Source organism: Dipodomys merriami, unplaced genomic scaffold (genome assembly GCF_024711535.1).
Source record: "Dipodomys merriami isolate MVZ:Mamm:240054 unplaced genomic scaffold, mDipMer1.0.p SCAF_7, whole genome shotgun sequence".
Taxonomy (NCBI): domain Eukaryota; kingdom Metazoa; phylum Chordata; class Mammalia; order Rodentia; family Heteromyidae; genus Dipodomys; species Dipodomys merriami.
In genome coordinates this window covers 32,976,932-33,121,110 of record NW_027206290.1, presented here as the reverse complement: position 1 = coordinate 33,121,110, position 144,179 = coordinate 32,976,932, and the positions used below count along the sequence as shown (strand labels likewise).

Genomic DNA, 144,179 nt, shown 5'->3' with positions numbered 1-144,179 from the left:
TATTTGCATTGTTTAGTCTTTGTATTTTCTGGATATCTCTTCTTTATCAGATAAATTGCTGCATATTTTCCTTTTAATGGAGATTGATTTCTGCCAAGTTCTCATGTAACTTGTTTCTGCTAATTGTTTCCTTTTATATGCAGAAACTTTCTAATCTGATGCAATTCTATTTTTCATCTTGTTCCTATTTACTGAGAAATTGGAGTCATATTCAGAAAATGATTTCCCATATCTATACCTTCAAGTGTTTTCCTTATATTTTCCTGTGATCCAGGAGATGGAGATCATCATATTGAAGTAGATAAGCCAAGCTGAAAAAGACAAATAATACATTTTGCTTGTATGTGAAATCCAGAACTAAAATGATGATAAAGAAGATTTTTATTTTGGTGGTGAGGAGGAGGAGGAGGTGGAAGAGGAGGAGGAAGAAGAAGGAAGAGGAGGAAGAAGAGGGGGAAGAGGAGGAGGAGGAAGAGGAGTGTGACAATGACATGAGTGTAAAAAAGAAGACCAGGCAAGGTGTCAGTGAAGGAGATAGAAAACAAGGAGACTACTCAGGATGAAAAGGATTAAAATATGTTACATACATATACATATATTTTTATATTCAAATACAGCATTATGTAATGCAACACACACTTTGGAAAAAAGAGATGATGATCAAGAGAATGTAATAGAGGGGATGAAGTCATTCAAAGTACATGATATATATCTATGGAACTATCTCAATGTAATTTCATGTACTATTAATAAAACATCATTGATTCAGTTTGAATTGATTTTTTCTTTTTGCTGTTCTAGGTCTTGAACTCCTCGCTGTTCCTGAGCATCTTTGTGATCAAGGATAATACTCTACTACTTGATCCACAGCACCACTTACAGCTTTTTCTGAGTAGTTTATTGGAGATAAGAGTTTTATGGACTTTTCTGCCCGAGCTGGCTTCAAACTGCTGTCTTCAGACCTCAGTCTCCTGAGTAGCTAGAAATATAGGCATGAGCCACCAGCACCTGGCCTTACTGAATTTTTATATCCTTTGGCCAATACCTGCTCCAAACACTATGATTGTTTCCCTTACCACCACCACCACCCACAAAGACAGATAAACAAAAATAGCAAGACAAAAAGAAAAAGAAACCTCTTATTTCCATTTCCTGGAATTCATTTCTATAAATATTATTTTATATAATCAGAAGCACAAAGATACTGTGTCCTTGTTTTTCTCCCCTAAGAGTATCCTCCTTTGGTCTCACTGTGTGTGAATGCCTAGAGTCCTGTATAATTTATCATGTCCCAGTGTATTTTGGATCTAGCTTCCACCTGTGAGAGAAAATACTAATCATTTGTGTCTCTGAGCTTGGCTTATCTAACATGATTTGTTCTAGATCCATTCATTTTCCTGCAAATGACATACTATTCTTTTTAATTTGGATGTATAAATTCCCATTATGTATAGGTACCACATTTTTTTGATCCTCTCATCTACTGTAGGACATCTGGACTGTTTCCACAACTTGGCTGTTGTGAATAGTACAGCAATGAACATGGGTGTGTCTTTATGGTATTCTGGCTTGTAATGTTCTGGGTGTCATCCCTATTTATTTTAGTAGCTTATTTGAATTATCTTTGAGTTATTTCAGCAATTTATGTTTCTTATGAATTCATTCAAGTGATTGTACATATCTTATTTAATTTCTCTGTTCATTATTGTTTTGTTGAATTCACTGTTTGAAATTTTATCCATTTCACTCTAAGCCAAATTCTTTGTTATGGAATTGTTGACTTTATGAGCAAACATGTTGACTTGTTTATGCACATTACTTATGATTTTATGTTGGGATTTTTGTATCTGTGACCCAACTTTTGATTGTCAGTTTTGCATCCCTTTATTTGGAGTTTTTGCAATGTTTAGTTAAGAATGCCTGAGTTGTAGCTTGAAATGTATTTTCTCATCACTAGAATGGGCTCACTAGTCAAATATTTACAGTGCCTAAGATACTAGGTCCAATTTTCTACTCCATTCGGGGAGTACATAAGAATTACAGATGATGAACACTCACCATTTGAGTATTGCAGTCCCTAACATAGAACAATCACTGCTACTGCTTCAGTATATTAAGAGGAAGAAAGGAACAAAGCAATACTTCATGAAGTAGAAAGAACTGTGTTAATGTGACTGGGAATGAGAAGGAAATAAGAAATATAATTCTAGTAATAGTATATGGTGTTTAGTGTTATAAGTCTGGGAGTAGTGGTGACTATGATTAGTAGAAGGGAAAATAAATAAGGTAGAAGTGATCTGGATAATGGTATTTGGGACAATAAAAGGAGGTAGAGAAATGGAGAAAAATGAACACAAACAAAAGATCAAACAAACAAAATAATCTGACAATCTAGCTGCCGGCTAGATTGTGTAGGTAACAAATGATTGTGGATGGAGTGGAGTAGAGTTAGAAGAAATATAAGTAAGAACTATTCTGATTGAAGACAGAAGTTGAAATAGGGTGATAAGAAAGGAAGTACACATGATTCAATAGTTACTATTTATTTATTTATTTATTTATTTTTTCAGTGGTGGGGCTTGATCTCTGAACCTGAGCGCTGCTCCTCAGCTCTTCAGCTCAAGGCTAGTACTCTACCACTTGAGCCACAGCACTACTTCTGGCTTTTACTGCTTACGTGGTGCTGAGGAATTGAACCCAGGGCCTCATGCATGCAAGGCAAGCACTGTACCACTGAGCCATCTTCCCAACCCTAATATATATATATATATATATATATATATATATATATATATATATATATATATTTGTAAAGATACTGGACAGAGGGGTTGCAGATACATGATAAGGTAATGAGTACATTTTTTTGGAGCATTGTTACCCACTCCTTTGTTTTCCTACCATCCCTTCCCTCCTCACCTCCCAAACCTCTTCCCTCCCCTCTCTCTCCCACCGAACTTGTAAAGTTTGTTTTCAACATAGTGTCTTGTACATCTCATTGTTACATTGGATCAACCTGTATCCTTATTTCAGAATTTTGTTATTTCCTTTCCCCTTCCCAAATTATAAAAATGTATAAACAAGATGCAGGGAACCAGAATCAAATACATTGAAAACAGGGGGAAAACATACCAAAGAAACACAAAACTCACATAGTACATTAAAACAAAACAGTGACACAGGAAAAAAACCCTCTTATGTCCCTATCTTAGGGTGCATCATCTTATATGGCCATATGTACATAGCTTTTGACCTTTCTGCTTTACTGCTAAGATTATCCTAGACATATACTAGTTAATTGCAAGTAAGGGAAACCATGGGACCTATGTTTTCTTGGTTCTGGCTTACTTCACTTAATATGATTTTTTCCAAGTCTTTCCATTTCCTAACAAATGGGGTGGTGTCATTCTTTTTGATGGAGGCATAGAACTCATATATATATATATATATATATATATATATATATATATATATATATATATGAGTTCTCATATATCTATCTATCTATATATATCTATAGATATATATCACATTTTCTTGATTCATTCATTTACTGATGTGCCCCCCCCCCAGAATAATACTGCAATAAACATAGTTGTGCTGGTAGCTTTAGTATGGCCTTGTTTGTGATCATTTGAGTAACTGCCCCAAAGTGGGATTGCTGGGTCATAAGGGAGCTCTATGTGTACTCTTTTGAGGAACCTCCATACTGCTTTCCAAAGTGGTTGAACAAGTTTACACTCCCACCAACAATGCAGTAGGGATCTGTTTTGGCCACATCCCCTCCAGGATCTCTTATTAGATTTCTTGATTTTAGCCATTCTAACTGGGGTGAGGTGGAACGTCAATGTTGTTTTGATTTGCATTTCTTTTATGGATAGAGAAGTTAGGTGTTTCTTCATGTATCGATTGGCCATTCTTATTTCCTCTTCAGAGAAGTCTCTCTTTAAGTCTTTAGTCCACTTATTTATTGGGCAGTTGTTTCTTTGAGGATTTGCTGTTGGGGGATGTAATTTTTGGAGTTCTAAGTATATTTTAGAGATGAGACCCTTGTCTGTTGTATGGTTAGTGAAGATCTTCTCCCAATCCATGGACTTTCTATTGATCTTGCTAGCTTTCTATTGATCTTTTGCCATGCAAAAGCTCTGCAGTTGAATGCAATCCCATTTGTCCACCTTTCTTTGATTTGTAGTGTTTCTGGGTCTTTGTTAAGAAAGTTTCCACCTGTGCCAAGAGTTTTTCCTTTTCCTTCTTGTAATGTTTTCAGGGTGTCTGCTTTTACTTCGAGGTCTTTGATCCATTTGCAGTTGATTCTGATGCAGGGTAATATATGAGTATCTAACTTTACTTTTCTGAAGGTGTTTAACCAATTTTGCCAGCACTATTTACTGAAGAGTTTGTCCTTCTTCAAGTCTATTATTTTAGCTCCCTTCTCAGAGATTAGGTGGCTATAGGTATGTGGGCTCATTTCTGGGTCTTCAGTTCTATTCCATTTGTCTTCCACATGCCTGTTCTTGTACCAGTACCAACATGTTTTGATTACTATGGCTTTGTAGTAGAGTTTGAAATTTGGTGTTGATATTCCTCCAGCACGGTTCTTTCTGCTAAGGATTGTTTTTGCTATGTGAGGTCTTTTATTGTTCCATACGAATTTTTTTATTGTAAAGATACTATACAGAGAGTTACAGTTACATGAGTGAGGTATTGAGTATACTTCCTCTTGAACATTGTTACCCCCTCCATTGTTTTCCCCCTACCATCCCCCCCTCCCTCCCTTCCCCAAGGTTCTTTTTTTTTTTTAATTGTGATTAAGTGATTACATAATTTCCGGAATTTCACAGTATTGTGGAATAATGATGTTCATTTAAAGTCACAAGTTCATTCTAACTTTCCTGGAGCAAATTGTCTATCACAGTCTGTAACATATAACGGTGTTCACAAGTTATATACCATATATGTGATCAGCAGCATGGGGATATTTAGTAGTGGTTCAACCAGATGAGTGGGAGTTCTTTGTTTCTTAAGCCCTGTTAGTTTTGTCGTATCACCTAACATTTTGGATTTAGCATCCGCTTATCAGGGAGACCATGTACCGTTTGTCTCTTCTTTCTTGGCTTACCTCGCTCAACATGATTCCTTCTAGCTCCATCCATTTCCCTGCAAATGCCATTATTTTGTCATTTCTAATGGCTGCATAATATTCCATTGTGTATAGATACCACAATTTTTGGATCCATTCATCTGTGGTGGGGCATCTAGGTTGTTTCCATATCCTAGCTATTGTGAACAGGGCTGCAATAAACATGGAGGTGCATGTGTCCTTGTATATTGGTTCCTGTTGTTCAGGGTAAATGCCTAGAAGTGGTATGACTGGGTCGTAAGGCAGGTCAATCTTTAGCTTTCTAAGGACCCTCCAGACTGCTTTCCAAAGTGGTTGTATAAGTGTACATTCCCACCAGCAGTGTAATAGGGTTCCTCTTTCTCCACATCCCCTCCAGCATTTGTCGTTGGCTGATTTGTGGATGTGGGACATTCTGACTGGGGTAAGGTGGTATCTCAGGGTTGTCTTTATTTGCATTTCCTTCACCACCAGGGATGATGAACATTTCCTCATGTGTTTCTTTGCCATTTTTATTTCTTCATTTGAGAAGTCCCTCTTTAGTTCCCTTGCCCATTTAGTAATTGGTTTGTTAGGTTTGGGAGGGATTAGTTTCTTGAGCTCCCTGTATATACAGGATGTTAACCCCTTGTCTGATATATTGCTGGTAAATATTTTTTCCCAATTAGTTGGTTGTCTTTCTAGCTTAGTTGCGATAGATTTATCTGTGCAGAAGCTTTTTATTTTCAGGTAGTCCCATTTGTCGAGTCTCTCTCCAACTTGTTGTGACCCTGGGACTTTGTTCAGGAAGTTCCTTCCTGTGCCTATTAGTTCAAGTGTCTCTCCTACTCTGCCCTGCAGTAGTTTCAGAGATTCAGGTTTAATGTTAAGGTCTTTAATCCATTTTGAGTTGATGTTGGTGCATGGTGATAGGTGTGGGGTCCACTTTTAGTTTTCTGCATGTGGCTGCCCAGTTTTCCCAGCACCAGCGGCTGAAGAGGCTGTGTTTCTTCCATTGTATGTCTTTGGCTCCTTTACTGAATATCAGCTGGTTGTAGGCTTGTGGATTTATTTCTGGGTCTTTTATTCTGTTCCATTGGTCTTTGGGTCTGTTTTTGTGCCAGTACCATGCTGTCTTTGTTATTATAGCTCTGTAGTAGAGTTCGAAGTTCGGCATGGATAACCCTCCCATATTGTCTTTATCCCCTAGAATTGTTTTGGTTATTCTAGGTCTTTTGTTGTTCCATATGAATTTTTGGACTGTTTTCTGTATTTCAGTGATGTATATCATTGGGATTTTAATAGGAATTGCATTGAATTTGTATATTAGTTTTGGAAGTATTACCATCTTTACTATATTAAGTTGGCCTATCCAGGAGCATGGGAGGTCTTTCCATTTCCTAGTGTCTTCTGCAATTTCTTTCTTTAACTTTTTATAGTTCTCATTAAATAGTTCTTTTACATCTTTGGTTAGGTTAATTCCTAAATATTTTATTTTTTAGGAGGTTATTGTGAATGGGGTTGCTCCCTTTATTTCCCTCTCTTCTTGTACATGTCAGTGATTTTTGTGGGTTTATTTTGTATTCTTGTTGATTTTTTGTGTGGACATCCTATTTGTTGTTGAGATTGGGGTATTAAAGTCACCTGAGTTTTTGTGTTTGTATCTGTTTCTGTTTTTATGTCTACTAGTGTGTGTTCTATATTAGGTGTTTTACTAATTGGCGTGTATGTGTTTAAAATTATACTATATTCCCAGTGGATGCTTCACTTTATTAATATGAAGTGTCCTTTTCCTCTTCTATTTTTGGTTGAAGTATGCTTTGTTATATATTAAGATACACACTTGTGCTTGCTTTTGGTATCCATATTTTTTGTATCTTTTTACATCCTTTTACTTTAACCCAATGTTTGTCTTTGCCAGTGAGCTGCATTTCTTGTAGATAGAAATTGTCAGGTCTCATTTTGTAACCCAATCTGCTATTATGTGTTTTTGGATAAGCGACTTGAGTCCATTAACCTTTTTATTGAAAATGTGTATTACTTCCTGCTGTTTTTTGTGATGTTTGATGTCATCTTGTGTTTTACTTGCTTATCTATTCATGAAATAAGATTCAATCCTTCTCATATTTTCCTGGCTTTACTATCTTCCAAATGTAGTGTTTTTTTTGTGGTAGTACTAGAGTTTGAACTCAGGGTCTTCCATAACTTTGGATTTCTTGCTCATAGAGAACTCTGACAGTTGAGTCATGAACCACACCTGGCCTTTTGCATATTTTGAAGACTGCATATCATGGACTTTTCTGCTCAAGTTGGCTATGATATGGGATATTTTGGCTTTAAACATCCTGTGTAGATAGTATTTCAGGTGTGAACTACTGAGACCCATTTAGGACTTCTTTAAGTATATTCTGCAGCACTGGTTTAGTGAGCATAAATTCCTTTTTTATTATAAAAGCTTTTTATTTTTCTTTCAATTGTGAAGAACAGTTTTTCTGGCTAATCTAAGTTGGCAGTTATTTCCTTTAAGGACTTGAAATACATCATTTGATGCTCTCCCTTGCTTTTGATGTTTCTATTGAGATATCTGTTGCTATTCTAGTGGAATTACATTTATATATGACTGAATTTTCTTTTTCTAAATGTCATTGAATTTTGATTTAAATACTAAAACGCTTAAAAAGTAACTTTTGACATAAATCTTTCCAAAATATTCCATAGGCATTTCTGAAAATTTAATCAGATAATCCAAAGACATTAGTTGAAAAGTCCAAAATTCTACTCTGTAGTGTAATGCCTCTGGTCTGCTTTTACTCATTTTCACTTCTCTTCTCTTAGGTTGAGCCAATTTGATTCTTTTAGTTTTCTTTCTTTCTGATGTCCTATGAACTGAGAAATTGCCAAAAAATAAATCTGTGTATGGAGTAATTAGAATTATTCATGGGAAAGAGAAACTTTATTTGCAATGTTTGGGAGCACCAGAAAAGTTTTATAATTTTGAAGTGCTGATTTATTTATACTCTGCCTGGCTCACTACACATGATCATACATGTAATAAAATGATGGAAATATATCTAATTATTAAAAACCAGTAGTAAAAATGTATAAATAAGAACCAATATGAAAGTCTCATTTGAGATAACTTCATCCCACCTGATGTATCTCTTAATATTTCCATTTTTCTTTATTTTTAAAATAACCCTTAAAAGAATGAAGTATTTTTATTGCAGGCAAAACTCTCTAAACACCTTTAGTTATGGATTTTAATGATCATAAACAACAATATAAAACAACCCTGAAATGAAATCTCATCAGAAACGTCATATATATTTTTTGGGAAAAAATTCCTATGTCCAAAGTGGTGTTACAATATACTAAAAGTTCCCAACATTTACAGGGCTTATATTCTTATGGTTCTCCCTCCTGAATCTTCTTTCTAAACCATAATGTTCTTTATATCATTGAATTTCAAGACAGCAGTTGTGTCTGATGCCACAGAGCTCTATACAATTATTGTCTTATAGGATCTTCCTGTAGTTTTTCACTTTAGGAAACAAATACCCGACTTATGCTTTTGCACTAAATATTGTTCAAAGCATAACTGATTATATTGCATATGAAATTTTATCTCTCTGGTTAGCATAACTAATTCATTTAATAGTTCTGCTTTCTTTACTTTCACTGGTACTTGGTTTTAAAAGAAATTCTTGAACAAGAGGAACATATCTTTTCACTTGCTTTAGTTATGAAAACCTGTCTCAAAAGTAGCTATTCTTGTAGCTTTCAAAATTATTCTCTTGTTCTATATTGCCTAATATTTAACCATAATATACCTAAAGAAATTATTTCATCATTTTGTCTAATTGATGTCCTAAAAGCTTCTTACAAACAGATAACTATCTGTTCTCAAGATTTGTGAAATTTTCTATTATTTTATTGAAAGTTTTCTATGTCTTTAATTTTCATTTCTTCTCTTTTCCTTCTTATATGCTTAGTATTCATAGATTTGATATTTTAGTGGTATCTCATGGATCTTGCATATTTTAGTCTTACATTTTAATTTTTCTCTTTATCTGAATGTATATATATATATATACATATATGAATGTATATATATATGTATATATACATATATGTATATGTATATATATACATATATACATATACATATATATGTATATATGTATATATATATACATATATATATATATACTTTGTCTTTCAGCCCTCATATTCAGTGTTCAGAAAGAAAGCTTTCTGAAGAAGCTTTCAACTGTTTTTTAAAAATATTTTAATTTTAAGTAGTTGTACAAAGAAGTTTTCATTTAACAGAGTAGTTTATGAATACAGTGCTTTTTGAGCAATGTCATCCCTTTAACATTCTTACCTACCTCTCCCATCCAACCTGTTCCCTTGCTTTTCTTAATTTTAGGTTATGTATTGAATTTTTCCCACTTAATAGAGCACTTTATATATGCAATATATCTTGATCTGTGTCATCCCTTCAACATCTTCATACCCCTTTGACAACCACTTCTTTTATTTTTCTCAATTCAGTATTATCTACAATGCATTCTTGCTTTTATTCTCCTCCTTCCCCAGTTCATTCTCCATCCTCTCTCTCCTTCCCCTTCATCCCCCTCACAAGTATCCATTTCCTGGTACTTAGTTTGTTAGGTATTGACTTAGTCTTTTTGAAGAATTTGCATTCTACATAGAGTTAACTATACTCCAGCTAATTCATTTATAACTGCTTTGGATACCACCCAGCATATTTACTTATAGATTGATAGGCACATTCTAGTCCCTCCCCCCAATAAGGGAAAACATGAAACCTGCATTTCTCTGGGTCCAGAAAATATATATTTTTCCATGTCTTCCCATTTCCTTCCAAATGGTACATTATCATTCTTTCCAATAGATGAGTAGAATTCCAGTGTGCTTTTATGCTACATTTTCTTGATCCTTTTATTCATTGAGGGGCATCAGGGATAATTCCATATCTTGGCTACTGTAAATAATAGTATAATAAACAATGCTGATAGCTTTAGTGTATCATTGTTGGTGCTCTATTGGATAAATGCCAAGGAGTGGAATTGCTGGGTCATAGGGTAATTCTACATTTAGTGTTTTTGAGGAACCTCCCATCTTTCCAGTGTGGTTGAACAAGCTTACATTCCCCCCAACAGTGTATTAGAGTTTCCTTTTGACTGCATTCTTACTAGCATTTCTGATTGTTCATTTCCTTGATAATGGCCATTTTGCTTAGGGGGAGGTGAAATATGTGTTGTTTTGATGCGCATTTTATAGCTAGAGATGTTGAACATTTCTTCATGTGTCTATTGGTCATATTTCCTACTACTTCTGAGGAGTCTCTAAGACATTGGCTCATTTTTTTAAATTGGGTGGTTGTTTTCCCAAGCTACTAGACTGATCCAAAATTTTGGCAAAGAAGCAGGATATGTCTTTCCAGAATTGCAATTTTGCTTTGTTAAATTTCTGTATCTTCCTTCATTTTCTGTTCCATATCCTGCCTTGTCTTTATTTCATTTATTCTTTTGTATGCTCTTGGAATTTATTAAGACGTTTGTGTGACTAAATTTCTTAAATCATTTTTATGTATCATTTTCTAAAATTCTTTGAGTTTTAATCTATTTCACTTACTAGTGTTTGTTACTGCTGATATATTGTTTAAAAATATTCATTTTTATTAAGTAGCTGTACAAAAGTGCATTAGTTTCAGAAGTCAGGTTATGAGTACAATGTATCTTGAACAATGTCAGCATCCTGTCTTCTTCTTCCATTTTCCTCCTTCTATCCCTAACTCATCTGATGTAGTTCAATTTTTACATCATGTACATTGATTATAATGACTATATTTGTTCAATCTTTCTCCCTCCATTTGTGTACCCCTTCTTCTGTTGCCTCTCCCACACCAAACATGTTTTGGCTTCCTGGTTCATTTTGTTAAACTGTTGCTTAGTTTTTCAAGAGAGTTACACCATTGGATTCCTCTCCATAAGTAAACCTTCTTTAGTCAATTTGTTTGTATATACACATAGCCCTCTAAATGTGATGATTGAATTTTTATCTAACTTAAACATATGAGAGAAATCATATATTATTTTTCTAAGCATGATGTACTTAACATAAAAATTTCCATATCCATACATTACTTTGCAAATAGCATATTTTTCTTTCCAATAAATGAGTAAAATTCCACTTATATATGTACCACATTTTTTTGATCAACTGATACATTGTAGTTATTTGGGCTGTTTCTATCCTGGCTATCATGAATAGTGCAGTAATGAACATGGGCATGCAACTATTTTTAAATATATTCTGACTTGTAATAATCTTGGTTGATGCTCAAGAATGGTATCCCTGGATCATACAGAAGTTCGATGTTAATATTTTGAGGAATCTCCAAACAACCTTCCAGAATGATTCCACTAGTGTCCATGTCCACCAACAGTGCAATAGGGTTTCTTTTCCCTCATAACCCCCCCCATTTGTTTTTGTTCATATTCTCCTTCATAGTCAATCTTACGGGAGTGAGATGGAATATTAATGCTATTTTGTTTGTGGTCAGATATGTTATTTCCTCATACATTTATTGTCCATTTTTGCATCTTCTGAGATATTAGAATTTAGCAAATTTGTCCACTTAACTTGCTGACTGGGAAATTTAGTTTTCTGATTCTCTTGTTCATCCTAGATATTAAGTCCTTGTTACATATATAACTGTGTCCTTAGCTGTTGGATTTTTTTGTTTGATGCCATCCTATTTGTCAATTCTCTTCAATTTTCTGAACCACATAGAACTCTATTAAGAAAGTCCCTGTCTGTGCCAGTGTGTTCTAATGTTGGCTTTACTCTTTTATTCACTTATTTTTTGTTGCAGGCCTGATGTTGAGGCCTTTAATCGATTTTGTTATTAGTGAAAAGTGACAGACAAGGACCCAATTTGTCTTCTATATATGGATGTCCAATTTTCTGAACAACATTTGTTGAAGAGGCTTCTTTCAATGTATATGGCTTTCTTGTCAAATATCAGATGGTTGTTAAGTATATGGGTTTGTTTCTGGATCTTCCAGTCTAATTCATTGGTATTCGGGCCTGGTTTTTGTACCAGTACCAAGCTGTTTTCATTTTTACAGCTCTATTATAAAGTTTGAGGTCTGGAATTCTGATACTTCCAAGGTTGCTGTTTTTTGCCTAGATTTGCTTTGGTCTTTTGTTATTCCACATAAATTTTTGGATTGTTTTCTATAGCTTGGTGAAAAAAGATAATGGAAATAGATTGTTTGTAGTTAACCTTTGGCAGTATGGCAATTTTTATGATGTTAATTCTGCCAATCTATGAACATAGGAGATTTTCCCCCTCCAGGTGTCTTCTTTCTTTAGAGTTTTATAGTTTTCATAGAAGTCCTCACTATCTTGATTGGGCTTATTCCAAGGTATTTTTCTTTAGACTATTGAAAATGGATTTTCCTGAATCCTCTCTCTCTGCTCATTGTTAGTATACAGGAAAGCCAAAGATTTATAAATTTTCTTATTGTCAATGTGATGTGCAGAGGGGTTACAGTAATAAGTAATATAATACATTCCTTGTCAAACTTGTTAACTCTTCCCTCGTTTTTCTCCTACTTCCCCCCCCACTCCCAAGTTGTACAGATCATTTCAAACATATTGTCTTGTGTATATCACTGTTGCATTGGTTCCCCCCTTGTCCTTTCTATTACTATCTTGTTGTTCCCCTTCCCTTCCCTAATTCAAATAAAAGTATATCCAGGGTACCAAAATCAAATGCAGTGATAACAGGGATATACCATAGGGGGAAGAACATACAAAAGAAACAAAAAACTCAAATTGTACATTAAAAACAACAAGGAAAATCCTCGTGTCCATGTCTTGGAGTACATTTTGCTTAGCATCATCTTCTATGGTCATACGGGCATAGCCATTGAGCTCTATGGCTACTTTTCCTCTTTTACTAATCTAAGCCTCTAGTAGTGGTTATTCATTGCTGTATTTCTTTGACTTAATTTGTATTCTGAGGCTATGATTTGCTTTAGTATCTTATGTAGTGATGGTTTAGTGATCATCAATTCTTTTATTGTGAAGGGTTTTTTTTTCCTCCACCAGTTACCAATGACAGCTTCAGTGGGTATACTAGTCTAGATTTATGGTTTTCTTCAAGCTTTAATTATATCTTTCTAGTCTCTAAGTACATGTAGAGTTTCCATTGAAAAATGTGGTTATTCTAATGTTTTTACCATTGTGCATTCCCTCTTACATTTTGCCATGTTCAATATTAATCCCTTTTTAAAAAGTATCCAGTGTTTTAGCAATGTGTCTAGTTTTTCACCTTTGGTGTTGTCTGCTTGTAATTCTGTATGCCACATTGAGATGTGTGAAATTCTATTTCATGAGATTGGCAAAGTTTTCTGCTACTATTTTGCTGAATAGGTTCTCAGTCCTTTAGTTTTTATTTCTTCTCATCTCTTCCCATTATGTGTATATTTGATCTTTTGACAGAGTTCATGAGTTCTTACATGTCCCTTTGATATCTTCTGAGGGATTTTTTTCCAAATGGCTTTGATGATTCGATCTAATTCCACAGTTTTATCCTCACTCTGATACCCTATTCTTTTATTCTATTTCTATACCCTACTTCTTTTATTCTATTTCATAGGCATTCTTTCAAATGTGTTTTGAATTAGACTGATGGAGCTCTTCATGGTTTCTCTTTTCTGAAATCCTCTTTCTCTGCATTTCCATTTTAGTTCAGTTAGCTGGATTTTCTTGTCAGATTTTTCTTGAATTTAGTTTCTTGAAGATCTGCTTTTATTGAGTATTTCTCTCAGCATTGCTTTAATGCACCTGTTGTTTGGCCTTTTCCTTTCTTCACTCTCACTTAAGACTTTCATTGTGTCATTGTTGGGTTTGGAGAATATGTTCTTTATTCTTGAACAATGTGATCTCTTACTGTGATTTTTTTCCACCTGGTTTTAGGGTTGGAGGCTTTGTTCTCCTAAATATTTTCTGTTAGTGATTTTTCTTTACAATTTCATTGAGATGAGCTGATGTTGGGTAGATCTAAGATAACAGCTGATCAGCCCATGTGGTCAAACCTATCCTGTCCTCTAGGTGAGGAAAACCTGGATTTAAACACTTTTTTGTAGATGGAACAGCACTGTCTTGTGTTTCTGTAGGTTCAAAATATGATGGGCAACTAGTTCCAGTTCTTGGGACAAAGATATTCATTGGTCTACATGCAGAAGACTAACATTGGATTCCTACGTCTATTCTGTATCAGTATTAATTTAATGTAAAAGACCTTAACATACGTTCTAAAACAGAAACTTTTATGGGACAGAATAAGGAACATATTAGAACTCATTGGCATAGAAAAGATCTTTTTGCATAAAATTCAAGTGGCTGAGCAATGAAAGACTGACAAATAGGATTGCCTTAAGCTAAAAAGCTTCTGCATAGCAAAAGATGTCATCACACTGAAAAAGTAAGGTATTGAATGAGAAAATGATCCTTGCAGATAGATGACAATAGACTAATAAGCGAAATATATAGGAAGTTTAAAAATTAAGGCATCCAAGAATCAACAGCCTAATTAATGGATGAACAATTTAAAAAGAATCTCCTCAGTAGAAGAAGTACAAATATCCAATACACACATTAGAAAATGCTCAATATCATTAGCCATAAAGGTAATGCAAAACAGAAACAATGAAATTTTATATCACTGTAGTCAGAATGACCATCAGTGTGAACTCCCATGCCCAATGTGGACTCCAATGCTCAGTGCTCACACCTCTGGTTTCCAAGGAGCCTTCAAATCTCAGCTTCTGAGGAGCTAGAGATTAAATAAGACTCCTGCATCCCCCTCCAAACTTCTATAATCTGTGAGGGTCGTAGTTTGTAGTGACTGGGCAGGGGAATAAATAAAGAAGAAATGCGTAGTAAACTTATAGAAGTGTTAGAATAATATAAATCAAGACCTGAATAGCAGTCTCTAAGCTCTCTCTGCCACCCTTGAGACGTGCCTTGGCTCCCAGGCAGCTGCTGCCTGGGTATTGGTCTCATGGTGGCTTTGTTGAAGGCTCAGAACACTCTGCTTTCCCCTTGTACCCCCATGAGGCTGGGGTAGCCGTTGGGCACGACCTCGCAGGAGCCCGTGGCCATAACTGTTGGTGATCAAGCCATTGACCGTTGGGTCTTCAGGCTGCTTGCATCACTGTCGTTGCCATAGCTACCATGAGTCCCTCCCTCCCTCCCTCACGCCCGTCCCCCCCCCCCCCGGCCCCAATCTGGCGTCACAAAGGCCCTTTCTGAAGGCTCAGCGTCCTCTACTCTCTTCTTGCACCCCTGCAAGATTCATGGCAGTCATTGCGTATGACCTAGCCAATGCCCATGGTCTTTGGTCTTTGAGGCTTTGGGCTGCTTGTCAGCATCGTCGCCATAACTGCCACTGTGAGGCCACTGCTCCACAGACAGGTGCCAGCCTTCTGGTGGGCCCAGATGAAGTTTTGGGAAGTCCTGCTCTCTCCCAGCACCCCATGAAGCTCATTTCTCCCCACACCCTACGTATGACACTCTCCTGCACCCAGGGAGGGCCTCTGTAATGGCCCCCAGGTGTTCTTCACAATGTTGCCGGATGCCTCTGTCCCCATCTCCATGGCTGCTCCTTCTCCTGTGGCTCCCTCTGGCCCTGGTGCCCTGGAGAGCTTCTTAGAGGACGTTGTCTGGGGGCACCGAGCACATCCTGGAGTTCCAGGTGATTACTTTTGGTCACTATTGCCACTGCTGATCACAGATTGTCCACTAGAAGAGCCTGAGGGAAAAATGGTATCAAAGAGATGAAGGAACAGTACGATAGATTCACCTCCACAGCTTCTGAAAATGGCACATATGTACAATTTTGCTTCAGTAGTGCAATAATGAGTTTTTTATTTTCACACAAAAAACTATGTTTTGACTTTCAAGTTGGAAAAGGCCCACCTTTATTTCTCAGAATGGAGTCAATGCTCTTATCTTGGATCAGCTTGCCTTACTATTCATGAAGCTCTCAAGTCTGTCCTCCATTAACTCATTTACTACTGAGAGAGGCTCAAGGCCAAAGCCAAGAAGAGGATCAAAATACAAGTGTCCTGTTGGTCAGTTGAGGAAGCCAAATTACCTGTTGTCAAACTATATGTGCACTTTGGTCTAGTCTGTGTTTCAGCTTAGACAGCTGTTTACTCATGTATTTTTATATAGATTGGAAAATAATTATGTGTACATAAATGATAAACAATGCTCTTTCTTCCTCCTACTACATCATTTGGAGCATCTTTTTCTGTAATACTTTCATAATTTGTTGCAGAAGTTTGAATATACCAAGTATTTATGTTCAGACTGATGACTTAGAATACTGTAGTTTGGAATACCATAGTTGTATATGTTTTTAAAGTAGAATAATGGAAAGTGACTTGATTTACAAGTTTATTCTAAAGTTTCAACCAGGAGGCGAGTTTTGAGATATTACTTTGCCAATAAACCATAAAAATCCTTTTCTTCTATTAAAGAAATGATTGGCAGTTCAGGGACTCATCTGAGCTTGTTGATCAAATTGAAACAACAGTGGATTAAAAGGAATTATATTATTTAAGGATATTTAAATATGCACTATCCATTTTTTCAGTTTGTAAATATAACATTAGTTAAATTAGACAAAGAAGACACTATGGCTTTTGTTTTCAGAAATTAAATTATATCTAAGAATTTGAACATGCTTGTGAGGATATGAGGAAAATAGTACCCTAGTACACTTTTGTTTGGAATGTGAATTAGTACAGTCACTATAGAAGTCAGTATGGAAATCGCTCAAAAATAAAAATAAAAATAAAACTACTGAATACTGATAACTACTCTTGGAAATTAAAAGAATGCAAGCCAGTGTATTATAAGGGCACCTGTACAACCTTGTTTATTGCAGCACTATAATTCCCAAGTTACGGAAATAGCTTAAATGCCCCATAACTGACAAATTAATCAAGAAAATAGGAGATCTTTAGATATCTATGTGTAGCGACCGTCTACTCGACCAGCGAGGAAAAACGACCACCACACCAGGAGTCTTCTCAGATCACGCTTTATTGGAGAGCCTTTTAGTTGTAGGAGAGCTTGGGCGCGAGAGAGCGTGCACCCGAAACATGGCCACTTATATAGGGAATAGGAACACGGGTCTTTCTATTGTTGGTCACCTGCCTTTTACCGTCACCAGGTGTCGGGATTGGCTGGGGACTCTACCTGGCTCGCGCACTCGCACAGCCCAGGCGTCCCGCCAAGCACCGTCTGGGGTGGTTACCTCAAAGCTGCAAGGGAGTGGGCGGAGTCTCGCCTCGGCTCCCTACATCTATGTATATATTAATACCCATATATAATTTCACATTTCTCATATATGTATATCCACACATATATATAATTTTATTCATCCATCAATAAGAATAAAATATTTTTCCATGAAGATAGATTTGGAAAAATTTATACTGGGTTAAGAAATCAGACTCAGAAAGACAAAGTATACAATTTTAATATGTGTGTTAGTCCAAAAACATAAACATTCATACAAACACACACATAGATACACACAATCAAATTGACTAAGATATAGTACATGCACTAGTAAATTCCAAGTTGTAACCCTTTTGAGCAATTAACAGTTTAACAAAATGAACATCAGGGAGCTGAAACATGTTTTTTTTTTTGTCATTGTTGGTTGTGGGACCTGAAATATGGGCCTGGGCACTGTCCCTCAGCTCTTCAGCTCAAGGTTAGCACTCTACAACTTGAGCCATAGCACCACTTCCAGATTTTTCTGCTTATGTGGTGCTGAAGAATCAGACCCAGGGCCTCATGCATGCAAGGCAAGCACTCTACCACTGAGCCACCTTCCCAGCTCCTGAAAAATGTTTTGAATGAGGACAGGGAGTAATGGGAAGAGAACCATAAATAGAAAAAGGAATGGTGGAGTAATATATTACTCAATGTGCATGTGTAAAAATAGAAGTACAAAATAATGTGTGACTGGTGGAATGGGGGGTGGGTAGAAGAGGGAGAATGATAGAGGTTGTGAATATAACCATGATATATTGTATACATAAATGGGCACATTAAAATGAAATCATCTAATACAACTATCTGAAGTTAATAAAAACATTTTTTCTGAAAAAGAAAATAAGAGTAGGACAGCAGCCCCAACTTCAGGAAAAGTATACATCTTCCTATAAGCTTCAAGTCTAATTTGGGGGTTTGAAATAAAAGTGGCTCTTTTGTTCAAAAACAGTTACACAAATTTTGACTCCTATAGGTAACATGATGCTAGGCTCCATCTTGGATCAGACAATGACAACATAATGCTGAACTCTATCAGACACTTTGAGCTTGTATGTACCTTACAACCAGAGGAAAGACATCATCCTGTAACTTAAGGAACTGAGACTTTTGTGACCACCTGCCTAACTATGTTTGTTCCATTGGAAGTCATGAAAGATCTTCTCCCCAGATCACAATTTAGCTAGTTCTGTAAGATCCTAGTTTTACCCACACATGGGCATATATAGAGCTGGGGAAATCCCAGTCAAATATTTTGACTCTAGGAGTTCAGTTTCTGGAATCAAAGTCTCTGATAGCACTTTGCTTTGCTGGCATGAGGAGCAAACTTTTCTTCCAATCCCAAAGACTTTGAATTATAGGCAATGGTATAAGGTCCAAGTTTCATTCATGATTATTCATTCAGAGTTAGGAATGCCACAGCTCTTCAAACACCTGGTGGTTTCCTCTGTCCCCACCAAAAGCAAAGGAGCAGGATAGAGATAACAGCCTATAGCCTTGTGAATGTAGCTGCTGGCACAAAGCCTTGATATCACTTGACATATTCCCAGGAGACCAGAGAAAGGTATCCTTGATGTTTGTCAGCTCCAAATTATTCACCATCAATGATATAAACTTTATCATTTGATCTTTCCCCATGGGACCTAAGGACACTCCTACCCATCCCTGGAAGCACTACGAATGTAGATACCAAACCCACCAGCCTCAGAATCACTCTTTTTCAGCCTGTAAAGATTTCCCCTGTGTCCTACACATCATATGGCACTGACACCAGTGGAACTAACCCAAATGTTATACCATGTATCTCGAAAATCTGGACAATATTACCACCACAACTCACAGATTTTGGACTAAATTTACTGGTTCCCTGATAATACTTGTATGGTGCCTTTCATTATGGAAGGTATCATGTGGGTCTCAAGCTCTAAACAAAGCATCTAACTATGTTAGAACTCCCTAGTACTTCCTGTAATTGTCCTGTGGGAACAAGTAATACCTCATCTATGCTCCAGATCATTAGGTCTATGATTATCAGTGCCACAGAAGCAAGCATTGTTTGGGTTTATCTGGTAGTAGCTGCAAAAAGCTCCAACCTATTCTATAGCTTCAAAACTATAGATTCTGGAGCTGCAAGCACATACCTCCAAATTTATCCTAAGAGTCTGAAGATGTGTCTCGTTTTCATCATGTGGCTCCAGAATGTAACTGTTAGTGCTAGAACTCTTGGGATCTCCTGTGCTTGCCATGAGGGTGCTAGAGACAATTCTCTCTTCACTGTCCTCCATAAAGATTGCAGCACAGTGCTGTCAGAACTCAACATTTGGTATCTTGAAGACCCATGGAAGGTCTCATCTGCATTTGGGGCATTTATGACATCATTGATGAGCCATAAAAAATCTATCCAGACAGACAGATGGCTTCAAATAGCTGATAAGTAGTTATGTATGAGAATCATACATTTTTATCCTGTCCTGTAACAAGTGAATACAGAGAGCAGGCCAAATGTTCCCCATACCTGGTCTAGACTATCGAGAATTTCATAGAAAGTATATGCATCAATCAAAAATGATAAAATCATACAGATAGTTTTGAATTTCTCTATAATTAAACAAAAACACTTGTCCAATGATATCTATACAAAAACTTTTCTCAAAAAGTATGTCGTAAGATCAGAAAAAATATGAATGCCAGCATCAAAGACATAAACACAAGGATGCAAAAAAACATGAAAGAAAACATGATATTCCAAATGGAGAACAATTCTCGACAAGTCTAAATTTGAAGGAAATCTATAAAATTCAAGAACCAGAATGATACATAAAATTAAGTTAATTCAAAGAAATAAGAAAAGTAATACAGAAAATGAATGAGAAATTCATTAAAGTCATAAAAATAATAAAATCAAATAAAAAGTCTTGGAACTCAAAACTTTATTGAAATAAAAATACAATAGATAGCTTTCTCAAACAATTAGAGGAAAAAATTTCAGAACTTGAGGACAGATCATTTGAATTAGCCTAGTCAAATACCAACAGCAACAAAGGAGTTCTAAAGATGTAAGGAATATAGCTAATTGACCAAACGTGCATTTTGGGAATTTGAGAAGAGAAAGAAAGAAGGAAAAGCACTGAAAACTACTACCCAGATTTCATTTTTTAATTTTTATTGTTATTATAAATGTGATGTACAGAGGGGTTACAATTACACAAATCATCTAAAGAGTGCATTTCTTTTTGGACAATGTCACTCCTTTCCTCATGCTCTCCCAGTTTTTCCTTCCCATCCCCACTACAAATTGTATAGTTTATTTTCAACATAGTGTCCAATGAGTACCACTGCTGCATTTGTTTTCTTTGCCCTCCATTTCTGTACCTCTCCTGACCTTCTCAATGGCAGATAAATGAACAAACAAGACAAAAGAAAACAACAGCAACGTTCATATTTTGAATACACTTTTCAGATTATAATTACATGCATGCAATCAGCGAAGACTGCCGTGTATAGAGTGGACACATTGAGTCCTTGCTTGGATACATTTAGTCTCTCCAGATGTTTAGAAGTGCCCAACGTATGTTCAATGTAGAGATAGTAAAATATCACTTTTTAGGTATCTTTTTGCTAACATTCACATGAAACACTGTCTTTAGAAAATGGAATGGGGAAACTACCTTTGTGAGCAGAATGGCAGGTACTGCCTGTACGCATTTATTGGTTTGGAGGAGAGGTGGAAGTGAGCAATTGCAAAAAGTAATGTGCTAGTGTATTCATACCCGGACATCCTCAGATGCCATTTTTCTGTATTGTGCATTTTGTTTTGCTGTGTATATAGTGTGTATATAATGGACAAAAAAGCCCAACTTTTGCAACATCTAGTCTCTAGATGTTCAAGAGGTTGTCAGTGTATGACAAAGTAGTAAAATTAGCACATTTTGGGTACTTTGTGTTAAAATGTCATAGGAAGCTTTTTTTCTATAAATGACATTTAGATAATTTGTTTAAGTATCTCTAAGCATTACATATGCCTGTACTGGTCTACTGGTTTGAAGGCAGAAAGAAGGAATTGAGGAGGGAATGGCCCAGGGCCAAAATGGCCGTATTTAGATGATGCCTCGGATTATAACCACTGTTGCATGTGCAATTGTATTTACCAGTGCTGTGAGCACAGCAAGCAAATTTGTATATGAAATAGCTAGTCCTAGGTATTTAGAAGTATTTGATGTACTTAAAAGTAGAAGTAGAATAAATGTAAAATAGCTTTGCAAAATTTGGGAAATACTGTGTTGGGAAATGAAGTTGTTAAATCACCTCTGTGAACAGTGTACTGTCTGTACTTATTCACTGGGTTGAAGGTGATGGAAAGGAAACTACTGCAAAAGTTAATTTTGTTAGTGTGGGAGAGAAAATTTCAGCTTATTCCTTACCCTCTACGTTATGTACATTTCGTTTAACTTTGCTGTATTGTATATATTATGTTCAGACTGGACAAATGAGTCCTAATTTTATAATAGCTAGTCTCTAGATATTAAAGAGGTTGCCAGTGTATGACAGAAGTAGAGTTAGTAATTTAACACATGTTGTATGCATTGTTAAAATTCATAGAATGGCTGTCTTCTAGAAAGGCTTTAGAAGCAAAATTGTAACATGTGTAAGTGACTGTGTGCCTGTATCAAGTGTGATACTGGAGAGGAGTTGGAAGAAATGAAAAGATCTAGGCTAGACTGCTCCCACCTAGAAGACACTTTCAGATAGAACCATTGTTACATGTGTGTGGCTTATTCAACACTAGTGTGTATATAGTGGACAAGTAAGTCCTTATTTGAAACATCTGGTCTCTCTAGATGTTTAGAAGTGCACAAAGTATGTTAAAAGTAGAGGTAGTAAAAAATTCATTTTGTAGATACTGTTTTGTTAAAATTCATAATGACATTTTGTCTTGGAAATGGAATGATGAAACAGCTTCTGAGCAGTACGCAAGGTGTGTGTTCTGGTTCAGGGAGGGAGGAGGAGAAGTGCTGAGGGCTTTCTACCAGTGGGTTTATGGTGAAGCAAGATTGACCATTGTCTCTTGCATCTATGCATTTTGATTTTGTTCTGTATATAGTGTATATAAAGGACAGAAGAATCCAATTTAGAATATCTAGTCTTGCTAGATGTTAAAGAGGTTGCCAGTGACAAAAGTCAAATTAGTAAGCTAAAACGTTGAGTACATTTTGTGTTAAAATGTAAAGACTTTAAACATTAAAGTAAAATTATTTTTAAAAAAGAGTCTAGAGAGCTCAATTATTATCAATTTCCAATTATGTTTCAAGTAGCGGTCTGGACCTTTCCTTCTGCTAGGTGGAGTTCCAGTGAAAAGATGCAACCTATTAACAAAAACGTGGGATGTTACTAGCTGTCAGGTGTAATTTGTTGTTAGATTCATTTCATACCACAGGACACTGAAGCAGTGTTTTCCTACTGTGGACTAAACATAGGGATTCACATGCACTAGACAAGCACTCTACCATTAGCTACATCTTTTTTTGGCTCTTTTTTAGAGATACATATTTTTCTGGCTCTTTTTAATTTTTATAGTGCAAAAGATGGAAATATCCTACCAATAAGCTGAAACTTGTGATTACATCTTGTTCACCAGATCCAATGAGGTTAGTGTCATCATTGTAATGGGGCATTTTATATTTTGTTGAAATCAAGGGGATCAATATTCCTGCAAACTGAAGTATGATAAATAGAAAGATAAAGGGAAAGATAAAATATGATAAAGGGAACGATAGTTGATGTTATTCTGAGGTAGAACAATGAAGATGTATTGCTAGATTTGCTTGTTGAAAGCAAAGTATTTCTTGTAAACTCTATGGGCAATCATTGAGAAAAGACACTTTCTAGATCAACAGCTGCTTACTGGTATGTGCATTGACTTATTTTGTTATCACAAAATACCTGAGGAAATTAACTTTATAAAAAGAGGTTTATTTAGACCACAGCTTTGAAAATTCAAGGGCAAGGGACCAACATTTGCCCATCTAGTATGATTCTCATGGTGGAAATATTACAATGGTGAAACCATGTGAGGAAAGAATTGATCACTTTCTACACAAAGATTCAGAGAACAGCTGGAATCCTACCACCCTTAAACACTTTATGACATAAGAACCTATAATTAGGCCTCATCTTTAAAAATGCCATAATTTACACATATACATACATGCAGGGTTACTTCAGGCAATTGTGAATGCCAAGAAATTCCACAATAAATAGTTTATAAATTACTGAATCAGAAAAGCCAGTGGTGTGATTCAGTCTGAGTTCAAAAGAATGACACACAAGAGCATCAATGCTTGAGAACAAGTGAATATCAAGGTGAATTCATTCTTTTAACTTTTTGTTCCCCTTGGACTCTATTCTATGTGTCATGAGTCATGTCATGTGTTATGATGCAGAGGTAAGCAGAGGGTATATCCATTCAGAAACTATAGCCCAACATCCAACAGGAGGAAAGACAACAGCTGACTCCTATCTACATTGTCAGAGATCCACAAAAATCGGGTGGAAGTATTGTTGCTGCTCAGGTATTTCCCATATCTAGGTCTTTATGGAAGAGTATCTCTGGTATGAGAGAGTATCCAATTGAGCCCTTCTCAGGCTCATTTATCATGAGCAGCCTGAGGTGTCTTATCCCTAACCTACACTGTTGCACCTGCATATGGAGAACACCAGTGGGAATTCAGCCCGGCAGCAGTCATGTGCATCCTGGCAGGAAACCTAAGGCAACCTACCAACAGCCTTTTCTGGTCTAACCTGTTTGAACTTCAGAGAAAAATTAACTCAATAATAGGTTTCCCTTCAAAATGGCAATCCTGGAAAAATTCCTCTATTCCCTCAGTAAGAAAGATCTTTTGATTGATCTTTCAAAATTGTTTTGTCTTGATCTATATAGTATTTATTCTGCTTACTCTCTTCATTATGTCTCATGATCTTAGTTCTTCTCTTTTTTTCTTTTCCTATTTATTACTAAGTTAATATTTTTACCTTTAATAAATTATAACTTTTCAGCTAATCCTATGAATTAAATATTTCTTTTCTATCATTATTGTAGATGCAGTTGTTTCTAACTTTTTAACTATATCTGGCTTGCTTTTGAATTTTGTTGTTACTGCAATCTGATATCTCTGCACTGAGTGATAGTGGGAAAAGAGGCCACAAGAGAAGGCTGACCGCTAAAACCCTATATAAAATTGAAGGCAGGGGCTGGGAAGGTGGCTCAGTGGTAGAGCGTTGCCTTGCATGCCTGAGGCCCTCGGTTCGATTCCTTAGCACCACAAGTAAAAAGAAAAAAGCTGGAAGTGGCACTGTGGCTCAAGTGGTAGAGCGCTAGCCTTGAGCTGAAGAGCTGAGGGACAGGGCCCAGGCCCAGAGTTCAGGCCCCACGACCGGATCCCCCCCCCAAAAAATAAATAAAAATAAAATTGAAGGCAGTATCCCATCTCATCAGAAGCACAAACCACAATGTACAAACATAAGATACATGGAAAGTTAGGCAAAATAAGTTCCACCCAAGATTTCACAAACCACCCATATCTGACTGCAGATATAAATGATTGAGATGACAAAAATTCAAAAGCCTAATTAAAAATTCTCAACAACCTCAAAGATGGTGCACATAAATGGGTGAGTTAATAATTTAGCAAAGAGACAGATTATGAAGAGAAATTCAATAGAGTTAGATATTATGGAAAATGGATTTCTTAGAAATGAAGTTCAACAAATCAAAGAAAAACTCAGTACAAAACACCATCAATAAACTAGGTCAATAAAAAGAAATAATATCAGCAATTGAAAAAAAAGGTGGGTACTTATATTCAGTTAATAAAACAATGAGCAATGCTGACCACAACTTTCAAGAATACGTGGATACAATTAAAAGACCAAACTTAAGAATCCCACTGCTCTCAAGTGGTAGAGCGCTAGCCTTGAGCTGAAGAGCTGAGGGACAGCGCCCAGGTCCAAAGTTCAGGCCCCACGACCGGACCCAAAAATAAAAAATAAAAATAATAAAAGTTAAAAAAAAAAAAGAATCCCACTGCTGCTGGAGCCTGCCAGCAATGAAATGGAATGCTGACTTAGGGGGCAAGGATGAGAAAAAAAAAGACACAAGACAAAGGATGGGGTCCGGAGGTCTTCAGCTCAAGACTGCAGCCCCGTTTATTTTTAACTTTCCCTAACATATACTGTTAGAAGTCAAGAAGTAGCATAAGGTTACTGTAGTCCAAAAAAAAAAAAACTTAGTAAAAACAAGAGCACAATAAAAACAAGACAAGGTCAACTAGTCAAATGTAGAACAGATTCTACAGACATAGCAAAACAATTCCGGGCACCTGGTGTTTATCAAGTAAGCCAGTTTCTTGTGTGTGCCTTCAAGCAAGCACAAGGGTCAAGATGACCTTTACTGTGGAGCTTTACTTTCAGTTCCCAACACACTGCAGGAGAGGCAGAAGGGATACATACCAAAGACATGAGAAATTCATTCTGCAAGATAGCAAATTCTAGGGAAAGATATAGATATTTATATGCAGAACTCATTTCAAACCCAAAATAGTTATAGCTGGAAAAGAATCTTTCAATGTGATGTTATAGTAAAAATTCCAGGATCACAGAAAAAAAAAGAATATTATAAGCTACAGAGAGAAGCACCAAAAGATAAACTGATTATGATCACATAAAACTTCTCAACTAGAGGGGGGACCAAGATGGCGACGGGGCAGAAGGGAAACGCCACAGCTCTCTCCAACCAAAAAGAGAGTTCGAGTTCCAACGCTTAATCTCCCCAAAAGACCGACAACAACAAAAAGACGAACACTCAGAGAAAAACCAGAGGTGGAGAATAACAAAAAAAGAAAGAGAGGAAAAGAATTTCAGAACAGAGAAAAGCGAAGACCCCTCCCCCAACCTTTACTGGCCGCGCGGCAGTGCGCCAAGCCGCCAGCCAGCCGGCCCAGAGGGGGCTGCCGGAGCCCCAGAGACACAGGGGGCCGCCTGCAGATCACCAGGTACCGGTTTGCAGAACAGCGGATCGCCAGGAACAGAGAAACCTACCAGCCGGGAGTCTCCACGAGGATCCCACGCCCACCCCTCACTCTCCACCGGAGCAGAGAGGCTCCATCCGCCAAAGCCGCTCGACACCAGCAGCGCGACAAAGGGACCTGTCGGCAGACCACCCGCCTGATCGCGATTGCAACGGCTGGGCCCCAGAGGCACCGCGAAGAAGCTGCCTGAGCATGGACACTTTTGACCCGACAGCTTCGACAGAGGCAGAGACAGAAAAGAATCACACAGAGCCACCACCGCCCAACCCAGCCCGCAACCACCCCAACTGAACTCGGATTGCAACAACAACTGACGACCTACACCACACAGAAACAACCAGCTCCAGGGTGAGTACCCCACAGGGGAAGTGTATCCCTCAAGGGAGACCAGAGCTGGAGGGAATCCCCAGTCCCTGACTTAGACTCCCTACCCCAACATCTGGACCACAGGACCCACTAAAACTGGGAACAGTTTGAGAGCTCCACCAGCCCGTGGAGCACACTCAGCTGGCCAGGCTAGAGCAAGAGCACCCCTGGAAGGGAGCTTAAATGCCCAAGCCAGGAACAGCGACCCTGGGTCAAGACTACCAACAGTAGAAGAAATTTGAACTGTGTCCCCCAGGCTGTATAACCTAGGTGGTATACACATCAGCACAGGCATAATGAGTGCGCTCCAGGCTGCATAACCTAGGTGGTATACACATCAGCACAGGCCTAACGAGCACGCTCCAGGCTGGGGCCAGAACCAGGCTCGGGGATCCGGCGCCTGAACAACACGACCAACTCCTCCCAACTGAAGTAAAAAGCTGAGGATACGCCTCAACAGAGGGGAGAAAACCAGGAAACAACACTCCCCGGGAAGCACGCCTGTGACAACAAAAGACCTGGAGGCCCAGGACAAGAGAAGCCCAAACCCCACCAAAACTCCACCCAAATACCCTAGACTGGGAATTGGGCAACACAGGCTGCCAGCACCTGATAGTCAGCAGGAGCTCAGATTGTTTAGGCGGCTCAGCAATAGAGTGATAGTCTTGGATGTATGAGGCCCTGGATCTGATTCCTCAGCATCACAAAAGCAAAAAGGGTCAGAAGTGGTGCTGTGGCTCAAATGGTAGGGTGCCAGCCTTGAGCTGAAGAGCTGAGGGACAGCACCCAAACCTAGAGTTCAAGCCCACAACCAGCCCAAAACAAACAAAAACGCATCAGGAGCCCACAGCAGACTCCAGTATTTGGGAGAGTGCATCCAGAGCATCTGTTCTTCACAAGAGCACCCGTAGGAGCAAACACAAGCAGTCTAAGTTGCTCAACCCTTCCAAAGGCGAGAACTGCCAGCAATCTACAGCAGAGAGCTGAGAATCCTAAGTAAGTCAGAATAGCAGCTGGAAATAGGCTCCCAACAGAACCCAGATCAGGCACAGACTCTCTCTACCAATACAGAATCAGCAACCAAGCAAAGACAGACACACCAAAACAAAATTGAAGAGCAGTCTCCTGAACCTCCATGTGAAAATCAAAGAGAAAAATCACAAGGTTTACCACCACCCAGGACAGCAAGCTCACCTCATAAGCCAGCAGCCACGCAGGGGAGAGCCCCAGTGGGAGCAAAGCAGGAATGGAAGACAAAAGCTACATCCAAGGGTTGCTGGAGGCAATGACTCAAGAAATAAAGCGAGAAATTGATCAGAAATTGAAAGAGCACAAGGATGAACTATCAAAAGAGATACAGGGTATCAAACAAGAGATGCATGCAAAAATAGAAGCTGCACAAACCTCAGTAAGAAGTGAGATAAACGCCAAATTAGAGGTAATGCATACCTCATTGAGAGGTGAGATCAGTACTCTGAGAACCAACATTGAATCCATAAAGGGATCCATTTCCTCCATGCAAACCACAATAGAAGCCACTGTCAACAGAGTGAATGAAATGGAAGGTAGAGTGTCAGATACAGAAGACAGAATACACCAACTGGACCAAAAAGTGACAGATATGGAAAAATCACTCACATTAAACCAAAGGGAAATTCAAGAGCAAGCAGATAATGCTAAAAAATTTAACCTTTGCATAATCGGAGTGGACGAAGGTGAGGAATTCCAGAGCAAGGGAATGCAACACCTATTTAACAAGATAATCAATGAAATTTTTTCCCATCTCAAAAACGACCATCTTAACTACATCACAAAAGCTTATCGAACACCCAACAAGCAAGACCCCAGGAGAAACACTTCTAGACACATTATAGTAAAAATGATAGATTTGAATAATAAGGAAACAATCCTGCATGCAGCAAAAATGAAGAAGGAGCTATACTACAATGGGAAAAAAATAAGAATCACTGCAGATCTCTCCACACAAACAATGAATGCAAGAAAAGCCTGGGAAAGCACCATATGAGCCCTGAGAGCCAATAACTGCCAACCCAGACTAATATACCCGGCAAAGCTAGCATTCACATTCGATGGAGAACTGAAAATTTTTAATAGCAAAGAAAAACTAAATGAATACATAAACATTAAGCCAGCATTACAAAGAATTCTAAGAGGGGGGACACAACCTGAAGAAAGCAACCAGGAACTGGGGCCTGCCCCAAACAGGCATTACTCAAAGTCTAACTGAGCAAGCACAGGAGGAAAGGAAAGAAGGAAAACTTAGGAAAACGGAATGACAGGGACAACAATGCATCTCTCTATACTTTCTCTTAATATAAATGGGCTGAATTCGCCAATTAAAAGAAAATGAACTGAGGACTGGATCAGAAAACAAAACCTATCAATCTGTTGCCTTCAGGAGACCCACCTCTCAGCCAAACATACAAACAAACTCAGAGTGAAGGGGTGGAATAGGATCTACCAATCAAACGCCCCCAGTAAGAAAGCAGGTGTAGCTATCCTGATATCTGACAAAATAAACTTTTCATTAAAATCAATACAGAAAGACAAGGACAGACACTACATTTTAATACAGGGAACAATCCAAGAGGAAGATATAACCATCATCATCTTATATGCCCCAAATATTGGTGCACCCAGATACGTTAAACAAATGCTCTCAAACTTACAGAATAAAATAGATCCCAATACGATAATACTAGGAGACTTTAACACACCACTCTCACCAAAGGACAGGTCTACCAACCAGAGGATTGGCAAAGAAGCTACCAAATTAAGAGAGGCCATACTCCAAGCGGAATTAACTGACATCTACCGAGTATTTCACCCTAAAACAACACAGTACACATTCTTCTCAGCAGCTCATGGAACTTTCTCCAAAATAGACCATATCATAGTTCATGCAAGGAACTTAAGCAAATACAAAGGGATCGACATAATCCCCTGTATACTATCTGACCACAGTGGAATCAAGATAGCTCTCAATAACAAAGCATACTGTAGAAATTTCTCTAATACATGGAAATTGAACAGCACACTCCTTAACAATGCCTGGATAACAGAAGAGATCAGAGAAGAAATAAAGCATTTCCTGCAACTCAATGAAAATGAAAACACCTCACAAAGAAACTTGTGGGACACAGCAAAAGCAGTCCTGAGGGGCAAATTTATTGCCCTCAGTGCCCACATCAAGAGAATGGAGACCAACCAAGTAAATAATCTCATGTTGCAATTAAAACAGCTAGAAAAACAAGAAAAAATGGGACCTAAAGCTACTAGACGAAGCCAGATAACCAAATTAAAAGCAGAGATTAACCAATTAGAAAATCAGAAAACCATAACCAAAATAAACCAAGGAAAAAGCTGGTTCTTTGAAAAAATAAACAATATTGATGGCCCATTGGCTAGATTAATTAAAAAAAGAAGAGAGGAAACCCATATTAATAAGATTAGGGATGCCACGGGAAACATCACAACACGTACCCAAGATATCCAAACAATTCTAACAGACTACTTTCAAAAGCTATACTCTCTAAAGGAAGAAAATCGGGCTGAAATGGATGCATTTTTAGAGAAATACAAGTTGCCCAAACTGAGCAAAGAAGAAGTTAACCAATTAAATAAGCCAATATCCTATAATGAGATACAGGAAGCTATCAAAAGTCTTCCAACAAAAAAAAGCCCAGGACCAGATGGATTCACAGCAGAATTCTATAAGACCTTTAAACAAGAACTAATACCCATACTCCTCAAGCTCTTCCAAGAAACAGAGAAGGAGGGAGCTATCCCAAACTCATTCTACGAAGCCAATATCACACTCATCCCCAAACCAGGCAAAGACCCAACCAAAAAGGAGAATTACAGGCCAATCTCCTTGATGAACACAGATGCAAAGATCCTTAACAAGATTCTAGCTAACAGAATCCAGAAACACATAAAAAAAATAATTCACTATGACCAGGTAGGCTTCATCCCAGAGACACAGGGATAGTTTAACATACGTAAGTCAATAAATGTAATCCAACATATCAACAGAGCCAAGGTCAAGAATCACATGATTATTGCCACAGATGCAGAAAAGGCCTTTGACAAAATTCAACATTCATTCATGCTAAAAGCTCTGGAGAAAATAGGAATAGAAGGAGCATTTCTAAAAACAATAAAAGCCATTTATGACAGACCAATAGCCAATATCATACTTAATGGGGAAAAGCTACAACCAATTCTCCTAAAATCAGGAACAAGGCAAGGATGCCCACTGTCTCCACTCCTCTTCAATATAGTCCTAGAACCCTTAGCCAGGGCAATAAGGCAAGAAAAAGACATTAAAGGGATCCGCATAGGGAAAGAAGAAGTTAAACTATCCCTTTTTGCAGACGACATGATACTATACCTCCACGATCCCAAAAACTCCATCCCCAAACTCTAAGAAATCATAAATCACTTCGGCAAAATAGCAGGATACAAAATAAACCCACAAAAATCAGTTGCCTTCCTATACACTGATAATGTACAGGAAGAGAGGGAAATAAAAGGAGCAACCCCATTCACAATAACCTCCCCTGCGGCGAACGCCTTCTTGACCAGCGAGGAAGAATGACCACCACACCAGGAGTCTTCTCAGATCACACTTTAGTGGAGAGCCTTCTTACTTGTGGGAGAGCTTGAGCGCGCGAGAGAGTGCACAGAAAACATGGCCGCTTATATAGGGAACAGGAACACGTGTCGTCCTATCATTGGTCGTCTGCCTTTCACCGTCACCAAGTGCCACGGGATTGGCTGGGGACTCTACGTGGCTCGCGCATGCGCAAAGCCCAGGACCCACTGTCCCGCCAAGCACTGCCTAATATGGAGTTGTTTACCTCAAAGCTGCAAGGGAGTGGGCGGAGTCTAATTGCGTTCGCCCCGGCTCCCTGCACTCCCCCAAAATAAAATATTTAGGAATTAACCTAACCAAAGAAGTAAAAGAACTATTTAATGAGACCTATAAAAAGTTAAAGAAAGAAATTGCAGAAGACACTAGGAAATGGAAAGACCTCCCATGCTCCTGGATAGGCCGACTTAATATAGTAAAGATGGTAATACTTCCAAAACGAATATACAAATTCAATGCAATTCCTATTAAAATCCCAATGACGTATATCACTGAAATACAGAAAACAGTCCAAAAATTCATATGGAACAACAAAAGACCTAGAATAACCAAAACAATTCTAGGGGATAAAGACAATATGGGAGGGCTATCCATGCCGAACTTCGAACTCTACTACAGAGCTATAATAACAAAGACAGCATGGTACTGGCACAAAAACAGACCTGAAGACCCATGGAACAGAGTAGAAGATCCAGAAATAAATCCACAGGCCTACAGCCAGCTGATATTCGACAAAGGAGCCAAAGACATACAATGGAAGAAACACAGCCTCTTCAACCGCTGGGTTTGGAAAACTGGGCAGCCACATGCAGAAAACTAAAAGTGGACCCCAGCCTATCACCATGCACCAACATCAACTCAAAATGGATTAAAGACCTTAACATTAAACCTGAATCTCTGAAACTACTGCAGGACAGAGTAGGAGAGACACTTGAACTAATAGTCACAGGAAGGAACTTCCTGTACAGAGTCCCAGGGTCACAACAAGTTGTAGAGAGACTCGACAAATGAGACTACCTTAAAATAAAAAGCTTCTGCACAGATAAAGCTATCGCAACCAAGCTAGAAAGACAACCAACTAATTGGGAAAAAATATTACCAGCAATATATCAGACAAGGGGTTAACATCCTGTATATACAGGGAACTCAAGAAACTAATCCCTCCCAAACCTAACAAACCAATTACTAAATGGGCAAGGGAACTAAAGAGGGACTTCTCAAATGAAGAAATAAAAATGGCAAAGAAACACATGAGGAAATGTTCATCATCCCTGGTGGTGAAGGAAATGCAAATAAAGACAACCCTGAGATACCACCTTACCCCAGTCAGAATGTCCCACATCCACAAATCAGCCAACAACAAATGCTGGAGGGGATGTGGAGAAAGAGGAACCCTATTACACTGCTGGTGGGAATGTACACTTATACAACCACTTTGGAAAGCAGTCTGGAGGGTCCTTAGAAAGCTAAAGATTGACCTCCCTTACGACCCAGTCATACCACTTCTAGGCATCTACCCTGAACAACAGGAACCAATATACAAGGACACGTGCACCTCCATGTTTATTGCAGCCCTGTTCGCAATAGCTAGGATATGGAAACCACAGATGAATGGATCCAAAATTTATGATATCTATACACAATGGAATATTATGCAGCCATTAGAAATGACAAAATAATGGCATTTGCAGGGAAATGGATGGAGCTAGAAGGAATCATGTTGAGTGAGGTAAGCCAAGAATGAAGAGACAAACAGTACATGGTCTCCCTGATAAGTGGATGCTAAATCCAAAATGTTAGGTGATATGACAAAACTAACAGGATTTAAGAACCAAAGAACTCCCACTCATCTGGTTGAACCACTACCAAATATCCCCATGCTGCTGATCACATATATGGTATATAACATGTGAGCACCGTTATATATTACAGACTGTGATAGACAATTTGCTCCAGGAAAGTTAGAATGAACTTGTGACTTTAAGTGAGCATCATTATTCCACAATACTGTGAATTTCTGGAAATTATGTAATCACTTAATCACAATTAAAAAAAATAAGAACCTCGGGGAAGGGAGGGAGGGAGGGGATGGTAGGGGGAAAACAATGGAGGGGGTAACAATGTTCAAGAGGAGGCTTACTCATTACCTCACTCATGTAACTGTAACCCTCTGTATAGTATCTTTACAATAAAAAAAAAACTTCTCAACTAAAATCTCAAAGGCCAACAGAGCATGGAATGATCTATTTATAGTCCTATTAATAAATGACTGTCAATCAAAACTAATATATCATGCCAAATAATCTTTTCAAATCAACGGAGATGTACAATCCTTCCAAGATAAGCATGAACTAAATAAGTCATGAACACTAAATAAACATTGCCAAAGATACTTAAAGGCATCTCATGTAGAGATTTGGAAGAAACACAATCACAATTATGACCAGTAGGGAAACAATAAATTTGATAAGAATAAACCAAGGAGAATTAGGGATGAATCAAGCCTGTTAATTCATTGAATCATATACTTCTAAGATGAAAATTGGAGAAAGAATGAAGAATACTTAATTTAAGCAAAATAGCCCAAATAAATGTATAAGAATTAGCACATACCTTTCAATAATAACAAAAATGTAAATAATCTTAACTCTTCAATTAAAAGACACAGACTGGGGCTGGGAAGGTGGCTCAGTGGTAGAGTGCTTGCCTTGCATGCCTGAGGCCCTGGGTTCGATTCCTCAGCACCACATAACCAAAAAGAAAAAAGCCAGAAGTGGTACTGTAGCTCAGGTGGTAGAGCGCTCGCCTTAAGCTGAAGAGCTGAGGGACACCACCCAGGCCCAAAGTTCAGGCCCCACGACCCAACCCCTCTCCCCCCAAAAAGAGACTGGATTGCATTAAAACACAAGATCAAAATTTTTTGTTTTCAAGAAACATAAATATTAATTGAAAGTGAAAAGGTAGAATATGATATTTTAAAGAAATGGAAACAAAACCAGGTGGAGTAGCTACTCATATTGGACAAGCTAGGTATCATGATAGTCTTAGAAGAAGAAGGTAACTTCACTCTAATAAAAGAGAACAATCCATCAAGAAAATATAAACCTTCTAAGTATATGTACACCAAATGCTGGTGCACCCAACTACTCTATTGTATATAAGAGGATATGTCCAGATATAATAATAGTGGAAATTTCAATATCCTATACTCCTCAGTGGATGTATTATAGAATACCAAATAAACTTCAGAGTTAAACTTCACTCTATATCAAATGGATTTAACAGACATCTAAAGAATATTCTATTCAACTGCTCATAAATCCATGTCCATTTCAGCAGCCTATAGAACTTCTTCCAGAATATATTACATTTTAAGCTATAAAACATGTCTTAAAAATACCAAAAAATATCATTATGTCTTATCAGATTCTAATAGAATGAAACTAAAATTCAGCAGTAAGAGAAGCTGCAGAAAATACTACTGTAGATATGGAATAAAGCCTTTGACAGATTGCAACATTCCTAATGATGAAAGTAACCAAAATGTACAGAAAGTTCATCTCAAAACACTAAAAGCTACATGTAACCGTTCATTATCAATGTTATACTAAATGGAAGAAAATTGACACCATTTCCTCTAAAATCAAGAAGAATACAAGGTTGCCCATCATTGCCATTCTTACTCAGTGTATTCTTCAAATCTAGGCAGAGGAATAAGACATGAGAAATAAATAAAAGAGAACATATAGGAAAGAGGGAGTCTAATCATCCTAATTATTTTTTTTAAACAGTGATATGACCTTATACGTAAAAGACCCTGACATTCTACCAGAAGAGTCAAGTTTTGATAAACATTCAGAAAAGCAGCAGAGGTAGATAGATAGATAGATAGATAGATAGATAGATAGATAGATAGATAGATAGATAGATAGATAGATAGATACATACATACATACATAAATAGATACATAAATAGATACATAGATACATAGAACAGTAGCTTTTTTTGCATCAGTAATTACTTCGATCAAAAAGAACCTAGAGCAATGTCATTCATATAATACCCCTCCAAATAAAAATATACCCAGGCATAAAAGTATCTGAAGATGTTAAGCTATAAATCACAGAAGAAATCAGTTATGAAAGACACTAGAAAATTGAAGGACCTCCATGTTCATGGACTGGCAGAATCAATATTACTAAAATGACCACATTACCAAAAGCAAGTTACACATTTAGTGAACTAATTATCAAAATTATAATGACATTCTTAACTGAACTGAAGAAAAGCAAATTCATATGGTTACACCAAAGAACACAAATAAGCCGGGCGCCAGTGGCTCACACCTGTAATCCTAGCTACTCAGGAGGCTGAGATCTGAGGATCACGGTTCAAAGTCAGCCTGGGCAGAAAAGTCTGGGAGACTCTTATCTCCAATAAACCACTCCAAAACCGGAAGTGGCACTGTGGCTCACGCAGTAGAGCACTCGACTTGAGCTGAAGAACGCAGGGACAGCACCCAAGCCCAAAGTTCAAGCCCCACGACCGACAAAAAAAAAAAAAAAAAAGAAGAACACAAATAGCCAAATCAAGATTAGCAAAATGAGCAATGCTGGAAGTATGACAATCTCTAGCATCAAACTACAGCACAGAGTCACAGGAAAAAAAATAGCATGATACCAACACAGAACTGGACATGAAGACCAATAGAATAGGACAGAAGACTCAGAAGAAAGGCCATGCAGCTACACCAAAGATGCCCAAATAAGCAGTAAAAAATAACTTTTTATTAAGAGGTGATGAGATGAATCATAAACAAATGTTGTTTATCTTGGTGACATAGAACTGGTCTAACATCTCAAAATAAATGAACCTCACATATCTTTTTTTTTTTGCACATACTGGAGCTTGAACTCAGGGCTTGGGTGCTGCCTTAAACTCTTTTGCTCAAGGCTAGCACTCTACCATTTGAGCCACAACTTCACTAATGTTTTTTGGTGTTTAATTGAAGACAAAAGTCTCACAGATTTTTCTGCCCAGGGCTGGCCTTGAATTGTCATCCTCAAATTTCAGCTCCCTGAGCAGCTAGGATTACAAACATGAGGCAACAGTACCTGGCTCATATTTCTTTTAATTGATATAGTGATACATCATAGACACACACATATATAACTATGCACACATGTGTAGTTATATATTATGTGTATATAGTAATACATATGTACATAGTATATACATATAGTATACATATGGAGTATTTGTGTATATGTATATATGCTATATATGCATAAGTATATATGTACAGTATATAAAATATGTGTATATGTTCATATATGTAAATATATTATATATGTATTTAGAAATATATACACACAATATATATGTGTGTGTGCATATATACATATATAATATTCCACTGAAAGAACCAGGGGAGGGGGGTAGATGATGCTGATAGGTGGTGAATATGATTGAAATATGTTGTATGCCTCTATGAAACTAACACAATAAAACCCTTTAAAATCATAAAAAAAAAAGGTGATGGAAGATTAGGATAAGAAAGAGTAATAGAGGGGGCAAGTATAATCAAAGTACGTTTATATATATGGAATTATTACAATGAAACTTCCTTATGTCCTTAATATATATTAATAAGGAACTCATTCTCTTTTTTGTTGTATTTCAGTAGTTGTACAAGGTGGTTTCAGTTCAACATGTCAGTTTATTAGTACAATGTATCTTGACCAAAATCACCCCTGCCATCATTCTCCACTATCTATCCCAACCTCTCCATCTCCTCAAGTTATCTGGTTCTATTTCATATATGTACATTGAGTATTATGACTTTTCACCCACCAATTCTCTCTCTCCATTCATCTATCCCTTCCCCCTACCGTCTATTGTGGGCAAATGTGTATTAACTTCCTAATAGTCATACTGAGGGACCAATTTTCAAGAAGGAAATTTAAACCAACTGTGGCCAATACAGGAAGGTCTATTAAAATTAGGGCACAGAAACTAGTTTTAAAGTTTAGCCCACAACAGAAAATTTCATTTGGAAATGAAAGAGATAAAAGTTAGAATGCACTTCACAAACAGATGAAAGATGAAGTAAGTACTGTGTATGAAAAGAAGTTCTTTGGGGCTGGGAAGGTGGCTCAGTGGTAGAGCGCTTGCCTTGCATGCCTGAGGCCCTGGGTTCCATTCCTCAGCACCACATAAGCAAAAAGAAAAAAGCCAGAAGTGGCGCTGTGGCTCAAGTGGTAGAGCACTAGCCTTGAGCTGAAAGAGCTGAGGGACAGCGCCCAGGCCCAGAGTTCAGGCCCCACGACCGGACCCAAAAAAAAAAAAAAAAGAAAAAAAAGAAAAGAAGTTCTTTGAATAGGTTGGACAAGTAAAGTCATGTTATGAAGCATATTTTGGACTGGAATAATGTCCCATAAAATAAGGAGACTTTGTAAAACTATGATGGCTCATAGCATTTAATCAAGAGAACTAAAGGAATTTGGTGAACCTCATAAGAAAAAACTGGTAAAATTTTTGCTGACATATATGACTGCAAATAATTAATGTTTACTTTTTTGTAATTTTGCAGAATATCCACTGTGGTTTCAACTTTGTTCATATGACATACAGTTTACAAATACTGTTATCTTAGAATATTACATATAAAGTATATATAATTATATTTATATACAAATACATATACATATGCATTTATATACATAAACGTATATGTATACATATGAGTACATGTATAAATATATGTATGTATACATATATACATATATACACATATGTATATGTATCCCCAAGATTACAAAAAGTTACTAGTTTTCTACCTGCTTCTCTTTCTAATAACAGCAAAATGATATAAGGGGATTCTAGTAGCTAAAAAATATGTTATTATGAAGATGTACACAAGTACTCAGATTTCAAATTTTTAAAAGAAAGGCTATTTTGGGCTGAGAAGGTGGCTCAGTGGTAGAATGCTTGCCTTGTACCCATGAGGCCCTGGGTTCTATTCCTCAGCACCACATAAGCAGAAAAAGCCAGAAGTGGCGCTGTGACTCAAGTGGTAGAGCACTAGCCTTGAGCTGAAGAGCAGAGGGATAGTGGCCAGGCCCAGAGTTCAGGCCCTAAGACAGAAAAAAACAAAAACAAAAAGGATATTTTGAATTGATGTTGGTGCAAGGTGACATATAATGATCTGTTGTCAGTTTTCTGCATGTGGATATCCAGTTTTGCCAGCACCATTTGTTGAAGAGGTTGTCTTTTTATAGCCTGTTTTTTGCTCCCTTATCAAATATTAGATTGATATGGGACTGTAGGATCATTTATGGATCTTCTATTCTCTTTCATTTGTTCTCAGGCCTGTTTCAGTGCTAGAACCAATCTGTTTTCCTTAATATGGCTTTGTAATTGAGTTTGGAGTTTAGTATTGTTATTCCCCCAACACTAATCTGACTGCTAATGATTGCTTTTGCTATTTGGGGTCTTTTGTTATTCCATCTGAGTTTTTGGATTGCTTTCTCTACCTCATTGATGAATGTTGTTGTTCAATGGTACTGCATTGAGTCTGTAAGTTGCCTTGGGCAGTACTGCCATTTCACTATGTTGATTCTTCCAATCCAGAAACATGGAAGTTATTTCTGTTTCCTTAAATCTTTAATTTCCTTTTTCAAACTGTTAAAAGTTTTCACTCTAAGGTCCTTCCCATCTTTGGTTTTCTTTCTCTTTCTTTCTTCCTTCCCTTCTTTCTTCCTTCCTTCCTTCCTTCCTTTCTTTCTTTCCTTCTTTCTTTCTTTCTTTCTTTCTTTCTTTCTTTCTTTCTTTCTTTCTTTCTTTCTTCCTTCCTTCCTTCCTTCCTCTCTCTCTCTCTTTCTTTCTTTCTTTCTTTTCTTTCTTACTTTCTTTTTTCTTTTTTGTTGGGCATGGGGCTTGAACTCTGGTCCTGGATGCTGTCCCTGAGCTCTTCATCTCAAGGCTAGAGCTCTACCACCTGAACCACAGCACCATTTCCGGTTTTCTGGTGGTTAATTGGAGATAGGAGTCTGATGGGCTTTCCTTGCCCAGGCTGGCTTTAAACCAAGATCCTCAGATCTCAGCCTCCTGAGTAGCTAGGATTATAGGTGTGAGCCACTGGCACCTGGCCCATCTTTGGTGAAGTTAATTTCTAGGGCTTTTTGTTGTTGTTGTTTTTGAGGCTATTGAAAATGCTGCTGTTTTCTTGATTTCAAGACCAGAGACCATGAAACTATTACAAGAAAGTTTTGGGGAAACACTACAAGTCTTTTTTTTTTCAGGTAAGGGGTAGGTTTATTCAGAAGATCTGCTGGGACCAGGCAAGGTTGGCACTCTACGTGGCTGGGAAAGAGAGAGAGCTGGGAAAGAGAGAGGGAAGAGAGAGAAAAGAGCTAGAAAAGAGCAGAGAGAGCAAGAAAAGAACAGCGAGAGAGCTAGGTAGCAGAGAGAGCTAGAATAGAGCAGTGAGAGAGGGCATCTAGGCCTGGGCTAGGCCTTATCTAGGGTATGGGCGGAGAAGGGTGTGGCCACATCAAATTCAGATGTGACCTCAATGGATGCAGATGTGACCTCTTCCAGGTGTCCCAGTTGCCTAGGTAACGCAGGTACTGGGTGGAGACTTTGCTGCGAGGAGGGTAGAGTCTGCTGGCCATACAGGAGCAGACCTTACATTCCAGCCTTTTAATAATCATGAAATAGGATGAGGATTCTCTCTGGCTACTTCCTGCTGACAAGGGGCATAGACAATAGGGGTAAAAGGCTGGAATTTGGTCCCCTCCCAGAGAAGGCAGTGAGCAGCAGCTGTCCCTTGGTGGCTTGAGTCCTTAGATGAAGTCAGGAGAAGTCTCATGAGCATTGAGTGGCTGGAAAAAAATACTAGAGAGCAAATAAACAACAAGAGGAAGGACTTGGGGCTGAAAATGTTGGTAGAAATGTCCCTAGCTACTTCTGACATCTGGTGACTAGGTAGAAAAGTCAGGTGACAAAGGCAAGAATATACATTCCTGTTCAGATAATAGGTAGACAGGTATAGACATTGGATGGGCAGGCTTCTTACTTCTACTGACCTCTGGGCTCTGGTTAATTTTGAAAGGGCAGGCACAAAGTAGCTGACGTGATATCATCTCCTCTTACTCCTGTCCATGTTCCCTTGTTCCCCAGACTGGCTGAGTCTAGGTGCTCGTTGCTGGGATGGCTTGTCCCAGTTGGTATTCAAGGAGGTTTGAACTCAAGGCCTGGGCACTGTACCTGAGCACTTCTGTTCAAGGCTAGTGCTCTACCACTTTGAGTTACAATAGCACTTCCAGTGTTTGGCTGGTTAGAGATAAGAGTCTTGAGCCATGCTTCCAGCCTGGCTCTTTGCAGGTTAGTTGGGAGATGGAGTCTTAGCGATTTTTCAGCCCGGGCTGGCTTTGAACTGAAATCTTTGCCATGAAAGCCATTTATTATTTCCTATTAAAGCAACAAGGAGATCAAGTAGAATAAGTAGAGCTTACCTGGTTCTTATCAAGAATTGACTGACAAATATTCTGAAATGACAAAACTCATTAGATATGATGAGAATTTTAGCACAGATATGCCCAGTATTTTAGAACCATGTAGTCAGTAGAATACACAACACAAAACAAAAAAGGCAAAACTCAAAACCTAAAATTTTGACAATGTTTAGACATCTTTGCTAACAAAGCACATCAGATGGTTTGGCCTCAGTTACCAGGGCCTGTGAAAAGAGCAACTTGTTAGCAAGGCACTTTAGAATACATGGAGTAGTAAGCTTGGTGGAAGATTAAGGGTCAGATGGGGCCAAACCCTTAACTCACCATGTGGCCAAGATGGTGAACTCAAATGGCGAATTTCTGAAAAAATGCAAGGAAACCCTGAACAAATAGACCAAGCCTACATTGGCTAGCCTTTGAGAGGGAACCTAGAGGTGGTCCCTGGGACCCAGCCTGTGTCGCACTCTTCAAGGCACAAGCCAAAATGTAGAAAAGAGAAAGGGAGAGATAGGGAAAGTTGGACATAAATGGTAGAGAGAGAGCAAAGAGAGCCTGAAAGCAAGCAGACTTCTGACCATTTACCATTGCAGTAGCAAAAACTGTCTACATCTGAGAATGGCATAAAAATGAGGCATTCTGGCCTTCCAGGGAATGCAGGAGACATTTCAAAGGGGTTTCACGGCTCAGGCGTGATTCGCAGCACCCCATTAAATGAGCAGGAGAGTCAGTCAGGTGAGTGAAGGAGAGCCAACCAGGCAGAAGCAGCGTCTCGACTTCCCCCAGAGCCCTCTACAGAGAAATGGCCAAGCCCCCAAAACCAAGCGTCCTCAGCTTCGGAGGTGACCACCTTTCAGCTAAAGGCCATGGGAGCTCTCTGGCGTGGCGCCACGTCTGGACAGAGACTGAGCAACAGAGAGCTGTAGAGAGTAGATTCACTCACCAGAGTAGAGAAGTGGTGTGGACATGGATGTGAAGGCCAGCAATGGTATCAATGCGCTGTGTCCGCAGCAGATAGATGGGTTCGCAAAAGGCCATCAGAACTGTGGGTATTCCTCAGAGCAAAAAGGGAAAAACAAACAAAAAAGGAAAAAGAGGAAAAAACCAGAGAGGAATCCCACCTATCCTGACTTTAAGCCCTTTATCCGAGTCACGGCACCATTTATGTTAGGTTTTTAAAAAGAGGTAGCTGAGTAAGAACAGCACCAGCACGCACATGGTATTCAGGTAAGGGGTAGGTTTATTCAGTAGACCTGCTGGGACCAGGCAAGGTTGGCACTCCACGTGGCTGGGAAAGAGAGAGAGCTGGGAAAGAGAGAGGAAAGAGAGAGGAAAGAGAGAGAAAAGAGCTAGAAAAGAGCAGAGAGAGCAAGAAAAGAACAGCAAGAGAGTTAGGTAGCAGAGAGAGCTAGAATAGAGCAGTGAGAGAGCAACTAGGAGTCTTTTATATATTTTTTTGGTAAGTCTTGGGGCTTGAATTCTGGGCCTGGGAACTGTCCCTCAGCTCTTCAGCTCAAGGTGAGCACTCTACCACTTGAGCCACAGTACCACTTCCAGTTTTCTGGTGGTTTATTGGAGATAAGAGTCTCACAAACTTTCCTGCCTGTGCTGGCTTTGAAACGTAATCCTCAGATCTCAGCCTCCTGAGTAGCTAAGATTACAGGCATGAGCCACTGGCACCCAGCTCACTAGGACTCTTGAGTATGGGTAGAAACTTTCTTTGAAATTTGACCATTTGAGTGCTTAGTGCTTTTTTTCCCTTTTTTATTGTTATTATAAAGGTGATATACAGAGGGTTTACAGTTCTATAAATCAGGTTATGAGTGCATTTCCTCTAATAAAATCCAGAAACAAATCAAAACAAATCAAAACAAACGATAAATTGTGTTGCCTCAGACTTAAAAGTTTCTGTATGGCAAAAGGACATAGATAACAAACTAAAAAAAGTCTACAGAATGAGGAAAGATTTTTACCAACTATGTATAAGGTTTATAAGCTCATTCTAGCTACCACAAATGAGAGAAACCATGTAACCTGTGCTACTCTGAATCTGACTGACTTCACCTTATAAAATTTTTTCCCAAGCCTTTCCATTTCCTTATGAATGGTGCAATATCATTCTTTCTAATAAATGAGTACATTTCTATTGTGTATTTATACCACATTTTCTTGATCCATTCGTGCATTGAGGAACATCTTTGCTGACTCAATAACTTGGCTATGGTGAACAGTTCTACAGTGAACATGGTTGTGCCTGTAGCTTTACCATAACCTTATTTGTCATCTATTAGGTAAATGCCCAGGAATGGAATTGCTGGGGCATAGGGTAGTTATACATTTAGTTTTTTGAGCAACCTCTTTACTGCTTTCCAGAGTGTTTACATTCCCACCAACAGTGTATTAGTTTCCTTTGACAGTATCCTCACCATCACTTGTTTATTTTCTTGATAGTGGCCATTCTAACTGGGTAAAGTGTAATTTCAGTGTTGTTTTGTTTTTGTTTTTGTTTTTCATTTTCTTTTCAGTTTTGTTTTGATTCCCATTTCCTTTATGGTCAGAGATGTTGAGCATTTCTTCATGTGTCTATTGGCTATTTTTACTTTTTCTGTGAAGTCTCTCTTTAAGTTATTGGCCCATTTATTGAGTTGTTGTTTATGTGAAAATTTAATATATGAGGGCTTATGGTTTTCCCCTCTTTTTATAGTTACTATAAAGGTGATATACAGAGGGGTTACAGTTACATGACTCAGGTTATGAGTGCATTTCTTTTTGGACAATGTCACCCCTTCCCTTCTTTCTTCCAGTGTTTCCCTCCCATCCCTACCTGAAAGTTTTTATTCATTGCTGTTTTTCTTTGCTTTTTGTCTTGTTTGTTCACTTATCTGTCTTTGATGGGTAAAGGTGGCATAGAAATGGAGGGACAATGCGTGAACAAATGTAGTGCTGTTATTCACTAGATACTATGCTGAAATGAACTATACAACTTTCAGGTTCACATGAATGGAAGAATTTGCATAAATAAAACACTATATTGTGTCTGACATTTTGTTTTATTCAATATGGTGTTATTGACATTAATCTCTATTTTTGTCAGTTAGTTGTTAATTCTTTGTATTCTTCAGTAGCATTCAATTGACTGAATATTATCCATTTTTCAGTTGAAAAGTTAAGTTTGTTTAGGCTATAAACAAAGGCTATAAATACTTTTCTTTTGGTTGGTTGTGGGGCTTGAACTCTGGGCCTGGGTGCTGTCCCTGAGCTCTTCAGCTCAAGGCTAGGGCTTTACCACTTGAGCCACAGTGCCACTTCTGGTTTTCTGGTGGATAATTGGAGGTAAGTGTTTCATGGGCTTTCTTTGCCCAGGCTGGCTTTGAACCAAGATCCTCAGATCTCAGCCTTCTGAGTAGCTAGGATTACAGGTTTGAGCCACTGGCACCTGACTTAAATATTCTTATAGAAGCAAATAATGTTATATATTTCAAAAGATGTATAAAAATATTTTTTTTGGGTCCGGTCATGGGGCCTGAACTCTGGGCCTGGACACTGTCCCTCAGCTCTTCAGCTCAAGTCTAATGCTCTACCACTTGAGCCACAGTGCCACTTCTGGCTTTTTTCTTTTTGCTTATGTGGTGATGAGGAATCACAAACCCAGGGCCTCAGGCATGCAAGGCAAGCGCTCTACCACTGAGCCACCTTCCCAGCCCCCTATAAAAATATTTGACAAGAAAGTTCAAACTGTAACATTTAAAAGCTCTAGAAATGGAAGAAAATTTTCATAAAGAAGATCAACAAAATGAAACCAATCAAACAAAAAAAGTAGCTGACCTCATAGTTAATAGTAAAAAGTGGTTGTGTGCTCTCCTTAAGCAAAAGTAGGTCAACAACAATGCCCAGGACCGGCAAAAAAAGTAAAAGAAAGAAAGAAAGGGGGGGGGAAGGGAGGAAGGAAGGGAGGAAAAGAGGGAGAGAGGAAAAGAAGGAAGGAAGGAAAGAAGGAAGGAAGGCAAGGAAGAAGGGAAGGAAGGAAGCAAGGAAGGAAGGAAGAAGGAAAAGAAGAAGGAAAGGAAGGAAGAAAGGAAGGAAAGGAACAATGAAGGAAAGGAAGAAAGAAGGAAAGAAAGAAAAGGAAGGAAGGAAAGGAAGAAAGCAGAAAAGAAAGAAGGAAAGAAAGAAAGACAGAAGGAAGGAAAGCAGAAAAGAAAGAAGGAAAGGAAGGAAGGAAGGAGGGAGGGAAGGCAGGCAGGCAGGCAGGAAGCAAGGAAGGAAAGGAAGAAAGGAAGGAAGGAAGGAAGGAAGGAAGGAAGGAAGGAAGGAAGGAAGGAAAGGAAGAAGGAAAGAAAAGAAGAAAGAAGGACAGAAAGAAAGAAGAAAGGAAGAGAAAGAAAGAAAAAAGAAGGAAAGAAAAGGAAGGAAGGAAGGAAGGCAATCAGGCAGGCAGGAAGCAAGGAAGGAAAGGAAGCAAGAAGGAAAGAAAGAAAGAGAAAGAAAGAAAGACAGAAAGAAAGAAAGAAAGAAAGACAGAAAGAAAGAAAGAAAGAAAGAAAGAAAGAAAGACAGACAGAAAGAAAGAAAGAAAGGAAGGAAGGAAGGAAGAAAGAAGGGAAGGAAGGAAGGAAGGAAGGAAAGCAATCAGGCAGGCAGGAAGCAAGGAAGGAAAGGAAGCAAGAAGGAAAGAAAGAGAAAGAAAGACAGAGAGAAAGAAAGAAAGAAAGAAAGAAAGAAAGAAAGAAAGAAAGAAAGAAAGAAAGAAAGAAGGAAAGAAAGAAAGAAAGAAAGAAAGAAAGAAAGAAAGGAAGGAAGGGAAAGAAAGAAAGAAAGAAAGAAAGAAAGAAAGAAAGAAAGAAAGGCAGGAAGCAAGGAAGGAAAGGAAGAAAGAAATGAAGGAAGGAAGCAAGGGAGGGAGGAAGGGGAAGGAAGGAAGGAAGGAAGGAAGGAAAGCAGGAAAGGAAGAAAGAAAGAAAGAAAGAAAGAAAGAAAGAAAGAAAGAAAGAAAGAAAGAAAGAAAGGAAACAGAAAAGAAAGAAGGAAAGGAAGGAAGGAAGAAAGAAAGGAAGAAGGAAAGAAAGAAGGAAAGGAAGGAAGGAAGAAAGGAAGGAAGAAGGAAAGAAAGGAAGGCAGGAAGCAAGGAAGGAAAGGAAGAAAAAAGTAAAGAAAGAAAGGCAGGAAGCAAGGAAGGAAAAGAAGAAAGAAAGGAAGGAAGGAAGAAAAAGAAAGGAAGGAAGGGAAGGAAGGAAGGAAAGAAAGAAAGAAGGAAGGAAAGAAAAGAAAGACAGACAGACAGGGAGGGAGGTAGGGAAGGAAGGAAGGAAGAAAGGAAGAAAGAAAGTAGGCAGGAAAGCAGAAAAGGAAGAAGGAAAGGAAGGAAGGAAGAAAGGAAGGAAGAAGGAAAGAAAGAAGGAAAGGAAGGAAGGAAGCATGGAAGTAAGGCAAGCAGGCAGGAAGCAAGGAAGGAAAGGAAGCAAGAAGGAAGGAAGGAAGGAAAGAAAGAAAGGAAGGAAGGAAGGAAAGAAAGAAAGGAAGGAAGGAAGGAAGGAAGGCAGGAAGAAAGAAAGGCAGGAAGCAAGGAAGGAAAGGAAGAAAGGAAGCAAGGAAGCAAGGAAGGAAGGAAGAGAAAGGAAGGAAGGAAGCAAGGAAGGAAGAAAAAGAGAGAACGAATGAAAGGAAAAAGGAAGGAAGGAAGAGAGAGAAAGAAAGAAAGGAAGGAAGGAAGGAAGGAAGAAAGAAAGGAAGGAAGAAAAAGAGAAAGAAAGAAAGAAAGAAAGAAGAAAGGGAAGGAAGGAAGGAAGAAAGGAAGAAGGAGAGAGAGAAAGAAAGAAAGACGAAAGGAAGAAAGAGAGAGAAAGAAAGAGAAAGAAAAGAAAAAAGAAAGACAGGGAGGGAGGGAGGAGGGGAAGGAAGAAAGAAAGAAAGAAAGAAGAAAGGAAGGAAGGAAAGCAGGAAAGAAAGGAATGAAAGGAAGGAAGGATGAAAGGCAGGCAGGAAGCAAGGAAGGAAAGGAAGAACAAAAGAAAGGACGGAATGAAGGAAAGCAGGAAAGGAAGGAAGGAAGGAAGGAAGAAAGAAAGAAGGGAAGGAAGGAAGGAAGACAGGATGGAAGGAAGAAAGAAAGAAAATAAAAAGAAAGAAGGAAAGAAAGAAAGGAAAGAAAGAAAGAAAGAAGGAAGGAAGGAAGAAAAGAAAGAAAGAAAATAAGTTGTGGCTAAATTTGAGCAATTTAAGTGCTTGGTTCAGTGGTAGCTACCCATCCTTCATTTACCAGCTCCCTGGTAATCAACTGTGCACGAGTTCCTGGAGCAGTTATTCCAGTGCTTGTGGGAGCAAGAGTGGGCAAAAACACTGCTTCCAAAGATTAATTACTTATGTGCTGGAATTAAAGATATAGTTCAAGTGGCAGAATACTACCTTTGAGCAAAAAAGGCCAAGCCTGAGTTTGAGGCCTTAAGTCCAAGTCCCAATACCAGTCTAAAAAACAATTATTTATGTGCTGCTACTGTTTAGGACTTCAAATCACAGAGGAAAAAAACATGGGAAAAGCCATTGATTTCTTATTTCTCCCCATAATTACAAGCTCTTTCCTCTGGCTGAATTTATTTTCAGGAAATTTAAAAGCCAGTCCCTAATTTTGTCTTTTCTTTGATATATTTGGAAATGAGATATTGGAGACTTGGCCATACATATTTAACTATATGCACTGGGAAAATTACAAAATTAGTATGACAAAAGAAAAAATGCAGACTTGGAAAAAGAACAGAAAAGTTGCTATCGTTTGGGTCTACAATGATGCTCCCAAATAGCCATGTTTAACATTGGCTTGTTCCACAAACTGTAAGAGGTGGAGCATACTAAAATGAATTTATGTCATGGGGGCATGCCTCACAGAGTATATGTTAAATACAATAACTGCAATTGCTTACCCTTTCTCCCTCCATTCTTTGTGCCTCCCCCCCCCTCAAAAAACCCCATGTTTCTATTTCCTGGAATTCATTTTGATAAATAGTACTTCAGATCTTCAGTGGAGTTACAACTTTGGATTCCTTTGCATACTCTTCTTTAGTCAATTTGTTTGTGTGTAAATGTATAGAGCCTGTAAAAGTTATGATATCTAGTTATATTTTAGATTTACCTTCCATGTATGAAAGAAAACATGTACCATTTGTCTCCATGAGCTTTGCTTACTACGCTTAACATCATTTGGTCTATGTCCATCCATTTCACTGCAAATGACATGAAAGTATTCTTTCTAATGGATAAGTAAAATTCCATTGTGTATTTGTATGATTGAAGTGAGGAAACTGGGTCTAAGCAATATGCCTTGAAGCAATATGCCTTGTCCTTACAGTCATCTTGGTTCCTTGCTGGTGGAAGGGGCTTTCCATACAGGTCTGATAAACTCTAGAGGTAATAGAGGATGTTCTCCGGTGTTGTTAAGCTCCAAGAAATTCTTGGACCTTGATTTCCCCTGATTTTTCCTTAGATGGTTTGCTTTCTTCTATTTAACACATTTATTAGGTTTAAGTGTCCTCATCTGTTTTTTTTTTGCACATGTACTTTTGTTAGGATAAATTCCTTGCATCTTATGCATGCAATTTTGTCCTCTATAAGCTTTGTGTCCTCTATAAGCATTAGAGGCTGCTGGTCTTTGAGACAAGAGTCCACCAGCAATCCATTGGCTGCCCAGTAAAGACTCCCAATTCAGCCTATTAAGTGGTGGCTTCTTTGTTTCTCACTACTTACTTCCCTTACAACACTACATTTTCTTGCTCCACTCATTTGTTGTAGGCTATCTGGGCTGTTTCTATAATTTGACTATTGTGAATAGTGCAGCAATGAACATTGATGTGCAACTTGTCTTTCCACATTCTGACTTGTAATGTTCTAGGTAGATGCCTAAGAGTGGAAGTGAACAAAATTTTATTTGTTTCACCTTTTCAGCTGTTTTAAACATGTAGATAACCTAGCATAGAATGAGCACTTGGTAAACATTCTTTCCAAAGTTTTTTTTCTTTTTTCTTTTTGGCTGTGTACTTGAGGCAGAAAAAACTGGTGGTGTGTCCTTAACTGGTTTGGTATCAGTTGCTAGACTTATTCGTTACTATTCTATTTTTTGACAGTATTGAAGTTAGAACTCAAGCCCTTTGTGCTTGCTAGATAGGTGTCCTACCACTTAAATCAAAACCCGAGCCTATTTTACATTTTTAATAACAAGCATACTTGATATTAATTCTTCTCTAAATATTTATTTGAATTTAGCTGAAAAGCCATCCTAGGTTTTCTTTGATTGACCACTTTTCATTACTGATCCAATATTGTTGCTTGTTTTTGGTCTGTTCTGCGATTCTATTTTTTTCGTTTGTTTTGGTAAGATGTTATGCATAGGAATTTGTTCATTTGTTTACCGGTCAATAAACTGACTGGAATATACCTGATCATAATAATCTCTCATCATTTTATGATTGTAAAATGTTGAAAATGTAAGTTGCTTAAATGTCATGTACTTGTATAGTTCTCCACGTTCTTCTTGTTATTGATTTCTAGCTTTATTGGGTTGTGGTCAAAAAATAATTCATATGGCTTTAATTTTTATGCATTTTTGAGACTTCTTTTGTGGCATCTGTAAGCACTATGCCCACCTTTGGTCCTCAGCTCCACCCAAATCTGAGCTCCTCCCTGCCCTGGAGTTCCAGCCATACAGCTGGCCCCTCCCGATCTCAGCCGGAGACCCACCTGAGCTCCCATCTACCTCACTTCCTACCCCCCAGACCCTGCTGCTACCTAGAGAGTAGAGGCTGCCATGTGCTCTCTCTCTTTCTCCGGGAGAAATATGGCTCCTCTAATAAACCTTGTAATAATCTTTCTCCTGTGCCTGCCTGCCTCCGAGTGGTCCCTTGGGATGGATGTGATGGATCCTCTCAGCGTCTTTTATATAATCTACCCTGGAGAATGTTCCAGATGCTGATGAGAAAAATGTGTAACTAAAAGCTGTTGTGTGGAATGCTCTGTAGCTGTATGTTAGTTCCTTTTGGTGTTGGGTGAATGTTTTTCTTTCTTGATTTTTTTGCCTCATTATTTCATCATTGATGAAAATTAGGCATTAGACTATCATTGTAATGGATCTCTCCCCCCTTCTCTGTATCTCCTCTGTGTGTGTGTGTGTGTGTGTGTGTGTGTGTGTGTGTGTGTGTGTGTGTGTGTGTGTGTGTGTGTACTTGGCTTGAACTCAGGTTCCCAGTCTTGCTTGACTTCTTTGGTCAAGGCTGGTGTTCCACCACTTGAACCATACCATTTTGCCGGCTAACTGAGGGACTAAGATTCATGGATTTGTCTGCCTGTGATGGATTCAAACCACAATCCTCATAGGTCAGCCTGCTGAGTAGCTAAGAGTACAGACATGAACTGCCAGTGTCCAGCTTATCTTTCTTGTTAGGACTACTAATACCTGCTTTAGTTTGTTTAGAGTTTCATGATTGAGTACACATGCATTTAGAAGCATTTCTTTATGCTAATTGACCCCTTTGCCATTATATTGACCTTCATATCTCTTTTAATAGCTGCTAATTTAAATGCTTATTTTAACTCATATTATGATGGCTACTTTTGCCATATTTTAGCTTTCATTTATATATAATATCTTATTCCATACCTGTCCTTTCATTGTATGTGTATCACATAGAGTGAGGCTTTGGACATTTTTATGCAGTTAGTCTATGTTTTTTAATGGAGAATTTAATCAATTTATATTCAAGGTAATTATGGATAAGTAAAGTCACTTAAAGCCATTATATACCTTGTTTATTTGCCTTCTAGTTTCATTCTTTGCTTCTACTGCTCTAATTTTTTCTTAGTGATATTATGTTTGGGATATGGGGCCTTATGCTTGATCCTCTTGCTTTCTCATGACTGGTGCTCTGTGCTGACAAGCATATAGCATCACACTTAGATTAAGAAGTTTCACTCAATTTATTCAAACACTTCGAACATAATCCATACCAATAACTAACTCTTAGGCCTAATTCTCCCACACCCAGGGGAGCTCAGGTGGCATGTCACTTGGTCTGGAAGTCCAGGGGGGTCATCAGCGAGTGTGTCCTCCAGGTTGCTTCCTAGTCGCTAGAGGGAGTAGCGGCCTCTTGCCAGGGCGGCTCCAGGGGAGCATCAGTCCAATGTGGAGTCGCCTAGCTTGGGGAGGCTGCTCACTGGGTCTCTGCTGCCCTGGGTTTTTATATGTTTTAGGCTGGGCCTTTAATTTCTGACTATGTCTGATTACCGGGGTTGCCTTGGTAGCAGCTTCGCTTCTAGTCACATCTGGTTATCCATGAGGGTGGAGCTGCCATTGCTTCTGGCTGAGTCTGATTATGTGGTGGGCTGGTTGCCTCGGTGATGACTCTGTAGGTCCCTGGGTGTGTCCTGATCTCCATATTCCATAGTTCTAACTCCTAATTTTACAGCTTATTAGTTGTAAGCTTTCTCCCATCTGCTGATTTCTTTTTAGTCATACTGTGCTTTCTCTCAGTTTGAAGAATTCTCTTTAACATTTCTTTTATATTTTATTTTTGCCAGGCCTGGGGCTTGAACTCTGGGCCTGGGCACTGTCCCTGAGCTCCTTTCATTCAAAGCTAGTGCTCTATCAATTAGGCCACAGAACCACTTTTCCTTTATCATTTCTTAATAAATCTAGTACAGCTATGTTCTCTCTACATTTTTTGGTCTAGGAAAATACCCCCTCTTTCTTTCTGAAAGATAGCTTAGCTGGTTAAAAAATTCTTAGGGAATAAATATTTTTTTTCCTTCAGTATTTTCCCCTTGCTTCTTTCCTTCCTTTTTTTCTTTACTTCCTTCTTGCTTTCATTCATCTATATTATTTGTATGAAATGATGAGTTTCATTACACCATTTTCAAACATGTTCATGATATACCTTTTTTCTTTTTGTCGGTCATGGGGCTTGAACCCTGGGTCTAGCACTAGCCTGCAGCTCTTCAGCTCAAGGCTAACACTCTACCAATTGAGCCACAGTGCCATTTTTGGTTTTCTGGTGGTTAATTGGATATAAAAGTCTCACAGAGTTTCCTGCCTGGGCTTTGAACATGATCTTCAGATCTCAGCCTCCTGAGTAGCTAGGATTACAGGCATAAGACACCAACATCCAGCTACAATATGCTTTTAACATAATCATCATCCATCTTATTACCCGTTTTGTCCCCCTTTTCCCTCCTGCTTTTCCCCTTCCTCTTCCTATTCTCTTATTTACTTCAAGTTTTTAAAACACCTTCCACATGTGAGAGCACACATTTGTTATTTGTCTTTCTGAATCTCTTAACCTATAAGGTTTCTGCTGAGAAGCTGGCTGTGGAATTGTGATACAAACTGTGTTACTTGTTTTTTTTTTTCTTTTGCAGCCTTGAGAATCTTCTCTGACTCTTTCATCCGGAGACCTTGATTATAAGATGTCTAGGGATAAATTTTACTAGTAATCTTTGATCTATCTGAAACTGGATTTGTGTGTCCTTTATGTTTGGGAAGATTCCCATTATTTTCTTTATGCCTGTACTGGGGCTTGAACTCAGGTACTGAGCCCTGTTACTTAGCTTTATTTTCCTCAAGGCTGGTGCTCTATCACTTGGGCCATCGCTCCACTTCTCATCTTTTGCTGGTTAATTGGAGATAAGAGTAAATTGGAGATAAGACTTTCTTTCTTGGGCTTGCTTCCATCCAAGATCTCAGATCTCAGCCTCCAAAGTAGCTAGAATGACAAGAGTGGATTACTAGTGCTTGACTATTTTTTCTGTACAGTCCTTTAGCCTTTATCTTCAAGTCCTTCTTGAAACCCAGTAACTGAAATATTTGTTCTTTTAATATTCTTCCAAAGTTCCTGTCAGATTTCCCCAATCCTTTGCATTACTTTTCTCCTTCAGCTGTTTCTATACAGTCTGTTTTCAAATTCAAGAATTCTGTTTGATTTTTAAATTTTACTTCTATTAGTTTTCGAGACAAGATCTATGTAGCCCAAGATGGACTCTAAACCTACTATGTAGTGCAGAGGCCTTTAGTTTTCTTGTTTCATTCTTCCCTGTACTGGCAGTTGCTTCCATTTCTTGGTCAAGTTTCTTTATTAGAGAAACATTGAAATATTTCTCAATCAGTTCCTCAATGAGCTTCCTTAAAATAACTGTTGTAAAGTTTCTGCATTTCCCCATATTAATTTCTGCCTGGTCACTCTGGCACCTTATTCTGAGTACTAAATGCTATTGTGGTTTTCTGAAAGGTTTTGATACTTGTTGAAGTACAATACCATGTAGACATGGAAGGATTAGTTATTTATCCCAGTCTTTTTAATCTGATGCATTTGAACCTTTCTTTCCAGACATTCTAAGTAGTGTGTTTATTTTCTCTGAGACTGTAGTTACTTCCACTATTTTAGTATTAGATAATACCCAGATCCAAATTTGCCTAGACTCTGTTGTGTGTGATCATGCTTTCAGTACTAGTGGGTAATACAAGCCACAGTTTCTCCAAATGTCCTGCTGTTGTATTGTTCTAGGAAATAAAAAGGCAGAAAGGTACCTAGAGAGAGTAGTGTGTCCTCACAACCTCTCCTTGACAGCAAGGGACTCAGATGCTTCACTCAGAGTTACTGACCTGTGGTCAGACACTGCTTCTCCTGTATCTAGGAAAAGTTACCATGGGTGTAAAGAATCTCTGGGCTCCTATGTCAAATTGCTAGTCACTGAATCCACCAAATTGCATCACAACCGAGCCCACAGCCTAACAAGCATCAGGTCCACAGTTGTAGGCAATGTCCATTGCCAGGTGATGTTACCCAATAGACTGGGATCCTGTGTCTTCTCCAAACACTGGAGATCTTCTAAAGATTCTGTCAACACACAGGCCTGGAGCTGGAGACCATTAGGAACTTCCCAGAGTTAAGTTTTTCACACCCAACACTGAGTTCTGGGACAAAAGTTTTGTGCTTACTAACTTCTCCTCCCCCTAGTGAATGGGGTCTTGTGCCACACTATGCTGCCTGAGGTTGGGATGGTGTTCACAAAGGCAGAACCTTGGATACCTGAGATGATGCTAAGCTTGTCTGAGTCTGAATCTCACAGTCATGGGCCCTGCACAGTTGTACGGGTATTCCAACACTCACACACAGCTGGCAGTAGAAATAAGACTGTTCCACTGGGGAACAGTTGTCTGCCTGGTGCCAGGGATGCATTAGAGTCCCATTTGTATGAGCCTGACGATAGTTCTGGTGCCATAGACTGGGTTTTGACCATCAAGGTTGGTGCTAAGTTGAGTCACACCTGAGTCTTTTAAGTGCAGGGGCCTTAAAGATCGTGAGAGGAGGAAAAGGTATCCAAAGGCCTACTCCAACCTGGAAATGATGTGTTTAATACTCAGTTCTGTTGTATACGTATGAATATGCCTGATGCAGGAGTCAGTTTAAAAGTTCTATTTGTGAGTTCAGGCTCATGTTGGATGCCTTCAGTTTCTATAGGGTGCTTAGTCCTTCCATGGCAGACCTGACACTAGGCTCTGAAATAAGTACTTGAGCTAGCTTGTATGCTGTGCTCTCCAAGATTCCTTGCTGCCTGACCTAACACAGATCTATAAGCCTAGTCCGTAGATATTGGCTGGTGATAGAAGCCATGGAGTTTGATTCAATTTTGGATTTCATCTTGATGAGTCTGTTGCTGGGTTTTATGTTTAAGGTTAAGACATAATTCTTTCTCTATCCCTTGAGAAGTATATGCCACTTTCCCCATTGAGATGCTCAGAGTTGGGAAAGAAAGTCCCTCATGTCTGCCTTCTTCTATGTGTCTTTTTGTTGTTGTTGTTGGTTGTGGGGCCTGAACTTAGGGCCTGGGCACTGTCCCTCAGCTCTTCAGCTCAAAGCTAATGCTCTACCACTTGAACCACAACACTACTTCTGCCTTTTTCTGCTTATGTGGTGCTGAGGAATCAAACACAGGGCCTCATGCATGAGAGGCAAGCACTCTACCACTGAACCACCTTCCCAGCCCCAGCCCCAATGTGTCTTGCTTTTTCTAAGCTCTTATGTCTTTTGCTTGGCAATGTGTAACTATCCAACTTAGTTTGTCTGTGGGGAAAGCTTGCCAGAAGATCTTATTTAGTTTCCATCTTGCTCCCTTCCATTTTTGTGAGTGAAGGCAGATTTATGTTACTAGGGCTTGCCTTTAAAAGGGATTGTGAGATCACAGCCCCCTTTTTGGATTCCTTTGCCTTCTGGCTATGGGATGAAAAACTTTTGTTACATGCAATGATGTTGTGATGTCTCTCCACAGTCCCAAGTACAATCAATCATGGAGTGAAGCCTCCTAAATTGTGAGCTAAAAAGAACCTTTACTCTTTATCAGTTAGTTAGCTTGGGTATTTTGATATGGTAGGAGAAAAAAGAATACCAAATAGAACTTTCCTATGGGAGTAGCCAAAGAGGATTCAAACAGCCAAAGGATAGACAACAAACACGCCTCATTATTAAGATGAATAAATAAATTATGGTCTTATATAACAAGAAATATTCACTAAGGAAAATAAACTGTGGCTATCTCCAATAACATAGATCAATCCTGCAAACATAACATTGAACAAAGAAGCCATTGAATATACTATAAAAGTTAATCTATAGACTTGAGATGAAGCATCTACTCTAGCGGTTCTCTAATTCCCCGTGCAGAGCCCTCTCCTTATCTTGTGGAATTCTTGGAATCCTTAGCAACAGACCAATAAACGTGCAGTGGTTGACTCTGAACTTGAGTGCCAGCCTCCTGTCTCCTGGGCCAGAAGTTCCAGCACAAGCCCCCTGGCATAAGGAGAGGATGGTTCTTACAGCCGGCTGACCCTGGATCCAGAGAGTCATACTGGAGCAGAAGAAAAAGCTGGCACACTTGAAATTAGTCCTTAAAAATAGATATTCAGTGATACAAGGATTTCCGGAGGACCCCACCAAAGATGTTCCCTAAGGACAACTGTCCTCATGGTCCCCCCATGGAGTCACGTAGCATGGCAACCCTGTTTCAGAGATTTGTTCTCAACAGTCAGTTGCATAGGCCAGCTGCCTAATCCTGCTTGTGCTGGCAGGAAGGACACACTAGCCCTGAGCCAGAGTGGCAGAGAGGGGGTGGCATGAAGGTGGGGGCCAAGAAAGCTAGCAAACTGGAGATCTTCTCCGAGAAAGGAAAGGCCCTTGCGATGTACCTGCAGTTACTGCCTGATTAAGGATGAAGACCCTTTGGAAAATGCAAGCTCAGAGGCTGATAAGGGCAAAGAGTGATTGATACCTGTCAATCATGTGTTGATGAGTACATTCTGTCTGTTGACAACAAAAGTCGTGATGCTACAAAACACTACTTTATATATGCTAAGAATTTTGGAAATCTATGCTATACTGTGATTCAGTTTTCTAGTTTCTTGGTTTTTTAAAAATTTGCTTTAAAAAATTTAGTTATAAAGGTGATGCACAAAGGGGTTATGGTTTTGTAACTCAGGAAGAGAGTACATTTCTTTTTGGACAATGTCCCCCACCCCCTTCCCTCACTTTCTCCAAGTTTTCCCTCCTATCTCTGCCCACAAATTTTCTTGTTTTTAGTTTGGTTCCTGGGGATGGATCTTTTTCTACCTCAATGCCAGTTGGCAACTTTGTGACTACAGTCTAGGAGAGGTGAAATGGTCATTTGAAGGCATGGAAACCCTTCTGAGTAATAATTAAGAAAGATAACTGACATTTTCTGGTTTTCAAGGGTTTGAGCTGTAATAAGTGGAGATTTTTGATGCATTAGTATAATTTTCAGTAGCAAATAAATGCCTAAAAGAAATTATTTAAACAGTTAATCTGTATAAATATCACAGGGATAAACTAAGCCATGGAGATATAGTGATAATAGTACTTATTAATGGAGTATTGAATGATAAGAAGCAACATGCTCTGGATTGATGTTTACACAAGCAAAAACCTGATGAGATCTACATTAAAGATGTTCAGGGCTAGGATGTAGCTCAGTGGCAAAGCACTAGCCTAGCAAGTGCAACATCCTGGGTTCAATCCCCAGTACCAAAAAATGAGGAGACAAAAATGTTAAAAACCCCAAACAAACAAAAAGATTTTCATAGTTCACTGTATGTAATACTTGGATTTATATATATATATATATATATTTTTTTTTTTTTCTGAAACTGTGGTTTGAACTCAGAGCTTTGTGCTCTTGCTTGGCTTGCTTACTAGACTGACTCTTCTACCACTTAAGGCATGCTTCCAGCCCAGGTTCTTGCTGATAATTTTGAAGATGGAGTCTCACAGACTTTTCTGCCTAGTTTGGGTTCAAAATTTGAACCTCTGGAGCTCAGTCTCCTGAATAGCTAGGATTAGAGCCATTGGCAACTGGCTAAATCTGTAGTGTCTTGAAAGCAAAGGAAAATTCACTATAGAGAAATAAAACATTGATTTCATATTCAGAATTCATAAGAAACTATAGGTACTAGAATAAGCCCTTTAAGGATTTTGAAGATCAAAATAATCAGTCGAGTCACAGAAATCTGTTTAGTATTTTTACTGTTAAAATTGAACAGCAAATAAACATATACAAAAATGTCTATTGTTAGAGTGAGATTGAGAGGATTGAAGCTTGAGGCCAGCATGAGCAGAAGAGTTCTCAAGACATTTTCTCAGGCGGTAGTTGGTTGTGGTGTCACATGCTAGATATAAGAGCTATTTGGGAGATTGAGACCTGAGGAATGGCAATTCCAGCCAACCCAGGTAGAAAAGTCCATGGAAGGAAATGAGCCTGGTGGCATACACCTGTAATCCTAAGTATGACTGGAAGACTAAAAATAGGATCACAACACAGACACGCGCCTGGACAGGAAGCCAGACATTATCGGAAAAATAACCAGAATACTACAATAGATAAGTGGATCCAAGCATTTTGGTACTTGTATACAATGGAATTTTACACTGCCATCAGAAAGAATAATATTGTCATTTGCAAGGAAATGAATGGACCTAGAACAAATCATGTTAAGTAAGATAAGTCAAGCTCAGAGAGACAAACAGTGCATATTTCTCTCATATGCAGAAACTAGATCTAAAGTACACTGGGACATGATAACTTAAACAGGACTCTAGGCATTCACATACAGTGAGACCAAAAGAGGATACTATTAGGAGGAAAACACAAAACCACAATGCCTACGTGCATCTAACCATACAAAACTGTATTTATCAAAATGAACTCCAGGAAATGGAATTAAGGTGTTTTTTCTTTGTTACTGTTTCTTTTGTTGTTGTTGTTGTTTGTTCATTTATATGTGTTTGGGAGAGCTAGGGAAGGCACAGAAATGGAGGGAAAAGGGTAAACAAAAGCAGCAGGGTACTAGACACTACGTTGAAAATGAACTATCAACTTGTGGGTGGGGATAGGAGGGAAAAACTGGGAGAGAGCAAGAGAAGGGGGGACACTGTCCAGAAAGAAATGTACTTTTTTTTGTTGTTGGTCATGGGGCCTGAACTCTGGGCCTGGGCACTTTCCCTGCGCTCTTCAGCTCAAGGCTAGTGCTCTACCATTTGAACCACAGTGCCACTTCTGTTTTTCTGATGGTTCATTGGAGATAGTCTCAGACTTGACTTTGCTGGCTGTGAACTTCGATCCTCAGATCTCAGCCACCTGAGTAGCTAGGATTACAGGCATGAGCCACTGGATAAAATATACTCTTTACTGACTTATGTAACTGTAAGCCCTCTGTATATCACCTTTAGAATAACCATCAAAAATTTAAAGGAAAAAAAATAGAACAGGTGGTCACTGGTGGCTGATGTCTGTAACTTAGCTATTCAGGATGTAAGGATTATGGTTCAAAATCAGTCAAAGCAGAACAGTTCATGAAACTAATCTCTGGTTAACCAGCAAAAAGATAAAATCAGAGGCATGACTCAAGTTATAGAGTACCAGCCTCAATCAAAAAGCCAAGTGAGAGCATGAGGCTTTGACTTAAAGTACCAGCCTGCATGCACATGAGCGCACGCACGCGCACGCACACACACACACACACACACACACACACACACACACACACACACAGAGTAGCTTGTCTGTCTAGTAAGCATAAGGCCTTGAATTCAAACTCTAGTACCACTAAAAAAATGTATAGCCAAGGACCTAATGTCTGTAATCTTAGGTACTCAGGAAGCTGAGATCTTAGGATCAAGATTGGAAGTTAGCTCAGCCAGGAGAGTCTGTGAGACTCTTATTTCCGATTAGCCACTAAAAAGCTGGAAGTAGAGCTGTGGCTAGCCTTGGCAAAATACAATCTTAGCAACAGTACCCAGGTCCTGAGTTCAAGCGCAGCCCCAGCACAAAAAATGTATATACAAACACAAGTTAGATGGAACTAAATAGCCTATGAGAGAAAATTAGAAAGATTGAAATAATAGACTCAAATCACTCTCTCGAGAAAACTTGTAGTTTTGACAGCAGTTCATATTTCACTAGCCCTACTATATATGTGCATATTTATAATGCACACAAGCATTCCATATATTTTGGTACAGTAAATCATCCATATAAACAATTGATTAAAGGAACTGCTCATGAATCCCTAGGTTCAATCATCAGTACTACAAAAATAATAATAAAGTAAGTAGAGGCACTGGAGAGCAACCAGAAAAGCCAGAAGCATAGGGAACATGACCCTTAAAAATTAAAAGTAAATGAGGATCAATTCATGTTTAGTCAGATCTGTTTCCTGAGGAGTATTTTCCACCTGGAAACTATAGTCAAAGAATAAAGCCATAATGGACAGAGAAACAGAGATTAGAGTTCAGGGCTGTCTAGTAGAAGGAATTCAAGCAAACTCCCAAATGCAAATCATCATTAAAATTATTAGCTATTGAAATTATTATCAAAGAGGAAGGAATCCAGTGAATTCAGCAGAAAACAGCAAATGAGGCTGCTAACATCCATGCCGAAACTGTACTTTTACAATCATGTTATTCTGATTGGACTGGTATTGGAGTTCAAAGCTGGCTATTGTGAGGCTGTTTAATTCAACATGGACTTTTGGTTGAAATCCCCAGATGCAGAAGACATTTTCCAAAACTACTAAACCTGAAATGAATAAGTCCTCTAATGTCTCAAATCAGCCCTTAAAAATTTTCAAATATAAAAGCCAGCACCTTCCTGAGAATTATGGCATATCATATAAATAGGGTGAAATGACACAATGTAAAAAGTAAACAATAAGAATAGACCACAGGTTAGGTGAAATGAACTCCAAGATAAGTATTCAAATGTATTTTCTTTCATGCGATTGTTTCTAACATATCTATAATATGATTTCTTTGTTGCTTTGTATGTCCCTCCCCCACGGTATAACTCCTGCTTTCACTGTATTTGATGTTGGTATAATTTGTGGAGGGGAAGGGAAAAAACAAATCGTTTAAATAGGGATACAGGTGGACCCACTGCAACAATGAGATGTACAAGTTGTTATGTCGAAAAATGAACTTTACAACTTTGGGGGGGGTGCAGGGGGAAGGCGGGGGTGGGAGATGGGAAGGGATGGGAAGGGGAAGCAAAGGAGGAGCCAACAATGCTTGATAAGAAATGTACTAATTATCTTGCTCATGTAATTGTAACCCTCTATACGGTATTTTCACACACACACACAAAGAATAGATCAGAGAATATTAATATTTAAAATCAAGAAAACAGTATCTAAAATTATAATTATACCCATAATATTACCTTATAATTATACCCATAGAATAAGTATTAAAATTGGGAAGATATAAAATATAAATAAGTTGAAAGAAAGGTAATAAAACATTATAATAAGATGAGTATAATAGTTCATTAGTTATTATTGTACAGAAAACAAACGGCACATAAGAATCAAACAGAGAAACCAGGACAATGGCTCACATCTGTATTCTAGTTACTCAGAAGGCAGAATTCTAAAGACTGAGGTTTAAGGCTAGTCTGGGCAGAAAACTCACAGAGATTTTATCTCCAGTTAACTAGCAAAAACATAAAGCTGGATTTAAGGTGTGGCTCTAGAGGTCGAGTATTAGCTGTGAGTGAAAAGTAAAAGCAAGAGCCTAAGGTCTTGAGTTTAAATCCTGAATCCAGAAAGTAGGTAAGAGAAAGGATTTTGGGATATATCCCTTATAAAAAAAGATACTACTAAATGATACTATTTTCCTATATATACTTTGACAGTTTTCATTTTTAAATTCTATAGAAATGTTTTACATTAAAAATAGATTTGCTTTTCTCTTGCCATTCTTTATTGAGATGTTGCAAAATCACATTTTTACTTTATACACATTTTTAAAATTTATGTGTTTGTTTCCTTGTAATATTTTGGTTATTGCTTTATAACAATCTTTACATGCATGGATGATTCCATCCACAGTGACTTCAAAACATTTGTAATACCTTAGAATAGCATTTCTCTTGTCTCGTTTACCACATATCTATTTAATTTGCCACAAGTTTTTTTTTCAAGGGATATATAATTGAATTGATACATTGAATGTAAAGGTGATACAGAAAAATATTAAATGATTTCCTTTACCTTCCTAGTGGCACTTAGATTTAGAGTATAAAATCCTTACACACTTGCAAGTTGAATACATCTTTTAATTATCCTGGAGATTGAAATTCTCAGCTATGTGTGTGTATATGTATGTTATGGTGGCCATAAAATATAAACCTTTTACAAAAAATCTTTAATTGGTATTATAAAGGTGGTATACAGAGGGGTTACAGTTACATAAGTCAGGTAAAGAGTACATGTCCCTTGTATGTCCCTCCCCCATGGTACAACCCCTGATTTCACTATATATGATGTTGGTATATGTGGAGGGGAAGGGAAAAAACAAATTGTTAAAGCATGGATACAGGAGGACCCACTGCAACAATGAGATGTACAAGTATTGTCGAAAAACGAACTTTACAACTTTGGTGGGGGGGGGGGGACAAGGGAGGGGGAGGATACGAAGGGATAGGAAGGGGAAACAAAGCAGTAGGCTACAATGCTTGATAAGAAATGTGCTCATTATCTTAACCATGTAATTGTAACCCCTCTGTACAGTATTTTCACAATAAAAATATATTTAAAACAAAAAGAGTACATTTCTGTACTCTGTGTGACTTCTAGAAGTTATTTGGCTCAAGGGTAGTGTCTCCATCTGTATGTAATTATTATTTCCTATCTGTTAGGAGTAATTATATTAGTATTCACAAAGCTCTTAGAACATCATCATCCACATATGAATTTGGTAAGATTATAATGGGCTTGGAGGTGGTAATTCAAGTCATGGGCATAGATTGAATAATTTAGGGAGACAAGAGAGTTTGAGAAAATAAGGATTGGTGACCAAAATTTAAGGAAGTTCCTTATTTCAGGAATTAAAAGAGAGGGGTGAAGCGTAAAAGAGAAGTAGAAAAACAGGTCGGAGAAAACCATTACATTACCAATGACACTGAAGAGTGAGGAAATAATTACCACTGTTGAGTAATGATTTTGAGTAAGTATGGGGCCAACAGTATCAACTGCACTAAGCTGCTGTGTGAGTAGTTTAAAGGGCATGATGGATGCTATGCTTTACCTCTTAGAATTATCAAGGATGAAGGTCTTATTATTCCAACTACTGATAGTGCTGCTAACAAATATATATCAGTCTCTGGGAATAATAGCCTCGGTTAAAAGATCCTTCCTATCCAAGGGCATTAACTCTTCTTTATCATAACCTATACCCATTGTTATCTTGCTATGTGATTCAAATTGGTCTCATTAGTTAGCTCAGACTGGCTCCAAACTCATTATTCTCTTGTCTGAGCCTCATAAGTGCTGGGGTTAAAGGTGGTGCCTACCTTTGGATTTTGCATACTTAACAGGATATGTTTTTGTTGTCCTCCTCCCTGGAGAAATCTCCAAAAAGTATCCCAGGTTGTTTTTGTTTTTGTTTTTTTTAACTTTTATGGGGGATAGTCTATGGGCTTTTGCTGATGCTGTCTAACTTCTCATTCTGCCTAATTTTGCTTCCTCTCTTTCCATAGACACTGATCTCTCATAAACTTCTGACATACCAAAGCTCATCCTTAGATCTAACTTCCCAGGAAATCCAAACAGTGACAGTCTTATTTAAAAGAAGTGGTGATGAATATAGGTAGCTTTACTGAAAAGATATGAATTACCTGCAATATTATCTACACTACAGACTAAGACTTGGAATTTGGAAGCTCAGCTGGGGTAGAAGTTCTGTGAGACTTCTTCTCCAATTAATAGCAATACTGAAAGCATAGCATATATGGTAGCAGCGAGCAAGCCCAACAACAGGCATGAGGTTCCTTAGCTCAAGCACCCATACAGGCAATAAATAAATACATAAACAAACATAATGCACACCTATAAAATGAGTAGCAACTTTTTCAATAAAGTCTGCTGTTACAAACAGGAGGCTGAGCAGAGCCCAGACAACATTAAGGGTGCATTTAATGATCCCTTTTAAATATGGGAGGCATGTGTCTGAAAGATAAATGCCAGTTGCAGTTACAGGATCCTGTACAATTGAAGTGAATCTTTTATACGTTACCATAAAAATACCATTTCTGTTAACACATCAGGACATGACATCCTTCAGTATTACTTCATTGAATTAGGGGAATGAAAAACATTAGGTGTGTGTGTGTGTGTGTGTGTGTGTGTGTGTGTGTGTGTGTGTGTGTGTGTGTGTGTGTGTGTGTGTGTGTGTGTGTCCAGTCTTTGGATTTGAACAAAAGACCGGGGTGCTGTCCCTTAAGAGTTTTCATTCAATACTGGTAATTTACCACTAAGCCACAGCTTTTTGGTAGTTAATTAGCGATACGCGTCTGTCCATTCTACTTTGGACCAATGATCTTCACATCTCAGCCTTCTGAGTAGCTAGATTTGCAGGTGTGAGCCACCAGCGCTGGACTCAAATAATCAATCTCATTTTTAAAAGACAAAAATAAGGTTGGAGGCATAGCTCAGGTAGTAGCGCGCCAGCCAGTGAGCGAAAGGAAGCATCAGATAGCGAGATCGAGTCCTGGTCTTGCCCAATTAAAACATAGAAATAAAAAGACCAAAGTAAACCTTCAAATGGACAACTCTGTCAGTTTTCTGAATAGGAACAGTTTGATTCAGATATTACTTAACGAAAGTAGACCTTCGAAACTACTCTTTCCCCTATATTTTCCACCCCCCTTGAATTTCTACTCCCTAAAGACGACTGCACCTGATTCTCCGACAGTAATTTAATTACAGGGTTGTGGGGACTTCTAAAAAACTCGCCTCTGGAGGGTCAAATAATGGCATTTTAAGATGTTCTATAAGGAAGGAGACCTTAAAGAACGAGTCATCTGTATGTAAATAAGGGAGCGTTTTAACCGAGGCTTGAACACGGGAATGGAAAGTAGAAAGTAAAGCTTCAGGGAAGGAAAAATCCAGACGCATTCAGACAAGTGTCAACCTAAAACCATCAGCTACAGCCAGACTGCTAACGAGTCTGCCAACGGCACTGGAACCCGAGTGGGAGCCAAAGACACAGATCGCCAGCACAGAAGGCAGGAAAATTCACAATTGACCCCGGAACCGTTTTGTTTTGCGTAGGCATCTGGAGACCTTTCGATTATGACTCATTCCTTGATCCGGAAGAAGAGACAGCAACCTTCACTTGCGATTGGGCCACGTCATAAGGGCGGGGCCTTGAGCAGCCAATCACCTCATTCTCCGGACGTGACGATTAGAAAGCCACCGGGCTGAAAATTGCTGAAGCGAGAGAGCCGCTGCGGTGGGCCGGGTCGGCAGCATCAGGCGGAGGCTGTCTTCACCACAGACACAGCCCTGCTGGGGCGGGGCAGAGGGAGCGTGTCGTAAGGCCACGCCTCCATCACCCGCTCCAATTGGCTGAGCTGCGACTACATAGATGTAGGGGGCGGGGTCTCCAGATTGTGAGAGCTTCCAGTGCGGGGTGGGGGAGGACGCCTCCTCCGTCCCAAGGAGTCTTCCGGTTTCAATGTGGTTAAGCCCCCGGGCTGGGGGGGAGGGGAGGGGAAGCGCGGGGTACGCCCACTCCGCCGGCCGCGGCGGCCCTGCGTCCCGCGCCGTCTCCTACACGGCTTCTGCGTGATAAAGTGCAGCCGGCAGCTCTCTGGTGTTGCTCCCGGCGCGGTCGCAAATCTCGCTCTTACAATACCCACTGTGTGGGACTCGCCGTCCCAGTCCCACCTCTCTAAAAAATGTCTAATCACCTGCGGAAGGTTTTCCTGAACTCCGCTGAGGAAAGTTCAGGCCCCGCCTCGAACTGGTAAGTACAGCCTGGGCCGCCGCCAGCGCCCGCCCCTCGCCTGCTGCCTCCCAGTCCGGAGGCTGGGCGCCGCGCGCGTCCGAGGCCGCCGGCCGGGCGCCGCGCTCGCCCGTTGCCGCCAGCCACTCGCTGCGAAGGAAGCCCGGGCTCGCCTGGGCGTCGCGGAGCCCGCCCCGGCCTCGTTCGTCCCCACTCCCAGGTCTCCGCCTTGGCCGCGCCCGCCCGCCGGGCGCTGGGCTCCGCGAGACGCCAGGCAGCCGCATCTCACATTTCATAGGCCCACTTAGTAGATCTCCACGGGCGAGGAAATCCAACATGGCCGACTCCCTTTGCGAGGGACCTTCTGGAAGATTCTTGGACTGACGGAAGGGGTGGGGCAAAAACCTACGACGCTGTCTGCGCGTTTTTGTTTGTCCTTTTTTTTTTTTTTTTTGGTTGGTTTTACCTGAACTGTGGGCCTTGGCGCTGTCCATTGGCTCCTTTGGCTCCAGGCTTCGGCTCTGCCACGGGAGCCCCGGCATCACTTGTGGCCTGTTCTGTGATGAGCTCTGGAGATCAGACCCTCGCGGAGGGCGGAGAAGTGGGGTAGGTTGGGGAGGGAAGGGATAGCAGGAAAAAAAAAAAAAAGGAGAGGTAACCATGTTCGACAGGAAATGTACGCATGACCTTACTGTATCCCCTCTGTACAGCATCCCTACAATAAAATAAACATGTTCTTTCTTAAAAAAAAAAAAAAAAAAGAAAAGAAAAAAACCCTCACGGACTTTCCTGCCCGGGCTGGCTTTGAACCGGCGATCCTCAGATCTCAGCCTCCGGAGTAGGATTACAGGCGGGAGCCACCGGCGCCCAGCAAGTGCGGATTATTTTAGCGAACGCAGCCCTGGGTGTGCTGGGGACCTTCAGTGTGAAAAACAGTTAATGAGAAGGAAAACTGAAGAAAAAAACGGTCTAGAACAAGCATAGCTTTTTATGAAAAGAGGGAGAAATAGAGAAAAATCATGCAAAAGTTCTGTTTGGGCAGTGTATTCGAAGCAGCTGTTTAACTGTGATGTTTCATTGGGTACCTATGTAGGGGAACGTTTTACTTGAGATGACGACTTTTTTAGGTTGGAACAGAACTCACCATCTTGCTTCCATTTCTGCGGTGCTGGGTTTATAGGAGTGCCACGCGATACTTGGCTTTCGTAATTTTTGAGAAAGATAGTTTCCGTTGTAAGTTTAGGAAATCGATTATTAATAATTTTAAGATTTTTAAAAATACAAGATGATAGGATAGCAAAATGTTATTGTAAGCATAACTTGTATTTCCATAGTTAGTGGGTGTATGATTTGCAGTGAGAAAATGACTAGTTAATAGGTCTGCAGAAGGAAAATGGAGAACACAGCATGAGAGCTAACTTAGGACTCATAAAAGATTTGTCTGAAGAAATTTGTGCCGCCTGGTATTAATCATAGCTTGGCTAGCTTGTATTTATGAGACCAAGTGCTTCAGTTACTAGGCTGTAAAAGCGCCTAGATTAAAAAAAAATAGGTTAAAAAATCGTGAAATAATTCGTGTAGGAAAAGAGTAAAGCATTATTTAAATGTTAGTTGCTTTTAAGAATACAACTTTAACTGGTACCTATTTTTGCACAGGAGGTAGGTTTCTTTTTGTTTTTGTTTTGTTTTCTGTTTATTTTTCTTTTTGTGCTGCTTCTAAGGTTTGAACTAGGGTTTGGGTGCTGTCCCTGAGCTTTTGTGCTCAAGGCTAGGCTATACCACTTGAGCCACACCTCCATTTCCTGGTTTTTGGTGGGTGAAGGGAGATGAGTCTTGGATTTCTCTACCCATGCTGGCTTCAGTAACTATGATCTTCACATCTCAGCCCAGGAGTGAGCCACTGGGATCTGGCTTTGTTATTTGCTTATTTTGTGCTAGGCTTGGGGCTTGAACACAGGGCTTAGGCGCCCTCCCTCCCCGAGCTTTCATACTCTAGGCTAGCACTCTACCTCTAGAGGCACAGTTCCATTTTTTGTTTTTCGTTTTTTGTTTTTGTTTTTGTTTTTTTTTGGTGGTTAATTGGAATCTCAGACTTTCCTGTTGGCCTTGAAGCGAAATCCCCAGATCTCAGCCTTCTGAGCAGCTTAGGTTACAGCCCAGAGCCACCTGCTCCTGGCAGTTTCTGCTTTTTGAAATGTGTTATCTTGGAACTCCTGGGCTCACATTATCCTGTCTCAACTCCTACTGTGTATGTGTGCTTTTAGTTCTTTAAAAGGATAAACAGAAGGAAATTGTCACTAACATTTGGTCTAAGGCTATTATTGAAAAACTTCCCACAGAACTATTGTATTGCAAATCGTAAAACACTAATTCTTGTATACCTGTGCTGCTGCTGTTACTTTGTTTTACATTTGTTTTTGTTGTTGTTACTGGTTTGGGAGCTTGAACTCAGGGCCTTTTCTGCTCAAACCTGATACCCCACTACTTGAGGCACATCTCCACTTCCAGATTTTTTTGGTAGTTAATTGTCGAACAGTCTCATGGCGATCCTTAGATCTCAAGTCTCCTAAGTAGCAAGGATCACACGTTTGAGCCATCAGGCTTGTTTATGTTTTTGTTTTTGTTGTTTTGGGTAAGAAGCTTGGGGAAAAGGGCTGAAATAGTACGGATATAACAGTAGAATTGATTTTATTGTTTAACCTCTCCTGGAACACTTGATAATTTCTGACTTTAGACATCTCATTTTAGCATTGTATTCTTTCTTTCAATGTCAAAAGACTATATTTTAAAAGATGCTTATTGTGCATTTGAACTTTTATTTTCCAGTTTCTGATCCTTTTTATTTTGGACTTAAAATTGAATTTTGATAACATTCATACGTCATTTTAAGTTTTAACTCACTGGTTTGTTATTTTCATTATAGTTATACACATTTACTTAAATTGTAGAGGTTTTATACCACTTTTGCCAGTTTTCTTTCTGAAGCTATTTGTGAGTTCTTGCATATTTGATTCTGTTCTGTTTTGCAAATAGTATGTGATATCCAAACATACAATTTATATCACATCTTAAGTATGATTAATATCGTATTAGTGGGGCTGGGAAGGTGGCTCAGTGGTAGAGTGCTTGCCGCTCATGCATGAGGCCCTGGGTTCGATTCCTCAACACCACATTTGCAGAAAAAGCCAGAAGTGGAAATGTGTCTCAAGTGGTAGAGCGCTAGCCTTGAGCTGAAAAGCTGAGGGACAGTGCCCAGGCCCAGAGTTCAGGCCTTACAACTGACCAAAAAAAAAAAGTTTATTAGAAGTTTAAGCTTTTTATTTTTTCTGATTATATATTTTGTGGCAAAAATAATTCTTTTTCATAAAATGATTTTATTTTCTATAGACGTTTGAGTTTTTCTTGTGTTAAGGATCCTTTTAAGTTTTTCTGTAATGTGTTATACAATGTCTATTGTTTGAAGTAACTGATTTAGGTATAAAATGTAAAACCTAAACTTAATTTTATAAATGCAGTTAGAAAATCTAGAAGCTTTTTAAAATAATACTGTTTTCATTCGTTTTTATAGAGTATTTACCGTGTACGTGATTCTGTGATTAAGTTCAGAGACTGAAGAAGAGTATGTTGCCCTTTCCCGTGAAAAACTGGTTCTGTGGTTGAGGGAGAACTGATATTTTATTGATGGCATTGTGCACAAGGTTCTGTGAGAAGATATAGGAAAGTTGAAGTTCTTCTAATTTCTTTTTCAGATGTGTTTTCAGAGTCAGCTTAAACTAGGTGAAGTAGGGTAGGGGTTGCATTAAAAGAATGCAATGGAAAATAGAAATAGGCAGATTTTCTTAGTAAGTTACCACCATTTATCATAGTTTTCTTTGTAGATAATGATAAATTATCTGAAATAAGGAACACAGTAATCAGAAAAAGCTGAAAATAGAAAATTAGGAGCCACCAGGTTGAAATAATATAACAAAAGTTTGTGGTTATGCATTCTACAATGATAGGAATTAGAATACCATGTATTTGGCAGTTGGCTTCTCTGCTCCCCTAATTCTGTTTTCAAATATTTAGCTAAAATTTGCATCCTCGGCAGGTGGCTTGGTTTGGTTGGTAGGATTTTATTGTCAATTCAGAGAGAGAGAGAGAGAGAGAGAGAGAGAGAGAGAGAGTGAGTGTGTGTGTGTGTGTGTGTGTGTGTGTGTGTGTGTGTGTGTTTAGTAGTGTTGTGATTGAACTCAGGATCTAATTTTGAGCCAGATCCTCAGCCCTCAGTGTCAGGGTACATTTTGTTGTAAAATTTTTCTTTTATAATTTCTGTGAGTGTGGTTGTGAGGGGGAAAAGAGACAGATAAACATTGCATAAGCTAACTGAAATCTATCATTACCCTAAGTTTGTACGTTTGATTTTTTGCACTGTTTTGATGGGGCTATACTAAAATACAGCAGTGGATAGGATTGCTAAAAAAGAGCATGTAGTTTGCATAAATTACTTGGTATTTCTAAATCCCATTTTCTCAGTTATAGAATTGTAATGGAAATACCCATCTTGCCACTAGGATTAAAGTTAATATCATAACACACTTCGTATATAGTATATGGTATGTATTATTGTATATACTCTTAATAGGTACTTACATTACATCATGTTTGTATATGATGTTATAGTAAAATGGAAAATGGTATCCTAGAAAAACATATTTTACAAAAATATCTAAAGTATGATCATTACCCTCCAGGAGTTCTTATTCCATTTCTAATATGTGAATCTATCATATCAGTGTTAGAATAGTAAATTGTTGAAAATTATGAAATAGTGTATTTAATGGGCTTTTTTTTAAATTCAAGGGGTTTTACTATGTTGATCGGGATGCTTTTGAAATACCTGGGCTAAGTTGAACCTCATAACTTGGCCTTCCAAGGACCTGTGACTACTACCCAGCTTAATAGACCTTTTTGTTTTCATCACATAAAGTTTTATTACATTTTCAGAAGACCTTGTCTGATTTTGTTTTCTTATTCTTGGAGACCTAATTGGATATTTAATGGAAAATGGTGCCTGTCATGTTCCCAGTTATTCTATTTTCTTTCCATAATTATCCTTTATTATTGTGTAGTAGTACAAAGAGGTTACAGATCCATATATCAACATAGTGTTATTTGGCCCATTTAACAAATGAAAGAGGTTAATTGATTTTTCAGTGTCACTCAACTAAGTAAATGGGAGAGTCAGAATTAGAAACATATAATCTAAATTTCCCTTTTCTCTCTTTTAGAATCTTTTTTTTTTTTTGGTCAGTCGTGGGGCTTGAGCTCTGGACCTGGGCGCTGTCCTTCAGCTCTTCAGCTCAAGGCTAGTGCTCTACCACTTGAGCTACAGCGCCACTTTCGGTTTTCTGGTGGTTTATTGAAGATAAGAGTTTCACAGACTTTCCTGCCTGGGCTGGCTTTGAACCGCGATCTTCAGATCTCAGCCTCTTGAGTAGCTAGGATTATAGGCATGAGCTACCAGAGCTCGCCTCTCTTTTAAAATCTTAACATGCATTATTTTTTAACACAGTTTCTTAGATAATATACCAGCTTTTTTAGCTGAAATGTTGATAATTTTAAATGACCAAACCAAAGCATAGGATGCAGAATACAGTTCTTGTTTTAGTTCTGACATTAGCCAGCAGAATGTGTAATCTTTAGGAAAATATCATCTTAGTATTTTAATCTATGAAAGCTTTCTTTTTACAATCTAAAAAAAATATATTGGTGTGAACTTCACCCTGATTTATCACTAATCTTCCTCAGCATTCTGTATTTCAGGTAAATTCTTAGAACTAATTCCATTGTATTCCAAAGGAATTTTTTATAAAAATATTTGTAGTGTTTAATTCAGCTAGCATTGTTTGAAATGTTCATTTGCTCTGTTACATACAGAGGATATATATATAAGGTATAATCTGCCCTCAAGGAGTTAGCAGATTATGAGAATCTCTAATGACTATATGCACTTGGAGGAGTGTAGGTTTTTTGGGAGCTTCTGATTTATTAGGAGGATTTTACTGATGAAGAAAGACAAAATTAAACAAAAGGAGACTAGACAAAAGCATTGACATAGTTTGCTTGAAATGGCAATTGTGGGACTTGAACTCAGTGCCTGGGTGTTGTTGCTTTTTAGCTTTTTCTATCAAGGTTAGTGCAATATACCACCTAAGTCACACCTCCACTTCCAAGTTTTTTTTGGTGGTTAACTGGAGATGATAGCCTCATGGACTTTTCCTGCCCATATTGGCTTCTAACTGCAATCCTTAGATCTCAACCTCTTCAGTAGCTAGGATAATAGATGTGAGCTACTGCATATGGCATAATTACGTCATTTTGCATTTACTATCCTTAGTATTGGTTTCGGTACTATTGGGAAAACAATTGTATTATTAAAAAAAAAAAAAAAGACTCAGTGCTGGTGGCTACCCCTGGTATTCCTAGCTGTTCAGGAGGCTGAGATTTGAGGATCTTGATTTGAAGCCAGCTCAGACTTGGAAAAGTCCTTGAGATTCTTATCTCCAAAAAGCTGAAAGTAGAACTGTGGCTAAAAGGAAGCTGTGGCAAAAAAGTCGGGTAAGGGCATAGATCCTAGGGTAGTTCAACCCCTAGTACCAGCGTGTGTGTGTGTGTGTGTGTGTGTGTGTGTGTGTGTGTGTGTGTGTGTGTGTGTGTGTGTGTGTGTGTGTGTGTGTATTACACACACCGGTGGCTAGTACAGAAGACATTGGCAATACAGAAGACATTGTACTTGCAGCATTAGTAGTGGTATCAATAGAAGTTCTTTTAGAGATTCTAGAATTGAAAGAAATACGTATGAATATGTGTTATTAGTGGATATTTAATGAAGACAATAGAATTTGAACCCTATATTGTAGAAAACATTAATGAATTTGTAAGTAATGTTCCTGGTATCAAGGAGTCTGGTAAAAGCATTGTTTCAGTTTGAGAAGTTGTATTGTTAAAAATAAGGGTTCCAAATTGTATATAATTTTCTGTCAAACTGAATTGACAGTCATAAATACTAAAATCTTGAATTAGAAGTCATAAATATGAAAATAGAATCCACCAGAGGGACACACACTAGTCAATAATTATAATCAGATAAAAAAAAACCTAATTAAAGCATCAAAGTTGTAGAGATAAGAAGGAGTGCTAGACACAGGCAATAAGGGCTCATCTAGACAATGGATGTTGAAATAATGAAGAACAAAGAGGTAGGTAAAAAAGAATTTTAAAAAAGCTGAGTACAATCTGTCTTAAAAAAAGAAAACTTCTTAGGCCTTTTGACTCATTTGGGATATATTAACTACTTGCCTTTTGGAAATGTGCACATGAGGTGCTATGGATGACTAGAAGAAAATAAAAACAATGGTTATGATGAAAGATGACTAAAAGAAAATTTATAATCTGCAGAGTAGTGCTGCACACCATTGGAAGGGTAATTCTAACAGGTTATTTTGTGTATTTGCTGGATTTTAAGTGGAGGGCTTTGACATGAAAATATTTGATAAGACATGAATAGATGACTGAGGCCAACATTGGTCATAAGAATGCAATGCTCTAACTAGGAATCATTATTGCAGAGGCCATAGTTGAGGGAAATAGTTGAAGCAGTGCTAACTGAAGTATGCCTTGATGGGCAAGATCAGGAGTTAGACTTAGTGGATTAGTCATTGATGGATACTTAATTGGAAACCCTATAAGAGAAGAGTGTCAAGATGAAAGGATAATTAGCCAGCAGTGTCTAATTGCAGCAGAGCACACAGGAAACAAGGACAGAATAAATACCTGTGAAGGATGTATTTGGTGGTGATCTTTCAAAATGAGTTTTTTAGTAGAGTTATAGGAAAGAAAATAAGCTGCAAAACTAAGTGGGCTTCAAAACCTTTCTGGAATATCAGTTCTTAATTATGGGCTCATTGACACCATCTACCAACTTCATCTAGCTCACCGTCTTCTTTCTAATCTGATGTGACCAGCATCTGTGCAAATAATTGTCACTGGGTCTTTCAGCACAAATATCTTTTTTTAGTGCCAGTTCTGGGGCTTGAACTCAGGACGTGGGCACTGTCCCTCAGTGTTTTTGCTCAAGGTTAAAAAGCTGAAAGTGAGCCTCAGCTTCACTTAGTGGCTAATTGGACAAAATAATTCCATGGACTTTTCTTCCCTGACTGGCTTCAAATGATAATCCTCAGATCTCAGCTTCCTGAGTACCTAGAATTACAAGTGTGAGCCACTGGTGCCCAGCGTCAGTACAAATATCTTTTTACCCAGTCACCTTACATTTTTTGTTTCAGCTATCAATTTTTGCAGTTTGTTTCATACAAAATTACTGCAACTACGAAATGATCATTTCAGGCATCTTGTTTTGTAAATGCCTTGCTTTCTAATTTCTAGCTTGTTTAAATAGTCATACTGTGACTTAAAAATATTTTGGTGCTGAGGATTAAATACAGGACATACTAAGAATACATTACCACTGAGCTACATGTCCCCAGTCCTAGCCTGTAAAACCAATAAATACCTTTATTTCCTCTCTATCCTTTCATTCTTTATTTTCTTCTAAGCCAGTTTGAATCCCATTTCATTTGTTCTTGTCAGTTCCTTAAGTTCTTTTGCTCATATTTAATTTTTGTTATACCCTTCTGAAGCTACTACGACTGTCGATGAATTCAGCAATGTGCCTCCTTTTTACTTACAGCTAGTCAGAGAGGGAAAATTTATGGCTAGTCAGAGAAGGGAAGAGCACAAATTGGTACTACTCTAAATTCATAGTCATTCCTGCCTCTCTGAGCCATCAATATTTGACCTGGCAACTCTAGTATTTTCTCTGGTCAACTTTTTCTTTCATAAAATGTCTCAGATTTTTTCTTTATCTTCTTATTCTTACTTTTAGTAAATAACATACCCCTTTTCATAATGAGTAAATTAGATCACATTTACAACTTTATGTCATCAAAGCTATAAACTTAAAATATTCCTAACTTCTTGTTCCAATGGAAGGAGATATTTCTCCAGATTTCTTTCAGTTTCAATTCCCTCCAACTCTCTTCTGGTTCCCATTTTCTAGCTTCTTAGAATTATCATCCCTCAGGCTGGGAAGTTGGTTCAGTTGGTAGAGCGCTTGCCTTGAATGCCTGAGGCCCCGGGTTCGATTCCTCAGTACCACATAAGCAAAAAGAAAAAAGCCGGAAGTGTTGCTCAAGTGGTAGAGCGCTAGCCTTGAGCTGAAGAGCTCAGGCCCAGAGTTCAGGCCCCACGACCGGACCTCCCCCCCCCAAAAAAGAATTATCATCCCTCTTTCTTCTTAATTACCAATTTCTCTCTCCAAATGAAAAATGAAGGAAAGATTTTAGAATATTGAAAAGAGTAGGGGCTCATATTAACATATGCTGCAGTACATTTAATCTTGTAAAAAAAAAAAAAAGCATTCCTTTGTTGTTACTTGTCAGTCTTTTCTGCCTTTACAAAGTTCTTACGAGCTGTGTACACTTGCCATCTTTATATCTTTTCAACAACTTATTTCCCCACCCAAATTACTCTTTATGAAATGATACCTTATTTTTTCTAGTATATATATATATATTTATTTATTTTTATTTTTATTTTTTTTAGTGCTAGTACTGAGATGCAATCTTGGGGCTTGCTTTCTCATTTCTCTTCTGGCTTTCTTGTTCATGCTAGATGTTCTACCACTTAAGCCACACTTCTGTTTCTGGCATTTTACTGATTAATTTTAACTAAGAGTATCATGATTAAAGTGCCTGGGCTGACTTCGAACCTTCAATGCTCAGATTTCAGCCTGAGTAACTACAATCATAAGTATGAGCCACTAGTCCCCAACTTCCAACTTCCATGTGTGGTTTTAATCTTGAACTCACTTGACCTCTTAAGAGTCTTTTGCTATAATTACCCAATATTCTTCCAATTCGCTTTGGCTTCCATTGTATCAAAAGTAATTAATTTTCTTTTTGGGGGGAGAGGGGTCCGGTCGTGGGGCCTGAATTCTGGGCCTGGGCGCTGTCATTCAGCTCTTAAGCTCAAGGCTAACGCTCTACCACTTGAGCCATAGCACCACTTCCGGCTTTTTTCTTTTTGCTTATGTGGTGCTGGGGAATCGAACCAAGGGCCTCATGCAGGCAAGGCAAGCGCTCTACCACTGAGCCACTTTCCCAGCCCAAGTAATTAATTTTCTTTCTACTTGTCTAAGCATAGTGAGAAGCCACTGATGTGTTAAGCTGGGGAAGGGCAAGTTTTGATGTAATGAAAAAGGTAAGAGTATCTGTGGTGGAAATGAAAAAGTCAGCTATGAAATTCCTGTAGTCAAAGCCAGATACTACTTTTGTTTGGACTAGAATAAGTGGTTTGAAAAAATTTGAACAGAGGAAAGAAAGTTAAGTAAAAATCTTAACTAGATTGGATATAGAAGATGAGAGAAAGAAGGATTAACATGATTTTGTTCATATGGACATATGACTAATGAAATGTCAAGGAACCTTTGGGGTTTGGGTGGGCAGAAATAGTCTGGTCATATTTAATTTTAGGAGCCTTTAAGATTGAGGAAAATATCAAGAGTTCGGATATATAAGCATGTATCTGAATGGAGTTATAGATGTATTGGATGAAATGATCACTTAAGTATTCAATTAAGTGAAAATATTTATAAAAAAGAAATTTCCTAATAAAGAATATAGAATAGCAAGCATTCTATTCTTCAGCTAGGATGAGTAAGCAAAAAAAAAAAAAAGAAAGCCTTGGAAAGAGTATTTTGCAAGTAAGCATCTTTAATACTCCTTCAAGCATATCATTTAACTCATTTAATGATAATTACCTATGATGATCATGTATCCAAGGATTGTAAGAGGTTGACATAGCTGGAGACTGAGCAAACATTTTATTTTCTGCAAAGGGCCAGATAGTACATATTTTAGGCTTTAAGAACTGTATGATTCCTGCTGCAACTTCTCACCTCTACTGTTGTATCATGAAAACAATCATATGTAAAATATGAAAATGAGGTGATTGAGTAATAAAATACTATAAGTTCTGAAATTTGAATCCTAATTTTCATGTGAAAAATTAATTTTGACTTCATTCCTTTAAAATGTAAAAGCTGTTCTTACCTGTGGGTTGCACAAATACAGAGTGTTTAGGTTAGCCAACATACTATAATTCATTGACCCATTTCCCCCATTCTTCAAACCAACATACTATAATTCATTGACCCATTTCCCCCATTCTTCAAACCTGGTGCTTGAACTATAATAGTCAATTTTTGTGTTTGCTTTGGGGTTTTCTTTTTTTAAAGACAAGGTGTCACTGTGTTGCTCAGGCAGGTCTCAAACTCATCATTCTTCTACCTCAGCCTTCCACATGCTGGGATTACAGATGTATGCCTCTAAGCCTGACTCACACTCAGTACATTTTCATTCAATTAATTAATATAGAAAAAGTTCTCATCCAGGTCAGATGAGCTTTGTGGGAAGGGGACAGGCAATGAAGGTAAATTTTCTTCTTTAAGCTTCTCTGATGCCTTTACTATAAGAATAGTGGATTTGATAAATTTTCACATTCAGAAAAGTGTTTTAAATTATTCTGAGTTTAATTACGTTACTTGGATTTCAGAAAGGTAAGACCGTTATAGCACTTCCTGAAGATTTTCAACATTGATTTTTTAAAATTAATATTTGTGAGTTATAAAAACATCTCTAGGCAGTTTACGGTCTTGAAAATCATTATTGTTGTTACTATTTTATCATGATCATTATTACTTGCAGAAGAGGATTGAACTCAGAGTCTTACACTGCTAGCTAGAGTAGTACCACTTGAGCAACACATCTGTCCCTTTATTGTTCTAGTTTATTTTTCAAGTTGTTTTTGCCCAGGGTTGGTCTTAGACTGCCCCTATCTTTGCCTTCCATGTATATGAGATTATAGATATGCACCAACATGCTTAATTTGTGTGTGCGTGCGTGCGTGCGTGCGTGCGTGTGTGTGTGTGTGTGTGTGTGTGTGTGTGTGTGTGTGTGTTGAGATTGGGTTTCCCTGAGTTTTTGTTTATAAAACCTCAAACTATGTTCTTCCCATGAATAGCTGGGATTATAGGTATAAGTCACAGTGCTCACACCTACCTATACATTTTCATCTTCATTTGTTTTTCAGTCATCTAAGACTATACTGGGTTTGTGGAACATGGACTCTGCAGTTTTGTTGCTAGAACTCAACATGAGAAAGTCTATAAACATGCAAACACATATTAATACTATAATATAGGTTGATTAGGGAAGGAAAAGCGAGGATAGTTAAGTTGGTCAGATAATATTTTCTTAGATATCATTCATGCAGTGACTTGAGCTCTATGAATTGTTGCTCAGGGGAGGAATAACTAGATAAAGTGAAATGTGTCCTGCATCTCATAGGAGCTGAAAGAATTACATTCAAGTAATTCCAATTATACAGAGTTCTCAAGTGTACAAAGATGAATATATATTGGTGTTCTTAAAATCTGACATGGGAATCGGAATTGGCTAGGTTAAAAACATCTGTTCCACCTTCATTTAAAATTATTTAGCTGGAATTGATATGGCATTGCTAATTTCTTTACTAAGAACTATTTAGTGCCAAACTTTAACTATGTAAAAACAATAATCAAAGAAAATTGTTCCTGCCTGAATAACTCAGTTGTATATAGTACAATAATGTGGCAAACCTTAAGTATTACCCCCTGAGGTATCTTAAGCTAAAAAAGAATTGATAATAGAATGTGTGAGTCATTGTCAGTGGGAAAGATAGATTTAGGAAAGAGAGAAGATAGGGGAAATAGAATAAGCATAAGATGTGGAATGAGAGTCTTGCTCATTAAGATTAAGGAAAAGCATGAGAGGAATGGATACAAGGAAAAGGAGCATATCAGTGGTTTTAAGAGATATCTGTTACTAGTGGGGTAAAACCTTCAAGACAACTACTTTTAGGAATACCTGTTAATATCTATCTCATACCCATTGCCTAATCATGTAACTAAACCAAAGCTGGACTGTATCTTTGCTTATCTCTTCAAAAACTATTATATAGTATTTCACTTCAAAAACTCAAAATAGCAAATTACATACTTTTATATATCTTAAAATTTTAAATAATGATTACCAATACTTGTCTTAAAATGTTTATACTATGAAGTATGTTATATTTATTTACTCAAAATGTTCTTTTAAGTGTTTCAGGCTGCATGTACCAAGTAGTTCAGACGATTGGCTCGGATGGAAAAAACCTTCTGCAATTACTTCCAATTCCTAATTCTTCTGGAAATTTTACCCCGCTAGTTCAATCTTCAGTCATGTCTGATGCTTTGAAAGGGAATACAGGAAAACCAGTCCAAGTTACTTTTCAGACTCAGATTTCCAGCTCTTCCACAAGTGCATCAGTTCAATTGCCCATTTTTCAGCCAGCCAGTTCTTCAAACTATTTTCTTACAAGAACGGTAGATACAGCAGAAAAAGGTAGAGTTACTTCTGTGGGAATTGAAAATTTCACTTCATCTGTTCCTAAAGTTAAGAGTCATGGTGTGAAAATTGATGGACTCACCATGCAAACATTTGCTGTTCCTCCCTCAACACAAAATGACTCATCTTACCTTATAGTCAATACCCCAAGTGCTTCAATGGCGATGTCTCCAGTTTTGCCTTCTGGGCATCATTTACAGATTCCAGCCCACGCTGAAGTGAAATCTGTACCTGCATCATCTTTGCCTCCTTCTGTTCAGCAAAAGATTCTTGCAACTACAACTACAAGTACTCCAGGAACAGTTGAGGCCTCCCAAATACCAACAGTTATTTATGTGTCTCCTGTAAATACAGTGAAAAGTGTAGTTACCAAGAACTTTCTGAATATTTACCCAAAGCCTGTTAAGGAAAGAACAAAGACAGTGATACTAAATACCACACAAATCCCAACGAATGTTGCTGCAGAAACACACTTAAAAGGTGGTGGTCAAGCTGCTCCAGTGAAATGGATTTTTCAAGAAAATCTACAGCCTTATACTCCATGTCTTGTTCCTGTTAAGTCTTCAAATAATGTGGCTTCCAAGATTTTAAAAAGCTTTGTAGATAAGGAAAGTTTGGGAGATAATACTGTAAATATGACTCCATTGAGTACCACTGGTCCTAGTGGGGCACAGCCCCAAAGTGTGCCTATTAAAGATAATGCTTTGGTAATGTTTAATGGGAAAGTCTATCTGTTAGCTAAAAAGGGCACAGATGTTCTACCATCACAAATTGACCAACAGAATGGCATATCTTCTGGTATTCCACTAAGAAAAGAAAAATCACGGGTAGTGAGTTCAAGTCCAGTCACTGATATATCCAGAGAGGTTGTAAATATTGTTTTGGCTAAAAGTAAATCCTTCCAGATGGAGACAAACTCATTTTCAAATACTCAGCTTTCTTCCATGGCCAATCTAAGGACAGAGAAGAATAAAAAGGTGGAGAAACCATCTCTGTCTACCACAAACCCACATAATATGAAAGAATCCAATAACTGCCTAAAACAGAGTAAGACTTTATTTACAATGCCAGTTTTTCCTGATGGATTTAGTACAGGACAGACTGCCCCCAGAAAAGAAAATGTCATCCAGAGCATAGAGAAACTAAATTCCTCTGTTGATGCAACAACTGTTACTTCACAACAGTGTGTTTTCAGAGACCAAGATCCAAAGGTAATTTTCCCATGTCAGGGTACTATTCTTATATAACTATGTGGAAACTAGTTATTTCTTAATTCTCAAGGTTATATATCTAATAGCTCTTTCTCACCCATCCCTACTCTTACACACAATGCTTAATACAACAAAGCTTTCCTCGGGGAAAATATCTGAAGAGTACAAATGGGAAATTCCAAGCAATGTCTGTCTTTTAAATCATTTGACATACCAAATCTTTAAAACAGAATCCAATAAAAAAAAGAACAGCCAGAGCTTAAAGAGCAACAAAGTTGGGGAAGGATAATGTGACTTCAAAGATTAGTAAAATTGTGTGTATACATACATGTATGTGCATATATATATAAATATGTATTTAGTAGCTTGTGTGTTATGTGAAGAAATTGATACTATACATGTAGAGCAGCTGGAGTATTTTTGATTTGAGGGTTTCTTTCGTTGATTTTTAGGTGCTGTGGCTTGTATGTACCTTTCAGTCATATGTGAAAATAGAATATTATCAGTGTCTTTGGTGTTTTTCTTTTGTGAATGTTGTTTGGGTTTTCTTTTTTTCTGAGTTTATTTTTTCTCTTTTCTTATTGGTAAGTTTATTTTTCCTTTTTCTACCCTTTATTTCTTTCGGACTTCTTACCCAATTTCTTAATATATACATAAGTTACCCTTTTTATAAGATGTATGTGTGGTTATTACTAAACGTTTGTACCCATTTTTTCCTTGCTGCTTTAGATGCCCCCTTAATATTGTCATCATTTCTCCCCTTCACTTCAGGATTCATTGTACTACAGAGATATAAGGGGGTCAATTCTGTTAAGTACAAAGCCAATTAAAGAAATGAATTTTCTGGAAGACTGTTTCTAAATAATATTAAAGAGTATTATAATTTGGTGTTTTATTTTGTTATTGAGACTGGATCTTGATATGTAGCCCAGGCTGGCTTCAATTTCTCAGTCCTCCTGCCTCTGTCTCCTAGGTGCTGGAGTTACAGACATGAATCACATCCCCAACTAGGTTATTTTTAGGTTGTCATTAATTTCTTTTCTCATTTCAGTTGCTTGAGAATGGACTACTTGTTATTTTATGTTACAACAAATTAAAGAGAAATTGTAGGAGGGTGGTTTGAGTTTGTATTTAGCTAAATTCAGTTTTTTCAGTGTGGTTTCAGGTAAAGGTAATACAGACCTTTAAAGCAAGATGTATACTTTTGCAGCAGATTGATCATTTAATTGTCAGATAAAATAACTTGTGTAATTAGCAGTATTGTGTGTGTGTTTTAAATTTCCAGATCCAGAATGAAATGGCCTCAACAATAGAAAAAGGTATTCAAAGAAGAAATGACAAGAAAGATTCTCAAAGAAGCAGTAATAAGGCACCATATCTGAAGAATGATGCTGAATTTAAAAAGATGTTTGGTCTCACTAAGGATTTGAGAGTATGCCTTACTCGAATTCCTGACCGTCTGGGCTCTGGAAAAGGATTTCATTCCTTTAGTAGTTTGGTGCAAAATAGTGTTCACAAAGAGACAGAGTCTGTGGTAAAGGAAGAAGAAAGAAAACAGGTAAAATGCTTTTTTAGCCTTGTGCATTTGCGTGAATGATGATTGTTAGTTACCAGATTGGCAAATATATGTGTTATAGGAAAACTGTGTTAAAAAAAGAATCCTATGTTCACAGATAAAAATGTAGCCCCACTTAATTTAAGTTGTTGATTTAACATGTGACTGAAGTTCTATAACTAGTATAGTTATAAGCTTGAACATATGACATAGTGTCCATCCTGGGAGGATTGGCAGCAGTGAGCTTTTCACTTCATGCAAACATCTTCTGCTTTTCAAACTTCATTCTCTATTGTTCATCATAAGAGAATATGTAATAATTTAAAGAACAAACGTGCTTTTTTATTCACCTATTTTTGTCTACTGTATTTATGAAAGTGCCCTGTGCATTTTAACATATTCTTCTTTGAAGAATTATAATCTAATTCTAATCTAATAGAAAATGCAAACATGTAGATAGTTATTGCAGTATTAACTGCATATTTTTAAGTAACCCGTACGGTTAATCATAACGGAAAGAAATGCCACTGTAATTTTACCTATTGTCATTTACTTACTACATTATCATCTGGAATTCTGAACTTTAGCTTTTGTCAGTGAAAATTTTCTGCGTGTGCCTACTTTGAATTCTCACATACTTCACAGGCTTCATTTTATGTTGATGGTAGTAGGTCAGTACAGCTTCTAATACTTGACTTTAGCAGCTTGTTCACCACAAATATAATTAGGATATTACAATTCATTTTCTTTATTAGTATTTTTATTTGAAAATGTAGAAACAGAAGGGTTACTGTTACGTAAGTCAGGCAAAGAGTACATTTCCTTTTGGACAATGTCACCCCTTCCCTTGTTTTTCCTTTCAATTTCATTGAACCAACTGTAATCACTAGATATGTATATCTGCAAACTTGTTAATTTTGAGAGCACGTTTTATACATAAATATATGGTAGTAACATTCCTTGTTCTTGAATCTTTACATGGCAACAGAATTTTGGTAAGAAAAGGAAAGCAAAAACAGTTAAGATGGATCACACAAAGAAGAGAAAAACCAAGAATGCATTTAATGCAGTCATAAATGGAGGAATTGATGTCACCAGTTCCCAAACCGTTAGCAGTATTTTGCCAGCTTCAGATGCGTTACAACGTGACTTTGTCACAAGCCACAGAAAAACCTCAGAAGAAAAAAGTGCAGAGATTGAACACTGCTCCTCTGAGAAGCAGGAGAAAGAAATAATGAGTCCTAATGTAGCTTTTGAACAGAGTCATTCCTTTAATAAAAATTACACTGAAGATGTTTTCCCAGTGACACCACCAGAACTGGAAGAAACGATCCGAGATGAAAAAATCAGAAGGCTTAAACAAGTACTGAAAGAGAAAGAAGCCGCTCTTGAAGAAATGCGTAAGAAGATGCACCAAAAATAATGTCATATACTTAAAAGACTGGAGACAGTACTGAATCCTCTGTATAAATGTTGTAATAATATGATAGTAGCTTCAGTAACCCCAAACATCTATTTAAGTGAATAATGGGCAGGTATTGTATACAGTGTGGATACTTTGGACAAAAGAATGATTAATGTCCTAAGCAGGACATTGAGAGATTTCATCACACTAATGACATATATTTTAAAACATAGGAAACTTTTTTAGAGTTTTCTATTTAATATTTTGGACAGCAGTTGACTGCGGGTAACTGAAACCAAGTTAGTTACAGGTGCATTTTGAAAGTGTCTTTGAATACAAAACCTTTTTATGTATTACAAAATTTTAAGGAATACAGAAAATGTTGATTCACATGACTTATGAATAAACTACGTGGGGTATCTGGAACACTAGATACCTTTTTTTGTGGAAAGAGTAATATTTTTCTATTACTTTAACTACAGTTCCCAAAGTTTAAATATTTGTACAGTGTTTCTGTTGTTGTATCTTTAACCAAATTGCTAGGTGTTACTCCAACAATAATTAATTGTTGTATTTTGAAATTCTATAAGCCAAGAAAGGAAACTAGCTATAAATCGACTTTACCATTGAGGTTATATTCTCTTAGTCATAGTCATAAAATGATAGTATCTTCTACTTACCATTATTGACATTTGTTTCTCAAATGACAGTGTTGAGTATTCAATTGTTCCTCAAGAGTGAAAGGTCCACTTTCTAGAATTCTCTTTGCAAAGTTATGTTATGTAATCCCCAAACAGTATTTGGAATTCAGGCTATTTGGTGATGATGTACTTTGTTTTCAAATAATATTAGATAGGAACTCCTGTTTTTCTTTTTTCTGTTTTGGTTAGATTGTATGAAAGGTAGATCTTAACAATAGTCACATTTGATCTCAAACTGCAAAGTATAGTTTTTCTTAGTAGAAGCATGTGTTTTTCTTTCCAGGTAATTCTTATTTAGACGCGTTTAAGGTTTTATAACAGATTAAAAAGAATAGAGTAAGTTGATTACAAATAATTTACAAATCTCTGGAAATAAGAGGTTAGTAACTACAATGACCACAAAAGAGAAAATAGTAAATAAAATACTGAACAGGAGTGAAATAAAAACTCTTTTGTATGTGTAGTATCATGTTTATTGATATATAATTCACATGCCATAAAATTCACCCTTAAAATTTTTTATTATATTTAGAGGTGTTTCTCTTTACAACACTTTTTCCATCCCCAAACAGAGCCTGTGCCCATTAACAGTCAACTCATTTTCTTTCCCCCTTGACCTAAGCAACATTTGGTTTCCATTTCATATTCTTGGCATCATTTTTTTTTGTAATTTTTTTCACTTAGCCTAATGTTTTCAAGGATTATCTGTGCTATAGCATGTGTCAATCCTTCATTATTTAATGCCGAACAATATTTCATAGTATGGCTATATAGTTATCCCTCCGTATTTGTAGATTAGTTCAAGGAGTCCCCTAGGATACCACAATTTGGATGTTCAAGTTTCTTATGTAAAAGTGATGTAGCATTGCATTTTTCTCATGTTCCTGTCACTATAAATTTTGGATTACTTATAATACTTAATACAATGTAAATTCTATGTAGATAACTGTAAGAAAGAAGAGGGCTTAGTGGTAGAGTGCTTGCCTTGCATGCATGAAGTCCTGGGTTTGATTCCTCAGTACTACATAAACAGAAGTGGTGCTGTGGCTCACATGGTAGAGGACTAGCCTTGAGCAAAAGAAACTCAGGGACAGTGCCCAGGCCCTGAGTTCAAGCCCCAGGACTCACAAAACACAAAACAAACAAAACAAAACAGAAAGGAAAAAGAGAAAATGTCTATACATGTTGAATGCATGCACATTTCCCCCTAAATAATGTATGGTTTGTTGTGGAACCCTCAAGATGGAATGGGCCACTTGTATTACTCTTTGGTACAGGTGTAATCATCTGTTATGGACATTTGGGTTGTTTTTATTTTGGGCTACTACAAATGTTTGGAATACTATGAATGTTTGTGTCAAGTTTTTCTACGAATGTGTTTTTCACTTGTTGAGTGCAATTGTGTATTGGCTGGTCATACAGGAATTCAGTGCTCAACATTTTGAGGTACATCCATGTGTTTCACTTAGGTTTTGCTGCTGTACTCAGATGTATCTGTCAAGGTCACCAGTGACTGCTTTGTTGCTCAGTCTTCAAACTTCACTGGTTTCATACATTACATCTCCTTTGGTAAATGTTTAAAACATTTTGCCACAGAATTAATGTGTGAGTATTGTAAAAACAATGAGAAAACATCTAAACTATTAAAAATCAGTAGTTCACATTCCCATTATTTAGTGTTCACAACTAATGATATCCCATGTATATGTCTGTTTTTACCGAAGTATGGCCCTTATTTGAACTATTCTTATATCCTGATTTAAGTGAGCAGTCTTCAGCTTTTCAGTAAGTTTCATCTCTTCTAATACCCCATCATCCCAGACTGCCATTTATCACGGTTTTATTTTTCCAGAGAAGTAATATACGTTGGATCTTCACTTTTAAAAATGATTTTGAGTTGTTAACAAAAAATAATCAGATATCCTAGATATTCTTTTCTTGATAAACACACACACACACCCCAGCACACTAACCACTTCTAGAACCATTCTGCCATGTTATACAGCTCAGTCTTTTTGCTGCATCTTTCTCTTCTCAGTCTTTTTTTTTTTAATTGCTTCTGTGTGTCTGTCCTTTGGTGTGCTTCTCTATTTCTGCTTGCTTTCTCACCTGTTCCAATTGCATTGCTTTCTAAGCTTTATGATGACAATTTGTAGATTTTTAAAATCTCTATTACCAAATGTCTCTTGGATTCCAGGTGTATATAACCAACTACCAATTTAAATCTGTATTAAAATTCTAAATTAACATCTAAAACGTTCCCAAACTGGATCTACTTAAAATTTCACCCCTTTTAGCTGATGATAACATCAACTGAAATTGTTCCACCAATTGCTCAAAGTCAAAAATGGAAAGAGGGAGGGGAGCGATGGAAAGGGTGACACTGATCAAGATTCATTGAACACAAAAATAAACATTAAATAGAAACCCCTTTGCACAACTATTTAAAGATAATGAAAGTTCTGGTTTACTTTTAAAAGGTGATGAAAATTTCAGAATAAAAAAATGAAAACTTTCACTCTCTACCCAACTAGAAATTGTTTTCAGAATAGTACAGAGCTGACCACTTTTCATTTCTAGTTGCCTTCCTTTCATCTTTGTGTCTACAAAGTTTCAAAACTGTACAAATCTTACCATTTTTCATCTGTAGTTGTCTGTCTTCTTCCACCTTTGTATTCACCAAGCCTAATGTACAATAGCCATCGATCCTCTAAAACACAGCAAGGCACTCCTAATTTCATAAAATCCACTAATGGCTAAAGATCCAAAGAACACAACCGAGCACAATTCTTTTAACCTCATTATATGCTATTGTGTCATTACCTGTTTTGGGCCCAGATCTTTTTTTTTTTTTAACCTCCAAAAATGGTGAGTAAACTGCCATCTAAAGGGAAAGTAGGTGGAATAAAGTATAAGAGGGAGGAATGGAAGAATACAACAAGTCAAATGTACTAAGAGTGGCATCTGCAATACCAATGTGGATTGGATATTGAGTGAATATGGGTCATGATGGCCGAAAGGGTAAGTTTAACTGCTAAAGATGGTGAATCAATCTGATCTTTATTCTTTGAAAGCAATTTAATTTTACTGCCTAGTTTTCTCTGTAGTGTTCGTTTAAAAAGTTTTTTTTTTGGCCTTGTGGCTTGAACTGTCCCTGAGCCACAATACCATTTCTGGCTTCTTCTGAGTTGTTTTTGGAGATAATCTCATGGACTTTCCCTGCCCACTTGTCTCTGAAATTCGATCCTCAGTCTCAGACTCCTGAATAGTTAGGGTTACAGTGGCTTACCTAAAAAGCCTTTGTAAGTTCTTATCTTTCTAATCAGATTCTTACAGAACAATTGTCTTCATATAGTTCAAAATTTTTTCTTCTGTCAGCAGTCCTTTACAACTACTTCCATTAGTTTAGAAGAGATTCATTCCTTCTGTTAATGTGTTACTGTTTTACATGTTTATTATCGCTTTCACTCAGGAAACTGAATTCTCTACTTGTCAAAGCTTATTTTGATACCAGAAATCTAGTCCCTTGAACTAAATGCCAGTTCGCAAATAATGAGATGAGGTTCTTTGAAGAAATGGAAATATTTGATTTGCCAGGCAAAATGGAGATTGCTTGAGCTGGAATCCCAGAGAGAGGCACAATCCTGGTAGGCAGGGGGGAAGAACTCTATATAGAAAAACTAGGACCTTGGGCTTCCAGATGTGCATAATTGAGATGCATAACTTTGGACTGTGTGGTGGTGGCCTTGGGGCCTGTAATTTCTTGGTGTACTGGTATTAGTTTCTAGAGTTGCATTCTTAACGTTACTGAATGTTCTTTCATTGGTAAGGAAGATAGGGAGGTAAGTGTTGTAACCTTGGCTGGAGTTGTAAAGACACTTTTAAAATTTCATTCCCATGGGGATGAAGGAGAAAGAACAAGAAAGAAAAGGAAAATCTGTCATTTAAAGTTTTGTAACTGAAAACATCCTGGTTATTGACCTGAAACTACAGTTGTGAGCATATTTAGATATAGTTCTGTTGCTTCAGTTGGTTATGGAGGGATTCATATTGCTCTTTCTATATTCAGTAGCATGCATTCTGTTTTAATATTTCTATTTAGTTTTTTTATACTGTGTTTGGTTTCCATTCCTTATTGTATACATTTTTATGTTCTTTCAGTTGAGTAACAGTCATCCTGGATAACCATTCAGAGTAGAATTTGACCCTACTCAAACAGAACCAGAGTAAGGCCTGACTTGTCTAAATCAAAGAGTCCCAGACTTACTTTCTTAGTTCAAAGTACTATGTGTCTCAAACACTCATAAGAATTGGTAGCCAAAAGAATTACTTAAGGTTTCTGTTTTCTGAGTAGTTAGGATCAAACAATTCAATGGCCTGTGTTTATTGCTTCATAATATCTTAACAAATTAGTAACTTAAACTTGCTTACAGGGGGCTAGGAGTTTGGCTTAGTGAGTTCTTGCCTAGCACGCATGAAGCCTTGGGTTCCATTCCTCAGTACCACATAAGCAGGAAAAACAATGTGGCACTGTGGCTCAAGTGGTAGAGTGCTAGCCTTGAGCAAAAGAAGTTCAGGGAGGGTGCCCAGGCCCTGAGGTCAAGCCCCAGGACTGGCAAAAAAAAAACAAACAAACAAAAGAAAAACCTGTTACAGATCTGGAGGCCATTTGTTCTAGTGAGCTTGATTTGATTCTCTTGAGATCTTACAAAGCTGGAATCCAGGTGTCAGTGACTTCTAACCAGGAGGTACTGGATAGACTGAGTTCAAGTTCATGCAAGTTTTTGACAGAATCATATTGCTTATGGTTGTAGAACTCCTAAATGGTATCAGGAACAGATTTCAGTTGTTGAGGGTCCCTGCATCTTCAAAACAAGCAATGATGCATCAATTCATACTTTAAATCTCTTACTTTGGTCACCAGGCATAGAAAACACTCTAAAGTGAGTCTTTGTGAAGCTGGGTACTGGTGATTCGTGCCTGTAATCCTAGCTACTCAGGAGGCTGAGAACTTTGAATCCGAGGTTCAAAGCCAGCCCGGGCAGGAAAGACCGGGAAACTCATCTCCAAAAAACCACCAGAAAACTCGAAGTGGCGCTGTGGCTCAAATGGAAGAGCATTCTCCTTGAGCTGAAGAGCTGAGGGACAGCGCCCAGGCCCAGAGTTCAAGCCCCATGACTGGCCCCCCCAAAAAAGTTTCTGATTAGGCCCACCAAAATGATTTTTTTTTGCCATGTAATTTAACATAATTTTAAGAGTGATGACTTTCTATTCCAGGTCCCACCCAAATTCAAAGAGAAATGATGTGGATCATGGCTGGAACTTATTAGAATATCACCTTCACGTCCTAAGTAAACACTTAAAGGGGAAAAATATATAGGAATAGGTGGAAAACATGGTGGGGGAGCAGTACTAGGAGTTGAACTCAGGGCCTCATGGTTGCTAGGCAAGTGCTTCACCACATGAGCCACACTTTTTTAACTCTTTAGTGTTTAGTGTGTGTGTGTGCGCGCATGCGTGCGCGTGCATACACATCTGTACCTATACTGAGGCTTGAACTTGAACTGATGCTTTCACTGGGCATTTTTGCTCAAGGCTGGCACCCAAAGGCTTGAGCCACAGCTCCACTTAAAGCTTTTAGCAGATTGACTAGAGATAAGAGCCTTGTGGACTTTCCTCCCCTGGCTAGCTTCATACTTTGATTCTCAAATCTTCACCTCCTAAGTAGCTAGGATTATAGGCATGAGTCCACAGTTTCCAGCTTATTAGTGTTGAGGTGCCTGAGCAAGCCTGAGCTGGAATCCTCCTCTTGTCCTCCATGTTGGATGAGGTACACACCACTATGCCTAGTCATTTTACTTCTTCTGTAACTGGGATATCAAACAAGTGCCATCTCACCCAGTTATTGGTTGGGCGGGGTCTCACACACTTATTCCTGGAAGAACTACAAACCCATGATTCTCTACCTTCCAAGGAATTTAGATTGTACAACTACCTGGCTAATGTTTTTCTGTCATTGTAGGGGGTGGGGTGGGAAAGAGGCTGATTGAGAACCCAGCTGCTCACCTAATCCTACTACTTGGAAGGCTGAGAATTGTGGTTCAAGGACAGCTGGGTAAAAAAGTTCATATATACAAGTGGAAATCTAGTTTTTTCCCAGCATCAGTTGTTGAAGAGACTTGTTTCTTCTCCAAAGTAGGTTGGCCGTAGCCGTTTATAGATCCTCTGTTCCATTGCTTTACTGTTTGTGGCAGTAGGCTGCTGGTTTTGTCATTATGACTCTGTAGTATAATTTGGAATTAGATACCATGATAGCTCCACTATTTCTCTTTCTGATTGTTATTGCTTTGGCGATTCAGGGCCTTTTTTGATTTCTATAAAACATGGCATTGGAAGTTAGATGGAGATTGAATCTGTAGATCTTTTTCTGTACAGCTCTTTTCTGTAGTACAGCCATTTTCACTATATTATGTCAACCACATATACAAAAAGTATATGTATCTTTTGTTGCCTTCCAGTCTTCAAGGTGTTATAATTTTCATTGTAAGAGGTCTGTTGCTTATTTTTTCTTAGTTTCTATTGACTATTATTTACTATTGTAAATATTGTTTTCTAGATTTCTTTCTCAACTAATTTATTGGTGTATAGAAAAGCTACCATTTTAACAGATTTTGTTTCTGTTATTTTGTGGAAACGGTTCTAATCTAAAAGGTTTTTGGTGGAACCATTAAGGTTGCTTATATGTATAAAAGTAAATCATCTGCAAATAGGAATAATTAACTTCTTTCTTTCCTCTGTAGTCCTTGTGTTTTTTTCTCTTGCCTTATTCCTCTGGCTGAGATTTCAAGCATTACATTGAACTTGATTGGTGATAGCAGACACACTTGTTTTAGTCCTGACTTTAGAAGGACTGGTTTTAATTTTTCTCTTTTGAGGATGATGTTGGCAATAGGTTTATTGTAGATAGACTTTATTAAGGTATGTTCTTTCTACTTCTGGTTTCTTCTCTTATGAAGTGTTTAATTTTTGTCCCTTATTGCATTTATGTGCTACACCATGTTTATTGATTTCATATGCTGACTCATTGTTGCATCCTTGGAATGAAACCAATTTGGTTGTAATGTTAGATCTTTTTAAGGTGTTGAAAATGATGTGCAAATATTTCATTAAGAAATTTTGGGGCTGTGTTCAATGAGGAACTTTGTCTATAATTTTATTTTTGTATTATCCAGTTTTGGTATCAAGGTAATTCTGGCCTCATAGAATAAGTTTGATAGACTTAGTTTTCCCTTTATTTTATGGGATAATGTGAGGAGCATTGATGTTCTTTAAAAATCGGGTAGGGGAAACAAAGGAGGCTACAATGCTTGATAAAAAATGTACTCATTATCTTGCTCATGTAATTGTAACCCCTCTGTACAGTATTTTCACAATAAAAAAATCTGGTAGGAATCAACAGTGTATCTATCTAGTCTTGGGCTTTTCTTTATTGGGAGATTGTTACTGCTTCACTATCACCATTTGTTACAGAGCTATTATTATTTCTTCTGCTTCTACTAGGGCTTCAAATCATTGCCTGGTTGCTGTTCCTTAGGTTTTTTACTCAAGGCTAGTGCACTACCATTTGGTTTACAGCTCCACTTCTGGCTTTTTTTTTTTTTTTTTGGTTGGTCGTGCGGCTTAAACTCCTGGCTTGGGTGCTGTCCCTCAGCTTTTTAGCTCAAGGCTATCACTCTACCACTTGAGCCACAGTGACACTTCTGGTTTTCTGGTGGTTTATTTGAGATACAAGTCTCACAGACTTTCCTGCCCAGACTGACTTTGAACCATGATTCTCAGATATCAGCCTCCCGAGTAGCTAAGATTATAGGCATGAAACATTGGCACCCAGCTTCACTTCTGGCTTTTTGGTGATTAATTGGAGATAAAGGTCTCAGGGACTTTCCTGAATAGGCTGATGTTGAACACAATTCTCAGATCTTTAGCCTCCTGAGTAGCTAGTATTGCAACCATAAGCCACCTGCACCCAGCTGAGAGGGTATTTCTTATCTAAAGCCAACATACTGATATCCACAGAATTTTCATCCAACACCTGCACAATATATGTTCTTGTCAGCAGCCCATGGAATAGTCCAAAATGAATTACGTCTTGGGTCATAAAGCAAGTCTGAACTAATTTAAGAAAATTGAATAACATCTTGTACCCTGTTCGATCATAATGAAATAAACATCTTAAAAGCAAAAAAAAAAACAAAAAAAAAAAACCCATAGAACATACTCTATCTCATGGAGACTGAACAACACATTGCTGACTTATCAGTGGGTCATCAAAGAAAGTACTCATCTGATCTATGTAACTGACCCCTCTGTACATTACAATAGAAATCTGAAAATTGAAAATAAACACATAACACCAGAATCTTTGGGACAAAGCCAAGACAATACTAAGAGGAAAATGTACACCTATGAGCGCCTATGTCAGGAGTCTGAGAAATCTTAATAATGTACCCGTAGCTCCAAGAAAAGAACAAGCCAGACCCAAACCTAGCAGGTAGAAAGAAATATGAAGACTAGAAATAAGACACTAAAAACTATACAAAGAATCAGCAGAACACTGGCATTTTGAAAAAGTAAACAATGCATAAGCCATTAGCAAATCTTACCAAAAGAAGAAATCACCAACATAAAACTAGAGATGAAAAGGGGGATATCACGATATTACAACAAATATGAGTAAAATTAGGAACCATATGATAATACTTGGTGAAACTTTATGCCAGCAAACTGGAAAATCTGGTAGAAATGGATGTATTCTTAGGTAATAACAATGTGCTAAAACTGAACCAACAGAATATAAATCACTTAAACAAATCTGTAAGAAATAATGAAATGGAAAATAATGAAAAGTCCAGGTCCTGATGGTTTCACAGATGAATTGTGTAAGACCTTTAAAGATAACACCAATAGTCCTTAAACTCTTCCATGAAATAGAAAGGAAGGGATCACTACCAAATGTATGAAGCCAGCATCACATTCACTCTAAAATCAGACTAACAGGTAAGTTGATGTTTGGTGAAATGAACCCCAAGATAAGTATTCAAATGTTTTTTCTTTCTTGCAATTGTTTCTAACACATTCATAAGATGATTTCTTTGTTGCATTGTATGTCCCTCCCCACGATATAACTCCTGTTTTCACTGTATTTGATATTGGTATACTTTGTGGAGGGGAAGGAAAAAACATTGTTTAAATAGGGATACAGGTGGACCCATTGCAACAATGAGATGTACAAGATGTTATGTCGAAAAACGAACTTTACAAGTTTGGCTGGGGGGGATTAGAGGGTGGAGAGGGAGGCAGGGGGAAGCGGGAAATGGGGAGGTGCCTCCATCAGAAAGAATGACATTGCCCCATTTGTTAGGAAATGGAAAGACTTGGAAAAAATTATGTTAAGTGAAGTAAGCCAAGCCCAAAGAAACATAGGTCCCATGGTTTCCCTTATTTGCAATATCTAGTATATGTATGAGTCAAGCAGAAAAGGTCAGATAATGTGATGTTAGGAAAATGAACCCTTATATATGTATTTTAATGTTTTTTTTCTTTCATGCATTTGTTTCTAATGCATTTATAAGATTATTTCTTTGTTGCTTTGTATGTCCCTCCCCAACAGTATAACCCCTGCTTTCACTATATTTGATGTCGGTATAATTTGTGGAGGAGATGGGGAAAAACAAGTCGTTTAAGGATACAGGTGGACCTGTTGCAACAATGAGAAGTACAAGTTGTCATGTCGAAAACGAACTTTACAACTTTGGTGGTGGGGGAAGGGGAAGGGGGAGGATTGGGTGGGGGGGTGGGGAGGAGGCTGGGAAGGGATGTGAAGGATAAACAAAGGAGGAGGCTGCAATGCTCGATAAGAAATGTACTCATTATCTTGCCCATGTAATTGTAACCCCTCTGTACAGTATGTTCACAAAAAAAAAATAAAAATTTAAAAAAAGAAATGTACTCATTATCTTGCCCATGTAATTGTAACCCCTCTGTATGGTATTTTCACAATTAAAAAAAATCAGACTGATTGAACTAACGAGCAATCTCTGATGACTATAGATGCAAAACTCCCTAATAAAACACTTGCTAACTGAATTCAACAACTAATAAAGTTATACAATACAATCAAGTTGAATACTTCCCAGTGATGCAAGCCTGATTCAATATACTTCAACAAATGTGATACATATGAACAGAACCAAAAACAAGAATCATGATTATCTCAATAGATCAGATAATTCCTTTGACAAAATCTAACATCTCTTATGATAACTTTGCAGAAGCTTGGAATACAAGGTAGGAATAGAAATATTCCTCAACATAATATAGGCTATTTATGACAGATCTACAGCAGACATCATAATGTTGAAAAATGATTTCTTCTAAAATCTAGAACAAGTCAATGAGGTACACTTGCTTCACTCCTTTTTTAATATAGAACTAGAATTCCTAGGCAGAGCAATAAGGCAAGAAAAATATAAAGGGAATCAAATAGGGAAGGAAGAGGTAAAACTATCCCTATTTGCAGATGAGACATGACCCTGTATTTAAAGGACCAAGTTCCTAGAGCTGATAACTTTGGTCATTTTCTGTATACACCAGCAATGAATGGAGAGGAAAACAACTTTGTTTGCAATAGCCTCAATAAAATCAGAAATCAACCTAACCAAGAAAGTGAAGAGCCTCTACAATGAAAACTATAGTTTTCCCTCTCTGTCTCTCTCTCTGTGTGTCTGTGTCTATACCAGTACTGGGGCTTGAACTCAGGGCCAGTGTACTGTCTTCCTACTCTTTTTTTTTTTCCTGGTCCGGTCATGGGGCCTGAACTCTGGGCCTGAGCGCTGTCCCTCAGCTCTTCAGCTCAAGGCTAGCGCTCTACCACTTGAGCCACAGCGCCACTTCCGGCTTTTTTCGTTTTGCTTATGGGGTGCTGAGGAATCGAACCCAGGGCCTCAAGGCAAGCGCTCTACCACTGAGCCAACTTCCCAGCCCTCTTCCTACTCTTTTTAAACAAAGCTAGTGCTCTACTACATGATCCACAGCTCTACTTCTGGATTCTTGATGGTTAATTGAAGAATCTCACTGTCTTTCCTTTCTGGGCTAGCTTTGAACCAAGACCTCAGATCTCAGCCACATGAATATCTAAGATTACAGGCACGAGCCACCAGCACTCAGCTTAAAATTTTTTAGGAAGTGGAGAGACCTAAAATGTTCTTAGATTGGTGGAAGTACTATAATAAAAATGGTAATGCTGGCAAAGGCAATCTACAAATTTAATGTAATACCCATCAAAATCCCAGTCATTCTTCACACAAAAAGCTGAATTACAAGAGAACCTAGGCAGGGTTGGGGGAGGGGAGGGGAGGCAGTGCTGGAGGTTTCAAAACTGTAGACTGCAAACTCTTCTATGTAACTATTGTAGCAACAGCTTGATACTGGCACACTTCAATAGACCTGAAAACCAATAGGTTAGACTAGAAGACTTGATCTTTTCAAGTTTCTTCCAAATAGACGGTCTTTCTACTTCTTTCTTCAACTAGTTTCTCTTCCTTCTTCTTCTTCTTCTTCTTCTTCTTCTTCTTCTTCTTCTTCTTCTTCTTCTTTCTTCTTCTTCTTCTTCTTCTTCTTCTTCTTCTTCTTCTTCTTCTTCTTCTTCTTCTTCTTCTTCTTCTTCTTCTTCTTCTTCTTCTTCTTCTTCTTCCTCCTCTTCTTCCTCCTCTTCTTCCTCCTCTTCTTCCTCCTCTTCTTCTACCTCTTCTTCTTCTCCTTCTTCTTCTCCTTCTCCTTCTCCTTCTCCTTCTCCTCCTCCTCCTCCTCCTCCTCCTCCTCCTCCTCCTCCTCCTCCTCCTCCTCCTCCTCCTCCTCCTCCTCCTCCTCCTCCTCCTCTTCTTCTTCTTCTTCTTCTTCGCCACTTCCGGCTTCTTCTGCTTATGTGGTGCTGAGGAATCAAAACCAGAACCTCATGCATGCAAGACAAGCACTCTACCACTGAGCCACCTTCCCAGCCCCCTCTACATCATAGATAGTTTGGCCTCTTTATGACCACTTATAGAAGAAGTGGCATAGCACTAAAATGTTAATGTTAGGGAGAGTAATACCTTAGATCACAGGAGGAGCTTCTGAGCCTTCTGAAGGATGAGAGGGTTGAGGTTTCCAGAGATGCACAAGGTGGTAGCTGTAGACTTATACAGAATGAAAAGGGTAGTCAAGCCCAGACTCCTTGAAATCCAGCAAGATGGCCAGTCAAGGCTTCACTCATAAGAGTCCATGCTTGCAGACTTTTACAAACTCCCACTGTGCAGTTCTACTTGGCGTAATCCTGTCCACAGACAAAGATGAAAATGACCAGTTTCTTTTTGAATCTCAAAGTGATGCACTTTTCTTTGTTGTTGAAATAAGATGAGTGTTTTAATTCAATAATTTAAAGTCTTTCATCTATTCATTGCCTTTACTCTCTCTAAATAGTACCTTTGGGCTATTTATTACCTTCATTCCTAACACTCTGATCAAATGAATTCAAATTGTATTCTCTATATTTGTTTCCATATTGGCATTTGATATTTTTGTATCTCCAGGTTATTTTCATAACAATTTTTCTGTTCTGTATTCCAGATAATACTTCCATTTGTCTATGTGCAGTCTGTTGTAAGACACATCCATTTAATCATTAATTTCACTTATTGTCTTTGCATTTATAAGATATTGTTCAGTTCTTGTTACAGTCTATAACTTTAATGGCTTTCTATTTCCTATAGAATCCTTAAAGTTTATGATTTACTTTTATAACACTGTAAACATAGTTGACTTTTAAAAAAAAGGGGGTGTGAAAAGCCAAGTCACTATCTGAAGTCTGTGAAGATCTCTGCTAACTTGTTTACTTTGTTTTTTTCTCGTGTTGTGTTGTTTTTGCTTTGGGGGTTGTTTGTTTGTGTGTGTGTGTGTGTGTGTGTGTGTGTGTGTGTGTGTGTGCTCATGTGTGTGTACTTGTGTGCATGTACCAGTACTTGGGCTTGAACCCAGGGCCTGGCAACTGTCCCCTAGCTTTTTTGCTCAAGGCTAATACTCCCCCATTTGAACAACATCTCCACTTTCTGTTTCTGGTGATTCATTGGACATAAAGTCTCATGGACTTTTCTGTACAGGCTGGCTTCAAACTGCAATCTTCAGGTCTCAACCTCCTGAGTAGCTAGGATTACAGGCATGTACCACTGGCACCCGGCTTCTTTTTTCCTTTATGACTCATTTTGATTGATCATTGGACAATGTGCTTAAAATTTTATTTGGGTGTATTTACTCAGGCATAATATGAATTTTCCTTCCTATGGAGAATTTGGAGTTTGCATATCTTAGGTCTTTAGGCATGTTTATATTTGGGACTGCTTTAAATCAAGTGTCAGTTCTGAGATTCACTACTACAGTCAGGCCTATTTTATATGGTGTTCAGAGACATGAGAATTATGGTATATTATCATAACTTCACAAGGAGGTTTCCTTTGTTTTTTACCTACCCTTTTTCCCCTTCCTTCTGGATTCAGAGCCACAGCAGCCCACTTTGCAGCTCTGAATTTTAAGGAAGTCAGACACTAGTGCATTATAATTCTATAGGTTGGCTAATGAAGACCTCATGAATGATTTGCCCCAATTCATATAGATCCTGTCAAAAATCAAAATCAAATTATTTGTGATACTGACTCAGTACTTATACATGTAGGTAATTTGGAGCTCTACTGTTCTACTTCTGTTTGCCCATTTCTAGAACCACAAATTATATAGACACTTAAATTGGTTTCTGAACCTTTGATCTGAGTTCACCAAGATGTGCGTATCTTAATTGTGTTTTTGCCCCATGAAAGTACTTCATAGGCCTTATTTGTGGATACACTTTCTACCAGTTCTGGAATATTCTGTCATTATAACTTTAAGCGTTGAATTTATTATGCTTTAAATTTCTCTTTGAACCTTCGCTTATACCTCTGTTGGATTTTCTCCTATTTTTCTTATTTCTTAAGTTCACCTTCATACTTTCCATTCTTTCTGTGTGCTGCTGTATTTGGTGGAATAAATTTGGTAGCTTCAAACAATAGCAACTTCCTCCTTCCCAGTCCTGGAGGCCAGTAGTCCAGAGTTAAGGTGCCTTCAGGGCAGGTTCCTGATACCCTGAGTAAGAAAACATTGCCTGAAACTTTCTAGGATTCTTGTGGTTGAATGCAATATGGCATTCCTTATTATGTAGGCAAATCACTCTAATTTCTGCTGTTTTCTTCATGTAGTCTTGGAATATGTTTTTAAAACATTTCTCCTCAGAGTATGTTTTCAAAATGTCTTTTGTTTTCTCTCATAAGGTCATCACACATTGCATTTAAGATGTGCTCAGAATCTAGGATGATACTACCTTAAGATCCTTAGCAACAGCCACACAAAATTTGTTTCTACATTAACATCACATTCACAGGCACCATTGGTCTGGACATGTTTTGTGGGAGGCACATTTAAGTATACCATAGCTACATTCAGATTTATATCATGAAAATTGTCTAGTTAGTCATGTTCAGTTCCATCATATCTGCTATTGTACACATTCACTTAAATTTTAAATTTCAATTATATTTTATTTTTTCATATTAGTTTTTATCTGCATGTTTATTTTAAAAAATTAAAATTACTGATGTACAGAGGGGTACATCAGTACAGATATACTGATGTACAGAGGGGTTACAGTTATATAAGCCAGGTAAAGAATACATTTTTGACAATGTCACCCCTTCCCTCACTCCCAATTTTCCCCCCAATTTAGAATCTAAATTTTTCCTAACAGTCATAGAAGGGTTTCAGGTACCAAAGAGTCCTGATTATATTTTTATTTTAGCATTACTGGAGTTTGGCTCAGGGCCTTGTACTGCACTCTACCACTTAAGCCATGCTTCCCAACCTTTTATTCATGTTTTAGAATTATGTTTTGGAAGCCAGCCACTGATGGCTCATGCCTGTGATCCTAGTGGCTGAAGATCATGGTTTGAAGCCAGCCAAAGGAGTAAAGTCCCCGAGACTCATCTCCAGTTTACCAGTAAAAGTGTGAAGTGGAAGTCTGGCTCAAGTTGTAGAGCAATAATCTTCAGTAAAAAAAAAAAAAAAAAAAGGCTCGGGGTTCAAGCCTCAGTAATGTGCACTGTGCGTTCTCTCTCTCTCTCTCTCTCTCTCTCTCTCTCTCTCTCTCTCTCTCTCTCTCTCTCTCTCTCTCTCTCTCTCTCTCTCTCTCTCTCTCTCATGCATGCACGTGCATGCTCTCTCTCAACCAAGTATGTTTTAGGTTGTTATATGTAGAATAGTTACAAGGGGTCATTTTGACTACTAGGAGAGTAGATAGTGGATTATTGAAGGAACATGGGCAAGGACTAGATGAGGAAAGTGGATGAACTTGATAATATTTGATAAGTAAAGCCTTAGAACTTCCATGACTTCCTGGTTGTTAAATGTGAAGAATAAGCTAGGGTTAAAAGCAAAGCCCATATATTATAGCGAGAAAAGTGTGTAGATGGTGTTACTGCTGATGGATGTGTCAAAATGGATGTGTGTAGAAATTTCAATGGTAAGTTTAAATTTGTGCATGTGAGATACTTTTCTTTTTCCTAGTTGTGGGGCCTGAACTCTGGGCCTGGGCACTGTCCCTCAGCTCTTCAGCTCAAGGCCAGCGCTCTACTACTTGAGCCATAGCACCACTTCTGGTTTTCTGGTGGTTAATTGGAGATAACAGTCTCATGGACTTCCCTGCCTGGGCTGGCTTTGACCCGTGATCCTCAGATCGCAGCCTAATGAGTAGCTAGGATTACAAGTGTGAGCCACCAGCACCTGGCTGTGACATACTTTTGGTACTTGTCATATTCAAAAGACTGCCTAAGGAAGACAGGAAAGATATTTGTTGTAGATGACAAATAAAATAATCAGTTTTCTTTACTTAAGGGGCTGATATCCTGTACAAAACTTTGTGAACAGATATCAATTCTTCTCCATTCTTTTCTCTGTGTTCTGTACATTTAGATCAGTATTAGATTCTGATTTTCTGCTTTATGAAAAATAGTTATCATACAAACAATTCACTTTAGTTTCTTCCTGGCCCAGTGACCAGTGACCCCAGCCTCCTCCTTGTATAATCTCCACCCCCTACCCTGCAAAAGTGTGGACTGAAATTTTGAATCTCTCCTAAGGACTACAGCAGAATTGATATCCTAGCATTTTTTTTCAAGTCCTAGGGTTTGAACTCAGGGCCTGGGCACTATCCCTGAGTTTCTTTTGCTCAAGGCTAGCATTCTACCACTTGAGCCACAGCACCACTTCCAGCTTTTTCTGTTTATGCGGTACTGGGGACTTGAACCCAGGGCTTCATGCGTGCTAGGCAAGCACTCTACCACGAAGCCACATTCCCAGCCTATGTCCTAGCATTTTTTAAGAGTTGGATTGTGTGTGGGAGGGGGGTGGCGGTGAGCAAGTGCCAATTCTAAGGCTTGAACTCTGGTTTAGCACTTTTGCTCAGCGTTTTGTTCAAGGCTAGTGCTCTGTCACTTGAGCCATATATCTACTTCTGGCTTTCTGCTGGTCAATTAGAGATAAGAGTTCCATAGACTTTTCTTCCCAGGCTAGCTCAAACAACAATCCTCAGAGTTCAGCCTCTTAGTAACTAGGATTACAGGTGTGAGCCACCATTGATCAATTTAGAATTGGATTATGAAAGAACTTTGGCTTCTGTTTCGGGTGCTGTATCTCATGCTCTGTCTTGAATGTGTCACTGTAGGGGAAATGTGCTGCTGTCTTATAAGGCAGTTCTGTGGAAAGACACATGTGGTAATGATCTGGAGACCTTGATGGTGGTGAGTTTCCGTTGAGTTGAGACTCAAGATAGCTGCAGTCATGGTTGGCCAGTTGATTACACTTACGTAAAATAATAAAAACCAGCTGAGTGTGATGACTGAAGCCTGTAATCCCAGCTACTTTGGAGATGGAGATTGGAGGATAACAGTTCGAGGCTTGCCTGAGTATAAAACTTCTTGAGACTCCATCTCACTGTCTTGGCATGGTGGTGGGAATCCTTTATTGCAGGTATAGAAGAATCACAATGTCTGGGCACAGTGGTAGGTGCTTTGATCCCCAGTGACATGAAGAAGAACAAGTGGGAGGATTGCAATCATGTCTAGACCCAGAGTAGAATTATCAGACACAAAAGGGTGCCAGAGGTACTGCTCAAGTGGTAGAATACCTGCTTTGCAAGAGACCCTGAGTTCAATCCCCAGTACCACCCAATATAAGACAACATCCAAAAGATAATATAAACCACCATCAACTAGCTCAACTGTTCCAAGATTCCTGAGTCCTCAAAATTGAAATAGTAAAGTGTTTGTTAGCTGGGCACTGATGATGCAAACCCAAAATCTGAATACTTAGGAGATACAGGCAGGAGAATTGTGTGAGGCCCTCCAGGGAAACATAGTGAGACCATGTAAATACATAACATACCTACATACACAAACATTTAAACTAATTTGTTAGGCAGCAATATCTAACTTAATACACTTAGCTGGCCAGCCAAGCAATCAGATTGTCACAGAGGAAGTATTTGAAGTGTAGGAACGAGATGGTTACAACTGAGTTCATAAGCTATTTTATTTAATGAAAAAATTTAAAAGTACATTAAAAAACCTTATATAATTGAGCAATAATACCCAAAAACTTCTGACTGTGGTTATCAAGTGACCCACCAAATATACTATTGCTTCAGGGTTCTTCCCAGCTATGTAACTCAAAGACTGAGACTGGGTATGAAGTCAAGGTAAGAATGACTGGAAAGATTTAGAATAAATCAATGAGTCATTCTTAATAAGAGAATTAAAGTAATACCTTCCCTTATGAAGAAAAGAGTACTCTGTCATTCCTATGGCCAAGGAACCAGATTAAAAGGAATCATTGAATCTGGCCCCAGAACTCCTTTCAGCTCATCTCATATGACTTGGTAGAGCAAACTGGTCATGATTCAGTGGCTGAAGATTAATTTGACAACAAAAAGATACAAACATTCAAATCCTGGAGCTCTTTTTTTTTTTAAAATCTCTAGCCAGCAGTGTCACAGATTCTCTTGGTCTTTAAACACCTTGAGTGGCATGGCTGCTACCATCAGTGGGTAAATGGTCGCCATGCTGTCTGAGATGGAAGTGCCTGCCTAACACATAAGATGAGAACCAAACAGGGGAGAGATGAGGAGACAAAGATGGAAGTCCAGAAGATGATCATTTGGGGCTTCATGCTGTAAGTGGTTTGGATGTCCAAAGATAAAACAAGTCTCTCCAGCACAGGGCAGATCACAGACCTAGGGCCTGGCTGGTTTTATCAATCTGGCAGTTGAGGGTGAGTGCAAATGACATCCCCAGCACCTGAGAAAAGAATTGAGACAGTGTGAGGTCTTCATAAGGGAAGTCATCTCTCCCACAATTCTGGGAATTGCCTCCACAGAGCAGAAATCTACCTAGACATCATGCTTTGGCCGTCCTTCCATCCATCACTTCCCTCTCAGGAGTTCTCTGGTGGCTCATACCTGTAATCCTAGCTGCTCAGGAGGCTGAGATCTGAGGATTGTGGTATGGAATCTGGGAAATGCTCATCTCCAATTAATCAGCAAAAAGCCAGAAGTGGAGCTTGGCTCAAGCAGTAGAGCACTAGCCTTGAGTGGAGGGCCAAAAAACCAACACTAAGGGACAACATCTAGGACCTGATTTAAGCTTCAGTATTGGCACCAAAAAACAGAACAGTGTGGAGAGAGGTGGCAATGATGTAAAGACTAAAATGTTAAGGCTTAAAACGTTTTATCTTCTTCAGAAGCCACAGAAGCCCTTTTACTAAATACTGAGCTTTGTTTATGCCCTATGTCTCTTTGGTCTCCAAGCGGAGAAAAATCACTTGTCTCTGAATTTCTTGGTTACGACTTAGTCTGTAATTTTCCACAATACTTAGGTAGAACAATATTACAAATATCATAGAAGAAAAAAGAATTCAAAACAACTCAGATTTCACCTTTTAGTTGTTGAACTTTAGTTCAACAGAGCTTTCATCATACAAGTTTGATTTTTCAGTGGACTGTTTCACCAATCACACTTTTTCCAAGACAATCTGAGAAAAGAATCAATGCCAAGCCAGGTACCAGTGGCTCACGTCTGGAATCTGAGATCTGAGGATCATGGTTCGAAGCAAGTAGGAAAGTTCATGAGATTCTTATCTCCAACAAACTACTCAGAAAAGGCCAGAAGTGGCACTGTAGCTCAAGTGGTAGAATGCTAGCCTTGAGCAAAAAGAAGCTCAGGGACAATGCCTAGGCCCTGAGTTCAAGCCCCAGTACAGGCAAAAATAAAAAATAAAGAAGAATCAATGCCAAGTTCTTCATGCTACTAATTTGGCTGTGACTCCCTCATTATCCAGAGGGATACATTAACTAAATAGATGTTGTTAGCATATATGTTTTGGATACCTTAAGTCAGATTGAAATTAGAATTATTTGGTACTCAACTTGGAGAGAGCTCAGACAGCATTTATTGTGCATGTACAATGATTATAGCATTGTTCTAAGTCTTTATAGAGCTTCACTCATTGAATTCTTACAGTAGTGTTAGAATTAAGCTCTTACCTGAATCACACAGACACAGATGGTAATGATTCCAATATACAAGAAATTGGAGTAAAACCACTGTTGCACTTTCATATAACAACCCTAAAGGGGAAAAAAAATTACTTGTACAAATGGTACTACTCTGCAATTCAACTTTATTAGGATGATAATTTGTATTTTACCTGTATAATACAAAGATACTTCTTCCATCTATTAAATTTTATTTATTTTCTAGGTATTAATATTTAGAATTATATTAATGTTTATTAATATTTATGCCAGGTATTAATTTTATTTTATTTGCATCGATAAAGAAACAGGTATAAAATAAAGCATATTTAATGAGAACCTTTTCTGGTGGTATTATCATTATAGTGGTATATATGCACTGATGTACATAGCCTAGATTTCTAGCTCCACTGAGTTAAATTTGCTCCCAGAGAAAGTTCAGCAGTAGATTTCCTTAGATTCTTTAAAAATGTAGTGCTAATCTAGGATTAACAATGGAATATAGGCAATGCAGTCCTATATTCAGGATTAGATCCTATATTCAGGATTAGATCCTATATTCAGGATTACTAATCCAGGATTAATTTGTGTCTTAACTTCTATAGCCAGTAAATCTATCATAATTTGGCTAAGATCCAGGGAAGTTGTTCATTGGTGGGTTTCCTAGTTTCTATCCACAAACCTAAACCATTCTGGAGATTTCTAAATAGTTGTGGGTATGTTAGGGATTTGGTTTACTTGTAACATGTCTTTGGCTTCTTCTCTGAGCCTATCCTAGAGATGCAAATTAAGTGGAAGGTGGTTTCAATAGTTCTACAGTTTTCTCTCATCCCTAGTCCCCTTCATTCATGATCCATTTCATTAAGCATCTTCTAGGAAGAACAGAGAAACAGGTAGAGGGAAAAAGCTCTTTTACTTTAAGCCTATACATTTTACCATACATTACAAGGATTCCAAAAAGTAGACAAAATCCTCTACCACTATAGACAATCTCAACAAGAGATACTGATCAATATTGATTGAAAGTATAAGGATAGAGAAATAGGCTCTGTAAGGTATGGGGATGTACCACTGGAGTGGGTTGGGCTAAAAAGGAGGGTGAATGTGGATGAATATAGTTAAAATAGTTTGTTTGTATCTAAGAAAAAATAGAAAAATGAAGCCAGGCTAGTGGAAGTTGTATTTGGGAGGGGGAAGAGAGCCAAAGATTGATTGGGATATATTATATAAAGCTTGGAAACGTCACAATGAAACCTCCCCTTTTATAATGAATATGATACTAAATCCTCTGCTATTGTCATACAAACTCTAATCAGTAGTTTAGTATATCAAGATTCTTTACAGTACCTGCAGCTATATGAGCTAGATCCTTAGATTTCTTGGTTTTTCTAGTTACCTGGTGTTGTCACCCAGTTCACTTTTTGTTAAAAGTACTTTTCTCTTTTGTTTTTTCTGGTCCTGGAGCTTGAACTCAGGGCCTGGGCACTGTCCTTGGGCCTCTCTGTGCTCAAGGCTAGTGCTCTGCCACTTGAGATACAGCGCCACTTCCGGCTTTTTCTGTTTATGTGGTGCTAAGGAATCAAACCCAGAGAGAAGGCATGCTGGACCCTTTATGACATAGATTCCAAGCTAACTAAATGTTTAAACAAGCTAGTAAGAAGAAAGCTGCCAACAAAATTACCTTAACTTCTGGATTGGATGGACAAGATGCTGGTGGGCCACTGGTCCAATCACTAGTGCCATTTACACCGCAACAATTTAGCTGGAAGCCAAATCCCCCAAAACATGATGGTTAGATAGTCAATAGGAGGAAAGCCAGATCTGACTCCATAGCAGAAAGTCCAGAACTAGTCTATTAGTAAGAGCTCCTTAGAATAAAGTAATTTCAAATCTGTTCCATTTTATTCCCATAAGCCCTTTTCAGAATATTAAGGGCACATCTAATTTATTTACATTTTACAGATCAAGAATTATATACCCAGGGGATTGAATTCAAGGCCTGTGTTTTTGCTTGGCTTTTTCTGCTCTCAAGGCTACCTTTGCTAGAGCTACCTGCAGTATTTTCTTTTTGCTGGCTATTTAGAGATGTGGGTATCTCAGATTTGTTTGCCTAGGCTGGCTTTGAACCACAGTCCTAGATCTCAGCCTCCTTAATAGCTAGGATTACAGATATGAGCCAGCAGTACCTACTCCTTGGGCACTTCTAATGATCAGAATAGACCCACTAGCTAGTTTTTTCTTTTTCTTTTTTGGTTGGTCGTGGGGGCTAAACTCTATGCCTGGGTGCTGTCCCTCAGCTCTTCAGCTCAAAGCGAGTGCCCTACCACTTGAGCCACAGTGCCACTTCTGGCTTTTTTCTGCTTATGTGGTGTTGAGGAATCAAACCCAGGGCCTCATGCATGTGAGGCAAGTACTCTACAACTGATCCAAACTTCCCAGCTCCCCCCCTACTAGTTAGTTTTAAGATCACTGAATAAGTTTTGTACCTGCTTACATGATACAACAAGAAGGTACCAACTTGAGAATCTTTACATATAATTGAGCCTTATCAGGTATCTAGGTTCACAGACCATATGATGCTAGGAATAGAACCAAGGGTCTTGGTAGGTAAGTGGTATACTATTTGAGCCAAACCCAAGTCCCTTCTTTTTATCTTGATTTGGACAATTTTGAGAAAGCTAGGATAAATTGATTAGTTAGTGATATTTGATGGGTGATTTTATGTTTAATATTTGCTTTAAAATATTTTAAAATATTTTTGCTTTAATTTTTTTGCTTTAGATTTTTTGCTTTAAAATGTTTTAAAGCAAATATTTAAATATTTAAAACTGGGTGCTGGTGGCTTATGCTGAGATGCTAGCTACTTAGGAGTGTAAGATCTGAGGACTGTGGTTCGAAACCAGCTGGAGCAGGTAAGCCTGTGAGATGTTTATCTCCAAGTAAACTATCAAAAAGTCCAGAAGTGAAACTGTGGCTCAAGTGGTAGAGGGCTAGCCTTGAGCAAAGCACCCAGGCCCTGAGTTTATACCCAGAACTGGCACCCGTGTGCGCGCACTCACACACACACACACACACACACACACACACACACACACACACACACACACACACACACACACACACACACACATTCTGGCAAAAATAAAAATCATAGGGGATTAGATGAGGTGACACTGGGAAGCCAAGGCACTCACCCAGAAGTTTATCTTCTGACATTTCTTAACTTTGTGCATGTGTGTGGGGTGAGGGGGTGTAAATTATATTTCACAAAACTTTTAAACTATATTTGAAAAAAAAAGTAAACAAGTGGGATCTAAAAAGGTTAAGTAACTTCCCCAAGATTACCTGGTTTCAGTCTCTGCTCTAGTTCTTAGGTTGTTTCTTGGATTTCACATTAAGCCAACATTTGGTTATGATGGTATTGTTTTAGATTGTGTCTATTCAGGGCTCCCTAACACTTCTTTGTGGATGGGCACAGAAGCACTTGAATACTTTATAATAAGCCTAATTTGGGTAACTTGGGAATTGAATAGAAAGTTTTTGTATTATACCACTTGGGTTTTTTCATTAAAATGTTGGAAGATACATAAACTAATACATTTGTATCTTCTTAGCATTCTAGAAAGGCTTGGACAATGAGCCTGTTTGATGTAGTAAAGGATCAGAGGACTTTGAACTGATCAGATTGATTTCTGGGCTCCTCTGTTGATGATAGATAAGGCATTATTTCTGAAACTATGGGATTATGGAGTACAGGCCTTAGATTCTGAAACCTCCAAAAAAGGAATGTTAGCTTGTAGGGACTAAGGTTGGAAATGAAATCCAGGCTGATCTGAAGAAGATTCCATCTGTACTCACAAGTGTCTGGATGAAATCCCATGCCACCTTGGTGCTGTTGTCTGAGTGGTAACGTTGGATGCTGTCGTTCAGGCCTTCAGACACATAGTTATTCAGCTGGGCAGGTAACATTCAGCAGAGGAGACATTGTAAAAAGCAGGTGAATTCAAGGAATAAGAAATGTACAGTAATAGAGCTACTTGTCCCCTTCTTCCAAACCATTTCCTTGGAATAGGGATGTGGTGGGAGGAAGTACACATGTAGGGAGAAGGGCTGATGGGGAGTTGGCATTGAAGGAAGAGGTACGTAACAGATTCTTATTCTTCAAGAGCTATAGCTGCACAAAGGAAGAAAAATGGTGGTCAAAGCAAGGCCTATCATTGGCTACCAGATAGACATTCTTCACAGCTAAATATGCAAAGTAAGAGTAAGCAGAAAGAAGATCACCACCAATCAAATACAACCTTCCTTCGTGACATTTTCTCCTCTCTCCAATTACAATTAATCTCGGTCATCCTTCTACTTCATTGCTATATCTTTATTTTGTGCCAGCTTTTCCACTGCTCACTCCCCACTTTCATCAATCAGACAGTGAGTTGTGTTCTTCATAACTTACCTTTTGTTCATACACGAAGAGTAGAATAGCCAAGGTCACCTCAGCAAGGAGGATAATCAGTAGCAGAATAAAAAACTGTGGCAAAATAGAGACATGGTCATGATACCGATCCAAGTTTCTGACTATCCCTCTATTGCCTGGGAGCATCTAGGTGGACTTGTGCAAATGAGATTCTCCTGACTGTCTTCCTCAGGACTTTGTCAACCCTCTCTTGTTCTGTGAGGAATGTGTGTTCTTAAAACTGGACACTAGAGGGCAGATTGGAGTCATCGTTCTTTCCCACCAATAAGAGTACCATGTACCTATAATACATATTTGACACACTACTTGAAGCATAAATTAAGCAATATTGGCATCAGCCTATTGAAATGGTTGAAGAAAAAGTCAACAAACTAAACCATTGCCTTTGGAGTTTGAGGCTTTGTGCTTTCTACCAGAGCTTGAGGTAGAGGGTCAGTGGTGCTGAAGGTTGAAGACTGTCTAGGTCAGGGAAAGAAGGGCTCTACTCATAGTTCCAACTTATTTTTATCTCCAGTTTTAGAGTTTACTTTCTTTATGCCTCTCTCTCTCTCTCTCTCTCTCTCTCTCTCTCTCTCTCTCACACACACACACACACACACACACACACACACACAAACATACACCATTTTTTCCACTTATTTCTTCTCCATTTAATTCTGCAACACTAATTTTTATTGCTTATGCCTTTAACCCCATACCTGATATCTCCTATCTTTTGCTATAAGGATGAGAACTATCTGAGGACAGATTATTTTTATTTCTTTGGACTCTAGGTTAAGTATTAGTCCACAGGGAAAGAAGTCCTAAGAAGAATTAAGAAAGAATCAAGGAAATTGGGAACCCACATCTCTGGATAGAGATTCATTGTTGTAACAAGCTCCGTTCTGGACATATTAGAGAAATGTAGCACTCTTCTTCCACAATGCTTGCAAGCAAAATCCAAACCTAAATGTCAGGATGATTATGAAAAGAAAACAACTGCACTATGCACCTAAAACTCTTATTAGACCTCAATGTCTACAGCCAAGGAATGAAGTCACTCACTGTATTTATCTTGTGCAGATATGAGTTAAGGAAGCATGCTCTACCATTTGAGGAAGGCCACCAGGCTCAGAGCAGACTAGTGACTATTTTTCCACCAGTGACTAAGTCACATTTGAAGTACATTGTCACATGAGAATTTAGGCAGATGGATGACAATTGATTTTAACCAGAAATAGAGAAAAAATGCTGTGAAGGTAAATTACAATCACAAGACTCATTATTATCAGTGTAAAATAGATGCCAAGGCAGATAGTAATATCCTCTCTTATCTGTCCCTGAGGCCTCAGCCAGAAGCAAAGTACTGTGGACAGGTTTGGTTCATCTGTACCAATCCTGTACCTATAGGCGGTCTACTTAGGACTGGAAATATTATCTATCCTCTACTTAGGGTACTGCATCTGCTGTATGACAACTCACCGACATCAGCAGACACTTGTTCTCCTTGATGGAGCCCATGCAGCCCAGGAAGGCAACTACCATGATAATAGAGCCCACGATGACGAGTACATTGCCCAGTGTGAGGAAGGGGAGTTTATGGAAGAGCACTCCAAAGTTGTTGTGGACCAAAAAGTAGATCCCAAAGCCCAAAATGCAACAGCCAAAAACCTGAAAAGAAGAATATTATGACAGACTAAGACCAGTTGTTATATCTTCATATGTATGATCACTTTCTTGAGATTAGAATCACCTGTTTCCATTGATTCACTCAAGACACTCACAAACAACTGCGTTACCCAGCTTCCCACACTCCTAGAAGAGAGGTAATCTCAGACTCCTCATATGAAGTCCTACCGTATTTCTTCCTACTCATTTCCAGCTACTAAGGAAAGGCCTCCTCTATGAGCCACACAACATTTTCACCACATACAAAGTTCATGATTAGATATGCTACTCCTTGTGCCCTCACATATGGCCTTCCTCTGGAAACTATGACCATGTAGAAGAGACGCCCTGCATAAGGAAGCTCATCTTGCTAGGTAGAAAACTAGAGAAGCCAAATTCACAAGAATTTTCTCAGAAACTAGGCATGGTGGTACATGACTGTAATCTCAGTTACTCAAGAGGCAAAGGCAGGAGGATTGTTGGAGGCCTGCCTAGGCCAAGTTAACAAGAGCCATCTCAAAAACAAAAAGGCCTGTGAGCATAGTTCAAATAGTAGAATACTTGGTTAGCAAATACAAGGCCCTGGATTCAATCCCAAGTATGGGAATGGTGTGGAGGGGACACTAGAATCTCCTCAGAGACACAAGTAATAACCAATCCTACATCTTAATTTTAATAGCTAAATATGACACAGCAGAACATCCCCAGAAAAGATGACTTCTCTTTCAACCAGCTATTCTTCCAAGGGCTCTTGGGTGAGGGGAGAATGTTGAGTACCCAAATTGCAGATCAGTTTCTGACCAGTAGATGTCAATTGTGAGCAGTAGTAGTCATAAACCCCTAGAATAGTGCATCCCCATGAATAATTACACTGGTATATTGTTTTGTAGACTTACACTGTGGCAAGATGAGAAAAGGGTTGGGACAAACATTACTTCTTTATACATACATTAGGTGTACTGGATTCATATTTTGGATATTAGCCAGGCATATATGAGTTGCATTCCATACTAGTTTTCTTTGGTAGAGGATGGAGGAGAGTTTAGCTGGGAGAAGGTTATTTCGTCCATGCTTATGAAAGACACACTTACCCAAAAAAGCAAGTTGAAGACAAACAGGATATACTTCAGTAATTTTATAGTACTCATACTCATGCTCGGATGTTTGTGCCCTACAAAGTAGAAGGAAGAAGAAAGGAAGTGAATGAGTGGCACATAGCTGTTCATCAGCATCTTGAATCTGAACTATGGCATGCTTTGGTAAAGTTCTTCCAAACTCCACAATGACTTACTTTCTGAAATGAGGAATCAATTGGTTCATCCTCTCTTTCCCTCTCTCCCTCCCTCTCTCTCTGTCCTTTTACCTCTTCCTTTGTGTGTCTTTTAGTATATGTTAATTATACAAAGGGATTCCATTGTGATATTTCAATATATGCCTATAATATACTTCCATCAAATCCACATACTCCCAATACACATGCTTATCTTGAGCAGTTACCTTTGCAAGCTTGCTTGCATGGAGTGAGCAAGAATCATTTCTAGAAGAGGATGAATCATAGTGACACTGACCAGGCTGATGTTTTGAGTCTATGTGCAGAATTAGAGACTTGTGACTTAGCAATGACTTACAAAGTCAGTCCTTAGGGTCAAGGATAGTGCCATAATCAGTTGTTTAAATGCCCTGAAATTCACACACATACTAAATTTGGTATGCAAACTTCTACATATGAGAGTGGGTGGGAGTGTACCTAGGCGTCATTCAGTCTTTCAGACATCTATGGTGTTTTCTGTTCTAGATGACCATGAATAAGCCTTCGATATCCCCCAGGAGCTGTCAGTCTTACAGTAGAGATGAAACAACCCAATCAATAAGCCATGGGGAAGTGAAAAGATAACAATGTGAGCCTGATCTTTTCAAGTATCATTTTCTCATTGAGGACATCAATGCCCAGATCCCTGGACCTTATCCTCAATTCTGGAAATCTAGATAGAAAAATCTGAGTTTTCTCTCTAAGGGAATAAGATTCTATAGAGTTATTCATAATATAAAACTGTTTGCAAGCCGGGCGCTGGTGGCTCACGCCTATAATCCTAGCTACTCAGGAGGCTGAGATCTGAGGATTGCGGTTCAAAGCCAGCCCGGGCAGGAGAGACCGTGAGACTCCTATCTCCAATAAACCACCAGAAAACTGGAAGTGGCACTGTAGCTCAAGTGGTAGAGCGCTCGCCTTGAGCTGAAGAGCTAAGGGACAGCGCCCAGGCCCAGAGTTCAAGCCCCACAACCGACCAAAAAAAAAACAAAAACAAAAAACTGTTTGCAAGCCTGACATATAAAGAATTTGAAAAGTCTGCATTCCTTCTGAAGGATTTAGGGAGTGTATCTTGCTCGCTTCTCTTTGTCAGCTTCAAAAACCCACCTAGATTCCTTGACTTCTTCTCACATCACTCCAACCTTTTGTTTTTATCATTACAATTGCTATTTTCTAGTCTTTTTTAACCTACTTCTTTCTTCTAAGGACTTATATGTCTAGATAGGGCCACCTCGCTAATTCAGGATAATCTCCCAGTTCTGGTTAACATCAAACATGGACATGTTTGATGGCCCATTATTCAGCCTACTAAAGTTCCCACTAAAAAATTACCAAGTACCAACTAGCACATACAAGTCAAACAAACACCATGGCTGGGTATCATATGACCATTGCCTTGGGCTAGGATTAGTTCCTGTTCCTCCACTGAAAAACCTCAACATCCACAGGAATGAGTTCAGGGAAGTCTCCCTCTGTAGCAGACAATAAATAAATCTGCTTTGAATATAGCTCCAATTCTACCCAGAAAATCTTTAAAAACATGTCCCTAAAGGAACTTTTTTTTCAAGGAACTTAAGTAATATGATAATGTAGGCATACGAAAACAGCTAGTACTCTTCAAGGCAAAATTGACAAAGTCTAGATTTATTCAAAATACCAACCACACATGAAGTTTTAAAAGTACATAAGGTAGAAATTACTAATCAATTAAAACTGATCCAGATGTTAGATTGTCATTAGATCAGACATTATGTTTCAAAAAGGTAAACAGAGACATGGGAAATATGAAAAGATGAAACTGCAGTGTGTGAAAAGTACAGTAGATTAGATTAATGGAAGACTAGATATCACAGAAGAAAAGATTAGTGATCTTGAAGACAGTAAGAAAATGTGTTTCTCAAGGCAGAAAATACTTTTTAATTTTTAATTTCTTTTTTTTAATTTATTGTGAAAATACCATATAGAGGAATTACAATTACATGAGCAAGGTAATGAGTGCATTTCTTATCAAGCATTGTTGCCTCCTCCTTTGTTTCCCCTTTCGATCCCTTCCGATCTCCCTCCCCACTCTCCCCGGCCCTCGCCAAAGTTGTAAAGTTCGTTTTCGACATAACAACTTGTACATCTCATTGGTGCAATGGGTCCACCTGTATCCCTATTTAAACAATTTGTTTTTTCCCTTCCCCTCCACAAATTATACCAACATCAAATACAATGAAAACAGGGGTTATAACTGTGGGGGAGGGACATACAAAGCAACAAAGAGATATCTTATAAATATGTTAGACACAATAGCAAAAAAGAAAAAAAAACATTTGAGTCCTTAACTTGGGGTTCATTTTGGTTAACATCAACTTATCTGACCATTTCTGCTTGACTCAGACATATACTAGTTATTGCAAATAAGGGAAACCATGGGACCTATGTTTCTTTGGGCTTGGCTTACTTCACTTCATATAATTTTTTCCAAGTCTTTCCATTTCCTAACAAATGGGGCAATGTCATTCTTTCTGATGGAGGCATAGAATTCCACTGTGTATATATACCACATTTTCTTGATCCATTCATCTACTGAAGGGCATCTGGGTTGGTTCCATATCTTAGCTATGGTAAATAATGCTGCAATAAACATAGTTGTGCTGGTAGCTTTAGTGTGGTCTTGTTTATGATCATTTGGGTAAATGCCCAAAAGTGGGATTGCTGGGTCATAGGGGAGCTCTATGTGGAGTCTTTTGAGGAACCTCCATACTGCTTTCCAAAGTAGTTGAACAAGTTTACTCTCCCACCAACAATGCAGTAGGGTTCCCTTCTGTCCACATCAACTCCAGCATCTGTTGTTATTAGAGTTCTTGATTATAGCCATCCTAACTGGGGTGAGGTGGTATTTCAATGTTGTTTTAATTTGCATTTCTTTTATGGCTAGGGAGGTTGAGCATTTCTTCATGTGTCTATTGGCTATCCTTTCCTCTTCAGATAAGTTTCTCTTTAAGTCTTTAGCCCACTTATTTATGGGGCAGTTGAGAAAATCATTTTTAATACATATTTTTTATTGTAAAGATACTGTACAGGCCAGGCGCTGGTGGCTCATGCCTGTAATCTAAGCTACTCAGGAGGCTGACATCTGAGGATCCTGGTTCAAAGCCAGCCCAGGAAGGAAAGCCCGTGAAACTCCTATCTCCAATAAACCACTAGAAAACCGGAAGTGGCACTGTGGTAGAGTGCTCGCCTTGAGCTGAAGAGCTCAGGGACAGCGCTAAGGCCCAGAGTTCAAGCCCCACGACTGACCAAAAAAAAAAAAAAAGATACTGTACAGAGGGGTTATAGCTACATGAGTAAGGTAATGAGTCCATTTCCTATTGAGCATTGTTACACCCCCCCCCCTTTGCTTTTCCCTTACCACCCCTTTCCTTTCCTCCCCAACTCCCCAACTCCTCTCCCTCTACCGCCTTGCCCCCCGAAGATGTAAAGTTCGTTTTCAACATAGTGTCTTGTATATCTCGTTACACTGGGTCAACCTGTATCCTTATTTCAGCATTTTGTTATTTCTTTTCCCCTCTCCAAATTGGAAAAATGTATATACATGATGTAGGGCACCGGAATCAACTACAGTGAAAACAGGGGTTGTACCATGGGGAGAAAATCAACAGAGCCATCTGTAAGTTGAGACAATTTGAGGTCATACATGTAATTGGAATCCCCAAAGAGGGAAATAGTAAAAGATGGAAAGAAAAACTAAATTCTTACTCAGAGATCTAAGGAGTTTAATAAATTCCAACTATAAGAAACATGACGAAAACTACATAAAGTCACTTTATAATAAAATTGCTCAAAACAGATACTTAAAAAAAATTTAAAATAGCCAGGAGGAATAGCTAGGTACACAGGAATAAATCTACAAAGTAGATTTATAGAAAGCTGAAAATCCAGATGACAGCTTAATATCTGGTAAGACTATATTTCACTAAGAAACAACAAAGATGGAAGATACATAAAAGGGGAGATAATTTCTTACTATAGATAGCTCCACACTACAAGATGTGTTATAGGAAGCCCTTCAAGTGGAAGGAAAATGAGACCAAATGGTGTACAGAAAGTAATGAAGAGCTTGGAAAGCATAGGTTCTTCTTGGTATTTATATGAGTTAGACCTTAACTGTTCTATACACATGTGTTGAAGGCTTAGTGGTCAGCTGATGGTATTATTAGGAGGTGGTAGCATGTTTCGGAGGTGGCACCTGGTTGGAGAACATAGATCGCTGAGGACGTGCTCTTGAAGATATCAGAGTATACAGTGATCTCTCACCTCTCATGGGAGCTGCGTTCCAGAGACCTCGGCGATAGGTGAAAATCCGCGAAGTAGCAGGGTTAGGTCCCTCTAGCATGGTTCACTTATTGCTACTTCACTGATTTTCATCTGTCGTGGTGGGGGGGGGGGGCGGGGGTAAGGGGGGGGTATGTCTCTGGAATGTAGTTCCTGAGATTGGTGAGGGATCACTAAATAGTGATACTAAATAGTATTAAAACAACAACAACAACAAAAACTCCACAGGGCTGGGAAAGTGGCTCAGTGGTAGAGTGCTTGCCTTGCATGCATTAGGCCCTGGGTTCGATTCCTCAGCACCACATAAGCAGAAAAAGCCAGAAGTGGCGTTGGGGCTCAAGTAGTAGAGTGCTAGCCTTGAGCTGAAGAGCTGAGGGACAGCACCCAGGCCCAGAGTTCAAGCCCCACGACTGGCAAAAAATAAATAAATAAATAAACCCAACAAACCAACAACAATTCTCCATATAGTGAAGCCGCAATATGATCTGTGATATAGCAAGGGACAACTGTATTGATATCTCAGTGACCCCTCTCCCCTGCCATTTATTTATATAGTCATTTATTTCTTATTGTGGTTTGAACTCAAGGCCTCTATCACTTGAGCCATGCCCTAAACCCCTAAGCCTTTTTTTGCTTTAGGTATTTTTTAAAGGGTCTCATACTTTTCCCAGGACCATAGTTCTCCTGTTTATGGTTCCCTGCTTTTTCATAGCTATCACACCAGCTTCTTACTGGTTTAGAGGAGGTCTTGCTAACTTCTTGCCCAGGCTAGCTAAAATTAATCATCTCCTCCTAGCAAGAAGTGAGCATTCTTGCTCCACCTTATCATTCCTCTCAAGATTTTCTTCCCCATTACATACACTAAGCAAACACAGCAACCATGGAGTTAATAAAAAACACAGAAGTTTGAGATAATAATGACATTGAGACTGTAAGGAGAAAATGTGAAAACCATCCAGTAGATGCTTTTAATTAGGTGTTAAGAATGATAAGACTAAAAAAAGAGAGAGAGAATGAAGCCTGGCAATGCTGAATCACACCTGTAATCCTAGCTATGCAGGAGGCTCAGATCTGAGGATTGTAGTTTGAAGCCATCCAGGCAGAAAAATATATGAGATTTTTATCTCCAATTAACCAACAAAAGCTGGACATGGAGATATGGTTCAAGTGATAGAACACTAGCCTTGAGTGAAAAAGCCAAGCAAGAGTATAAGGCCCCAAGTTCAAGGCCCAGGCTCTGAATCCATGCCCCAGTACTGTCACAAAGAGAGAGAATGAAGTAAAATAGACTAACTATATCTTTAACCATATTTGTTGTACTGTACAGAGGGGTTACAGGCTTTTTTTTCCATTATGGAATTAATAGTCCTTCTTGCTGAAGTATTCAAAACAAGCAAATCTGCCTTAAGTTTCCTGATTACATTTCTTCATGTAGGTAATTACCAAGCTTCAAAGATTATTTTCTTTTCTAACTAATTGAGCTTCTCTGGGAACCATATGAATAATGCAAAAGTAGACTTCTAAAGAAAGTTTTCACAAATACATAATGGTCAATATAGAAACCAAAAACATTCATACAGAGTTTTCCAAAATAAAAAATTACAAACAGTGCACCTTACAGAACAGTCTGTCAAACCACAGCAAATATTGCCAGTGATAGGAATAGCTTTTGTTTGAAGAACACACATATACATGGACAATACAGAATTTAGAACACAGTAGTTGACCACAGCAAGTGCTGACAGAACCATGACTTGTAACATCCCTTGGCCTCTGTGAAACCGTGGTCCTTCTAAGGGTCTGGCTAAGTGAGTACAGACATATAAACTGTATAAACCATCAACTCATTTGCTAATCAAATATGCAAAACCCTTCTTGACTGCTGTTGATTACTTGGTTTCTAAATTCAAGTTCACTTTTGAATTAAAAACCAAATCATCCTTAAATTAGTCCTCATAAATAATTCATGAAGTAAACTTCATTGCTGGCTCCTCTCCAGAATAACACATGGTTTTCATTGAGTGCTGCTTGAGGCTGTGAAATGTACATGCATGAATATTTAATTAAAAAAATAAAACAGAGCTAGGCATACAAGTAGCTTGTGTTTAAATCAGGAGGCTGAGATCTGAGGATCACAATGCAAACACACTGTGTTCATAAATGTCCATGAGAAAACTTGGTGCTGTAGCTCATGCCTTTAATCCTAGCTACTCAGGAGGCTGAGATCTGAGGATTGTGGTTAAAAGCCAGGCATGAAAGTCTGTGAAACTCTTTATCTCCAATAAACTACCAGAGAACCAGAAGTGGCACTGTGGCTCAAGTGATAGAAGGCTAGCCTAGCCTGGAGCCAAAGAGCCTAGAGACAGCACCCAGGCCTGACAAGCCCCATGACTGACAAAATAAAAAGTCCATGAGACGAGACTCTTATTTCTAAGTAACCAGCAAAAAGCTGAAGTGGAGCTGTGGCTCAGTTGGTAGAGCACCAGCTTTCATGCAACACCCAAGTTCAGAGTTCAATCCTGAGAACCAGCACATGCTTGTGTGCGCGCTCGCGCGCGCACACACACACACACACACACAAACACACACACACACACATACCATAAAGAAACAAAAATAAATCTATCCAGGTAGCTGTTGTGCAGAGTTTCTGCCATAATAAGTAGCCTGCCAGGTGTTGGTGGCTCATGCCTGTAATCTTAGCTACTCAGAAGGCTAAGCTCTCAGGATTGCTATTTGAAGTCAGCCTGGGCAGGAAAGTCCATGAAAGTCTTATCTCTAATAAACTATCAAAAAAGCCAGAAGTGGAGCTCTGGCTCAAGTGGTAGAGCACTAGTATTAAGCAAAAGTCCAAACCCCAGGACTGGCGCGCGCGCGCGCACACACACACACACACACACACACACACACACACACAATAGTAACTTAACAAAATGATTCTGGATCCTCCTACTTTCTACATTTCTTTATAACATTGACTGCACTGCTAGCCAAGAAAGCCATAGCAATGAGTGCACACTAACTGGCAGAGATCAGAAACTGAGAGGTAGCTTCTAAGCCTTGGCATCTACTCCAATTTGAGTGAACAGAATCTGCAGTGCCAGGACACTGAAGGTGTTTACACCAAACACAAGGGCATAGCATTCCTGGCTGAGCTTCACAGCTCTCTGAAAAGCTGCTAGGGTGATAGGTAACAGCACAATATGTTGAAGACAACACAGGATTTGCAACACATTTAAATGTGTCTAAGGCATACCCTACAACACTAATTTATTATGAACAAAAATCATGCCCTCTCTTCCAAGACTGTTCAGGATATTTTTATATAACCAACAGCAAACACAGCCAGAACCCCCAGCAAGGTTGAAAAGTTCTCCATCCCACCATTGTAGATAGCCACATGCTGGAAGTAATCATGTTCTCCTACAGGCCCAGTGTGTAGTTGACAACTTGAAAACAGCCACAAGTGGAAAGGACCCATCATACAGGCCAGCAGAGCAGAGGGCAGGAGGAATAGCTCAATATCATTTCAGGCTGGGTGTTGGTGGCTTATGCCTGTAATCCTAGCTACTCAGGAGGTGGAGATGAGGAGGATTGTGGTTTGAGGTCAGCCCAAACAAAACGTTTGCAAGACCCTATCAACCAAGAGGTGGGGATGGTGAGACACTGGCCTGTCCTCCCAGCTACATAGGGGGCTGACATGGGGAGGATGCTGTCAGTTCCAGACTAACCTGAGAAAAGTAGTTCTCAAGATCCCCATCTCAGCAGAAAAAGCTGGGCATGGTAATGCATTCCTATCATCATTGCTCTTGTAGAAAGCATAAATAGGAGGTTTGTGGTCCAGGCTGGCCTGGAAAATAAGTGAAATCCTATCTCAAAAGTAATCAGAGAAAAAAAAGAGGGGGCTGGGGTCATGGCTCAAGCAGTAGAACATTTTTCTAGCAAGTACAAAGACCTGGTACTGCAAAACAAAAGAATGAAAGCTTTCTCTTCAACATGAAGAGATGGCTGACCTGGATTCTGGGTCCTCCATGGGAGTTACCGCCAAGTTTGGAAGGATTTTTTTTTAACTCAATGTCTGCCCTCCCAGGAAAGTGGTTAGAAGAGAAGGTGTGGGTAACAATTCCATCGTTTAGTACATTAATGCCTTTCATGTATTGAAAGGTGTGCTCAAGCAGTAGAGAACCTACCAAGCAAGTATAAAAGCTCTGGGTTCAAGCCCCCCAAAATTAATTGCTCTTGCATTAAGAATAATTTTTGCTGGAGATTGTGGTTCAAGTGGTAGAACACTTGCCTAGCATGTTAGAGTCTCTGAGTTGAAGCCCCAATACCACCCCAGCCAATATAAAGAGAGAAGTGTTTCTCTAGCATAGACAAAAAAATCCAATGACAGCAAAATCCCACAGAAACACAGATAAGAGACATGACATTTGGGCTGGTCAGGGACTACCCACTGAAACAAATATGTCCAGGTAGTCCATGGTAAAGTCTATCTTCTGGCCCTGGCAGAAGCTTCTGGCTTCTGACACATGTCCAAGTCCATCAGGAAGGTTGTGAGTTAGAAACCAGCCTGGGATACATATCCAGACTCTTTCTCAAAACTATTTAACAAATCATATTAACAAACTGGGGGAAAACAAATTTTTAAAACCCCTCGGAAATCAACTCAATAGAGAGAAAATTACTTGGACACCATTCAATATCTATTTCTAATTTTAAAAACACTCTCAGGCAAGAATGAATAGAGTATTTAGCCTTTACAAAGAGCATCTATTAAAACCATAATATAATACTTAATGATAGTATGTTAGTGGTCAGTCTAGCTACTCTTAACACTTTTATGTGGCACTATACTAGAGTTCTGAGCCAATGCAATAAGGCATGAAAAGAGTTAAACATTTAAAAGAGAAAAAAAGCAAAATGGTTCTCATTCACAGTTAACATGATTGTCTTTGTAGAAAATCTAAAGAAGGGCTGGGAAGTGGCTCAGTGGTAGAGCACTTGCCTTGCATGCATGAGGCCCTGGGTTCGATTCCTCAGCACCACATAAGCAGAAAAAAAAGCCGGAAGTGGCGCTGTGGTTCAAGTGGTAGAGTATTAGCCTTGAGCTGAAGAGCTGAGGGACAGTGCCCAGGCCCAGAGTTCAGGCCCCACGACCGAACCTCCCCCCCCAAAAAAAAAGAAAAAAAAGAAAATCTAAAGAAAACTATGAAACATCCACTATAACTAGTAAATAAGTATAATACTTCTGTTGGATAGAAGGTTCCATCTCCCCAAATCATTCATATTTCTATATGCTAGTGATAATCAGAAATAAAAAATTAATAATAGGGCTGGGAAGGTGGCTCAGTGGTAGGTGCTTGCCTTGCATGCATGAGGCCCTGGGTTCGATTTCTCAGTACCACATAAACAAAAAAACTAGAAGTGGTACTGTGGCTCAAGTGGTAGAGTGCTAGCCTTGAGCACAGAGAGGTGTCCAGGGACAGTGCCCAGGCCCTGAGTTCAAGCCTTAGAATTGGCACAAAAAAAAAATCTGAAAATAGGCTGCTGGTCTGGCTCAGGTGATAAAAACACTTGTTGAACATGTCTGAGGCTTTGGACTGAATCTTTGGTATCAGGAAAAATATCTTCAAATAGATCTGAGTCTAAATATAAAATTCTAAATCTATAAATCACCAGAAGAAAATACATGAGAAAATACTTGCCAATTTAGATAGTCAAAGAGTTCTCAGATAAGATACTGAAAGCATGATTCATTTAAAAAAATAGGAAAATTAGATCTCCATTTGGAGAATGGAAAGACAAATCTTAGAATGAGAAAATCTTTTCAAATCACACATAAGATAAACAGCATTGCTTAGCACCAATGGCTTACTCCTGTAATTGTAGCTTCTCAAGAGGCTGAGATCTGGATGGTCACAGTTTCAGGCCAGCCCAGGTACAAAAATTCCTTTGACTCCATCTCCAAAATAACTAGCTAAAACCAGTTCCAGTTCAACTCTGATACTCCCAGCTGCTCAGGAAGAAGGATACTAAGACAGGAGGATCATCTCAGTAATACAAGGCAATACAGTGGAACCCCATCTCAAAACAGACAAACAGAACAAAAGAAGAATGAAAGATCAAAGAAAAAAAAACTGTTATCCAAGGGACACTTCCTCAAAGAAAAAGTGTGGATAGCAAATAAGTAGATAAATAAATTCTCTATTAGTCATTAGGAAAATGTAAACTAAAACTATAATAACTTACCACACACATCCAAGAATAGCTACAATGTTTTTAAAAAAATCTAACCACACTGTCAATGAGAACATAGGAAAACTGGCGTTCTCATATACTATTACTGGAAATGTGAACTATATAACCTCACTGAAAATGAGCGTTTGTTACACCCATTTTACTCTTAGGTTTTAACTAAGGGAAATAAACCTTCCAAAGGCTTGTTGGGAATGATCATAGCACCTTTACTTGAAGTGGTACCAAACTTGAAACAATGCAAACATCCATCAAAATATGAACACATAAGTAAACTATGATATAACTGCAGACTAGACTACCACTCAGCAGAACTATTGATGACATGCTACAGAATAAGGGAAATCTCTAAATAATCATGGGAAGCAGGGGGGCGGACCTATGCAAAAGGTAACGTACTAGGGCTCTAGCCTTGAGCTGAAGAGCTGAGGGACAGCGCCCAGGCCCAGAGTTCAGCCCCTAGGACCGACAAAAACAAACAAACAAAAAAGATAACTTACTGTATGATTCCAGTTATGTAGTAGATTAGAAAATGAAAATGGATCTGTAACAACAGAATCCAGATCTATAATTGCATAGAGACTTGGGAAGAAGGAAAAGGAGATGAATAGAGAGGATTCAGGGAAGGGTATGTGAAAGAGATTACAAAAGGCCTTGGAAATCATTTGAGCATGAGGAATTTGTTCATTGCCTTGACTGAAATGATAAATGTACATGTATACACACACACACCCCACATACACGTGTGTGGAAAGGCCCACTCCATTTTGTTCCTATCATTGCAACACTTCCTGTTACATACATACTTTAAAATTTAGCAATCATTTTGACTTGTTCTAATGTCTCTGTTCTTCTGCTCAGAGATCTGTGATGAAATTCGTCTTTTTCTCTTCTTTCACCTTTATAATCTGGTTAGTTACCAGTGGTCCTAATGACTAATGACTTGTTATCACTTTTCAGTAAAGGCTTCTTTGATTGTCACATGTTCTTCATATGCAGTTATGCTTGTGATATTTGTGTATCTCTGCCATTATCCTAACAGTACTATCATAAAACTGTATTTACTTTTGAACCTCAAACCTAATATATAATTGAAAACAATAACAAGACTATTTAATGAACATTCAGTAGTTCATGAACTCCATATAATCTAATAGAGTGGAATGAATGTGCTTCTTCAGTCAGGAGTCTTGGGCTTGATTTTTTTAAATTCTGCTAATAATCTAGTATTTTAGACATAACTTATTCATTCATAACAGAAAGAGGCTTTTAGATTTATATTGGCCTCAGCATTCTAGAATCCTCGACAACAGTCACCAGTAACTTCATTGTCCATAGAACACCAGCTAGCAAGGAAGCCACAAACCTGGCTGTATCTTTACTGATTATGTCTTTCACTGAAAGGAAAAGCACTTCTTCTTTCTCCCTTCTCTTTCTCAACTTCATCAGCCATGTCAAATTCAAAGAGAAAACCTGTACACTTGGTGAAGACAGTCATTACTTTTACCACACGAAACAGTGCCCTCATTTTCAAGTAAAATCAGACCACCACGTCATTTCTCCTTTTCTTTCTCCACTGCTGTTGGCCAGTTATTGAGCCTCCCACTCCTTCCAACCATGATTCAGAGGAACTGACAGCAACACCCACAATTACAGTCTGCTACTCTCAACCAGTGACTCATGGAGTCTTTATGGGATTCCTTTTATGCAGAAAGTCCCTGACGTCCATTTTCAGGAAACTTCAGTGACCGAACCATACTTCAGTGGCCACCACCCAGGCCTCAATATGGAGGCCCACATGAATTTCATTCTTCAGTTTCCTCTGGGCTCAGAGCTCAGACTGAAAACTATCTAGTGGATTTCTAATTCAACCTCCTTCCTTCTCTAACCTATACTTGCAGTACCATCTAATTGAACAGTGAGCTTAATCAAGTTTAGAAGTGATTATGGTTTCTTTTCATGAAGAAAATCTCCATATTCTTTTGATGATTTTCTTGTATGTCTGAATAAAAAGCTGTTGGAGTTTTAAGTTGAAAATGAGTATATTATCCAAAGGATTTTGATCTTAAAATCATTATAACTTGCTGGTCACCAGTGGCTCACACCTGTAATTCTAGCTATTCAGGAGGCTGAGCTCTGAGTATCAAGGGAAGTTTGTGAGATTCTTACCTCCAGTTAACCACCAAAAAAAAAAAAAGAAAAGAAAGAAAGGAAGGAAAGAAGGAAGGAAGGAAGAGAAAGAAAGAGAGAAAGAAAGAGAGAAAGAAAGAAGAGAGAGAAAGAGAAAGAAAGAAAGGAGAAAGAAAGAAAGGAAGGAAGAAAGAAAGAAAAAGAGAAAGGAAAGGAAAAAAGAAAGCTAGAATTGGAGCTGTGACTCAAATGGTAGAGTGTCAGCCCTGAGGGAAAAAGCTAAAAGCATCCAGGCCCTGAGTTCAAGCCTCAATAAACATAACACACACACACACACACACACACACACACACACTCACACACACACACACCCAACTTGAGTTTGGGCACCAATGGCTTACTTTTATAATCCTAGCTCATCCTAGAGGATGAGACTAGCAGATAAAGGTAGGAAGCCACCCAGGCAGAAAATCTATGACACTCCAATTATCCAGCAAAAAGCCAAACTGGAGGCATGGCTCAAGTAAGTAACAGCATCAAGCAAGCACACAAACTGAGTAAGCTGAGCAAGTGTGAATTCAAACTCGAATACCATGAAAAAAAATTAAGACCCCAGTTATACTGAGATAATAAATTAGCTATATCTAGAATAAGGAGTCATGGAACAATTTTAAGGCTTATATTTGTTCCTGATATAGAATCAAGTGTCATGAATTCATATTTATTTGAACAAAGTTGAAAAGACAATGGGTGTGGGTGGAAATTATTTGCCACCTTTAATCCTTAATTCTAAAGTATAAAATATCAAGCCAAAGTTGGATATATTAAATAGTTAATTTGCTAGAAAACTAGTTTTTGATCAGTTGAACTTACAGTTAAGTTGGCTTTTGTTAAAATGCACTGGCAATTTCTTTATATAAAGGAAGTACAGTCTAATTGTGCCTGCTTAGGAAGAAATCTCTGAAAACATGCCAGCACAGCATAATACAGTGTGGAGAAGAAACATTCCATTCCCAATCAGGAGAGATTCTAAGCAGCTACTAAACAATTTTAGAGTTGAGTTGCCAACTGAAAAATCAACAGGTTGGACTGTTGCAACAACTAGCCTTGTTAGATGCTTTATTTGAATTAGACATCTTATTTGAATCCAGCTAATCTATATTCCTTCTAACGATTGGCATTCTCACACTGAGAACGTAGCACTTTAATTTTACATGATTATAGGAATGTGGATAGGAGTCCTTTTACAAAGATGCTTCACCATGACTACCATGTATTCATGTGAGTTCTTGGGTAGGAAATGGGTGATGAATAGATTTTCCTTTACCTCTCAACATAGAAATTCTAGACCTCCACTGGAAGCCCTTGCTCACTCTTATTTTTGTTTGTTTGTTTTTAAAGAAATGCTTATTTCCTCTTTCTCAAAACTTACTTGATACAGTGACTTCCCAACCACCCCTCCTCTTCTGTTTTCCACCCCCACCCCCATCCAAGACCAGCTCTACATAGCTGCCTGGATTATCACCTTCCTTTGCTTCAAGATTGACAACTAGAGTGGCAGTAGGTCCTGGAAACTTTTTGACTACAGGTGCTCAGTTCATCGTTCCTAGGGTGAGCTACCCAAAGGGGATGTTCGTTGAAAATCAGGAACTGCCATGGGCTACCTAATCTAGGAATACAAACCAAACCACTCTAACCAAATCAACATGATAGTTCCTGGAACTGAAAAGCGGAGCAAGAGAATGGTTCTAACTTCACAGAAGCTCCACCCTTCCTTCCTTCTTATTTAAAGGGAAATTTGGGTTAAAGATGAAGAAATGTATCTGTTCACGCTCTTTTAAAGCCAAGTTCCAACTACTCAGTCAGGTGACCCGCCTCTGGCACAGCCCTGCCTGGTACTGGAGGCAAGAGTTCTCTGTACAGTGACCTTGCTACTTTCAAATATAGTGTAGTGTAAAGGGCTTGCTGCTTCCTGTAGTCACATGGCTTGACAGAGTGCAGGCCTTCTTGTTTTTCTTCATTTCACTTATAATCTGCCAAGGAGTTCTTATTTCTTTGGCTTTGCCTTTACAGTGCTCTCTGTCTGAAAGGGTATTAGCCTTGTTCTCCAAGTATACTCATTTTAAACCAAAGCAGTCACCTCTTTTCCCAGGGAATCTTTCACATAGCCCTTAACTACTCTCATTTCTCTCTCCATTGCAGCAAAGAGCATTGAGTATTGTTTTTGGGTATTGCTGTATCTCTCCTCCAAGGTAGAACATTTGAGATTGATAACTGCATCAGTAATTCTTGGGAGAGCAGAGCGAGTAGCCACTGATATATTGCTGGGTAGGAGGAAGTGAGCAAGAAAAATCAGAGGATCTCTGGGCATTCAAAGGCCAAACAGAGAACCTAAGAAACTATGGACTACTAGGTGCCAGTAATCACAGCTACCTAGGAGGCTGAGATCCCAGTTCAAAGCCCAGCTCAGGTAGCGAAGTATTCAAGATTCTTATCTCTAAGTAACCACCAAAACTCCAGAAGTGGAGCTGTGGTTCAAGTGGTAGAGTGCTAGTCTTGAGTAAAAAAACTAAAGGACAGTGTACAGATCCTGAGTTCAAGCCTTACTACTAATAGGGCTTGAAAAAAGGAAGGAAAGAAGGGAGGATGGAAGGAAAGAAGGAAGGAAAGGAGAGTGAGAGAGTGGGAAAAGAAAGCAACGATGGACCAAATTTTCCTTTCTAGTTTGTATATCTTGCCAAAAGACAAAAATGAGGTCCCTTAGGTGATTATAATGGACACTGGAGGAATGGGCTCTGAATTGTTGCCTATGGACACTGGTAGCTCATGTCTATAATCCTAGCTGAGATCTGAGGATTGTGGCTCAAAAGCCAGCCAGGACAGGAAAGTCCATGAAATTCCTCTCTCCAATTAACTACCAAAAAAAAAAAAGCTGGAAGTAGAGCTGTGACTGAAAGTGGTAGAGTGCTATCCTTTAGCAAAAACAATCTCAGGGGCAGGGTCCAGGCTCTGAGTTTAAGCCCTAGGACTAGCACAAAGAAAAGCAAGCAAGCAAGCAAGAAAGAAAGAAAGAAAGAAAGAGAAAGAGAAAGAGAGAGAAAGAGAGATAAAGCAAGAGAGAAAGAGAGAGGGAAAGAAAGAGGGAGAGAAAGAAAAAAGCAATTCAATTCTTTCATTTCAAAGCTAACTAATCTTAACTGGTCTACACAGGAAACATCACAGGAAATCGGGTTTCGGTTCACCATCTGCTCCCATTCAACCACAGTTTCAAAACAGTACAGATTGGCTCAAGATCGAGAAAGCAAAACTTGGTTCATCCATCAGATTATTCCTCTCTGGCTCGTTTTTCTTCCAAAGCACTTTCAGAGTATGGTATATTTTATCTTCCAGAAAGTTTCTGAAGCACAGGACTACTGCTGTACGAATTTCCCCTCTATCTTCCCTTCCTCCTACCCCTACCAGTACTTTCCAAACCACAAGAGATGCCTAATTTACCATTGTTTTATTAAAACTTATTGAAAGTCACTGGAAACTCCAGCCTTTATTTTCATTTACTTATTTTGTGCCAATATTAGAGCTTGAACTCAGGGTCAGGACATTGTCCCTTAGCTTTTTTTCCCCTTTTTTCTTTTTCTTTCTTTCTTTTAAAATTTTTTTTATTGTGAAAATAGGGGTTACAATTACATAGGCAAGGTAGTGAGTACATTTCTTATTAAGCATTGTTCCCTCCTCCGTTGTTTCCCCTTCCCATCTCTCCCTACCCTACCTCCCCCCCTTTCCCCGTCCCTTAGCTTTTTAGCTCAAGGCTACCACTCCATCATTTAAGCCACAGCTCCACTTCTGGCTTTTGCTGGTTTATTGGAGTTAAGAGTCTCATAGGCTTTCCTGCACAGGCTGGTTGGGACCACAGTCTTTACATTTCAGCTTCCTGAGTAGCTATGATTATGAGAGTGGAGTCACCAACACCTGTCTATCTGGCCTTCATTTCTAAAGTCAAAGTTAGTATCTCCTTTGGGAATCTATAGTCCTTGGTACTTTACATTCTGAAGTGGATGTGGTCAAAGGGAATTTTGCTGTTTCTCCCCTAGGGCACAAATAAGGTGCTTACCGGTTTTGGAAAAGAAGAAAGAGGTAAAACAGACTTAACTGTAGTAACCAGCAACATTACGGTAGTCAGGAACAAGACTTAACTGTCATTTTCCTGATTCCTTAGAAGCTCATTAGTAATGCCACATGAATTGGAAATTATTGTTGTATGCTTGTAGATTATGTTATGTAGGCTATGTAGGTTGATTGCCTTTGTAAGAGTATCTTATGGTATATGAATCTATATTCATTCTTCATATACTGAGGATAAATGAATTTGGAAGACTCCATAGATCATGATGTTTCTCCTGCTCTTTTGAAAGCCAACACACAAAGCCTTCCTTTGTGATCTACCCTTAACTTCTTTAGCAATAGTTACCAAGCATTTTTGATAGTATGATTTTTTTTTAAAGCCATCCATCTATTTAGTGACACTGAAGAATGACAGTAGAATTCACTAACTTTACTTATGACATTTCTCAACTGGAGAAAGACCCATTCAAAATCACAAGACCAGTTTTCTCAAGACCAGAGCACATAGGAAATTTCCCCTACTTCATCTCATTCACAACATCCAAACCATCAGAAATCGTCAAACACAGTAAGTAAACTAAGTTTGTAATAATTTAAGCACCTAAGTGACAGATCCCAAAAAGATATCAGATCATGAAAAAGATATCCCAAAAAGATATCCCAAAAAGATAATCAGATCATGTTAAAGTATTTCTGGCCTTGTTGTCTTTGGGGGTTGTTAGTAAGGTACCATTAACCTAAACAGGAAATTATAAAGTAACTTGAAATATGTATGGAGACTCTTAAGACATCCTACCCCTCATAAATAACTGAGTGCTTTGCCCAAGTTAAAAGTTGTCTGTCTTACCTTTTTGTAGTAGACAAAGTCCCTCAGTTCTTCAGGCAGAATTTGGTGATTAAGTTGGAGGTAACCAACGCCAGGCCAGAACACAGATGTCTGGGGCTATTTGTGTAAAAGGAGAAGTGAAGGGAGAGGAAATATAATCTTGCCGCAAAGACAGGAAGCATCAGCTAGAAGAGGGAGGAAGTAAGTCTGAGTCCACCTATGCTCTTCGCTCCAGAATTCAACCCTTCCCCATTAGGTTTTCAGAAGCTCCCACAGCTTTTCCCAAACTGTTTTCTGAGAAATGAAGAGCTGATGACCAAATTGGTACAAGGCTTAATCTGAGTTCTGGGAGCTTTAAAGTAATTTTAAGTAATGACTTTTATCTTAAAAGGGAAAAACAGTACTTCATAATCAATGTGGCACCTCAAAATTACATATGGATTTGTTCAGGAATTACTAAGTCTGATCCCAGTAACAGAGTCTCACATTCAGGTAGACTGGAAAAGGAGGGAAACACAAGAATTGATTTTTTTTCTTACTGGTACTGGGGCTTCAACTCAGGACCTTTTGCTCTCTCTTGGCTTTTACATTCAAAGCTGGCACTCTACCACTTGAGCCACAGTTCCACTTCCAGCTTTTTATAGGTTAATTGGAGATAAGAGTCTCAAGGACTTTTCAGTCCCAGCTAGCTTTGATCTCTATCTACAGATCTCAGCAGCCTCCTGAGTAGCTGGGATTATAGATATGAGCCATTAACTTCTGGCCAATAATTGATATTTTAAAAAAATGTTTCCCAGTCAGAGTTTTAGGCATTTCTCTTGGAAGATATTCTCTTCTCACTACACACTCCCTCCAGCTGACTTCAAGTGGTCTCAAAAGCAAGATTCTCTTCATATGAGGGTAGTCTCTGGAGGCAGTCCCCAAATTTATGTCCCAAGAGGCACCAATAGAAATGATTTGGTTAGGAGAAGGAACACCAGATTGAGAGCCTAAAAATCTGAGTTTTGGTGTCAGTTCTGCCTCTATTAATTATAAAAAAAATTGAAGGTGGGTGCCGGTGGCTCATGCCTATAATTCTAGCTACTCAGGAGGCTGAGAGCTGAGGTTTATACTTCAAGGCCAGCCCATGCAGGATAGTCCGTGAGACTCTTATCTCCAATAAACCACCAGAAAACATGCTGTGGTTCAAGTGGTAGAGTGCTCATCTTGAGCTGAAGAGCTGAGAGACAGTGCCCAGGCCTAGAGTTCAAGCCCCACGACTGATCAAAAAAAAAGTTTGAATCTCTCACCCTGTTTATTAATAGTGATGTATATTAATAATGTTTCTAATTTCTGCTATATTCCTAATTACAAGCTTTAAGGGGCTAGATAATTTGTCCAAGATTGTACAGTTAAGAAGTGGCAAAGCAGTTGGCAGTGGGTGGCACATACCTACAATCCTAGCTATTCAGGAGATGAGATCTGAAGATTAAAGTTCAAAGCCAGCCCAGACAGGGAAGTCTATGAGACTCTTATCTCCAATTAACCACCAAAAAGCCATAAGAGCTGTGGCTCAAGTGGTAGAGTACCGGTGAAAAGCTACATGGGCTGGGAAGGTGGCTCAGTGGTAGAGTGCTTGCCTTGCATGCATGAGGCCCTGGGTTCAATTCCTCAGCACCACATAAGCAGAAAAAAGCTGGAAGTAGTGCTGTGGCTCAAGTGGTAGAGTGCTAGCCTTGAGCTGGAGAGCTGAGAGACAGCGCCCAGGCCCAGAGTTCAGGCCCCACAACCAACAACAACAAAAAGCTACAGGACAATATCTAGGCCCTGAGTTCAAACCCCAGCCAAGCACAATAGATAAACAAACAAAAAGCAAGTGGAACCAACTCAAGATGGTAGAGGATGTTACTTGGAAACACTATGACTATTGTATTTCGACAAACATATTTTCAACTTTAGCTCTGCTGCATCTTCTGGAATTTCTTTTTATGGGAAAGATCAATGGACTTGGCAACACCAAGTGTATTATTGCTAGACAGTTGTGATATCAAGTATCAAGCTCCCATTTCTTAAAAAAAAATTTTTTTTATTGTAAGGGGCTGGGAAGGTGGCTCAGTGGTAGAATGCTTGCCTTGCATGCCTGAGGCCCTGGGTTCAATTCCTCAGCACCACATAAGCCAGAAGTAGTGCTGTGGCTCAAGTGGTAGAGTGCTAACCTTGAGCTGAAGAGCTGAGGGACAGCGTCCAGGCCCTGAGTTCAGGCCCCACAACCAACAACAACAACAAAAAATGTAAAGATGCTGTACAGAGGGGTTATAGTTACATGAGTAAGGTAATGAGTAGATTTCATATGGAGTGTTGTTACTCCCTCCTTTGTTTTTTCCCTACTATCCCTTTCCTCCCCACCTCCCCAACTCCTCCCCACTCAAGTTATAAAGTTTGTTCTCAACATAGTGTCTTGTATGTCTCATTGTTACTATGGGTCAATGTGTATCCTTGTTTCAGCATTTTGTTATTTCCCTTCCCCTCCCCAAATTAGAAAAATGTATATACATGATGCAAGGCATAGAATCAAATACTGTGACAACAGATATTATACTGTAAGGGGAAGAACATACAAAAGAAACAAAAAAAAACACATAATACATTAAAAACAAGAGCAAAAAAGGAAAAACCTCTTGTGTCCATATCTTGGGGTTCATTTCACTTAGCATCATCTTATATGGTCATATGTACATTCAGGCTCCCATTTCTTTATCCACTACATGAATAGATGTTGAAACTTTCCCCAGTGCTTGGCTAGAAAGAACACATCTGGAAAAGCCAGCTATGGCATTCACCCTGTGGCAATCAGATTCTGTATAATCTACACTGAGGGCAGGCCCTTCAGGGAAACAGTTAAATAAACATGAAAATGTTCTTTATGGCAGAGCTGGTCAATTCTCAATATTCTTTAACTAGAGTACAGTATACATATTTTCCCAGACTGCTTTGACCATGGACTTAATCTGTCATTCAAGCTGCACTTACAATTAAGTCCAACATCAAATTTAGTTCAGTGAATTCTGTAGTCCATACTCAAGTCTGCTCCTATACTCACTATCTTAGGGGTATGTTGTTGAGCATTCAGCTGCCTAAGTCAGAAGCCAATTACCTTCTCTCCCACTAGCTCCATTCTCTACTACTAAGTTCTATAAATTATAACGTTGCCCAAATAATTCTTAAACCTGGTCAACTTCTCCAATCCTGGAGGCATTACTGGATAATAGCCCTCATCTCTCACCTGGGTTACATGATTTCTAGGATCCTTCAAGACCACCTAGGGCATTTCCCCACTTTGTCCCCAAGAGGAAGAACCTTCTAAAATGCAAGTGTAACTGCTTCACTCCCCAGCTGACCACTCCTTCCCCACCCCCAGGTCCTGACACACTGGATTACACTGGATACTGCATTCCTTTGAATTGCTTGAATAAATCAATCTAGTGTGTCTCTTTCTCTTTCTCCCTCCCTTACCTCATCTGCTCTCTTCCCCTCTTCACCTCCTTCCTTCCTTCCTTCCTTCCTTCTTTCTCTCCTTCCTTCCTTCCTTCTCTCCTTCCTTCCTTCCTTCTCTCCTTCCTTCCTTCCTTCCTTCCTTCCTTCCTTCCTTCCTTCCTTCCTTCCTTCCTTCCTTCCTTTCCCTTCCTTTCTTCTTTTCCCTTCCTTTCTTCCTTTCCCTTTCTCCTTCCTTCCCTCCCTCCCTCCCTCTCTCTGTGTCTCTTTCTTTCTTTCTTTCTTTCTTTCTTTCTTTCTTTCTTTCTTTCTTTCTTTCTTTCTTTCTTTCTTTCTTTCTTTCTTTCTTTCTTTCTCTCTCTCTCTCTCTCTCTCTCTCTCTCTCTCTCTCTCTCTCTCTCTCTCTCTCTCTCTCTCTCTCTCTCTCTCTCTCTCTCTCTTTCTTTCCTGTGTCTAGAATATCTCCTCACTTTGGGGGGAGGCACAGCACTAGTGTGTACACACACTGGGTCCCAGGGCTTGAACTGAGGGCCTAAGTGCTGTCTCTGAGTTCTTGTGCTCAAGAACTTAGCCACCAGAGTAGCCAGGATTATAGGTGTAAGCCACCAGTGCCAAGTTCCTCCCACTTTCTCACCTAATTCTTGCTCTTCTTTTGCAATTTTGTTCCTTGTGGAACACTATCTCCCTCCCCCACAACAGTATCAGGTAGTTATGTTCCATGGCCTCATTCTCCTATCTCCTTATCATTTATTGTTTTTCAGTGATTCTCCTCTAGACTCAAAGTTATATACATTCGGTGTTACTCTGTGTGTGTTCATGACCTACTTTTATTCATCATTGTATTTCTAGTGCCTACTACTGTGTCTGGCATGTAGGTGGTACTCTACATATTTGAATCACTTTAGATAAATACAGTGGTTGGAAATTAGGGGACAGAGATTTGAGACAGGAGGAGAAGTCAAGAGGAAGGAATCAGTGAGTGCCGTGAACATCTGTGGAGGGGAGAGTAGTCGCTAAAAAAGGACTCTTAAGAGAACCAGCAAGAATATCTCAAGAGAAGAGTTGCTCATAGTAAACCATTTTAACATAATACTTTTTTCTGATGTGCCTGTTTCTTTCACCCACTGAAAGGGTTGATTCAAGTGCTTGACTTGCAAACCATGGCCATGGCCACTGGGGTTGGAAAGAAAGCTCTACACCTATTTACCCAAACTTACAGGATTGCAATGAGAACTAATACTGTTCTGAAGGAACAGGAAGGAAAGCAAGAGACAGAGTCAGTATCAAGGAATCCCATATTATGGAATAATCCAGAAGAATGCTCAAAACCTCGAGGGTTGGGGGAACAAATGTGAAGAGATATTTGGCAGGAATTCAGATTTATGCTTTGGTCTTTCAATGAATTATATTTTGGCCAACTATCATGGGTGATAATGGAACCTTGGAGTTTAGAAGATAAACTTAGTCAAACCAAGTGTGGAAGTACAAGTTAGTACTGCTTCACTAGCATGTAATAATACTTTCCAAAATGCATTTGGAATGGAAAGAATAAAATCCTTTTGTGTTAGGTGCTGGTGGCACACCTGTAATCCTAGCTACTCAGGAGGCTGAGATCTGAAGTTCGTGGTTCAAAGCCGGTCCAGGGAATAAAGTCCATGAGACTCTTACCTCCAATAAACTATTCAAAAGAAGCCCTAAGTGGCACTTTGGCTCAAGTGGTAGAGTATTAGCCTTGAGCACAGAGAGGCTCAGAGACAGCATCCAGGCCCTGAGTTCAAGCCCCAGGACAGGGAGAAAAAAAAACACCCTCTTGAAAACATGATGAAGCCTTTGGATTCCCATTTAGACCATTTGTCCCTCCCCCAACCATTCTATATGACCTAGGCTGGCTGCTTTATTGGAATATAGTTACTACTCCAATTTGAGGTAAATAGAACTAGAACTCCCAAGTCACCAGACTAAACAAGAATATTAGAGTTTTAAAAGGCATAGAAGAATGGTAAGATTGGAAGCTTCAAATGGGAGAATAGATTTAACCTGTAGTGCAATAGGTTTTGCTTTTACATTCTAAGAGTAATGTTTTGAAATGAAGGACTAGAACAAATCTTTGTATGTGTAATACTAGGGAGTGAACTTGGGGTCTTGGGTTTGCTAGGTAAGTCCCTACTATTTTAGCCACACAGCTAGTCCTCTAGCTATTTTTAGGTTGTTTCTGAGCTAGGATTTTACGCTAACTTTCTTCATACTAGCTTCAAATCACAAATCTCCTATCTTCTGACTGTACTTGAGGAATAGCCAATATAACAGGAGTCCATTGCTATGTCTGTCTTGTTTTTGAGACAGGATCTTGATAACGTTTGCCGAGGCTAGCCCTCAAGCTTCAGTCCTCCTGTCTCTGCCTCCAGAGTATCTGGGATTAAAATGTGTACCACCACATGTAGAAATAGAATGTCATTTATTGTAGTACTGAGATTTGAACTCAGGACCTCCCAGTGGCTAAGTGGGTATTTTACCACTTGAGCCATCTTCCTGCTAGGCTTTAGAATGTTAGTTTAAAAAGAAAACACAATACAAGTTGATTAATATTATAAGTTACATTTTATACAAGTGCTTAAAAACTCTAACATTTAGCTTTATGTCATCTACATATATCAAAAACATTCATATTAAGTAATGAATTAAAATCTTGGTCTTACCTATAGTCATCTAATCTTCGATAAGGGAGCTAAAACAATAGAATGGAAGAAAGACAGCCTCTTCAGTAAATGGTGCTGGCAAAATTGGTTAACTACTTCTAGAAAACTAAAGCTAGATCCTTATATATCACCCTGCACCAGAATCAACTCCAAATGGATCAAAGACCTTGAACTCAAAGCAGATACTCTGAAAACATTACAGGATGGAATAGGAGAAACCCTAGGTCTCCTTGGCTCAGGCCGAAATTTTCTGAACAGAGACCCGGAAACACAACAAATCAAAGAAAGGTTGGACAAATGGGATTGCATAAAGTTGCAGAGCTTCTGCAGGGCAAATGACATAGCTAGCAAGATCAATAGAAAGCCTACGGATTGGGAGAAGATCTTTACTAGCCATACAACGGACAAGGGTCTCATATCTAAAATATACTTGGAACTCAAAAAATTAAACCACCCAACAACAAATCATCAAAGAAACAACTGCCCAATAAATAAGTGGGCGAAAGACTTAAAGAGAAGCTTCTCTGAAGAAGAAAGAAGGATGGCCAATAGACACATGAAGAAATGTTCAACATCCCTAGCCATAAAAGAAATGCAAATCAAAACAACATTGAGATATCACCTCACTCCAGTTAGAACAGCAAAAATCAAGAACTCTAACAACAACAGATGCTGGAGGGGATGTGGACAGAAAGGAACCTTACTTCATTGTTGGTGGGAATGTAAACTTGTTCAACCACTTTGGAAAGCAGTATGGAGGTTCCTCAAAAGACTTCACATAGAACTCCCCTATGACCCAGCAATCTCACTTTTGGGCATTTACCCAAATGTTTACAAACAAGACCACACTAAAGCTACCAGCACAACTATGTTTGTTGCAGCATTATTTACCATAGCTGAGATATGGAACCAACCCAGATGCCCCTCAGTAGATGAATGGATCAAGAAAATGTGGTATATATACACAATGGAATTCTATGCCTCCATCAGAAAGAATGACATTGCCCCCATTTGTTAGGAAATGGAAAAACTTGGAAAAAATTATATTAAGTGAAGTAAGCCAGACCCAAAGAAACATAGGTTTCCCTTATTTGCAATATCTAGTATATGTATGAGTCAAGAAGAAAAGGTTAGATAATGTGATGTCAGGAAAGTGAACCCTTAGATATGTATTTTAATGTTTTTTTTTCTTTCACGAATGTGTTTCTAATGCATTTATAAGATTATCTCTTTGTTGCTTTGTATGTCCCTCCCCCACAGTATAACCCCTGCTTTCACTATATTTGATGTCAGTATAACTTGTGGAGGAGATGGGAAAAAACCAGTTGTTTAAGGATACAGGTGGACCTGTTGCAACAATGAGAAGTACAAGTTGTCATGTCCAAAATGAACTTTACAACGTCGGTGGGGGGGGGGGGCGTGGGGGGAGGGGGGAAGGAGGAGGATTGGGATTTGGGGGGGGAGGGGGGAGGCTGGGAAGTGATGTGAAGGGTAAACAAAGGAGGAGGCTGCAGTGCTTGGTAAGAAATGTACGCATTATCCTGCCCATGCAATTGTAACCCCTCCGTACAGTATGTTCACAAATAAAATAAAATTAAATTAAAAAAATAATCTTGGTCTTAGATGTAGGGTGTATATTGTTGGGCCTAAATCAAGTATTCACAATGTATCACAGACATATAAGAATATGCCAGAGTCGGTGGCATATGCAGCTAGGACAATGGTACCAGCAGAAGGCTGTATATAAATCATATGTCCAAGCCACACTGGATTAAATCCCAAGCAAGACAGAACCTGATTGGTTATTTGTAGCTATAAATAAAAAAAATCTGCCCAGGCTGTATATGACAAACCTACAGCCAGCATTATACTCAATGGTGAAAAACTAAAGCCATTTCCTCTTAACTCAGGAACAAGACAAGGATGCCCACTCTCTCCACTTCTCTTCAATCTAGTATTAGAATGCCTAGCTACAGCAATAAGACAAGATGCAGACATAAAGGGGATCCAAATAGGGAAAGAAGAAATAAAACTCTCCCTCTTTGCAGATGACATGATCTTGTATTTAAAGAATCCCATAGACTCCACTCCCAAATTACTCAAGCTGATTCAAAACTTTGGCAAAGTAGCAGGTTATAAAATTAACCCCCAAAAATCAATGGCTTTTCTATATGCCAATAATGAGAAAAGTGTGGCTGAAATTAGGAAAGCAACTCCATTTGTAATAGCCCCACAAAAAATAAAATACCTAGGAATTAACTTAACCAAAGAAGTGAAGGACCTCTATGATGAAAACTTTAAAATCTTGAAAAAGGAAATCAACACAGAACTTAAAAAAATGGCAAAACCTCCCATGCTCCTGGATTGGCAAGATTAACATCGTGAAAATGGCAATACTTCCCAAGGCTATCTACAAATTCAACACAATACCTATCAAAATTCCACCCTCATTCTTCAAGGAAATAGAGGAGGCAATCCAAAAATTCATATGGAACAATAAAAGACCCCGAATAGCAAAAACGCTCCTCAACGGAAAGAACACTGATGGAGGAATATCAATACCAAATTTCAAACTCTACTATAAAGCCATAGTAATCAAAACAGCTTGGTATTGGCATAAGAACAGACCTCAGGACCAATGGAATAGAATTGAAAACCCAGAAATGAACCTACAGACCTATAGCCATCTAATCTTCGATAAGGAAGCTAAAACAATAGAATGGAAGAAAGACAGCCTCTTCAGTAAATGGTGCTGGCAAAATTGGTTAACTACATGTAGAAAACTAAAGCTAGATCCTTATATATCACCCTGCACCAGAATCAACTCCAAATGGATCAAAGACCTTGAACTCAAAGCAGACACTCTGAAAACATTACAGGATGGAATAGGAGAAACCCTAGGTCTCCTTGGCTCAGGCCGAAATTTTCTGAATAGAGACCCGGAAGCACAACAAATCAAAGAAAGGTTGGACAAATGGGATTGCATAAGATTGCAGAGCTTCTGCAGGGCAAATGACATAGCTGGCAAGATCAATAGAAAGCCCACCGATTGGGAGAAGATCTTTACTAGCCATACAACGGACAAGGGTCTCATATCTAAAATATACTTGGAACTCAAAAAATTAAACCACACAACAACAAATCATCAAAGAAACAACTGCCCAATAAATAAGTGGGCGAAAGACTTAAAGAGAAGCTTCTCTGAAGAAGAAAGAAGGATGGCCAATAGACACATGAAGAAATGTTCAACATCCCTAGCCATAAAAGAAATGCAAATCAAAACAACATTGAGATATCACCTCACTCCAGTTAGAACAGCAAAAATCAAGAACTCTAACAACAACAGATGCTGGAGGGGATGTGGACAGAAAGGAACCTTACTTCATTGTTGGTGGGAATGTAAACTTGTTCAACCACTTTGGAAAGCAGTATGGAGGTTCCTCAAAAGACTTCACATAGATCTCCCCTATGATCCAGCAATCCCACTTTTGGGCATTTACCCAAATGTTTACAAACAAGACCACACTAAAGCTACCAGCACAACTATGTTTATTGCAGCATTATTTACCATAGCTAAGATATGGAACCAACCCAGATGCCCCTCAGTAGATGAATGGATCAAGAAAATGTGGTATATATACACAATGGAATTCTATGCCTCCATCAGAAAGAATGACATTTCCCCATTTGTTAGGAAATGGAAAGGTTTGGAAAAAATTATATTAAGTGAAGTAAGCCAGGCCCAAAGAAGCATAGGTCCCATGGTTTCCCTTATTTGCAATATCTAGTATAGGTATGAGTCAAGCGGAAAAGGTCAGATAATGTGATGTTAGGAAATCGAACCCTTAAATATGTATTTTAATGTTTTCGTTTCTTTCATGCATGTGTTTCTAACGCATTTATAAGATTATTTCTTTGTTGCTTTGTATGTCCCTCCCCCACAGTGTAACCCCCGCTTTCACTATATTTGATGTCAGTATAACATGTGGAGGAGATGGGGACAAACAAGTCGTTTAAGGATTCAGGTGGACCTGTTGCAACAATGAGAAGTACAAAATGTCATGTCAAAACCAGATTTACAATGTCGGTGTGGGGGGGGGGAGGGGGGTATAATTGGGTGGGGGGAGGGGGATAAAATTCGGTGGGGGGAGGGGGGAGGCGGGGAAGGGAAGTGAAGAGTAAACAAAGGAGGAGGCTGCAATGCTTGGTAAGAAATGTATGCATTATCCTGCCCATGTAATTGTAGCCCCTCTGTACAGTATGTTCTCAAATAAAATAAAATACAATTAAAAAAAAATCTGCCCAGAAGATAAACTAGGAGTGTAATGTAATGAGAGTAGCTGAGGGCTAGAAACTAGAAGGCATTCACAAAAATACTTTGAGAGAGTATTTTAGCATCTTTGAGTCTTAGTTTCCTCATCTATTCCATAAGGATTTTTTTCTTCTTCCTGGGACCAAGTGAGGAACTGTGTGTAAAAATTCTATAAAGTTCAAACATGATGTTAGTCTTTTCTACCAGGATATTGCTTTAAAAACACCTAGATGATCTTTCTGACTTTTTTCAGAATCAGAACCCACTTAGCATAGGTAAGAAACTGGGCCCTGATCCCGGTCCTACAGGAACGAAGCAGATACCACCACCCTCCACTTACTCTGTGCTTAGCAGGACAGGCAGGCCACGGAAGAACACACAAGGAGTGCTCCCCTTGTCCTGCAGACTCTGGATTGCAGCATGAAAGCTGGGCTTCCCTCTTAGTAAGGTCCTGTCTTCTTTGAGCTCACATGAGAAAGGACAGTAGAAACCATGGAGAACAGATGACACTGCTGTAGCAGGCTAGATGCGCTTCCATGCTCTCTTGCTTGAACTCAGAGAAAGCACTAAGAGGTCTTTCAGAAAATATACCTAAGTGAATGCTGGTGGCTCACACCTGTAATTGCAACTATTGAGGAAATGGATATCTGAGAGTCCAGTCCAATGTCAGCCTGAGAAGAGAAATCTGAAAGACACCTCCAATTGACTAGCAAAAAGCTGGAAGTGGAGGTGTGGTTCAAGTGTAGAGTGAAAGATTTGAGCAAAAAAGCCAAACAAAAGCCTGTGAGGCCCTAAATTCAAGCCCTAGGAACAGCAAAAAAGAAAGAAAGAGAGAGAACAAAAGAAAAAGAAAGAGAAAGAAAGAAGGAAGGAAGGAAGGAATGAAGGAAGGAAGGAAGGAAGGGGAGGAGAAGGAAGGAAGGCAGACAGAAAGGAAGAAACCCAGAGAGAACAAGAGAAAGAATAAAAGGAAGGGAGGAAGGGAGGAAATAGGGAAGGAAGGAAGGGAGGAAGGAGGAAGGAAAGAAGGAAGGAAGGGAGTAAAGAAAGAGAGAGAGAAAGGAAGGAAGGAAGAAGAGAAAGAAAGAGGAAGGAAGGAAGGAAAGGGAAGGGAAAGAAAGGGAAGAGAAGGGAAGGGAAGGAAGGCAGACAGGAAGGAAGGAAAGAAGAAAGGAAAGGAAGGGAAAGAAAGAAAGAGAGAGGAAGGAAGGAAAGGAAAGGGAAGGGAAGGAAGGCAGACAGACAGGAAGGATGGAAAGAAGAAAGGAAAGGAAGGAAAGGAAGGGAAAGAAAGAAAGAAAGAGGAAGGAAGGAAGGAAAGGGAAGGGAAGGGAAGGAAGGCAGACAGACAGGAAGAAAGGACAGGCAGAAGGAAGGAAGGAAAAGAAAGAAAGAGAGAAAGAAAGAGAGAGCAAGAGAAAGAATAAAAGGAAGGGAAGAAGGAAGGAAGGGAGGGAGAGAGGGAAGAATGAAAGGAAGGAAGAAAAAATTTGTACAGTGATTTCTACAATGGCTGTGATAGCTCTCTCCTGCAACTCCACTAATCCAACCCTGAATGTACATCTATATATCCTCCCCATAATCATCAAAGAGCTCCATAGTCCTGGGAAATGTATCAGGACCTTATAGGACATGTAGCATTCTCTTCTCTTGTCATGAGATGGAATCTAACCATCTGTGGAAGACAATAGACTTCTTTAAAAAAATTATGGTAAAGGTGATGTACAGAGGGGTTAAATAGACTTCTATTGCAGATCAATCTAGAACTGAACCTTAAAGATAAGATATGTGAGGGAGTATCTGGTGTCCCACAGGATGGGTCCTTAAGAAGCCAGGCAAAGTTACTGCCAAATGTTGATTTAAAACTTAACTTGCAGGGGCTGGGAAGGTGGCTCAGTGGTAGAGTGCTTGCCTTGCATGCATAAGGCCCTGGGTTTGATCCCTCAGCATCACATAAGCAGAAAAAGCCAGAAGTGGTGCTGTGGCTCAAGTGATAGAGTGCTAGCCTTGAACTGAAGAGCTGAGGGACAGTGCCCAGGCCCAGAATTCAAGCCTCACAACCAACAACCCCCCCCCAAAAAAACAAAAAACAAACACAAAAAAACCCTAATTTGCAAACTTATAGGCACTCAGAAGGGGGGGGGGAAACCCAAAAAACAAAAAACAGCAGTACTAATTCACACACTTTGGCTACTGTGAATAGTGCTACAGTGAATATGGTGTGAGGCCAGCGCCCGTGCTCACACCTGTAATCTTAGGTACTCAGGAGGCTGAGATCTAAGGACTGAGATTCAAAGGTAGGCCACTCAGGTGTCTTATTTCCAATAAACCAACAAAAAGCCAGAAGTGGAGGTGTGTGGCTCAAGTGGCTGAACATAAATACAAAAACATAAAAATACAAAAACATAAAAAATAATTTTTAAAAATCATGGTACGTGGTGTCCCTTTGATATGCTGACTTCATTTCCTTTGAATCTTTACACACGAAAATAGTGTAGCTGGATCATCTGGTAGTTCTATTCTTAGTTTTACAAGAAACCTGTATATTATGTATGTTTTTACATAATGACAACTAATTTACATTCCCACCTACAGTTATAAGAATTCCCCTTTCTCTATATCCTCTTTATAATTTATTTTTTTACTTTTATTTCTTAAAACAGGCATTCTGACTTCGGTGAGATGATACCTTGTTGTGGTTGTAATTTGTGTCTCCTTGATTAGTGATTTTGGACGTTCATCTGCTTGTTGGCTGTTTGTCTGTCCTCTGTCCACAAATACCAATTCAGACCATCTGCCCATGTGGCCTTTGTTTTTGGAGTTTTTCTTTAAAATTTTTGTTATGTGTTCTAAATGTTAATGCTGCCAGAGGAATTGCTTACACATACTTATATATATTCTCTTACTCTTCAGATTGTCTCTGTATTCTGCTGTTTGCTTCACTTTGCAGTAGCATCTTATCATTCAATTTTTCTATTTTCGCTTTTGTTGCTTGTGTTGTTGGTTTTTTATCCACAATTATACATTGCTTATACCAGTGTCTTGAAGTGTTTCTCACATTTTTCTTCTAGTAGTTTCAGTTTTTATGCATTACTTTTACGTCTTTGATACATTTGGGGTTGAATTTTGCATAATATATGGCTTCTCAATTTTCCCAGCACCACTGTGTGTGTGTGTGTGTGTGTGTGTGTGTATGTGTGTGTGTGTATGTGTTTGTGTGTGTGTGTGAGAGAGAGAGACAGACAGACACAGAGACAGAGAGACAGAAAGAGACAGAGAGAGAGATGGAGAGAAACACAGAGGGCATGCCAGGGCTTGAACTCAGGGCCTGGGCACTTTCCCTAAGCTATTTTGCCCAAGACTGACCCTCTACCATTTGAGCCCCAGCTCTACTTATGACTTTTTGGTGGTAAATTGGAGATACAAGTCTCACAAACTTTCCTGTCTTGGCTGCTTTGAACCATGATCCTTAGATCGCAGTCTCCTAAGTAACTAGGATTACAGTATGAGCCAGTTGTTCACTTTTAAAAAGACTGTCCTTTACCCATAACCAAAATGTCAATCTGCAGATGAGCTGATGGTACAATACAAATGTACAATACACAATGGGATATTATTCATTTTTAAAATAATGAAAATCCTAGCCAGCTGCCTGTGCTCACTATAATCTCGTGCTACTCAGGAGGCTGAGATCTGAGAGTTGCTGTTCAAAGCCAGCCAGGGAAGGAAAGTCCTTGAGACTTTTATCTGCAACTAAGCACCAAAACAGCCAGAAGTGGAGCTGTGGCTCAAGTGGCAGAGCATTACTCGCCTTGAACAAAAAGCTCACAGACAGCGCATAGGCCCTAAATTCAAATCCTAGAACTGGCACCAAAAAGAAAAGGAAAAAGGAAATCCTGTCAGGTATAGTAACATGGGTGGAATTAGAGGACATTATATAAAGTTAAATAAATCAGGCAACAAAAGTTAAACACTACATATTCTTACCATATGCAGCGCTATCAAAAAAGTTGATCTTAGAGGGGAGAGTAAAGTATCAATTCCTAAGAACTAGGGAGGAGGGGAGAGTAGAGGGAAGTCAGGTAATGAATACCAAAATACAATTTGGTTAGGAAAAACTTTTAGTATTGGATAACACAGTATGGTGATTATGTTTATATTTTATAAAGAACCAGAACAGGGGAGTTCATAGGCTCCCATACAAAGAAATGGTAAATGTCTAAGTAGATGGAAATGCTAATTACCTTCAACTGATCATTATATATTCTACACATGTATCAAATTATCACTCCATAAGTGTGTATAATTATTATATTTCAATTAAAAGTAAAAATTTAAAAACTTACAGTGTTAAGATGGTACTGGTAGATTTACAACATCATTTTATAAAAGCTATAATCCCAGGGACCGTAGTCTTCTTTGCAAACTTTTTCCTTTCATTCTCCTCTTATTCAGGGCCTACTTACTCTTCTTGAACTTACCAAGTATACATTTAGCCAAACATGTTTTACATATCTTCCCCATGTTTTTGTATATTTTCCAGCAAAAACAAAACAAGCAACATAAATGAAAGAAGCTAAATAAATGGAAGAGCTTGGTAAAAAAAAAAAAGAAAAATATGAACTAGGCACTGTGGCTCATGCCTATAATCTTAGCTACTTGGAGGCTAAGATCTGAGGATTCATGTTCAAAGCCAACCCAAGAAGGAAAGTCTGTGAGACCTTTATCTTAAAAATCAAAAAACAAAACAAAACAAAACAAAACACAGAAATAGAGCTGTGTTTCAATTGGTAGAGTTCTAGCCTTGAGCAGAAAAAGTTAAGGGACAGTGCTTTAGCCCTGAGTTCAAGCCTTACTACTGGCACAAAAATAACTAAAGGAAAAAATATGGTGTGTGTGTGTGTGTGTGTGTGTGTGTGTGTGTGTGTGTGTGTGTGTGTGTGTGTGTGTGTGTGTGTGCCCTTGCACACAAGCTTGCACCCGCATGCATAGGAACAGAAGAATTCAAATAATGTTTTAAATGGAACAGCAATAAACAAAATAGATAAAAGCAGAACTGCTCA

General features: G+C 38.7%; 2 protein-coding genes and 1 pseudogene across 4 annotated transcripts; 1 reads left to right on the top strand and 2 right to left on the bottom strand.

Moving 5' to 3' along the window:
• Positions 1 to 65,173: 65,173 nt before the first annotated feature.
• Lrif1 (ligand dependent nuclear receptor interacting factor 1) lies at positions 65,174 to 91,311 on the top strand. 3 transcript variants are annotated; one of them, XM_070006268.1, is made up of 4 exons: positions 65,174 to 65,478; positions 78,697 to 80,194; positions 81,480 to 81,752; positions 82,738 to 91,311. In XM_070006268.1, exons 1-4 carry the CDS (start codon positions 65,411 to 65,413, stop codon positions 83,170 to 83,172), a joined length of 2,274 nt encoding a protein of 757 aa, XP_069862369.1. In that variant the 5' UTR covers positions 65,174 to 65,410; the 3' UTR covers positions 83,173 to 91,311. The 3 variants fall into 3 exon arrangements, with proteins under 3 accessions (XP_069862369.1, XP_069862370.1, XP_069862371.1); XM_070006269.1 differs by lacking the exon at positions 78,697 to 80,194 and having other exon boundaries at positions 65,389 to 65,478; XM_070006270.1 differs by lacking the exons at positions 65,174 to 65,478; positions 78,697 to 80,194 and adding an exon at positions 65,551 to 66,063.
• A 10,229-nt stretch (positions 91,312 to 101,540) lies between these two features.
• Positions 101,541 to 128,776, bottom strand: Cd53 (CD53 molecule). The gene is made up of 8 exons (XM_070006267.1): positions 128,659 to 128,776; positions 110,770 to 110,849; positions 109,493 to 109,681; positions 108,011 to 108,085; positions 107,416 to 107,511; positions 105,239 to 105,319; positions 103,567 to 103,650; positions 101,541 to 102,322 (listed from the first exon to the last, which is right to left on the bottom strand). Exons 2-8 carry the CDS (start codon positions 110,830 to 110,832, stop codon positions 102,251 to 102,253), a joined length of 660 nt encoding a protein of 219 aa, XP_069862368.1. The 5' UTR covers positions 110,833 to 110,849; positions 128,659 to 128,776; the 3' UTR covers positions 101,541 to 102,250.
• On the bottom strand, positions 118,233 to 118,835 carry LOC138817085 (thiamine transporter 1 pseudogene; annotated as a pseudogene).
• Positions 128,777 to 144,179: the final 15,403 nt, after the last annotated feature.

Bases quoted from the DNA above. Each gene is read 5' to 3' on its own strand.
- Lrif1 (XM_070006268.1), top strand. From the start codon at position 65,411: ATGTCTAATCACCTGCGGAAGGTTTTCCTGAACTCCGCTGAGGAAAGT. The intron at 65,479-78,696 runs GTAAGTACAGCC...TGTTCTTTTAAG, and splicing joins TCAGGCCCCGCCTCGAACTG to TGTTTCAGGCTGCATGTACC. The intron at 80,195-81,479 runs GTAATTTTCCCA...TTAAATTTCCAG, and splicing joins TCAGAGACCAAGATCCAAAG to ATCCAGAATGAAATGGCCTC.
- Cd53 (XM_070006267.1), bottom strand. From the start codon at position 110,832: ATGAGTATGAGTACTATAAAATTACTGAAGTATATCCTGTTTGTCTTC. The intron at 103,651-105,238 runs GTAATTTTGTTG...TTTCCCCTTTAG, and splicing joins CATCCAATCCAGAAGTTAAG to GGTTGTTATATGAAAGTGCA. The intron at 102,323-103,566 runs GTAAGAGCTTAA...TTCTTTTCTCAG, and splicing joins TCTGTGTCTGTGTGATTCAG to GTGCTGGGGATGTCATTTGC.